This window comes from Haliotis asinina, unplaced genomic scaffold (genome assembly GCF_037392515.1).
Source record: "Haliotis asinina isolate JCU_RB_2024 unplaced genomic scaffold, JCU_Hal_asi_v2 scaffold_50, whole genome shotgun sequence".
Taxonomy (NCBI): Eukaryota; Metazoa; Mollusca; class Gastropoda; order Lepetellida; family Haliotidae; genus Haliotis; species Haliotis asinina.
The window spans coordinates 1-109,000 of NW_027133920.1; the positions used below are offsets into that span (position 1 = coordinate 1).

General features: G+C 41.7%; 3 protein-coding genes and 1 long non-coding RNA gene across 4 annotated transcripts; 2 read left to right on the forward strand and 2 right to left on the reverse strand.

Annotated features, from left to right (window-relative positions):
• Nucleotides 1-179: 179 nt before the first annotated feature.
• On the reverse strand, nt 180-66,227 carry LOC137270140 (presenilin-associated rhomboid-like protein, mitochondrial; the record flags this gene model as incomplete). The annotated part of the gene is made up of 7 exons (XM_067803932.1): nt 66,086-66,227; nt 49,308-49,485; nt 44,557-44,694; nt 38,827-38,965; nt 21,491-21,640; nt 855-925; nt 180-290 (listed from the first exon to the last, which is right to left on the reverse strand). Coding segments are annotated over exons 1-7 (849 nt in total), but the record flags the coding sequence as incomplete, so codon positions are not given.
• On the forward strand, nt 59,556-61,006 carry LOC137270143 (uncharacterized). Its single transcript, XM_067803933.1, has 3 exons — nt 59,556-60,109; nt 60,279-60,501; nt 60,998-61,006. Exons 1-3 carry the CDS (start codon nt 59,556-59,558, stop codon nt 61,004-61,006), a joined length of 786 nt encoding a protein of 261 aa, XP_067660034.1.
• Nucleotides 61,372-64,882, reverse strand: LOC137270139 (uncharacterized). Its single transcript, XM_067803931.1, has 4 exons — nt 64,605-64,882; nt 64,183-64,255; nt 63,244-63,829; nt 61,372-61,421 (listed from the first exon to the last, which is right to left on the reverse strand). Exons 1-4 carry the CDS (start codon nt 64,880-64,882, stop codon nt 61,372-61,374), a joined length of 987 nt encoding a protein of 328 aa, XP_067660032.1.
• A 9,827-nt stretch (nt 66,228-76,054) lies between the features above and the next one.
• Nucleotides 76,055-86,045, forward strand: LOC137270141 (uncharacterized). The gene is made up of 3 exons (XR_010955096.1): nt 76,055-76,316; nt 85,117-85,172; nt 85,404-86,045. It is a non-coding gene; the product is annotated as an uncharacterized lncRNA (long non-coding RNA).
• The last annotated feature ends 22,955 nt before the right edge of the window (nt 86,046-109,000 follow it).

Below are 109,000 nucleotides of genomic sequence, written 5' to 3' on the forward strand. Positions count from 1 at the left end.
TTACTAGCTGAGAATGAGGGCGGCATGACCTCCCACTCACCCTGATGTCATGTACTTACAGTACTATCAGAGAATGAGGGCGGCATGACCTCCCACTCACCCTGATGTGATGTACTTACATTACTAGCTGAGAATGAGGGCGGCATGACCTCCCACTCACCCTGATGTGATGTACTTACATTACTAGCTGAGAATGAGTGCGGCACAATCTCTCCAAGGAACGCAATACTGAGTCTGGCATCTGGATAGGATATACAAACAGCTCCCAGAATGGCCATCAGGGCTCCCGACTGAAACAGTTACATGTTGCACTATATATGCAATGATCTTGACTGTGATGCTAGATTCGATGTAATTTCACCTCGACAAACTAATGTTCTTGTGACAACACAAGGCTGGCCACCTACGAAGATGGAAAGTCTTTTTGTGACGACACTGAACTGGCACAACCACTTGAACCCAGTGTTTCCCCTATCCAATCAGAGCCAGTGTTTTCCGTTATATACCAGAATATTTGGTAATTTCAAATGATGCCAGTCACCATGTCTGGCAAATTTTAGAATTAATTTTCCCCTATCTCTGCTTGAGAAAGACTAAGTTTTCACAATGAGATTGAGGTGGTGTCAAACAAAAAAATAGCAGCTTATAAAAAAAAGAAACAGGCTAAAAATAGCGGCATTGACGTATTGTGTACATTTCTGATTAATTGTTTGGGTGCAAAGTTTCACACACAATGAAAAGAAGTATCACTTGACTTGTAAAATTTACAAATGACCAGAACTTGAAATACTAGCTGGTCACAATAGCCAGGTGTGAAAAATGAGACAGAAACACTGGAGCTTGAGAACACTCACCGCTCCTAGAGATGGAACAGGTCGACCTCTCAGAACTTTGTGAACGGTGCTTGCAAAGGAAGACACTGCAGCTGTAATGACAAGGGGCAAAACTGTAATCACTGTTTACTTCCAAAAGTCACTGAATATTTAGGCTGATAATGTAAGTTTTAAGACAGACTTCATATTTCATACTTATCCTGACTCACGCTTATTTGTTTATCTCCCTTCTCCTTTTGACAGTTATGTGGCAACTGAATATCTTAGTTCCTGGAAGAATTGCAAACTTACTCCCCCATCGAGTTGACTACCCTTTCCAAACAGTTCTATGTGACCTGAGTCCAGCTCTCACACCCTCCTGTAATGTCTTACAGTGATGCCTGCATTGCTGAGAGGAGAGGGTTGGGAGGGCTTTAGATCATGGGTCAGGACATGTATAAAATGTCAATTTTATCATAAAATTACATATTTTCCCTTATCCTGACTCATGATTTACTGCTTACCAAATCAAAAGGAAAAACGTGGTAGTTCAGCCACTGTGACTGTTAGATCAAGATAGCGTCTGATCATCTACCCAATGGGAACCCTTCCTTGTGGCTTCCTAAATACTGTTATTAAATGCAATACAATGAAAGAAGTGCTTAGTGTAGATTTCATGGATTTTAGATAATCTTGTATTCCTGTATGTCTAGTTATCCATTGCAATGGCATTACCATAACTGACTCTGTATCACTCATGCACTGACTTATCTCCAAGACAGGAAACACCGAGTCTCTACGTTAAGCAGCATGTCTGTTACCTTAGCTTCATTGTGTCAGCATGATCAGTTTCTCATACTGTGGCTGGAATACTGAGTTGTTGCCAAACTGATGAATACCGGATACATCTACTGTAGTGATGTCTCAAATATAGTTGTTGCCAAACACAGTGTCCGATTTCCACAGGCAGCATTCCGTGATGGTTGATATAGAGCAGTTCCCATGTAAAGCAGTGTCCGATTTCCACAGGCAGCCTTCCGTGATGGTTGATATAGAGCAGTTCCCATGTAAAGCAGTGTCCGATTTCCACCGGCAGCCTTCCGTGATGGTTGATATAGAGCAGTTCCCATGTAAAGCAGTGTCCGATTTCCACAGGCAGCCTTCCGTGATGGTTGATATAGAGCAGTTCCCATGTAAAGCAGTGTCCGATTTCCACCGGCAGCCTTCCGTGATGGTTGATATAGAGCAGTTCCCATGTAAAGCAGTGTCCGATTTCCACAGGCAGCCTTCGATGATGGTTGATATAGAGCAGTTCCCATGTAAAGCAGTGTCCGATTTCCACCGGTAGCCTTCCGTGATGGTTGATATAGAGCAGTTCCCATGTAAAGCAGTGTCCGATTTCCACCGGTAGCCTTCCGTGATGGTTGATATAGAGCAGTTCCCATGTAAAGCAGTGTCCGATTTCCACAGGCAGCCTTCCGTGATGGTTGATATGGAGCAGTTCCCATGTAAAGCAGTGTCCGATTTCCACAGGCAGCCTTCCGTGATGGTTGATATTGAGCAGTTCCCATGTAAAGCAGTGTCCGATTTCCACCGGCAGCCTTCCGTGATGGTTGATATAGAGCAGTTCCCATGTAAAGCAGTGTCCGATTTCCACCGGCAGCCTTCCGTGATGGTTGATATAGAGCAGTTCCCATGTAAAGCAGTGTCCGATTTCCACCAGCAGCCTTCCGTGATGGTTGATATAGAGCAGTTCCCATGTAAAGCAGTGTCCGATTTCCACAGCAGCCCTCCGTGATGGTTGATATAGAGCAGTTCCCATGTAAAGCAGTGTCAGATTTCCACCGGCAGCCTTCCGTGATGGTTGATATGGAGCAGTTCCCATGTAAAGCAGTGTCCGATTTCCACCAGCAGCCTTCCGTGATGGTTGATATGGAGCAGTTCCCATGTAAAGCAGTGTCCGATTTCCACCGGCAGCCTTCCGTGATGGTTGATATAGAGCAGTTCCCATGTAAAGCAGTGTCCGATTTCCACCGGCAGCCTTCCGTGATGGTTGATATAGAGCAGTTCCCATGTAAAGCAGTGTCCGATTTCCACAGGCAGCCTTCCGTGATGGTTGATATAGAGCAGTTCCCATGTAAAGCAGTGTCCGATTTCCACAGGCAGCCATCCGTGATGGTTGATATGGAGCAGTTCCCATGTAAAGCAGTGTCCGATTTCCACCAGTAGCCTTCCGTGATGGTTGATATAGAGCAGTTCCCATGTAAAGCAGTGTCCGATTTCCACCGGTAGCCTTCCGTGATGGTTGATATAGAGCAGTTCCCATGTAAAGCGTGTGTTGAGGCTCTAACTTTGCTACATAATTTTTAAGGAATGGAGAGTTACTTGGACATTATGCTCTATGTAGTTTGAGAGAATTCAAGTTCAAGAATCGAGGAGGGTGATGACTATATAAAGAGTGAGTGAGTGAGTTAATATTTAACGTCACATCGGCAATATTGCAGCCATATCGTGATGAGAACATACATGACAAAAAGGATATATATAGATATTATGAAGGCCCTGGATATTATGAAGGACAGTAAAACAACTAGACTATCACAGTTAGTATTAAAACTAGCGTGGAAACTTAAAAAATGATAGTATCACTATCTGGACAAAAAACAGGCCATAGATCGCCAACAACAGAGGGTAGATCACCAAACCAGGGACCATGGGGACTTACAGTACCTCTGCTACCTGCATGATCCCTGGCTGGATTTACACCATCCCCTCAGCTGTTGGCAACTGTATGCAAGATTAGCCACAAATTAAAATGACACCTATTCTACGATTAAAAAAGTGGAAGATTAAATCTGACTTGAACCGTTTTGGGACTTATGTACCCTCTCATGTGGACAATAATTTCACGGTACTTCAACCCCATTCGAGGATACAGCCACTAACAATCTTAGCTGCTAATTCAACTTCCAATCATAAAATACCTATTTATTTACATGTCAGTCAATAAATTCAATTCTTTTAAAAATGCAATAATTAAATGAGAACGTACGTTACTAAAAAGGTCCTTCATAGTTCTTGATTTAAAATAATTGTCCCTAGTGATGGAATATTCAACACAGTCAAGCAAGACATGCTTGACAGTGATGATTTCATCACAAGGGATGCAGAACAGAGGATCCTCACCTTTCAAAAGATATTCATGCGTATACCTAGTGTGTCCAATACGACATCGTCGTATAATGACCTCTTCAAATCTGGACCGACAACCCAAGTAGGTGTAACCAACATATGGTTTTATTTGCATGTAATTTATTGATACCTACTTGGGTGTCCCACTTCTTCTGCATCAGATGACGGATGTAAGATCTAATGGTAGCTTTATAATCAGTATTGGGAATATGAAGTGGGGTCACAGATTTGTTTAGCACTGCCTTTGCATCAAGGTCAGCCAAAGTTTTACCAGAGATTCCAGCATAGCTGGGTAACCAACAGAAGATGATGTCGTATTGGCCAGTCGCAAGATAGTTATAAAGCTCAATAATTTCTATTAAAAGTGGATGTTTACATGCTAGGTTTTTAATAGCCTGAAGGCACGAAAGAGAGTCTGAATAGATTATGTACTGTTTATGTTTAGGATGTCTTTGAATATATTTGCGTTAGCTTCTGCTGTAAAAATAGAACTATATCTGGTAATCTAGAAGATATTGTTCTGGATCCAATGACAGTGGCACAAGCCATTGCGCCACCGTCCTTAGACCCATCTGTAAATAAGGATTTATAATTGCTATATTTATGTTTCAATTGATTATATTCTTGTTTATATTGTAATTCATTAGTTTCTGATTTCTTAAATGTAGCTAATGTTAGGTTGACTTGTGGCCTAACCAACTGCCAAGGAGAAGAAAAAAGAAGACGGCAAGGACCTATGTTTTCCAGCTCAATGCCAGCCGAAGAAAGAAAGGGTTTAATTCTGTGCCTGAGAGGTGGAACAAGAGAAGACTTTTTGTTGTACAAGTCCTCGTTGAGAGGATTGAAAACACAGTTATATGCAGGGTTAGATTTGTTAGTGTATAGCTTTGTTATATATTGTAAAGATAATTTTATACGGTGTTGTGTAAGAGATGGTTCATCGGCTTCAACATATAGACTGTCAACAGAAGAGGTTCTAAAGGACCCAAGACAAAGTCTTAGACCTTGATGATGAACAGAATATAATAATTTTAAGTTGCTGTTGCAGGCTCCACCATATACAATGGATCCATAATCAAGTTTAGAACGGACAAGTGATCAATATAGATGGAGGAGGGTAGCTTGATCACCTCCCCATTTAGAATTTGATACCACTTTCAACAAATCAAGTGCTTTCAGGCATTTAGTTTTCAGAGATTTAATATGAGGCAGAAACGTTAGGTGTGTGTCAAAAATTAATCCCAAGAACTTGGCCTCCTTGACAACTTTAATGGCAGTGCCATCTAGAGATAGTTCAGGGTCTTTATGGGTCTTTACGACAAAAATGTATACAATTAGTTTTTGATTCAGAAAATTTAAAGCCGTTTTCAAGACACCATTTATTTATTTTGTTTAAACACAGCTGCAACTGCCGCTCTATGGTATTCATATTTTTACCACAAGAAATATTAAAATCATCCACAAAAACGAACCATCAATTGAATCCTTTAAAACTTTCGATAAACTATTTATCTTTACACTAAAGAGTGTGACAGACAAAATACTGCCTTGTGGGACACCCTGATCCTGATTGTAATGATTAGACAGGGTAGAACCCACACGGACTTGAAACTGTCTATCATTTAAAAAGTTGGCTATGAATTGCAGCAAACGACCTCGCAAACCGAAGTCATGTAAGTCTCTTAAAATACCATATTTCCTGGTTGTGTCATATGCTTTGTCTAGAACAAAAAAGATAGACACAGCGTGTTGTTTATTAATTAGTGCGTTTTTAACAAATGATTCCAAACGCACTAGGTGATCGACAGTACTTCTATTTTTACGGAAACCACATAGTATATCTGTTATGAGGTTATTAGTTTCCAAGTACTAAACAAGTCGATTATTTATCATGCATTCCATGGTCTTGCAAACACAACTAGTTAGTGAAATCGGACGATAATTGGATGGATCCGTATGATCAAGTCCAGGTTTAGGTATTGGTACTACTATAGCGTCACGCCATGAAGACGGAAATTTACCTGAAGTCCAAATATCATCAAAAATAGATAAGAGTGTCTCTAAACAGGACTCTGGTAAGTGCTTCAGGAGTTGATAATGTATGTTATCAGCTCCTGTAGCAGTGTCATGAGCTTGATCAAGAGCAGTATTGAGTTCATGAATAGAAAACGTTTCATTATAATCTTCCCCATTATCAGAATTGAAATTAATAGTTTTCTTTTCTTGTTGTCTTTGATACTGCTGGAATTTAGGTACATAATTAGAAGAGGAAGAGTGTTTAGCAAGGGTTTCACCGGGTTTATTAGCAATATCTGATTTATCCGTAAGTAATTGATCTCCATGTTTAAGATGATGGACACTAGATTTAGCACCTTTACCCTTAATTTTCTGGACCATGTTCCATACCTTGGATATGGGTGTCCGAGAATTTATTTTGGATACATAATTTTGCCAAGATTGGCGTTTGTTGTGTTTAAAAGTATGCCGTGCTTTAGCATTTAAAACTTTGAATTTATTTAAATTATGCACCACAGGATGGCGGTGGAAATAATGTTCGGCTTTTTTCCTTGCCTTTCTAGCTTGTTTGCATTCATCACTGAACCACTGTTTCCGGATATGTGGAACTGCAGAGGACTTTGGTATACACTCATCAGCTATGGAGTTCAGTTCATCAGAAAAGCATTTAATAGCATCAGGAACGTCAATAAAAAGTTCAGGTTTAAGTTTTGCAGCACACAGTGTTTCATATAAAGCCCAGTTAACCTTTCTAAAATTCAGCCTTGATGATGGAGGAACATCAGATGGAGTTACAGATTTTAGTATAGTAGGAAAATGGTCACTTCCACAGAGGTCATCATGGACTGACCATTCGAATTCATTTAGTAGTTCTGAATTTGTGACTGACAAGTCGAGAGCAGAATAGGTTCCTGTACCAGGGTGTAAATATGTATTGGAGCCATCATTATAAATACATAAATCATTATCTGAACAAAATTCCTCCAGTACTTTACCTTTACCATTTATTGTTGCACTACCCCAGAGTGGGTTGTGTCCATTTAAATCTCCCATAATAATGCAGGGCTTTGGGAATTGATCATATAGAGCTTGAAGATCGAGTTTGTGAAATGTTGAAGACGGAGAAACATAGAGAGAACATAATGTAAACGAAACGTGCAAAGTTAGTCGCACTGCAACAGCCTGAAGATTAGTAGTAAGCGTAACTGGGCAATGGATAACGTTCTGTTTAACTAGAATGGAAGACCCTCCAGTGGCCCTGTCACCCTTAGGCGAAAAACAATGGCATGCACTGAACGAACATAGGTTACGAACATCTGTCTCTTTCAAATATGTCTCCTGCAGACAGAACGCTGAGGGAGATAAATCTTGGATTAAAAGTTGTAATTCATGTAAATTAGTCCTTAGTCCCCTACAATTCCATTGTATAATAGGATTATGATAAGCTATCGTTTGGGATGATTTATTGGGGATCTTCCCCGTACTTTTTGGGCGGGCAACAAGCTGTGTGCCCTAGAGCGGACGTTTTCAGTCACGTCCATGTCCTCAAGGGATCCATATTTGTTGTATAAATTGATTTTATTGTCTGACCCTTTGGGGGCTCTGTCACTAAGTTTTTTCAAAGAATCTGGCTTTGTACCTTTGCCTTTAGAGAGTTGTTTAGACTTTGTCGGCTGAGATGATACGTTAAGATCACAGGATGTTTCACATTGGCTTTGAGATGTACTAGGAACTGATTCTGTTGTTTGGGAAGATATTGCAGGTGAGAATATCAGAGGAGATTCCGTTTTAACCCCGGTCAGGTAGATATTGCAGGTGAGAATATCAGAGGAGATTCCGTTTTAACCCCGGTCAGGTAGATATTGCAGGTGAGAATATCAGAGGAGATTCCGTTTTAACCCAGGTCAGGTAGATATTGCAGGTGAGAATATCAGAGGAGATTCTGTTTTAACCCAGGTCAGGTAGATACTGCAGGTGAGAATATCAGAGGAGATTCTGTTTTAACCCAGGTCAGGTCGATATTGCAGGTGAGAATATCAGAGGAGATTCTGTTTTAACCCAGGTCAGGTCGATATTGCAGGTGAGAATATCAGAGGAGATTCTGTTTTAACCCAGGTCAGATGTTCTGGTGATAGAAGCATAGCTCTCCTTATGTTCTGAGCGTTGAACTAGCTTTCTAGCTTCCGCAAAACTAATGTTTTCAGTGAATTTTATTCTATTTATCTCCATTTGATGTTTCCAAACAGGACAACTTTTAGAGTAGGAGGAGTGGTCACCCGCACAGTTTGTACAGTTTTTAACATTAATGTCACTATCTTCTGTTGTATGCGTCTTTTCGCCACAGTGAGCACATACAACAGACAATGTGCAAGTATTGACAACATGACCAAACTTTTGACATTTAAAACACCTCAGAGTGTTTGGAATGTACGTGTCCACATTAATGTTACAATAACCTGCTTTAAGAGATTTTGGAGCAGTTAGTGAGGAAAAGGTAAACAGGTAAGTATTGGTGTTTGTAACAACATCATTCTTCCGGATTGTGAAACGTTTTACATTGAGTATGCCCTGATCTTATATCTCAGAGATGATGTCAAGCTCTGTCATATCCGCAAACAATCGGTCACGATCTCTGATGATTCCCTTGCTCGTATTGAGTGTTTTATGAGCCGAAACCGTGACTGGAACGCCAACAAACAATTCTGTGCTCATAAGGTTTGTGGCTTGTTGCCTTTTCCCACATTCAACCAACAAAGCACCAGAACACAAACGTCTAATATTCTTGACATCACCTGCAAGGCCCTGTATACCCTTGGATATGGCAAAAGGGTTCAACTTTAATGGAGTCTTGTCAACAGTTTCAATTACAAGAAATCGTGGCCAGTATTCAATGGACGTGGGCAGTCTTTGATCAGTAACAATTGGATCAGTGTCTAGTTGTCGTTTGTTTTTTTTAGGGGGGTTTTCATAAGCCATGGTTCGTCATCTGAGCTCCCCACCCACCACGGAGTATCACAAGGACAATGCCAAAAACAAGTTGCAGCACAAAGGATACTTGGATGATATACTCCAGCAGAAGAGTTATTAACAACACATCTACCAGATTGGTCCATGAGCCACTGCCCTCTGGCATAAGACTCTAGGCAAAGTACAAACATCATACATCAAAATCATAAACATGCTTAGAGAACAATTTGGCCAAGACCACAAGTAACAACATTTTCCAAACAGATTAGTGTAATGACAAAAATTTAAGTTCATACACAGAGCTTGGCGTGACCAGCCTATTCTACCACCCGTGTAGGTGAAGTAAGGGCCAAAGTGGTGTGTTGGGCAAATGGAATGCAGTTAAAAGTCCAACTGCCCTCAACCACCAGGATCCCGTCCTCCACCGGCACGGGATGCAACCCACGGCAAACAGGTTGCCCAATTTAGTCGCCTCTTACGACAAGCAATGGGGTGTTGTGGACACATTCTGTCCCAGGTCCACTCATTAAATAGCCTAAATCTACCTAAATTTATCAGTTATTTTATCTTCAACATTTTATATCCTAACCCTAGCTCTCTAAACACCAATCTAGTCTCAATGTAATCTATTTCAGTAATACTCATTTGCACTGCATGCTTTTCTCCTGTCAATCCCTCTTAAAACATGTCCTTTGCTTAGGCTAGTGAGTAAGTTCTATTGTTCTGTGTTCATCCAAACCTGTAAGGTATCATGATATTTAAAGTTTAATTTGATCTAGTTTCATGTCAGTATCTTATGTGGTGAGCGTCAGACAGGTTGTGTTTTTTGGAATCGAGATCATGGTGATCTTTACTGTGTTTCGGATATAAAGGTTAGTAAGTACTAGTCTTGTATATATTTCTTGTGGTTTGCTATGTGTGTTTCATAGTTGGTAGTTGCATTGGCTATTGTTTATAGTGTTGTTAAAGGGGCACTGATGCGGAGCAATATCCGTGGACTGGTGTAAACTTTTGTTATTGTTTTCCCAGAATTTGTGACTGGTTCGTGACTACTGCTGCACAGTCCGTATGCACAACTGATAGTTTAATTATAGACCGATCAATTGAGGTGAAGTCATTTTTGCTTCATTACAAATGTATTATGAAAACAAATGAAACACTTTGAAGGTTAATCATCTGCCAGTGGTAGAAATGGTAAAAAACTATTATTATTATTAAAAACTAACCCTAATTAGTTTATTGTCAAATTTGTATGATTTTGAAAATTAATAAAAGAACACACGGTCTGCTTATACTTATAGTAAATTTCTAACATGACAGCAACATTTACACATTGTATAGATTGCCAATGTGGATCCTATTTCACACACATACGCGATCGTGTGTGTTTTCTGTCATATAGATTCTGCTGAATGCTACAACAAATAAATTCAAACAAAATGCAACAAATGAATGTAAAACAGACTAATTTCATAGCAACAATGTCAGGCTACTACCTTGTTCAGAAATGTATCCATCAATGTCCACATAAAAGAACGATATTCCATTCATCTGCAGCTGGTAAATAACCCTGCTCTGTGTCGTGTGTCTTACAAAAGTCTAATTTGCGAAAAAGTAACACATCGTTTCACGTCTTTCACATTGGTGAAAACCTCATAAACCTATCATTGGTCACCCAAGATAGCACACCTGGCAACTAATTGTATGATGTCCGCCATTCTAAGTAATTTAACCAATAATGAGCAATCAATCAATCAACGCAATGGTGGTTAATTCTTTGAAGGGAGGATGTTGTTTTTACACTCGCACTTGACAACAGGATGTAGTCAGTACAGATTAGTACATCTACACACACTGCCTTTTGACAAATCCACTGTAGAAGATGAAAGTAATTAATCAATCAGTGTGTTATCGGTTAATCCTTTGATTGATGTTTGTTTTTGTAACTCAGCTGATAAACCCTCTTGCATCACTTACATGCACATACTACATAACATACAATACATTTGCCATTACAGACCTTAATTTATAATGTTGAGTATTTACTCCGGACAGGAGAAATGCCAAATGGGAACCTTTGTTGAGTAACCGAAGTGGTGTTACTGCTAATTATACCTGTTATAAATTCATTAATTGACCATTCCAGAGAATAAATAAATAATTATAGTTATGACAAATAACACGTGTAGTTTTACACCATCAAACGCGAGTTACAGCAAGGAAGATGTAATCTCTGTGTCGCATGCAGCCTGAAAACACTTATGGGCCGAAACTGTTCTGAGGAGACCAACGGAACTTCGTTACATAAGAAATACATACAGGCATTTGCTGTGTACTTTGGTACATAGGTGTAATAAGTTGGAGTTTTTTACGTAAGAAGATTTTCAGATTTCTCTACCAAAGGCAAAGCCATCGTTTTTAGTTTCCAAATTCAAATAAATCAACTGTGTGTTTTTATTATAATAAATAATAAACCAGGGTAGCTGCCATAGCTACTCAAATTTATGTGTGATATTTGCCATCACAGCTGAACCAACACTCAAATCTGTCTAACTGTAAAGCTTTGCAATCTTTCGGACTGAAATGGCTTGCTACGTGCCTGTAGACATCATATGTTCACATAACATGATTAAATATTGAGGTTAAAAACACAGACATAGGATCAAATTGGATCAGTCACTATATGTACCAACCAAGCATCCGAAAAAACTACACTGCTGGGATATTTTGTTACGATCAGACAAGGAATACCACGGATATTTTTAAATAATGGCATATGATGGGCGTCCGGCCTCCGGACTGTTTAGGCGAAGATAATTCTGCTAATATGGACAGGAGCCCAGTCCCTTTGTCCGTCACAGTCGAGGGAGCGGGTGTTGACCAATTTGCACTTTGGTTTTGTAATTAGACCGTTTGCAAGAAACATTTTTCGCTCCGCATCAGTGCCCCTTTAATATCTCAACATTCACTTTTCATTATGTGTAAATAGTTTAAATGATGGTAACTCACAGTACAGTGAGTTGTGTAATTGTTCTGTTACATAATTACCTATATTATAGTATCACATGTAGTCATTAGTTTCTATTTCACTTAAGTTTAATCTCAATAATCTTCTCATCTTCCTACTATGTTGAAACATAATTGCCGTTAGTACCCTCGGCCTTATAATAAAATGAATGCTTGGATAGATGTATGTGCGTATGTGTGGTTAGATGTGGTTGTTTGTATTTTTACCATAATAGTTTGTTATACATATTACTATCTGCACATGGCATTTAATCATCCTACAGATAATGTGGGCAGGATGACGTAGATGTGTCAAGTTGGCAATAGCAGAGGTGTCACCAACCTGGTATGTTTTCATTGTTAAAGTACATTCTTTTTCGTATATTCTACTGTCTACAATAAGTGTAATGTTTACATTATCAGACTCTTGTAATGTAATTAATGTATTACGATGGTGCTAATCATATGAATATCAGAAGTTGTCATGGTAATGCATTTATGTTTAGCAATATATGCGCATGTGTGTGTTTACATTTAGTACTTGTGAATATGTGGTAAGTACAGTGTTCCCAGAAATTATTGAGAAAATCTTTGTTTTTTTTCTAATGATGCTAAGATTGGAAAAAGGGCTTTCACTATGCACTAAGCATACTAAATAAGGGAGACAACTCTTGAAGGCTTAGAAGGCAGCTCATTACGTCAAGAGTTATCTCCCTTGTCTGAGCAGACGGCTTCCTGTGTTGACATGGCAGAATTTACAGCAAGAGAGAAAAGAAAGCTCATTCTAGATGATTTTGAAAGGGGTGAGGCTGATGCTAAAGTGTTAGCTTGTAGACATGGTATTCCTCTGTCTACAGTATACAGAACTTTGAAGAATATTCAAACAGGAACCGGGATAGAGCACAAAGCAGGGGCAGGTCGGCCTAGGAAATTCAGTGTTGTGGATCGCCGAAGACTTGGGCAGAGAGTGAGTAGGGGCAAATTGAAAAGTGTTGAGAACATCAGAAATGAAATGATTAGCAGAGGAAGTCCTCAGGTATGCAATGAAACAGTTAGGCAGGAATTACAGAGACTTAATTGGGTGAAAAAACGTGGAATTCCCTTGCTGTTGATGAAAGATGCACAAAAGGAAAAACGTTTAAACTGGTGTCGGGCTCATGAAAATCAAGATTGGGATAATGTTTTCTTTTCGGATGAAAGTTCTGTTTGGCTTTTCCCTAATTGTGTGAAAATTTGGACCAAAGATACTGTCAAACCTATCTACCAGCGACCAAAACATAGCCCATAGTTTCACATGTGGGGTGGCATATCGGCTCGCGGAGTGACACCATTGTGTGTTTTCATGGGAAACTTGACAAAAGAAAGATACGTTGACATTCCAAATGGTCACCTTCTTCCGACAGCACAGACATTGTATGAAGATGATTGGATTTTCCAGCATGATAATGACCCAAAACACACTGCGCGCTACACAAAACAGTGGTTGTCGGGCGAAAATGTTCAAGTTTTAGACTGGCCCAGTTACAGCCCAGACCTAAACCCAGTTGAGAATGTGTGGGGAGTCATGAAGGACAGAATAAACCAAAAGGGACTGAGAAATATTGAAGATATGAAGGCCGAGGTGGTCCAATATTGGGATACCCTGTCACACGATTACCTACAAATTTTGATGGGTAGTGTGCCTAGGCGTATTAAGGCATGCATTGCTGAGCAAGGAGGTCTAACAAAGTACTAAAACAAGACTGAGACTGTAAAAGGATGATGTTTTAACATGTTTATGTAAGTAAAACGCCAGAAGTTAATAAACGTAATGAGTTACATGACGCAACATGATTCTCAATAATTTCTGGGAATACTATATGTACTAATGAGATTTGTTTTACCATGTTTCAGGCTAAATCGTCTTTCTTACATTTATGCAATAAAATATCAACCACCTCACACCCCAGTGGCTTTGTGGTTTTGTCTGCATCCTAACACTACTACACAACCACGTGTATATCATCACGGGATCAGACCAGGACGTCCCGCCACACGATAGTCACACAACCTCATTGACAAGGTCACTTAATATGGTGCCGAAATCATCTCTGCAGACCCTTGTTTTGATGGAGAAAAACTGTTTTCACAGATGAATCCAGGTTTAACATTTCCCATAGTGATGGACATCAACCTGCCTACAGACGCGTGGGAGAAGGTTACAACCTGCCTACAGATGCGTGGGAGAAGGTTACAACCTGCCTACAGACGCGTGGGAGAAGGTTACAACCTGCCTACAGATGCGTGGGAGAAGGTTACAACCTGCCTACAGACGCGTGGGAGAAGGTTACAACCTGCCTACAGACGCGTGGGAGAAGGTTACAACCTGCCTACAGATGCGTGGGAGAAGGTTACAACCTGCCTACATACGCGTGGGAGAAGGTTATGCACAGGCCTGTGTCTTGCAGAGGAACCGCTTTGGTGGTGGTTCCGTGATGATTTGAGGTGGAATAACAGCATGCCAAAGAACTCCTCTGGTGATTGTTCTGGGCAACTGGTGTGGGCTACACTGATCAGATTCTTCGACTTGCGGAAATTCCTTTTCTGTGGGTTAACATTCCAACAGGACAATGGCTGCCCTCATAAGGCAAGGCCTGCTACGGATTTCTTGCAACACCACAACAGTGACACACTGCCTTGGCCTGCAAATTCACCGGATCTCTCACTGAAAGAGCATGTTTCCTCATCTGCCAGATAACATCCTTGACCTTGGGACAGAACTTGAGAGAATCTGGCGTGACATCCCACAAGTCTTCCTTTGAACATTTGATAGGCTCTATGTCGATGCACTGCTGTTCTCAATGCCGAAGGTGGAGAAACTCATTTTGTGACATGGTTGTTTGCCCCCTGTCCTGCTTGTGGACTTGTGATATCATTGTGATTGACTTTTCAATTGAAATTCTCCCGACTTGTTATGGTCTCATGATCCCTCCATTAAAGTTTATATGTACCTCTGACATTGTTATTGTACTTATCAGCTGGGATAATATTTTGACAATGCACAGTTTCTTTATGTGCTAGTATATATTTTCAAAAGCTCTGACTGGGCATAATGACAAGTAATCTGTATCATGACAGAAGACAATGCCGGGACATAGAACTGACGATCTGCTTGTCCAGGTAGCTTATTCTTACCTATAGAATTCCTTCTCAGTCCCAGATGGACTTTACCATGCTATTTGGTAGCATGCTCCTGTTTAAATGAACTCATGAGAACAGTGAGTTCAGGTACTCTGGTGAGTTTAACCTCTGTGTTCATGGTGATAATGGAACTGATTGCAGCCAAGTATGTTGAAAGTGTAGATCCCTTCTGGTGTCTAGTAGCTCTCAAATGGCATAATATTCTGCAGCTGGAGAATGTGTAGCTTCCATGGTAAAAAATCTCGAGCATGCAGCAAACTGATCAAAACTTTTTCATTTATCATCACAAACATTCCAAGTTGAACATCTTAAGACTAGTGTAACTGTCTCAACAGCTTTAATGGAGTATCCTCTTTCTCAGGCAGAATGCAATACCTTAACAGCTCCACGTATCCTCTTTCTCAGGCAGAATGCAATACGTTATATGTGTCACCCCAGTCCTGTTGCTGTGAGTTTTTTGTGCGAGAGTGGATCACTAGATTCAGCCGATCTGGTACAAGTAGTGTTGGTTCTCCTACGAGTTATACCAGGTCTGGGTTGAAGAGATGGAATGTCAGTTGAGGATTTATGTCAAAGATTACTGTTGAGTTGTGTGTGTGAGTCATGTGCCCTGTGTTGAATAGCTGTGATAACCATCCTGAATTGCCCTGATGTTTTATGCGCAAGTTTTTTCATCTGGAGATGAACTCCTAATGCAACCTCTTTGTTGACGTGTGCTCCACATCCTTGCAGATATGCATCTACGAAGAACGGAAGTGAAAGATTCTTGTCTGTTTGGAGCCAATGATACAAAATTAAAGGGCCCTGGAGTCCAAATTGGAGACACGGTTCTTCAACCAGAAATCCATGCTCGAAATCAAGGTGACAGATTTAACTCAGCATTAAACGTGGAAAATCATGTGAGTAACATCTGCAAATCTGCATGTTCCATCAGACAAATTTGCAGGTACACTGACAGTAAAATGCCCAACCCATGCATTTGTGACATCACTTCTAGACTACTGCAACAGTCTGCTCTATGGAATGCATCAGCGGTGCATGAACAAGTTATAACGTTTTCAAAACACAGCTGCCAGGCTCATAACACACACATATGTATGTGCACATAACACCAGTCCTGAAGGACTTACACTGGCTCCCCATAAAGAGAGTTCTATTCAAACTTCTTGTGTTTGTTTACAAGTGCATGTATGGGCTTGCTTCATTCCAGGAACTAGTCAACCTTCACAAGTCTGGAAGGTCTCCCAGATCAGCTAGTCAGCAAAGCTTAGATGCCTCATTAGTCCGAACGATAACATACAGTTACAGAACATTAAGCAGAGTGTGTGCTGTAATCTGGAAAGGACTACCTGAAAATGTTTGAAAACCGGAAAATATCAACAGTTACAAACAGTCTCAAAACCATCCTCTTCAAACGAGCATTCAACCAAGTGCACATGAGCCTCTGGATATGTTGTGTCTAATTTGATTTGATCCATTTGAAAAAGATGTAGAGGAAGGGGGACTCTTTTAAATAAGTCCCCTCACAGACATTCGACAAGTTTAAAACTGATGTTTTATGCTTATCCTGACTCATGCTTATTATGTGATAAAAGGGTGAGATTTTTTCTCAGTAGCACCTCTGAGGAACCATTAGCTGTTGTGCTACAGCAAGTGGACCGAATTGGTGAAGACCAGTGATGCCTTTGGTGGTGATATCTCTGTGGTAGTGGTTGGCAAACACCATATTGGATTCCCCAAAGCAGCTCTCTTTAATTGTTGCTATAGAGCAGTTTCCATGTAGAGTAAGCGTGGACGCTAGGGCTCGTACTTCATGTGGATTGCAGGCTTGTGGTAGCAGAAGCTCTGATGCTTTGTATAATATAGTGGTTCTCATCCAGACCCATTCCTTGAAACTCCCACAGGCATCTCAGCAGAACAGGCTAAGATGAACAGGTCCTTGAATTTCTTTCTCCTTGTTTTTGTCTGTTGCAGGTAGATTTTCAATGCTTTGACAGGACACAACAGTGTTGGGATGTAAAACTGTCTGTCAGGCTGTTCAGGCAGCTGATTCCTGGCAAAAAAATCCCACCTGAGTCCAAGGTGTACACTGTCATGATGCACTCGAGTGTGTTCGTGCACAGTCCAATGCATGTATTTTGGACTTCTGGACAAGCTGTTGCAAGGACAAACAAACATAGTGTTTGCTGTGATAGCAGGTCCATGGATGTCTGATCTGGTGGCTCATAAGTATCGCCTGTGAGATGTTGTAGTTCTGTGTTGAGATCCCATGCAGGAGCCCTGAAATTCTATTATTCATCTTCAAAACTGAATGAAGGTAGCAATGCTAGTACTTCTTGTACTTAAGGAAACTTTATGGCAGTTTTCATACCGATGACTGTACTAAGCGCCACAAAGTAAGTCGATAAGATAGAGCCTTTTAGATGTCTAGTGTGACAATTGACACAAGAAGTCAGCCACTTCAGGATGAGAGGTTTTACTGCCTTCTGCTTTGTATATAACTTGAATCTCTTTCACTTCTTATCATATAGTGATCAAGAGGATGTTTGTATCATGACAACCTTCGCCGCTTCGGGTAAAAAATCCTCATTTCTTCAAGCAAGCTTTAACATAGTCCAAACAGGTATCTAGAACGATGACAGATTTTTCGAAAGCTTGCATGGTGTGTGGATGAATTAGCAGATTCTGGTAATTTTTAGCCAGGATTTCAGAGGTCCTGCAGGAAATCGGGAAACCACACCATTGCTAGCCAGTAGGGCGCGACCACAGTCAGTTGTAGATGCCTTGTAAGCTTGATTTTCTGTAATACTTGAGGCAATAGTACTAGTGGCAGAAACGCGTACATTCTGAGTCCCTCCCATGGTGTGCTGAGAGCATCTGTACCCCAGGCTAGTAGATCCGGTATTGGAGACACAAATGTTTGTAACCATTTGTTGAACTTGGTTGCAAACAGGTCTATTATATGGGATCCTATTGTCTGTAATATGAGCCAAAACACCTCTGGATGTACGTATCATCCATTCTGTTGGAGACTGCTGTAGTGTTCGTGATAGTATGATATCTTTGCTCCTGGAATGTGGCATGCATTCACGAGGCTGTTCAGCTTGTCAACAAAGCTATACAGGCGAAACGTAAACTGTAACAAACTTGGTGACCCATTTGACTGCTGTCTGTTGATGTTGACTGCAGATGTGGAGTTGTCTGTCTGAAGTCTGAGCTTGGCGTTCTTGAGAAGGCTTGACAATTGTTGTATTGCACTGATCACTACTTTCATCTCTAAGAGACTGATAGATCTTGATCTTGTCTCAACCACTTTCCTGAAACTACTTCGCTGTCAAGGTGAGTGCCCCATCCTTGGAAACATGCATCTACATACTGATGAAGGTTGCAGTCCAGCTCTGTTATGTAGGTTCCCCCACAGAAGATGTCTCTGTGAGGCCACCAAAGCAGATATGTCTTGAGATGATCTGATAGAACAAACGGGTCAGTATTGTTTGGGTGATCACTGACAAATATCTGTAATGGGCGCAACTGTTCATGTCTTGGGATGACATCAGTAGAAGTGTCAACGGAGAGAATATTGTTTGTGGTGTCATGGCTTGAATGGTATTGCATCAATCTTTGGGAAATTCTGTTTGCAGAAATACTTGTTGCTGCCACAGTGCTCAAATCAGCTGATTACTCATGTAAATAGTCATTTGGCTGAGGTAGAATGAACTATGCACATATTTCATCAGTAATGAAGACACTGGTGTAGCCGTCAAATGATCATGATTGAATCTTCTACAGTCTCTGACACTTGGCCTTGTCAGTAATGTCACTGTATGGTCTGTCCCAGAGTTACACAATTGAACATGTGTATAGGTGGCTGAACAGAAGCGTGTGAAAAAACTTCACCACATAATATCGATGTAACAAGACTGTCTCCCTGGCTGTTGTGTCTGTTCTTCCATGTTTTATTCTTTATGGGAAATATTGCAGTTGCCATCATATACAGATTAGGTTTCCACGCTTCCTCAACGTTGTTACTGGCTGACTGTAGAAACCAGGCTCATTGAAGCACTGTAAAACCCTCATGAATAACCAAATTGTGTTGTAAAGCCCAAAAAGGTTACTGTAGAGTTGATATCTTCACGACTATACAACAATGACAGTCAGTCCAATCTTAGGCTGGTGACAACTGCCACGCTGTCCTCCACAAATACTCACCAGACCAGAAGCTCGGCGCCAGTTGCTATTGTATCAGGCCGGCAGTTTCAAATATCTTCAGGCCCTTGTGGCCATCAGTAAATCATCTATCCCCTTTTTTTTTTTGCTTTATGAACGTTATCCATCCATGTTATGATGCTTTGTTTCCCTTCCTCGAAGTTCAGTCCTTTGTGCATAGGAATATCTTTAACCAGTTTCTAGTCTCTCTGCACCATACGGTTTGCTACTGGATTTTGTAGAAACATTGTGAAACTGTATACAACGTAGTATAATTTGTTTTTATTGGTTTGACAAAATGGTTTGACCACTGAGTCTATTGACGTGGTTACCATTAGCGAATATTTCCGCAAGATGACATGCTTGAATATTGCTTACTCACCGTTGCCATGGTTGTATGCACGCCGTATGCATCACCTGGAAGCGAGCGTACACTAAATAGCATTTGGAAACTTTCGTGTACAAACCTTTTCGAGATAGAAAGTTCAAAAGGTATGTGCGGATGTCCACTTTCACGATTTGGTAGGCTTTGTTCTGATTGGTCAATCTCAAAGGCTACCTGATGCGACCTCCCATAAGGTTTTGTTAGACTCAGTGGTGGAGAGTAACGAAAAGTACTGAGGATAAGTTTACTTAGACTGCTGTTTGAGTTGAATTACATATCCTTCTCTCAACATCTGTAGGAACATCTTCTCAAGATTCTCCATTTCTCCCAGTAGTATGCCACACAGTTATGACTTAGCTCAACAATCTGGCCAGTTACAGGGTGAGAGGAGACCTTGTCACAAAAATTTCATGCCCACTGATGAAGATGCGAGGTAGTCTGACATAAATTCTAGCTTGTGATCTAGGAAGAGGTAATTGTTGTCGTGTCTAGATCTTGTTATTTATCTCCTCACTATAGCTTTAGCTGGATCCATGTAGTGTAAGGAAAATTTCTTCCCATTAAATGCCAGCATATGTAATCAGGGTTAGGGTTAGGGTTAGGGCCAGCATATGTAATCCTTGAGAATTTGTAGCATTCGCAAATGCTGATTTGCGGTCAGATGGGACCTCAGCATAATTGGTGGTGTTGACAGTGTGTCTGAGTTCTTGTCAACTATGCAATATGTCTATGCTGGGTTGGAGAAAACCAAAACGCAAACTCAGCAATAAATGCATCATCAACTTCACAAAACAAAATATGAAAGAAACCTTTTGTGTGATTGAGATAAGCAGAGGTCCTCTAGCATGAAACGTAGATATTTAAAGTGTATAAAATGCAATTTGAAACTACAGGCGCTTCTTAAAGTGACACCCCATGACGTTTACTGACACAGCTTCCTTTGGAGACACTACCCACCCTGACTTTCAGATGACGTTCTAATATTTCCACTTATTAATGCATGATGCCCAGGGTTCAGCTGAAATATTGAATGGTCACACAAGTGTCAGTTCTTAATTTATTGTAAACAGTGCCAACTTGAATGTTTGGACAAAATGTTGAGTGTCCTAAAAGGAGTTCATGGACACTGATGTTGCAGGCGAAGAGGGACGTTGAGATGAGTGTTTCCTTTGACATTGAAGATTTTGATGAATGTTTTTGTGAGCTTGAGTTTGCGAACCTTGCAGAGGTGGACATCACTGTCTTCTGAGAAGATGTTAAGATGATTTGTGATTAAAGAATCTACTGCCCGGTTGATCTACTGCCATTAATGTTTTCTCAAATGATGTAGATTCATTGATCCACCGGGCGTTGATGCTTTCTTGGACCATGTACACAATCTCTTCCTAAATGTCCTCTGCAGCTCAGATTCTTCTCTAAGAGGGGACGTCCTCTGTAAATGTCTCTGTAAGAGTGACAGATGGGAGAAACCCTGGAGGTAACCTCAAAAGATAGCTGAAACAACTCATATCCCGATGCTTGACAGGCACCCTGTCAGCAGCTGACCCTGCTATCTTTTTCTCCATTTCCTTGTGTAAACATCCTGATAAATAGTCTTTACATTCAACTGGCGATTAAATGTGCACAATATTTACAATGTAATTCTAAGGAGCATGAATGTATGACACAAATATAACACAACACTTACCTGCTTTCAGGTAGACAGCTGACCATTAACAACACTTACCTGCACTCAGGTAGACAGCTGAAAGTTGCTCCTTCCCAAATAGGTCAAGCGAGATGGATGAAAATGACCACAGGACATACATGTTGGCGGCCAGATGCAGGAAACTAAAGTGACTGAATGCGCTCAGTACCATGGAGGGAAGGGGTCTACCTGAAACAATACACTCAGTATCATAGAGGGAAGGGGTCTACCTGAAACAATACACTCCGTATCATAGAGAGAAGGGGTCTACCTGAAACAATACACTCAGTACCATAGAAAGAAGGGGTCTACCTAAAACATTACACTCAGTACCATAGAGAGAAGGGGTCTACATGAAACAACACACTCAGTACTATAGAGAGAAGGGGTCTACCTGAAACAATACACTCAGTACCATGGAGAGAAGATGTCTACCTGAAACAATACACTCAGTACCATGGGGGGAAGGGGTCTACCTGAGACAACACACTCAGTACCATGGAGGGAAGGGGTCTACCTGAGACAACACACTTATACCTTGGAGGGAAGGAATCTACCTGAAACAATACACTCAGTACCATGGAGGGAAGGGGTCTACCTGAAAGAATACACTCAGTATCATAGAGAGAAGGGGTCTACCTGAAACCGTACACTCAGTACCATGGAGAGAAGGGGTCTACCTGAAACCATACACTCAGTACCATGGAGGGAAGGGGTCTACCTGAAAAAACACACTCATTACCATGGAGGGAAGGGGTCTACCTGAAACAATACACTCAGTATCATAGAGTGAAGGGGTCTACCTGAAACAATACACTCAGTATCATGGCGGGAAGGGGTCTACCTGAAACAATACACTCAGTACCATGGAGAGAAGGGGTCTACCTGAAACAATACACTCGGTATCATAGAGTGAAGGGGTCTACCTGAAACAATACGCTCAGTACCATGGAGCGAAGGGGTCTACCTGAAACAATACACTCAGTATCATAGAGTGAAGGGGTCTACCTGAAACAATACACTCAGTATCATGGCGGGAAGGGGTCTACCTGAAACAATACACTCAGTACCATGGAGAGAAGGGGTCTACCTGAAACAATACACTCGGTATCATAGAGTGAAGGGGTCTACCTGAAACAATACGCTCAGTACCATGGAGCGAAGGGGTCTACCTGAAACAATACACTCAGTATCATAGAGTGAAGGGGTCTACCTGAAACAATACACTCAGTATCATAGAGTAAAGGGGGTCTACCTGAAACAATACACTCAGTATCATGGCGGGAAGGGGTCTACCTGAAATTGTACACTCAGTACCATGGAGACAAGGGGTCTACCTGAAACCATACACTCAGAACCATGGAGGGAAGGGGTCTACCTGAAAAAACACACTCAGTACCATGGAGCGAAGGGGTCTACCTGAAACAATACACTCAGTATCATAGAGTGAAGGGGTCTACCTGAAACAATACACTCAGTACCATAGAGTGAAGGGGTCTACCTGAAACAATACACTCAGTACCATGGAGAGAAGGGGTCTACCTGAAACAATACACTCAGTACTATAGAGAGAAGGGGTCTACCTGAAACAATACACTCAGTATCATGGAGGGAAGGGGTGTACCTCAAACAATACACACATTACCATGGAGCGAAGGGGTGTACCTGAAACAATACACTCAGTATCATGGAGGGAAGGGGTCTACCTGAAACAATACACTCAGTATCATAGAGTGAAGGGGGTCTACCTGAAACAATACACTCAGTATCATGGCAGGAAGGGGTCTACCTGAAACAATACACTCAGTATCATAGAGTGAAGGGGTCTACCTGAAACAATACACTCAGTACAATGGAGCGAAGGGGTGTACCTGAAACAATACACTCAGGATCATGGAGGGAAGGGGTCTACCTGAAACAATACACTTAGTATCATGGCGGGAAGGGGTCTAACTGAAACAATACACTCAGTACCATGGAGAGAAGGGGTCTGCCTGAAACAATACACTCAGTATCATAGAGTGAAGGGGTCTACCTGAAACAATACACTCAGCACCATAGAGAGAAGGGGTCTACCTGAAACAATACACTCAGTACCATGGAGAGAAGGGGTCTACCTGAAACAAAACACTCAGTACTATAGAGAGAAGGAGTCTACCTGAAACAATACACTCAGTATCATGGAGGGAAGGGGTCTACCTGAAACAATACACTCAGTATCATGGCGGGAAGGGGTCTACCTGAAACAATACACTCAGTATCATGGCGGGAAGGGGTCTACCTAAAACAAAACACTCAGTATCATAGAGTGAAGGGGGTCTAACTGAAACAATACACTGAGTATCATGGCGGGAAGGGGTCCACCTGAAACAATACACTCAGTATCACAGAGTGAAGGGGGTCTACCTGAAACAATACACTCAGTATCATAGAGTGAAGGGGGTCTACCTCAAACAATACACTCAGTATCATGGCGGGAAGGGGTCTACCTGAAACAATACACTCAGTACCATGGAGGGAAGGGGTCTACCTGAAACAACACACTGAGTATCATAGAGTGAAGGGGGTCTACCTGAAACAATACACTCAGTATCATGGCGGGAAGGGGTCCACCTGAAACAATACACTCAGTATCACAGAGTGAAGGGGGTCTACCTGAAACAATACACTCAGTATCATGGAGTAAAGGGGGTCTACCTAAAAAAATACACTCAGTATCATGGCGGGAAGGGGTCTACCTAAAACAAAACACTCAGTATCATAGAGTGAAGGGGGTCTACCTGAAACAATACACTCAGTATCATGGCGGGAAGGGGTCCACCTGAAACAATACGCTCAGTATCACAGAGTGAAGGGGGTCTACCTGAAACAATACACTCACTACCATGGAGTGAAGGGGTCTACCTGAAACAATACACTCAGTACCATGGAGTGAAGGGGTCTACCTGAAACAATACACTCAGTACCATGGAGGGAAGGGGTCTACCTGAAACAATACACTCAGTATCATGGCGGGAAGGGGTCTATCTGAAAGAACACACTCAGTATCATAGAGTGAAGGGGTCTACCTGACACAATACACTCAGTACCATGGAGGGAAGGGGTCTACCTGAAACAATACACTCAGTATCATGGAGCGAAGGGGTCTACCTGAAACAATACACTCAGTATCATAGAGTGAAGGGGGTCTACTTTAAACAATACACTCAGTATCATGGCGGGAAGGGGTCTACCTGAAACAATACACTCAGTAACATGGAGGGAAGGGGTCTACCTGAAACAACACACTCAGTATCATAGAGTGAAGGGGGTCTACCTGAAACAATACACTCAGTATCATGGTGGGAAGGGGTCTACCTGAAACAACACACTCAGTACCATGGAGGGAAGGGGTCTACCTGAAACAATACACTCAGTATCATAGAGTGAAGGGGGTCTACCTGAAACAATACACTCAGTATCATGGCGGGAAGGGGTCTACCTGAAACAATACACTCATTACCATGGAGGGAAGGTGTCTACCTGAAACAATACACTCAGTATCATAGAGTGAAGGGGGTCTACCTGAAACAATACACTCAGTATCATAGAGTGAAGGGGGTCTACCTGAAACAATACACTCAGTACCATGGAGCGAAGGGGTCTACCTGAAACAATACACTCAGTATCATGGCGGGAAGGGGTCTACCTGAAACAATACACTCAGTATCATGGCGGGAAGGGGTCTACCTGAAACAATACACTCAGTAGAATTGAGGGAAGGGGTCTACCTGAAACAATACACTCAGTATCATAGAGTGAAGGGGGTCTACCTGAAACAACACACTCAGTATCATAGAGTGAAAGGGTCTACCTGAAACAATACACTCAGTATCATGGCGGGAAGGGGTCTACCTGAAACAATACACTCAGTATCATAGAGTGAAGGGGGTCTACCTGAAACAATACACTCAGTATCATGGAGTAAAGGGGATCTACCTGAAAAAATACACTCAGTATCATGGCGGGAACGGGTCTACCTGAAACAATACACTCAGTACCATGGAGGGAAGGGGTCTACCTGAAACAATACACTCAGTACCATGGAGGGAAGGGGTCTACCTGAAACAATACACTCAGTATCATAGAGTGAAGGGGGTCTACCTGAAACAATACACTCAGTATCATGGCGGGAAGGGGTCTACCTAAAACAAAACACTCAGTATCATTGAGTGAAGGGGGTCTAACTGAAACAATACACTGAGTATCATGGCGGGAAGGGGTCCACCTGAAACAATACACTCAGTATCACAGAGTGAAGGGGGTCTACCTGAAACAATACACTCAGTATCATAGAGTGAAGGGGGTCTACCTCAAACAATACACTCAGTATCATGGCGGGAAGGGGTCTACCTGAAACAATACACTCAGTATCACAGAGTGAAGGGGGTCTACCTGAAACAATACACTGAGTATCATAGAGTGAAGGGGGTCTACCTGAAACAATACACTCAGTATCATGGCGGGAAGGGGTCCACCTGAAACAATACACTCAGTATCACAGAGTGAAGGGGGTCTACCTGAAACAATACACTCAGTATCATGGAGTAAAGGGGGTCTACCTGAAAAAATACACTCAGTATCATGGCGGGAAGGGGTCTACCTAAAACAAAACACTCAGTATCATAGAGTGAAGGGGGTCTACCTGAAACAATACACTCAGTATCATGGCGGGAAGGGGTCCACCTGAAACAATACGCTCAGCATCACAGAGTGAAGGGGGTCTACCTGAAACAATACACTCAGTATCATAGAGTGAAGGGGGTCTACCTGAAACAATACACTCAGTATCATGGCGGGAAGGGGTCTACCTGAAACAATACACTCATTACCATGGAGGGAAGGTGTCTACCTGAAACAATACACTCAGTATCATAGAGTGAAGGGGGTCTACCTGAAACAATACACTCAGTATCATAGAGTGAAGGGGGTCTACCTGAAACAATACACTCAGTACCATGGAGCGAAGGGGTCTACCTGAAACAATACACTCAGTATCATGGCGGGAAGGGGTCTACCTGAAACAATACACTCAGTATCATGGCGGGAAGGGGTCTACCTGAAACAATACACTCAGTAGAATTGAGGGAAGGGGTCTACCTGAAACAATACACTCAGTATCATAGAGTGAAGGGGGTCTACCTGAAACAACACACTCAGTATCATAGAGTGAAAGGGTCTACCTGAAACAATACACTCAGTATCATGGCGGGAAGGGGTCTACCTGAAACAATACACTCAGTATCATAGAGTGAAGGGGGTCTACCTGAAACAATACACTCAGTATCATGGAGTAAAGGGGATCTACCTGAAAAAATACACTCAGTATCATGGCGGGAACGGGTCTAAATGAAACAATACACTCAGTACCATGGAGGGAAGGGGTCTACCTGAAACAATACACTCAGTACCATGGAGGGAAGGGGTCTACCTGAAATAATACACTCAGTATCATAGAGTGAAGGGGGTCTACCTGAAACAATACACTCAGTATCATGGCGGGAAGGGGTCTACCTAAAACAAAACACTCAGTATCATTGAGTGAAGGGGGTCTAACTGAAACAATACACTGAGTATCATGGCGGGAAGGGGTCCACCTGAAACAATACACTCAGTATCACAGAGTGAAGGGGGTCTACCTGAAACAATACACTCAGTATCATAGAGTGAAGGGGGTCTACCTCAAACAATACACTCAGTATCATGGCGGGAAGGGGTCTACCTGAAACAATACACTCAGTATCACAGAGTGAAGGGGGTCTACCTGAAACAATACACTGAGTATCATAGAGTGAAGGGGGTCTACCTGAAACAATACACTCAGTATCATGGCGGGAAGGGGTCCACCTGAAACAATACACTCAGTATCACAGAGTGAAGGGGGTCTACCTGAAACAATACACTCAGTATCATGGAGTAAAGGGGGTCTACCTGAAAAAATACACTCAGTATCATGGCGGGAAGGGGTCTACCTAAAACAAAACACTCAGTATCATAGAGTGAAGGGGGTCTACCTGAAACAATACACTCAGTATCATGGCGGGAAGGGGTCCACCTGAAACAATACGCTCAGCATCACAGAGTGAAGGGGGTCTACCTGAAACAATACACTCAGTATCATAGAGTGAAGGGGGTCTACCTGAAACAATACACTCAGTATCATAGAGTGAAGGGGGTCTACCTGAAACAAAATACTCAGTATCATAGAGAGAAGGGGTCTACCTGAAAAAATACACTCAGTACTATGGAGTGAAGGGGTCTACCTGAAACAAGACACTCAGTACCATGGAGCGAAGGGGTCTAAATGAAACAATACACTCAGTACCATGGAGTGAAGGGGTCTACCTGAAACAATACACTCAGTACCATGGAGAGAAGGGGTCTACCTGAAACAATACACTCAGTACCATGGAGGGAAGGGGTCTACCTGAAACAATACACTCAGTATCATGGCGGGAAGGGGTCTATCTGAAAGAACACACTCAGTATCATAGAGTGAAGGGGTCTACCTGACACAATACACTCAGTACCATGGAGGGAAGGGGTCTACCTGAAACAATACACTCAGTATCATGGAGCGAAGGGGTCTACCTGAAACAATACACTCAGTATCATAGAGTGAAGGGGGTCTACCTGAAACAATACACTCAGTATCATGGCGGGAAGGGGTCTACCTGAAACAATACACTCAGTATCATGGCGGGAAGGGGTCCACCTGAAACAATACACTCAGTATCACAGAGTGAAGGGGGTCTACCTGAAACAATACACTCAGTATCATGGAGTAAAGGGGGTCTACCTGAAAAAATACACTCAGTATCATGGCGGGAAGGGGTCTACCTAAAACAAAACACTCAGTATCATAGAGTGAAGGGGGTCTACCTGAAACAATACACTCAGTATCATGGCGGGAAGGGGTCCACCTGAAACAATACGCTCAGCATCACAGAGTGAAGGGGGTCTACCTGAAACAATACACTCAGTATCATAGAGTGAAGGGGGTCTACCTGAAACAATACACTCAGTATCATGGCGGGAAGGGGTCTACCTGAAACAATACACTCATTACCATGGAGGGAAGGTGTCTACCTGAAACAATACACTCAGTATCATAGAGTGAAGGGGGTCTACCTGAAACAATACACTCAGTATCATAGAGTGAAGGGGGTCTACCTGAAACAATACACTCAGTACCATGGAGCGAAGGGGTCTACCTGAAACAATACACTCAGTATCATGGCGGGAAGGGGTCTACCTGAAACAATACACTCAGTATCATGGCGGGAAGGGGTCTACCTGAAACAATACACTCAGTAGAATTGAGGGAAGGGGTCTACCTGAAACAATACACTCAGTATCATAGAGTGAAGGGGGTCTACCTGAAACAACACACTCAGTATCATAGAGTGAAAGGGTCTACCTGAAACAATACACTCAGTATCATGGCGGGAAGGGGTCTACCTGAAACAATACACTCAGTATCATAGAGTGAAGGGGGTCTACCTGAAACAATACACTCAGTATCATGGAGTAAAGGGGATCTACCTGAAAAAATACACTCAGTATCATGGCGGGAACGGGTCTACCTGAAACAATACACTCAGTACCATGGAGGGAAGGGGTCTACCTGAAACAATACACTCAGTACCATGGAGGGAAGGGGTCTACCTGAAACAATACACTCAGTATCATAGAGTGAAGGGGGTCTACCTGAAACAATACACTCAGTATCATGGCGGGAAGGGGTCTACCTAAAACAAAACACTCAGTATCATTGAGTGAAGGGGGTCTAACTGAAACAATACACTGAGTATCATGGCGGGAAGGGGTCCACCTGAAACAATACACTCAGTATCACAGAGTGAAGGGGGTCTACCTGAAACAATACACTCAGTATCATAGAGTGAAGGGGGTCTACCTCAAACAATACACTCAGTATCATGGCGGGAAGGGGTCTACCTGAAACAATACACTCAGTATCACAGAGTGAAGGGGGTCTACCTGAAACAATACACTGAGTATCATAGAGTGAAGGGGGTCTACCTGAAACAATACACTCAGTATCATGGCGGGAAGGGGTCCACCTGAAACAATACACTCAGTATCACAGAGTGAAGGGGGTCTACCTGAAACAATACACTCAGTATCATGGAGTAAAGGGGGTCTACCTGAAAAAATACACTCAGTATCATGGCGGGAAGGGGTCTACCTAAAACAAAACACTCAGTATCATAGAGTGAAGGGGGTCTACCTGAAACAATACACTCAGTATCATGGCGGGAAGGGGTCCACCTGAAACAATACGCTCAGCATCACAGAGTGAAGGGGGTCTACCTGAAACAATACACTCAGTATCATAGAGTGAAGGGGGTCTACCTGAAACAATACACTCAGTATCATAGAGTGAAGGGGGTCTACCTGAAACAATATACTCAGTATCATAGACAGAAGGGGTCTACCTGAAAAAATACACTCAGTACTATGGAGTGAAGGGGTCTACCTGAAACAAGACACTCAGTACCATGGAGCGAAGGGGTCTACCTGAAACAAAACACTCAGTACCATGGAGTGAAGGGGTCTACCTGAAACAATACACTCAGTACCATGGAGAGAAGGGGTCTACCTGAAACAATACACTCAGTACCATGGAGGGAAGGGGTCTACCTGAAACAATACACTCAGTATCATGGCGGGAAGGGGTCTATCTGAAAGAACACACTCAGTATCATAGAGTGAAGGGGTCTACCTGACACAATACACTCAGTACCATGGAGGGAAGGGGTCTACCTGAAACAATACACTCAGTATCATGGAGCGAAGGGGTCTACCTGAAACAATACACTCAGTATCATAGAGTGAAGGGGGTCTACCTGAAACAATACACTCAGTATCATGGCGGGAAGGGGTCTACCTGAAACAATACACTCAGTACCATGGAGGGAAGGGGTCTACCTGAAACAACACACTCAGTATCATAGAGTGAAGGGGGACTACCTGAAACAATACACTCAGTATCATGGCGGGAAGGGGTCTACCTGAAACAATACACTCATTACCATGGAGGGAAGGTGTCTACCTGAAACAATACACTCAGTATCATAGAGTGAAGGGGGTCTACCTGAAACAATACACTCAGTATCATAGAGTGAAGGGGGTCTACCTGAAACAATACACTCAGTACCATGGAGCGAAGGGGTCTACCTGAAACAATACACTCAGTATCATGGCGGGAAGGGGTCTACCTGAAACAATACACTCAGTATCATGGCGGGAAGGGGTCTACCTGAAACAATACACTCAGTAGAATTGAGGGAAGGGGTCTACCTGAAACAATACACTCAGTATCATAGAGTGAAGGGGGTCTACCTGAAACAACACACTCAGTATCATAGAGTGAAGGGGGTCTACCTGAAACAATACACTCAGTATCATGGCGGGAAGGGGTCTACCTGAAACAATACACTCAGTATCATAGAGTGAAGGGGGTCTACCTGAAACAATACACTCAGTATCATGGAGTAAAGGGGGTCTACCTGAAAAAATACACTCAGTATCATGGCGGGAAGGGGTCTACCTGAAACAATACACTCAGTACCATGGAGGGAAGGGGTCTACCTGAAACAATACACTCAGTACCATGGAGGGAAGGGGTCTACCTGAAACAATACACTCAGTATCATAGAGTGAAGGGGGTCTACCTGAAACAATACACTCAGTATCATGGCGGGAAGGGGTCTACCTGAAACAATACACTCAGTAGAATTGAGGGAAGGGGTCTACCTGAAACAATACACTCAGTATCATAGAGTGAAGGGGGTCTACCTGAAACAACACACTCAGTATCATAGAGTGAAGGGGGTCTACCTGAAACAATACACTCAGTATCATGGCGGGAAGGGGTCTACCTGAAACAATACACTCAGTATCATAGAGTGAAGGGGGTCTACCTGAAACAATACACTCAGTATCATGGAGTAAAGGGGGTCTACCTGAAAAAATACACTCAGTATCATGGCGGGAAGGGGTCTACCTGAAACAATACACTCAGTACCATGGAGGGAAGGGGTCTACCTGAAACAATACACTCAGTACCATGGAGGGAAGGGGTCTACCTGAAACAATACACTCAGTATCATAGAGTGAAGGGGGTCTACCTGAAACAATACACTCAGTATCATGGCGGGAAGGGGTCCACCTGAAACAATACACTCAGTATCACAGAGTGAAGGGGGTCCACCTGAAACAAAACACTCAGTATCATGGAGTAAAGGGGGTCTACCTGAAAAAATACACTCAGTATCATGGCGGGAAGGGGTCTACCTAAAACAAAACACTCAGTATCATAGAGTGAAGGGGGTCTAACTGAAACAATACACTCAGTATCATGGCGGGAAGGGGTCCACCTGAAACAATACACTCAGTATCACAGAGTGAAGGGGGTCTACCTGAAACAATACACTCAGTATCATAGAGTGAAGGGGGTCTACCTGAAACAATACACTCAGTATCATAGAGTGAAGGGGGTCTACCTGAAACAATACACTCAGCATCATAGAGACAAGGGGTCTACCTGAAAAAATACACTCAGTACCATGGAGTGAAGGGGTCTACCTGAAACAATACACTCAGTACCATGGAGCGAAGGGGTCTACCTGAAACAATACACTCAGTACCATGGAGTGAAGGGGTCTACCTGAAACCATACACTCAGTACCATGGAGAGAAGGGTTCTACCTGAAACAATACACTCAGTACCATGGAGGGAAGGGGTCTACCTGAAACAATACACTCAGTATCATGGCGGGAAGGGGTCTATCTGAAAGAACACACTCAGTATCATAGAGTGAAGGGGTCTACCTGACACAATACACTCAGTACCATGGAGGGAAGGGGTCTACCTGAAACAATACACTCAGTATCATGGAGCGAAGGGGTCTACCTGAAACAATACACTCAGTATCATAGAGTGAAGGGGGTCTACTTTAAACAATACACTCAGTATCATGGCGGAAAGGGGTCTACCTGAAACAATACACTCAGTACCATGGAGGGAAGGGGTCTACCTGAAACAACACACTCAGTATCATAGAGTGAAGGGGGTCTACCTGAAACAATACACTCAGTATCATGGCGGGAAGGGGTCTACCTGAAACAACACACTCAGTACCATGGAGGGAAGGGGTCTACCTGAAACAATACACTCAGTATCATAGAGTGAAGGGGGTCTACCTGAAACAATACACTCAGTATCATGGCGGGAAGGGGTCTACCTGAAACAATACACTCAGTACCATGGAGGGAAGGTGTCTACCTGAAACAATACACTGAGTATCATAGAGTGAAGGGGGTCTACCTGAAACAATACACTCAGTATCATGGCGGGAAGGGGTCTACCTGAAACAATACACTCAGTATCATTGAGAGAAGGGGTCTAACTGAAACAATACACTCAGAACCATAGAGAGAAGGGGTCTACCTGAAACAATACACTCAGTATCATGGCGGGAAGGGGTCTACCTGAAACAATACACTCAGTATCATGGCGGGAAGGGGTCTACCTGAAACAATACACTCAGTAGAATTGAGGGAAGGGGTCTACCTGAAACAATACACTCAGTATCATAGAGTGAAGGGGGTCTACCTGAAACAATACACTCAGTATCATAGAGTGAAGTGAGTCTACCTGAAACAATACACTCAGTATCATGGCGGGAAGGGGTCTACCTGAAACAATACACTCAGTATCATGGCGGGAAGGGGTCTACCTGAAACAATACACTCAGTAGAATTGAGGGAAGGGGTCTACCTGAAACAATACACTCAGTATCATAGAGTGAAGGGGGTCTACCTGAAACAATACACTCAGTATCATAGAGTGAAGGGGGTCTACCTGAAACAATACACTCAGTACCATGGAGCGAAGGGGTCTACCTGAAAGAATACACTCAGTATCATAGAGGGAAGGGGTCTACCTGAAACAATACACTCAGTATCATACAGTGAAGGGGGTCTACCTGAAACAATACACTCAGTACCATGGAGCGAAGGGGTCTACCTGAAAGAATACACTCAGTATCATAGAGGGAAGGGGTCTACCTGAAACAATACACTCAGTATCATGGCGGGAAGGGGTCTACCTGAAACAATACACTTAGTAGAATTGAGGGAAGGGGTCTACCTGAAAGAATACACTCAGTATCATAGAGTGAAGGGGGTCTACCTGAAACAATACACTCAGTACCATGGAGCGAAGGGTTCTACCTGAAACAATACACTCAGTATCATGGCGGGAAGGGGTCTACCTGAAACAATACACTCAGTATCATGGAGAGATAGGGTCTACCTGAAACAATACACTCAGTACTATAGAGAGAAGGGGTCTACCTGAAACCATACACTCAGTACCATGGAGAGAAGGGGTCTACCTGAAACAATACACTCAATACCATGGGGGAAAGAGGTCTACCTGAAAGAATACACTCAGTATCATAGGGACAAGGGGTCTACCTTAAACAACACACTCAGTATCATAGAGAGAAGGGTCTACCTGAAACAATACACTCAGTACCATGGAGGGAAGGGGTCTACCTGAAACAATACACTCAGTATCATTGAGAGAAGGGGTCTACCTGAAACAATACACTCAGTATCATGGCGGGAAGGGGTCTACCTGAAACAATACACTCAGTATCATAGAGAGAAAGGGTCTACCTGAAACAATACACTCAGTACTATAGAGAGAAGGGGTCTACCTGAAATCATACACTCAGTACGATGGAGAGAAGGGGTCTACCTGAAACAATACACTCAGTACCATGGAGGGAAGGGGTCTACCTTAAACAACACACTCAGTATCATAGAGAGAAGGGGTCTACCTGAAACAATACACTCAGTACCATGGAGGGAAGGGGTCTACCTGAAACAATACACTCAGTATCATTGAGAGAAGGGGTCTACCTGAAACAATACACTCAGTACCATGGAGGGAAGGGGTCTACCTGAATGAATACACTCAGTATCATAGAGAGAAGGGGTCTACGTGAAACAATACACTCAGTGCCATGGAGGGAAGGGGTCTACCTGAAACAATACACTCAGAACCATAGAGAGAAGGGGTCTACCTGAAACAATACACTCAGTATCATGGCGGGAAGGGGTCTACCTGAAACAATACACTCAGTAGAATTGAGGGAAGGGGTCTACCTGAAACAATACACTCAGTATCATAGAGTGAAGGGGGTCTACCTGAAACAACACACTCAGTATCATAGAGTGAAGGGGGTCTACCTGAAACAACACACTCAGTATCATAGAGTGAAGGGGGTCTACCTCAAACAATACACTCAGTATCATGGCGGCAAGGGGTCTACCTGAAACAATACACTCAGTATCATAGAGTGAAGGGGGTCTACCTGAAACAATACACTCAGTATCATAGAGTCAAGGGGGTCTACCTGAAACAATACACTCAGTACCATGGAGCGAAGGGGTCTACCTGAAACAATACACTCAGTATCATAGAGGGAAGGGGTCTACCTGAAAGAATACACTCAGTATCATAGAGAGAAGGGGTCTACCTGAAACCATACACTCAGTACCATGGAGAGAAGGGGTCTACCTGAAACAATACACTGAGTACCATGGGGGAAAGAGGTCTACCTGAAACAATACACTCAGTATCATAGGGACAAGGGGTCTACCTGAAACAATACACTCAGTACCATGGAGGGAAGGGGTCTACCTTAAACAACACACTCAGTATCACAGAGAGAAGGGGTCTACCTGAAACAATACACTCAGTACCATGGAGGGAAGGGGTCTACCTGAAACAATACACTCAGTATCATTGAGAGAAGGGGTCTACCTGAAACAATGCACTCAGTACCATGGAGGGAAGGGGTCTACCTGAAAGAATACACTCAGTATCATAGAGAGAAGGGGTCTACCTGAAACAATACACTCAGTGCTATGGAGGGAAGGGGTCTACCTGAAACAATACACTCAGAACCATAGAGAGAAGGGGTCTACCTGAAACAATACACTCAGTATCATGGCGGGAAGGGGTCTACCTGAAACAATACACTCAGTATCATGGCGGGAAGGGGTCTACCTGAAACAATACACTCAGTAGAATTGAGGGAAGGGGTCTACCTGAAACAATACACTCAGTATCATAGAGTGAAGGGGGTCTACCTGAAACAATACACTCAGTATCATAGAGTGAAGGGGGTCTACCTGAAACAATACACTCAGTATCATGGCGGGAAGGGGTCTACCTGAAACAATACACTCAGTATCATAGAGTGAAGGGGGTCTACCTGAAACAATACACTCAGTATCATAGAGTGAAGGGGGTCTACCTGAAACAATACACTCAGTACCATGGAGCGAAGGGGTCTACCTGAAAGAATACACTCAGTATCATAGAGGGAAGGGGTCTACCTGAAACAATACACTCAGTATCATGGCGGGAAGGGGTCTACCTGAAACAATACACTCAGTAGAATTGAGGGAAGGGGTCTACCTGAAACAATACACTCAGTATCATAGAGTGAAGGGGGTCTACCTGAAACAATGCACTCAGTACCATGGAGCGAAGGGTTCTACCTGAAACAATACACTCAGTATCATGGCGGGAAGGGGTCTACCTGAAACAATACACTCAGTACTATAGAGAGGAGGGGTCTACCTGAAACCATACACTCAGTACCATGGAGAGAAGGGGTCTACCTGAAACAATACACTCAATACCATGGGGGAAAGAGGTCTACCTGAAAGAATACACTCAGTATCATAGGGACAAGGGGTCTACCTGAAACAATACACTCAGTACCATGGAGGGAAGGGGTCTACCTTAAACAACACACTCAGTATCATAGAGAGAAGGGGTCTACCTGAAACAATACACTCAGTACCATGGAGGGAAGGGGTCTACCTGAAACAATACACTCAGTATCATTGAGAGAAGGGGTCTACCTGAAACAATACACTCAGTATCATGGCGGGAAGGGGTCTACCTGAAACAATACACTCAGTATCATAGAGACAAAGGGTCTACCTGAAACAATACACTCAGTACTATAGAGAGAAGGGGTCTACCTGAAACCATACACTCAGTACGATGGAGAGAAGGGGTCTACCTGAAACAATACACTCAGTACCATGGGGGAAAGAGGTCTACCTGAAACAATACACTCAGTATGATAGGGACAAGGGGTCTACCTGAAACAATACACTCAGTACCATGGAGGGAAGGGGTCTACCTTAAACAACACACTCAGTATCATAGAGAGAAGGGGTCTACCTGAAACAATACACTCAGTATCATGGAGGGAAGGGGTCTACCTGAAACAATACACTCAGTATCATTGAGAGAAGGGGTCTACCTGAAACAATACACTCAGTACCATGGAGGGAAGGGGTCTACCTGAATGAATACACTCAGTATCATAGAGAGAAGGGGTCTACGTGAAACAATACACTCAGTGCCATGGAGGGAAGGGGTCTACCTGAAACAATACACTCAGAACCATAGAGAGAAGGGGTCTACCTGAAACAATACACTCAGTACCATAGGGAGAAGGGGTCTACCTGAAACCATACGCTCAGTACCATGGAGGGAAGGGGTCTACCTGAAACAACACACTCAGTACCATGGAGGGATGGGGTTTACCTGAAACATTACACTCAGTGCCATGGAGGGAAGGGGTTTATCTTAAACAATACGATCAGTACCCTGGGGGACAAGTAGTATGAAGGAAGAGTAATGGTGTACTTGAAACAATAGTTAGTAGGAAGGAAGGGAGTGTAATGGTGTACTTGAAACAACAGTTGGTAGGAAGGAAGTGTAATGGTGTACTTGAAACAATAGTTAGTTAGTAGGAATGAAGTGTAATGGTGTACTTGAAACAATAGTTAGTTAGTAGGAAGGAAGTGTAATGGTGTACTTGAAACAATAGTTAGTAGGAAGGGAGTGTAATGGTGTACTTGAAACAATAGTTAGTTAGTAGGAAGGGAGTGTAATGGTGTACTTGAAACAATAGTTAGTAGGAAGGAAGAGTAATGGTGTACTTGAAAGAATAGTTAGTAGGAAGGAAGGGAGTGTAATGGTGTACTTGAAACAATAGTTAGTAGGAAGGGAGTGTAATGGTGTACTTGAAAGAATAGTTTGTAGGAAGGGAGTGTAATGGTGTACTTGAAACAATAGTTAGTTAGTAGGAAGGTAGTGTAATGGTGTACTTGAAACAATAGTTAGTAGGAAGGAAGTGTAATGGTGTACTTGAAACAATAGTTAGTAGGAAGGGAGTGTAATGGTGTACTTGAAACAATAGCTAGTAGGAAGGAAGTGTAGTGGTGTACTTGAAACAATAGTTAGTAGGAAGGGAGTGTAATGGTGTACTTGAAACAATAGTTAGTTAGTAGGAAGGAAGTGTAATGGTGTACTTGAAACAATAGTTAGTAGGAAGGGAGTGTAATGGTGTACTTGAAACAATAGTTACTTAGTAGGAAGGGAGCGTAATGGTGTACTTGAAACAATAGTTAGTAGGAAGGAAGAGTAATGGTGTACTTGAAACAATAGTTAGTAGGAAGGGAGTGTAATGGTGTACTTGAAACAATAGTTAGTAAGAAGGGAGTGTAATGGTGTACTTGAAACAATAGTTAGTTAGTAGGAAGGGAGTGTAATGGTGTACTTGAAACAATAGCAGGAAGGAAGTGTAATGGTGTACTTGAAAAAATAGTTTGCAGGAAGGGAGTGTAATGGTGTAGTTGAAACAATAGTTAGTTAGTAGGAAGGGAGTGTAATGGTGTACTTGAAACAATAGTTAGTAGGAAGGGAGTGTAATGGTGTACTTGAAACAATAGCTAGTAGGAAGGGAATGTAATGGTGTACTTGAAACAATAGTTAGTAAGAAGGGAGTGTAATGGTGTACTTGAAACAATAGTTAGTTAGTAGGAAGGGAGTGTAATGGTGTACTTGAAACAATAGTTAGTAGGAAGGGAGCGTAATGGTGTACTTGAAACAATAGTTCGTTAGTAGGAAGGTAGTGTAATGGTGTACTTGAAACAATAGTTAGTAGGAAGGGAGCGGAATGGTGTACTTGAAACAATAGTTAGTAGGAAGGGGGTGTAATGGTGTACTTGAAACAACAGTTAGTAGGAAGGGAGTGGAATGGTGTACTTGAAACAACAGTTAGTAGGAAGGAAGTGTAATGGTGTACTTGAAACAATAGTTAGTTAGTTGGAAGGGAGCGTAATGGTGTACCTGAAACAATAGTTAGTTACTAGGAAGGGAGTGTAATGGTGTAGAGCGGTGGTCAACCTTAGTTTTGACAAACCTGGAGCAGAAGAAAAGTATTTCATCAGCACGGGAGTCAGAGATGGAATCCTCCAAAGTAAGAACACACCAATGTTGGATGCAACCACACCTAGAACAACCTTCTGACCAGGACTCAAGTTATTCCAGATAGAGTTGAGCTGAAACATAGAACACAGGATTATGGTTGAGAACAAGACAGGCTACAGACAACAGACTCAAATGGTGGTAGTGGTGGTTAGTAGTTGACACTGGTGGTGTTAGAGCGTGACACTGGTGGTGGTGGTGGTGGTGTTAGTGCGTGACACTGGTAGTGGCTGTGTTAGTGGGTGATACTGGTGATGGTGTTAGTGGGTGATACTGGTAGTGGCTGTGCTAGTGGGTGATACTGGTGATGGTGTTAGTGGGAGACACTGGTGGTGGTGGTGGTGTTAGAGCGTGACACTGGTAGTGGCTGTGTTAGTAGGTGATACTGGTGATGATGTTAGTGGGAGACACTGGTGATGGTGGTGTTAGTGGGAGACACTGGTAGTGGCTGTGTTAGTGGGTGATACTGGTGGTGGTGTTAGTGGGTGATACTGGTGGTGGTGTTAGTGGGAGACACTGGTGGTGGTGGTGTTAGTGGGTGACACTGGTGGTGGTGTTAGTGGGTGACACTGGTGGTGGTGGTGTTAGTGGGTGATACTGGTAGTGGCTGTGTTAGTGGGTGATACTGGTGGTGGTGTTAGTGGGAGACACTGGTGGTGGTGGTGCTAGTGGGTGACACTGGTGATGGTGCTAGTGGGAGACACTGGTGGTGGTGGTGGTGTTAGAGCGTGACACTGGTGGTGGTGGTGGTGTTATTGCGTGACACTGGTAGTGGCTGTGTTAGTAGGTGATACTGGTGATGATGTTAGTGGGAGACACTGGTGGTGGTGGTGCTAGTGGGTGACACTGGTGATGGTGTTAGTGGGAGACACTGGTGGTGGTGGTGGTGGTGGTGGTGTTAGAGCGTGACACTGGTAGTGGCTGTGTTAGTAGGTGATACTGGTGATGATGTTAGTGGGAGACACTGGTGATGGTGGTGTTAGTGGGAGACACTGGTAGTGGCTGTGTTAGTGGGTGATACTGGTGGTGGTGTTAGTGGGTGATACTGGTGGTGGTGTTAGTGGGAGACACTGGTGGTGGTGGTGCTAGTGGGTGACACTGGTGATGGTGCTAGTGGGAGACACTGGTGGTGGTGGTGTTAGTGGGTGATACTGGTAGTGGCTGTGTTAGTGGGTGATACTGGTGATGGTGTTAGTGGGAGACACTGGTGGTGGTGGTGTTAGTGGGTGACACTTGTGGTGTTACTGGCAGACACCGGTGGTGGTAGTGTTATTGAGTGACACTGGTGATGTTGGTGGTGTTAGTGGGAGACACTGGTGATGGTGGTGTTAGTGGGGGACACTGGTCATGGTGGTGGTGTTAGTGGGGGGCACTGGTAGTGGTGGTGGTGTTAGTGGGTGACATTGGTGGTGGTGTTGGTGTTGTTAGTGGGTGACACTACTGCTGTTGATGGTGGTGGTGTTGTGGTGTTAGTGGGGGACACTGGTGGTGTTGATAATGGTCATTTTAGTGGGGGACACTTTTGGTGTTGATTGTGGTGAAGTTAGTGAGTGACACTGGTAGTGGGTGTGGTGCGGTGGACTGTGTGGAGTCGATGATGCAGGTGGTCTATGTAGGATGGGTGTGGTGCGGTGGTATGTGTGGAGTAGATGATGCAGGTGGTCTATGTGGGATGGGTGTGGTGCGGTGGTATGTGTGGAGTAGATGTTGCGGGTGGTCTATGCAGGATGGGTGTGGTGTGGTGGTATGTGTGGAGTAGATGATGCGGGTGGTCTATGTAGGATGGGTGTGGGGCGGTGGTATGTGTGGAGTAGATGATTTGGGTGGTCTATGTAGGATGGGTGTGGTGTGGTGGTCTATGTGGGATGGGTGTGGTGCTGTGGTATGTATGGAGTAGATGTTGCGGGTGGTCTATGTGGGATGGGTGTGGTGCGGTGGTCTATGTGAGATGGGTGTGGTGCGGTGGTATGTGTGGAGTAGATGTTGCGGGTGGTCTATGTGGGATGGGTGTGGTGCGGTGGTATGTGTGGGATGGGTGTGGTTCGGTGGTATGTGTGGAGCAGATGTTGCGGGTGGTCTATGTGGGATGGGTGTGATGAGGTGGTATGTGTGGGATGGGTGTGGTGCGGTGGTATGTGTGGAGTAGATGTTGCGGGTGGTCTAAGTAGGATGGGTGTGGTGCGGTGGTATGTGTGGAGTAGATGTTGCGGGTGGTCTATGTAGGATGGGTGTGGTGCGGTGGTATGTGTGGAGTAGATGTTGCGGGTGGTCTATGAAGGATGGGTGTGGTGCGGTGGTCTATGTAGGATGGGTGTGGTTCGGTGGTATGTGTGGAGTAGATGTTGCGGGTGGTCTATGTAGGATGGGTGTGGTGCGGTGGTATGTGTGGAGTAGATGATGCGGGTGGTCTATGTAGGATGGGTGTGGTGCATTGGTATGTGTGGAGTAGATGATGCGGGTGGTCTATGTAGGATGGGTGTGGTGCGGTGGTATGTGTGGAGTAGATGCTGCGGGTGGTCTATGTGGGATGGGTGTGGTGCGGTGGTATGTATGGAGTCGATGATGCGCGTGGTCTATGTAGGATGGGTGTGGTGCGGTGGTATGTGTGGAGTAGATGTTGCGGGTGGTCTATGTAGGATGGGTGTGGTGCGGTGGTCTATGTGGGATGGGTGTGGTGCGGTGGTATGTGTGGAGTAGATGTTGCGGGTGGTCTGTGTGGGATGGGTGTGGTGCGGTGGTATGTATGGAGTCGATGATGCGGGTGGTCTATGTGGGATGGGTGTGGTGCGGTGGTATGTGTGGAGTAGATGTTGCGGGTGGTCTATGTGGGATGGGTGTGGTGCGGTGGTATGTATGGAGTCGATGATGCGGGTGGTCTATGTAGGATGGGTGTGATGCGGTGGTATGTATGGAGTCGATGATGCGGGTGGTCTATGTAGGATGGGTGTGGCGCGGTGGTATGTGTGGAGTCGATGATGCGGGTGGTCTATGTAGGATGGGTGTGGTGCGGTGGTATGTGTGGAGTCGATGATGCGGGTGGTCTATGTAGGATGGGTGTGGTGCGGTGGTATGTATGGAGTCGATGATGTGGGTGGTCTATGTAGGATGGGTGTGGTGCGGTGGTCTATGTGGTATGGGTGTGGCGTGACATCAGTTACAGTGATGGATGTGATGTTGATCCTGGTAGTGGGTGTGGTGTGACTAGCGTTCGAAATATCTGTTGGCCCGAAGGCCCAGTGCTGCCTGTTTTTGTCGGGCCAGCAGTTTCAAATTAGTTCAGGCCCTTAGGGCCTTAAGTAAATTATCTGTCAATTATTTTTCAACTGGAATGTTTCCCCTTTTCTCTTCTTAATTCATTAATGTTGGGGAATCATTGATGATCCATCATGTTATAAAAACATACAGTTTCACTTCCTGGTATTTCAACGCTTTGGTATAGGAATGTCAACACCAGTCTAACAAATAAAAACTCCACTGTGTGTCACAGGCTTCGTTTTATTTCATGGAAGCAGTGTGAAAATGTGTACAATGTAGTCTGTTTTGCTTTTGATTTGTGGGTGTGGAGTGATGGTGATGGATGTGAAGTTGATCCTGGTAGTGGGTGTGGTGTGATGGTGATGGATGTGATGTTGATCCTGGCAGTGGCTGTGCAGTGATGGTGATGGGTGTGAAGTTGATCCTGGCAGTGGCTGTGGAGTGATGGTGATGGATGTGATGTTGATCCTGGCAGTGGCTGTGGAGTGATGGTGATGGATGTGATGTCGATCCTGGTAGTGGCTGTGGAGTGATGGTGATGGATGTGATGTTGATCCTGGTAGTGGCTGTGGAGTGATGGTGACGGATGTGAAGTTGATCCTGGCAGTGGCTGTGGAGTGATGGTGGTGGATGTGATGTTGATCCTGGTAGCGGGTGTGGAGTGATGGTGATGGATGTGATGTTGATCCTGGTAGCGGGTGTGGAGTGATGGTGATGGATGTGATGTTGATCCTGGTAGCGGGTGTGGTGTGATGGTGATGGATGTGATGTTGATCCTGGTAGGGGGTGTGGAGTGATGGTGAAGGATGTGATGTTGATCCTGGAAGTGGCTGTGGAGTGATGGTGATGGATGTGATGTTGATCCTGGTAGCGGGTGTGGAGTGATGGTGATGGATGTGATGTTGATCCTGGTAGCGGGTGTGGTGTGATGGTGATGGATGTGATGTTGATCCTGGTAGGGGGTGTGGAGTGATGGTGAAGGATGTGATGTTGATCCTGGAAGTGGCCGTGGAGTGATGGTGATGGATGTGATGTTGATCCTGGTAGTGGCTGTGGAGTGATGGTGACGGATGTGAAGTTGATCCTGGCAGTGGCTGTGGAGTGATGGTGACGGATGTGAAGTTGATCCTGGCAGTGGCTGTGGAGTGATGGTGGTGGATGTGATGTTGATCCTGGTAGCGGGTGTGGAGTGATGGTGATGGATGTGATGTTGATCCTGGTAGCGGGTGTGGTGTGATGGTGATGGATGTGATGTTGATCCTGGTAGGGGGTGTGGAGTGATGGTGATGGATGTGATGTTGATCCTGGTAGCGGGTGTGGTGTGATGGTGATGGATGTGATGTTGATCCTGGCATTGGCTGAGGAGTGATGGTGATGGATGTGATGTTGATCCTGGTAGCGGGTGTGGAGTGATGGTGATGGATGTGATGTTGATCCTGGTAGGGTGTGTGGAGTGATGGTGATGGATGTGATGTTGATCCTGGTAGCGGGTGTGGAGTGATGGTGATGGATGTGACGTTGATCCTGGTAGGGGGTGTGGAGTGATGGTGATGGATGTGATGTTGATCCTGGTAGCGGGTGTGGTGTGATGGTGATGGATGTGATGTTGATCCTGGTAGCGGGTGTGGAGTGATGGTGATGGATGTGATGTTGATCCTGGTAGCGGGTGTGGTGTGATGGTGATGGATGTGATGTTGATCCTGGTAGGGGGTGTGGAGTGATGGTGATGGATGTGATGTTGATCCTGGTAGCGGGTGTGGTGTGATGGTGATGGATGTGATGTTGATCCTGGTAGCGGGTGTGGAATGATGGTGATGGATGTGATGTTGATCCTGGTAGGGGGTGTGGAGTGATGGTGATGGATGTGATGTTGATCCTGGTAGCGGGTGTGTTGTGATGGTGAAGGATGTGATGTTGATCCTGGTAGAGGGTGTGGAGTGATGGTGATGGATGTGACGTTGATCCTGGTAGGGGGTGTGGAGTGATGGTGATGGATGTGATGTTGATCCTGGTAGCGGGTGTGGTGTGATGGTGATGGATGTGATGTTGATCCTGGTAGCGGGTGTGGTGTGATGGTGATGGATGTGATGTTGATCCTGGTAGCGGGTGTGGAGTGATGGTGATGGATGTGATGTTGATCCTGGTAGTGGGTGTGGTGTGATGGTGATGGATGTGATGTTGATCCTGGTAGCGGGTGTGGTGTGAATGATGCTGGAGGTGATTGTTGTTCTGGTGATTTGGGTGAATGTGATGTTGGTCATGTTGGTTGTTGGAGGGGCAGCAAGCCTGATGGTGTTGATGTGGTGGTGGGGTGGTGGATATGGGGCTGGTTTATACTGGTGGTTGTGCTGATGTTATGATAGTGTTGATGTGGTAGAGATTGGAAATAACATTTCATAAATATAAATACATGAGCTCGGAATCCGAAACTCTTTGCCAGTGCTGCATCCAAGTTCTTTTGGCCTCCATCACTATGAAGCCTCCTGGCATAGTAGCGGAGAGTCTCATACTGCCACACCATTGCTCCCGTGAAACTGGCACCACAAACCTACAACACGACAAAACATAAATGATATTAGTAAAGAATGGAGAGTATAAAACATAAAGAATATGTACAACATGTACACACTCAACAGCCGCTACTGACAACTTATGGACCATCCCCACCACACACTGAACCATATCCAGTACACACTGCCTAATACCCATCACACACTGCACCATCCTCATCACACACTGCCCTCCACCCACCACATACTGACTCATACACACAAAACACTGCACTTTCCCAACCAGACACTTCCCCACACCCACAACACACTGAACCACATCCATCACACACTGCACCATACCCATCACACACTGCACCATAACCACCACACACTGCACCATACCCGTCACACACTGCACCATACCCACCACACACTGCCCCATACCCATCACACACTGAACCACATCCATCACACACTGCACCATACCCACCACACACTGCACCATACCCATCACACACTGCACCATACCCACCACACACTGCACCATACCCACCACACACTGAACCATACCCATCACACACTGAACCACATCCATCACCCTGCACCATACCCATCACACAGTGCACCATACCCATCACACACTGCACCATACCCACCACACACTGCCCCATACCCATCACACACTGAACCACATCCATCACACACTGCACCATACCCACCACACACTGCACCATACCCACCACACACTGAACCATACCCATCACACACTGAACCACATCCATCACACACTGCACCATACCCACCACACACTGCCCCATACCCATCACACACTGCACCATACCCACCACACAGTGCACCATACCCATCACACACTGCACCATACCCACCACACAGTGCACCATACCCACCACACAGTGCACCATACCCACCACACACTGCACCATACCCACCACACACTGCACCATACCCATCACACACTGCACCATAACCACCACACACTGCACCATACCCACCACACACTGCACCATACCCACCACACACTGCACCATACCCATCACACACTGCACCATACCCATCACACACTGCACCATACCCACCACACACTGCACCATACCCACCACACACTGCACCATAACCACCACACACTGCACCATACCCACCACACACTGCACCATACCCATCACACAGTGCACCATACCCATCACACACTGCACAATACCCACCACACACTGCACCATACCCACCACACACTGCACCATACCCACCACACAGTGCACCACACCCATCACACACTGCACCATACCCACCACACACTGCACCATACCCACCACACACTGCACCATACCCATCACACAGTGCACCATACCCATCACACACTGCACCATACCCACCACACAGTGCACCATACCCACCACACACTGCCCCATACCCATCACACACTGCACCATACCCACCACACACTGCCCCATACCCATCACACACTGCCCCATACCCACCACACACTGCACCATACCCACCACACAGTGCACCATACCCATCACACACTGCACCATACCCACCACACACTGCACCATACCCACCACACACTGCCCCACACCCATCACACACTGCCCCATACCCACCACACAAAGCACCATACCCATCACACACTGCACCATACCCACCACACACTGCACCATACCCACCACACACTGCACCATAACCACCACACACTGCACCATACCCACCACACACTGCACCATACCCACCACACAAAGCACCATACCCACCACACACTGCACCATACCCATCACACAGTGCACCATACCCATCACACACTGCACCATACCCACCACACACTGCCCCATACCCATCACACACTGCCCCATACCCACCACACACAGCACCATACCCACCACACACTGCCCCATACCCACCACACACTGCACCATACCCATCACACACTGCACCATACCCACCACACACTGCACCATACCCACCACACACTGCACCATAACCACCACACACTGCACCATACCCACCACACACTGCACCATACCCACCACACACTGCCCCATACCCATCACACCCTGCACAATACCCACCACACACTGCACCATACCCATCACACACTGCCCCATACCCATCACACACTGCACCATACCCACCACACAGTGCTCCATACCCATCACACACTGCACCATACCCATCACACACTGCACCATACCCACCACACACTGCACCATACCCACCACACACTGCACCATAACCACCACACACTGCACCATACCCACCACACACTGCACCATACCCACCACACACTGCACCATACCCACCACACACTGAGCCACATCCATCACACACTGCACCAAACCCACCACACAGTGCACCATACCCATCACACACTGCACCATACCCACCACACACTGCACCATACCCATCACACACTGAGCCACATCCATCACACCTTGCCCCATACCCACCACACACTGCACCATACCCATCACACACTGCCCCATACCCATCACACACTGCACCATACCCATCACACACTGCACCATACCCACCACACAGTGCACCATGCCCATCACACACTGCACCATACCCATCACACACTGCACCATACCCACCACACACTGCACCATACCCACCACACACTGCACCATACCCACCACACAGTGCACCATACCCACCACACAGTGCACCATACCCACCACACACTGCACCATACCCACCACACACTGCCCCATACCCATCACACACTGCACCATACCCACCACACAGTGCACCATACCCATCACACACTGCACCATACTGATCACACACTGCACCATACCCATCACACACTGCACCATACCCATCACACACTGCACCATACCCATCACACACTGCACCACATCCATCACACACTGCACCATACCCACCACACACTGCACCATACCCACCACACACTGCCCCATACCCACCACACAGTGCACCATACCCACCACACACTGCCCCATACCCACCACACACTGCACCATACCCACCACACACTGCCCCATACCCACCACACACTGCACCATACCCACCACACAGTGCACCATACCCATCACACACTGCACCATACCCACCACACAGTGCACCATACCCACCACACACTGCCCCATACCCATCACACACTGCCCCATACCCACCACACAGTGCACCATACCCATCACACACTGCACCATACCCACCACACACTGCACCATACCCACCACACACTGCCCCATACCCACCACACACTGCACCATACCCACCACACAGTGCACCATACCCATCACACACTGCACCATACCCACCACACAGTGCACCATACCCACCACACACTGCCCCATACCCATCACACACTGCCCCATACCCACCACACAGTGCACCATACCCATCACACACTGCACCATACCCACCACACACTGCCCCATACCCATCACACACTGCCCCATACCCACCACACAGTGCACCATACCCATCACACACTGCACCATACCCACCACACACTGCACCATACCCACCACACACTGCCCCATACCCACCACACAGTGCACCATACCCACCACACACTGCCCCATACCCACCACACACTGCACCATACCCACCACACACTGCCCCATACCCACCACACACTGCACCATACCCACCACACAGTGCACCATACCCATCACACACTGCACCATACCCACCACACAGTGCACCATACCCACCACACACTGCCCCATACCCATCACACACTGCCCCATACCCACCACACAGTGCACCATACCCATCACACACTGCACCATACCCACCACACACTGCCCCATACCCATCACACACTGCCCCATACCCACCACACACTGCACCATACCCACCACACACTGCCCCATACCCATCACACACTGCACCATACCCACCACACACTGCCCCATACCCACCACACACTGCACCATACCCACCACACAGTGCACCATACCCATCACACACTGCACCATACCCACCACACAGTGCACCATACCCACCACACACTGCCCCATACCCATCACACACTGAACCATACCCACCACACACTGCACCATACCCATCACACACTGCACCATACCCATCACACACTGCACCATACCCACCACACACTGCACCATACCCATCACACACTGCCCCATACCCACCACACAGTGCACCATACCCATCACACACTGCACCATACCCACCACACAGTGCACCATACCCACCACACACTGCCCCATACCCACCACACACTGCACCATACCCACCACACAGTGCACCATACCGATCACACACTGCACCATACCCACCACACACTGCACCATACCCACCACACACTGCCCCATACCCATCACACACTGAACCACATCCATCACACACTGCACCATACCCACCACACACTGCACCATACCCACCACACACTGCACCATACCCACCACACAGTGCACCATAACCACCACACACTGCACCATACCCACCACACACTGCACCAAACCCACCACACACTGCACCATACCCACCACACACTGCCCCATACCCATCACACACTGCACCATACCCACCACACAGTGCACCATATCCATCACACCTTGCCCCATACCCACCACACACTGTTCCATTCTGTCCATGCCCCTACCATGCACTGAGACATTTACACTGTGACACGTACTGAGAATCGCGATCATCTTACCCCGACTGAGAAGCACAATGGTTTCAGCAAGCTTCCTGGAGTTGATGTGGTTGCTACACCTGTTTCTTTTTCTATTTTCCTGCGTGTTCTGAAACTTCTATGTAACCATGGTAACTGGTGGGGCCTTCCTCTTCTAGTTTGGACGCACAGGAAGTGATGTAGGCGGACATGAGGTTGACTGCATAGTGTATAAAAAAACACATTTGAAAGCAGGCAGGTCATAGCCAAAGAAAAAACACCACACTCCGTTATATTCAAGATGGCACTAATTACAACTTTTCAACATTCTTTGTGTACACACTGGATTTTGAGGAAGTAATTGTGTAGGGCTGTAGCAATGCATCAAACTATCGATGTATTGCAGTTGTTGAATCTGTTATGATATGGGTCTCGGGTCCAAGTAAGGGTACCAGTGAGCTCCCTTATCTAAACTGGCGTGCTGGTTTGCTTGGGGGAATTAACTCAGCAAAGAGTCCGAAGTCACAAGAACCTAATTACAATTGTATTTACAAGAGATAGAGTAACAAGGGTGGCCACAGAGAGTTGGTACAACCCTCTGGGCTGAGGGCTAGAGCTGACCTGTGTTAGGAGTCTAAACCCTACTGATGGACAAATGGAGTTGGAGACTAACCCTAACCCTAACCCTAACCCTAACCCTAACCCTGACAAAGAGGAACAGGGTAGCTGACAAAACAAAGTACTCTGCGGTAGTGATAAAGATTAAGAATGCAGATTGAATAATAATAACTCCATCTGGCTCCATAGTTTTGGGTCTTTAGAAATATTTGGAAATGGCAGTCCTGAAGTAGACACTATAGCAACTTCCCTCTGTTCCGTAAAGCTTGGACCCCAAGCTCAAATAAATTGAGTCCAAACTGATAGGAGTGAAGCTATGTAAATACCAACAGTGCGAATCAGTACATAATCACTGTAAAGTGATTTTTGATGTCGTTGACATCCCATGCTGCAAGTATTTCTATGCATCGACGGTAGGAAAGTGATCATGTTGTCAGTCTGACACCAGAAAAGTAATCATAGGATCATTGCAATGTACATTTCACATTCGGGTATTGGCTACTTTGGACAGTTTCAAGAAATATTTCAAAGTCTGAGCAGGATATTCAAAACTGGAGTCTGGCTTTGTGGTGAGGCTCAGTACCAAATAATGATAATAATTAGCGTCATAAAAGTATGCATTAAACATCTCAGCAAATATTTCACATTAAGAAAGTTAAAACCAGGAGTCTAGCATTATCGTGTGACTCAGACGGTACTTGTGGGTACTGTTGCCCTTTTAAGTATGATGGGTGCTCTTCTCGTGTCTGTGACAGAGCTTGCCCATATAGTGCGGGTGCTATGCCCAATAAAAAAAAAATAATACTCCTACAATGGGGGCTATTCCTGTGTCGTTGACAGAGCTTGCACATATATTGTGGGTGCTATGCCCAATAAAGAAGTATTAATAACAACCCTACTCTGACTTAAAAATTCTAAAATGCTGAATATTGCTTTGCTGTAAATGAACTGTTTGAGAGGCATTCTAGAAGTTGCTGAGATAAAGATGACAAGAATTTTTATGGATGATCAACTTCTTTATTGCAGGGTAGCGACGTTTCGGTATAGATTCTTATACACAAGAATTTTTATGGATGATCAACTTCTTTATTGCAGGGTAGCGACGTTTCGGTATAGATTCTTATACACGCTTGAAAACGGTATAAGAATCTATACCGAAACGTCGCTACCCTGCAATAAAGAAGTTGATCATCCATAAAAATTCTTGTCATCTTTGCTGTAAATGCCTTAATATTGACACATGATAAAAATGTGGTTATGGGTATCTGGAGAAAACAATATTCCTATTCTGACTTCATTCTGTATCTATATAAGTAATCAATGTTCACATGCACGAAATACAATATGGTATAGACATAAGAAGGTAGTAATGTACTGATCTATGATCAAACATACCTGGTTGCACTTCAACTATAACACATTGTATATCCTGCACTCAGTCATTTAAGTACACACAGATAAGTAAGTCCTAGTGATGTGTCTTGTATACAATGTCAGTGTTGAAGGTGTTCATAAGGTGACTTCTGGATGAATACACGATCTCCATGTTGATGGCTGTGATGAGATCTCTATGGGAGAGACACACCTACTGTCTTGGTCTGTCATACCTTGCTGCTCCATCCTTAACTTGTAGGTTGTCCATTAGGTGGTTGCTGTATGATGCTCCATTCAAGATGGCAGAGCTGAGGGACCATGTTCCCTTGCAGTCTCATCGTTTTGACGAAGAATTTGGGGAATCATCCTTGATACATGATGTCAATGGTAGGCACATAGACAGGTTTCAAGATCAGGAGTAAGCTACAAAGTTACTCTACCCAGATTCTTACACCAGTTGTCAACGCGGGATCCTATGGTCATCGGCTTGTGGTGAATTAGTTCGGTATTACATGAATGAGGTGAGCGGACTTCCAGCTCAACCCCAGGGCCTTTCCTGCGAGCGGCATACCCCTGCTCGCGGTTGTCCCTACTAAGACAGTCGGAATGCCGGACTCCACACTCACATCTCACACTCAGTATAGATGTGAGCATACATACAGTGTTCCCAGAAATTATTGAGAAAATCTTTGTTTTTTTTCTAATGATCCTAAGATTGGAAAAAGGGCTTTCACTATGCACTAAGCATACTAAATAAGGGAGACAGCTCTTGAAGGCTTAGAAGGCAGCTCATTACATCAAGAGTTATCTCCCTTGTCTGCGCAGACGGCTTCCTGTGTTGACATGGCAGAATTTATAGCAAGAGAGAAAAGAAAGCTCATTCTAGATGATTTTGAAAGGGGTGAGGCTGATGCTAAAGTGTTAGCTTGTAGACATGGTATTCCTCTGTCTACAGTATACAGAACTTTGAAGAATATTCAAACAGGAACCGGGATAGAGCACAAAGCAGGGGCAGGTCGGCCTAGGAAATTCAGTGTTGTGGATCGCCAAAGACTTGGGCAGAGAGTGAGTAGGGGCAAATTGAAAAGTGTTGAGAACATCAGAAATGAAATGATTAGCAGAGGAAGTCCTCAGGTATGCAATGAAACAGTTAGGCAGGAATTACAGAGACTTAATTGGGTGAAAAAACGTGGAATTCCCTCGCCGTTGATGAAAGATGCACAAAAGGAAAAACGTTTAAACTGGTGTCGGGCTCATGAAAATCAAGATTGGGGTAATGTTTTCTTTTCGGATGAAAGTTCTGTTTGGCTTTTCCCTAATTGTGTGAAAATTTGGACCAAAGATACTGTCAAACCTATCTACCAGCGACCAAAACATAGCCCGAAGTTTCACATGTGGGGTGGCATATCGGCTCGAGGAGTGACGCCATTGTGTGTTTTCACGGGAAATTTGACAAAAGAAAGATACGTTGACATTCTAAATGGTCACCTTCTTCCGACAGCACAGACATTGTATGAAGATGATTGGATTTTCCAGCATGATAATGACCCAAAACACACTGCGCGCTACACAAAACAGTGGTTGTCGGGCGAAAATGTTCAAGTTTTAGACTGGCCCAGTTACAGCCCAGACCTAAACCCAATTGAGAATGTGTGGGAAGTCATGAAGGGCAGAATAAACCAAAAGGGACTGAGAAATATTGAAGATATGAAGGCCGAGGTGGTCCAATATTGGGATACCCTGTCACACGATTACCTACAAACTTTGATGGGTAGTGTGCCTAGGCGTATTCAGGCATGCATTGCTGAGCGAGGAGGTCTAACAAAGTACTAAAACAAGACTGAGACTGTAAAAGGATGATGTTTTAACATGTTTATGTATGTAAAACGCCAGAAGTTAATAAACGTAATGAGTTACATGACGCAACATGATTCTCAATAATTTCTGGGAATACTATATATATAGTTTTTAACAACAATAGACAGGCAAAGATTCAACAAAGGGCAGAGAGAAAAACAATAGCACTTCCTTCTACAGTTGATGTGATGACAGACACAGCCAAGGGGGATGACCAATAAAGGCCATAAATATCAAATACGGTTATTAATGGGAGTGACAAAGAGGAACAGGGTAGCTGACAAAACAAACTACTCTGCAGTAGTGATAAAGATTAAGAATGCAGATTGAATAATAATAATAATAATAATAATAATAGACTGTCCAACACCTTGTCAGTGGATGCCCTTCCTTGGCACAAACAGCATATCTTAAAAGACATGATGGCATGGCTCGCTGCTTTTATTATCGTCTCCGCCATGCCTGTGGCTTTGACTCTGAGGTCCATTCATGGTACGACCCTGAACATGTTCAGGGCGTCCTGGAAAATGATGCTTTTAAACTTCTCTGGAATAGGCCAATATACAGCCTGAGACGAATTCCAGCCAACAAACCTGATCTTGTCCTTTTTGATAAAGCCAATGAAATTATTTATATCATAGAATTTTCTGTCCCTTTTGACAGCAATGTGATTGGCAAGATTCAGGAAAAGCATGATAAATATGCGGACCTCGCCTTTGAAATGTCTCGCTTGCATCCCAAGTACACTGTCGTCAGGCTCCCCATTGTTCTCGGTGCCCTTGGTTTGGTACCTCCTGATCTCTTGGCGCAGATCAGGAGAGTGCCCGGGTTCTCCACCGGGAGCACAGCCCTTCTGACAATCTGGGTAATGCAGAAGGCTGCAGTGTTGGGGAGCCTCCATATTCTCCGGAAAGTTCTTGGTGGGTTCGACTAGGCAGTGTTTCCTGGGAGAAGTCCCATTCGCTGTCTGGGCTGCGTGTAGAGGGGGTGAGGGCCCTGAGCTGATGATGAGCTTGACCAGCCTGACTGTGCCAGGATCACCCAAACCCTCTCTGCTGCATTTCTATCTCAATCTGTAAAAAAAATAATAACTACATCTGGCTCCATACTTTTGGGTCTTTAGAAATATTTGGAAATGGCAGTCCTAAAGTAGACACTATATCAAATCTCCAATAGCAATTAATCAATGGTAGAAATGGAAAAGTATCAATTCATCGATAGTATGTGTGACTATTGATAGTTTAGTGATTGACTTCCATCGATAAGCGGGCAGCGCAGAGTACAGAGAGTACCAGATTTGTTCATTTTGACGTTAATGTTTATAAAGTTACTATGTCTAATCAGACACTTTCTGAAATATCCAACTTTTTGTGCTTGTTTAATCCAAGTTATCATTCAGTCTATTCATCCTGAGGCTGGGGGACTCTGTCCCTGTGGGTGCGAAGATGGCTTCATCCATAATCCTAGTTTGACAACATATGTTAAAGGTCACACGTACTCTAATAGGGTACAAACGCAAAATCATTTGCTGACATCGTTACAAATGAAACCCCGTCATTAAAACTGCTCATTTCGATCTTTAATTACCTTAAATCGACCTTTTTGTCAACAGTGCACAATTCTCAGCCGCATACGAAATTTCAACCAATCAGAGAGGCGCGTCTCCGTGACGTAATAGTGGGTATAGAAATGAGGGTCCGTGCAGCATTCATCTACACTTCAGGGGTTAAACTGTTTCGTTTACAGGTTTGTACAGACCTGAAATCACGAAAGCTGTTGAGAAAAATGAAAGCTATACGTTCTCACAATCTACTATCATTTAGTTTTGTCTCCTGCTTTGCCTAGTTTTTGAGTTACAACCCTTGTTTTCATAGACGATTCTGTCAAAATCACTTGGTGTCGCTAGGTTGTAATCCGTGTTAGGTGGTATAAACCTACACGTTCTTTTTCATTATTCACTTGACGCTCTGTCAATGAATTTATGACAGGTATAATTAGTGGTAACGCTACTTAGATTACCCGACAAAGGCCCCCATTTGGCATTTCTTTTGTCTGGATTGATCAAAGGATTAACCGATAACACGCTAATTGATTAATTTGTTTTATGGGGATTTAAATGGGAGATTTGTCAAAAGGTAGTGTTTATGTATGTTCATTTACTATTCTATACTGAATACACGCTGTCTTGTCTGTGTCTATGTAAAAACAACACCCTTTTTTCAAAGGATTAACTGCCAATACATTGACTGATTGCTCATTATTGGCTAAGTAAATAACTTTTTAAAAGAATGACGCACATTATGCAATTAGTTGCCAGGTGTGCTATCTTGGGTAACCAATGAACGTATACAGCAATGTGAAAAACCTGAAACGATACATCACATTTTCGTATTTTAGACTGTTAAAAGACACATCACTTGGGAAATCTGCAGATGAATTATATATCACTTGTTTTTGTGGATATTGATGGATACATTCCTCAAAGGTAATAGCCTGACATTGCTCCTATAACTTTAATTTTAATATTTGCAGTTTTGTTTTTTATAAGTTGTCGTAGCTTTCAACAGAATCATTGTTTTCGTCGTTAAATGTAATGATGCAGACGACATACACAAGGGCGTGCGTGCGAATTATGATTCATATAGGAAAACTATGAAATGTCTACATATTACATTCCTCTTATACATATAAAAGATCACTTCTTTTTTATTAAGTTTCAAAATGCATACAAGTATGATTATAAAGTGATTAGGATTATGAGACCAAGTATAAAGACGTATACTGACAAGTGTCTACATACTGGTGAGTGAACGTTATGAACCAAGTAAATTTTGCAAGTGAAGAAATTTATCGCGCAGTATTTTCACTTCGACCCCGACCTTGCTTAAGTTATGTTACAGGTTGTGTCATGTAAACTCCTTTTGGTCATGATTAGGATTTACGTAGTTTTGATTTTCTAACTTGATGAGAACAAACCATACATAATCTCATTAATTCAAATGGATTTGACTTCACGATTTTCAAAAATGGTGGCGGTAAAATATGTATTTTATTGATGGACAATAAGATTTTGCATGACATCGCTTATAACATAACAATTTCACTCATGGAAGTGAGGTGGTGGTCAATATAACATTGCTTGCAATATAAATGTCACTTCGACCCCCACCTTGCTTCCTTGGAAGAAGTCCTTATGTTAAAAGTTGTGTCATGCAAAATCCTTTTGTTCATCATTCAAATGCATATTTAGCTACCAGTAAAAAGCAGTTTTGATTTTCTAACTTGATGAGAACAAATCATAATCTAAATAATTCTAACGGACTTTAGCCCGTGACTTCACGATTATAAAAAATGGCGGCACCCTGTCTGAGGATGAATGCTATTTAACTTTGTTTTCACCGACTTACAAAATCAATATTACTTTCTACTGGTAGTAAAACATGTATTTTATTGTTGGATATTAGGATTTTACATGACATTGCTTATAACACAACAATTTCAGTCTTGGAATCGGTCAATATAAGGGGTCAATATAATATTACTTACGATAATATTGTCACTTTGACCACAACTTCGTTTCCGAGGAAGAAAGCGATATATCCATGCAAAATCCTTTTGGTCAGCAATGTGTAGTAAGCAGTCTTGATTTTATAAACTTGATGACACTTGATCTCCATTTTCTATCCTGGAAGCGTGGTTGGGGGCGAACCATCCGATTTAGTATATACCACGGGCTTCCACAAAGCTCACTTCGCACCCACTAACAACCAATTTATGGTGGAAATCTGTGTATAGTGACACCATCACCTGACCCCAAGGATCAACAACACAACAATTCGGCATGTCTTTGGTGAAGTCGAGAAATCAGCAAAATGACGAGCTTCCTACACATTTTCTATACATTCAACGGGAAATCGTTACTTCTATGACATCACTGTTGGGCTCTGGCAACAGAGTTACGTAACCTGTCTGCGGTTTCATTTGCGGGCGAGAGAGAAGCAGACGGATCTTTTGGCAACTTTTAAGCGCTTGGTATTTATTAACCACAAGTTTTTCTTAAAAACAAATGGTGTTTCGTTTATGACTAACCAAAAGTCTTTCATATGCAGAGATAAAAAGAGTACCAAAAAATTGAGTTTAGTGGTCCTTTAAACATGGTTAAGCTTTGGTATCTGTAACATTTCAAAATATTCTTAACTTTCATCTGGACATTTCATTAATGCCACATCTCTGTCAGATGTACAATTCCTGGATACTTTCAGTGTTCATGTTCTGTGTAGTGTAAATCATGTAATTAATGCATCATGAACCTAGTGCGAGTGCCAGGGTTTGGCCAAAACTAGGTCATCAAATTAGAGCAAGTTCAGGAATCTGTGTGGAGCTTGTTAATCAGTGAATGGAAAAGAGTTGTTTGGACTATGCTGCCATGGAAACTGGCCAGTCTGGCTCACATGATTGAATGACTTTAAGCAATGACCTGTGATTGTAATGTCAGATCTGGCTGATGTGATTGAGTGACTTTAAGCAATGACCAGTGATTGTACCCAGTGATAATTCCATGTGACTTGAGATTACTTTAATGAGGAAGTGACCTGTTTTGGTGTAATGTGTAGTGTCAACAATTCTGCTATTTTCACATACTAGTAATTTGCCGATGAATAAATTCAATGGATATCAAGTAGTATCATGGAAATTAGTGCTCATTTGTAAATTAATTGTACGAGATGTCAAAATTGTATTTGTATTCTGTATTGTTATGATGAATGTTAACCCTAACCCTAACCCTAACCCAGACTTCCAGAGATCTTCATTCATGAAATTCTCAACAGCAGACATGAATTATAATAAAGCAAGAAGAGTACAGATGCATTTGTTGCATTTATTAAATGCTTGCATTAAATTCATGACTTACAGTTCTTCGATGATAGTTTTTATTAAACATGTTTTGCTGTGTATTTTTTTATTGTTTGGATGCAGACTTACAGCTTCTCTGAGTTCAGCTTTGACTGTTTAACTGATCTAAGTTTAAAGTTTCTTGTCAATTAGACTGAAAATACTCTAACTTGTGTTTATTTAGGAGATAATTTCAAATGAGACAATTCAATGAGAAAAAACTAGAGGTGAAAACCCTATTGCAATGGTATTGCAATAGTTGGTTGCAACTGAAATTATGCAAATACCAGGGCACAGAAACAATCAGAGTATCAGCAATTACAATTTGAGGTCCATGAACTGCCACAAGGACTAGAGTCAAATGTTCAACCATCATTCCAGTTCTCAAGGTTCTCTCGCACTTGGTGGGTCAAAACTGTCAAAAAGAGAAAAGTCTCCCTTCCACCACTGATGTAAACTTGGCAACTCAGAGCCATCAGACAACAAGCTACGGGAGTAACGAGTTAGTGCAATCCATCTTCTCCACCCGCATCTATGGAGGTACCATCACTGCAATCTTCTCCACCTCTATCTATGGAGGTACCTTCACTGCAATCTTCTCCACCCCTATCTATGGAGGTACCATCACTGCAATCTTCTCCATCTGTATCTATGCAGGTACCATCACTGCCATCTTCTCCACCCCTATCTATGGAGGTACCATCACTGCAATCTTCTCCATCTGTATCTATGGAGGTACCATCACTGCAATCTTCTCCACCTCTATTTATGGAGGTACCATCACTGCCATCTTCTCCACCCCTATCTATGGGGGTACCATCACTGCAATCTTCTCCACCTCTATTTATGGAGGTACCATCACTGCAATCTTCTCCACCTCTATCGATGGAGGTATCATCACTGCAAACTTCTCCACCCTTATCTATGGAGGTACCATCATTGCAATCTTCTCCACTCCTATCTATGGAGTTCCAACTGAAATTTACTTGCCTTCAATTCGGTAAAATATGATTTTTGAACACACTATGTTTATCTCCTAAATGAAATTAATATTTCTAAAGCTACACTTTCTTGAAAACTTTGTTTGCAAATCTGCAGGTATGGGACCAGTGTCCATTTCTTCCTGCCGACCCAAGACGCTTGTAATCACAAGAAACATCTGTTGTTCTCTAACTTCAATGGTAGCAATAATTCTTGCATACATTACTTGCTTTGTTTTCAAGGGTCGCCCTCCTGGTTCAAGCAGTGCAAATTTCCATGCATCTTGCATGATTCAATGTTACTCAAGTTAAAGAAGTACTACCATGAAGTATTGAATGAGCTGCCATTGACAGTGGGGTACACTGACAATAAATAAAAGAGGGCTTAGCCCTTCGAAAACAACATTTATGAGTGAGGTAAGATAAGGTCTCTTGTATGAGCTGAGGGTACCACATGGCATCTGGACCATTCACCAATACGGAGGTTTCGAGTTATCACTCTTCTGCGCGGGGAGGCGCAAATGGGTTGCGCAACAAACCGGAAGGTGGGGCTGTTTTTAGTGTCACAATGGCGGGTAATTCAAAATCTATCGATTCGATGCTGAAACCAGAATTACGATCCTTCCTAAAGGCAAGGGGTATGACTGTTTCAAATTACACCTTGACACAGCTGCGTGAGTTGGCGAATAAGGCAGCTGAACTTGGTTTACCAGTGCTGACGACTCCCGATGATGCGTCTTCATTCCTTTTGGAGAGAAGTACGGTTGTTGTTGACAACGAAAAAGTAACATTTCCCGTAGTTGTGTCGCCCGAACTGAAATCGTGGACCGACAACCTGACTTTGCTGCCGATGTTCTGTCAAGCTGACATCCTAGTTTACTTGCTAGGGCCGGCAAGTTGGAGCAAAGAGAGGCTGAAGGGGTTCAGGAAGGAGAAGGGCTACCGACTACATACCGATGGCCATATCCATGCTGTTGAGCTTCATAGTTTGTCACATAATCATACATATGTTCGAGCCCACTGCACCCGTGAGACATCACAGTCTGAGAAACCCTACTTAACCTGGTGTCTGCTGGAGAGGGGAAATGCTTGTATTGTGTCAGCAGGATGTGAATGTACAGGGTAAGTATTATTATTATCTGTATTTTCCTACTAAGTAATTTCCTGTGTGTAGTCTAGCCATAGTCAGTTGAATTATGTGTAGTGAGGTGTTAAAAATCAAAGTATGTTCATGAGCTTTTTAAAAAATTCTAAATATTTATTAAATAAGCTCTATTCCATATTTTTTCAGTGATGATGGTGCTTGTAAGCATGTTGTTGCCCTACTCTTCAGCTTAGTGGACTGGTCTGAAAGACATGTGGACAGGAATACAGAGACCTGCACCGATGTCAAGTGTGTTTGGGACAATGCTAGGAAAGAGTCGTTACCACTTAAATTAGCTGAAATTAATCCTTCACTACTCCACACAGACACAATCAACAATTATCGTCCAAGGAATGAATGTTGTTTTGATGTCCAGAATACATTGCATGAATTAATTAAGGACACTGATTGTCAAATGAATGAAGTCTTGGATAATGACCATAGTCAAGTTGCCTGTTCACTTCCCAAAACTATGCTTGAATTTGGCTTTGAATTTAAAAATTTGACAGTTTCACCCCCAAGTTTCATTGATTATGTTAAGCTTAACATGACAAGCAGTGATTGTGAAGAAATTAATTCACTTTCTGTGGGTCAGTCAGATAATGAAAACTGGTTTAAGTATCGATGTGGTCGACTGACTGCATCTGTCATTCCAAATGTGTTAATTTACAGTCAAAATAAAAGTGACAATTACATAGTAAAGCAAGTCATGTCTGAGTATAGAAATTTGTCTGCTGTTAGTAGTACTTGTGCCTCTTCAACATTAGCACCAGCATTGTATGGTGAAGAGCGTGAAGTCCTTGCCCGTGAATTGTATGAGTGTAAACAAAAAACAGACCATGTTGTCCTGAATGTTTATGTTCCAGGACTATTAGTAAATGAAAGCATGCCTCATCTTGGTGCCAGTCCTGATGGTGTTGTACATTGTAAATGTTGTGGTAAGGGCCTTTTAGAGGTTAAATGTACTTACAAATACAAAAATTGCAGTATTGAGGAAATTTGTTCTGAGAATTACAATGTATATAAAAATGAAAATGGAGTGATAAAGCTGACCAAGTCTTCACCTTGGTACAAGCAAATACAGTGCCAAATGGCAGTTGCAAATGTTCACTGGTGTGATTTTGTTCTCTATGTTGAAGGTACCATAAAAACTGGAAAGCATTTGATATATATTGATAGAATTTATTTTGACAAAATGGAATGGAAAAAAGATTTCCAGTCAATAACCTCTTTCTATGAATCATTCATTGTTCCTAAACTGTTGTCTTAAATTGATCTGCATTTGTAGTCCTGCAAATTATTGACACATGAAGTGTATGTGAGAAGTGTTAAAGGTTACTTTGACATGCATATACAGATTGTTTCATCCCAGTGTCATTCGAAGTGGATGATCATAACAGAACTCAAGTATCACCAAATACTGACTTCTATTAATTGTAATACTTACTTACTGGCATACATTATAGTATGTAAATTGAGAAACAAGATATTATGGAACGTAAATTGAAGTTTATTTCTGTACATTTGTCCAGCTAGTGTTATTCATAACAGTGTTTGAGATGTCAGTATCTGTTACTGTCAAGTACATGTACATGAAAAAGTAGTAAATAATATTACTATTGTTGTCATCATGTATTAATATGACTCCAGGTAATACTGTACATATGTTGTGTACAGACCTATTGGTGTAATTAGGCTTTTACTACAACACAAATGTACTGTTAAGTTAAATGGGGATAACTGTTGTGTAAACAGTTTATGATCTGTCATAGAAAAAGCACCTTGTAAATACCATGAGGCACTTAATTATAAACATCAACTTGACACATACTAACAAGTTTTCTACCTACCACTACAATGTATATTCAGTATTTGTCATCTTTAACGAGAGCCTAAGATAAGATATAGCTCATGTGGTTACTGTACCGAATTCATTTTTCATGAATGGGTATTATGAATGTTGAGTCGGTATTTCATCTTCTTAACCAACTTAAATACAGATAATGTATAATGGAATTGATTTCATAAAAATTACTCATCCTGTACTGACAGTACAACACTAGTACTACACTAACAGTACAAATTCATAACAATCGATGTCTTTTTCATTACTCAAACAATTCTTATAAATATAACCCATGACCAGGTTTAATACTTTTTGCATATCTAATATTTTGTATGTGTAATTGGTATAATTGGAAATTTTACATGTGTATTTTACCCAGATATGCAGATTATATGGGCCTCTGAGTTTTCACTTGTGTAGATTGTCTGAAATGCACACTGATTTGTTGAGTATTGTAATGATTGATCATAGTCCAGCTGCTCAATTTTCGAAGTTCTCTCAGCACTAAGGCATATAAGTGACATATATTCACATTGACTTAAGACTATCTTAGCGCCAACAGAGCTTAAAAAATCTAGGCCAAGATCTGTTTGATGCTAATGCAGTAATTGGATGTGGGTATAATTATGTACAAATGATTACATGTCAACTATTGTACATCACAGTATCAACAATAAACCATGATGTATTAAAAAAACCTGTATCACATTGTTTTGGGTCTTTTTCTCAGAGGATTATTCGAAAACAAGACACTGTTCTGTCAAGTCAAAATAAATGCATTATTTGCTTTACAACAGGTATTGAAGTTGAATTAGTTCCTGACTAGTTTTGGCATAAGATTACAATAAAATGCACACACTTTCACCATTTTGTTAACAAGTGGTTTCACTTCCCAAGGAATGATGTTACTTAAAAGTCGAAAACATTTTAGTCTCTGTTAAGCTCTCTCGACATGAATTCTAAGTTTTGCAATGCTTCTTGTCTTTTTAATTTCACTCACATTTAGTCTCTTTTTCTTACCCCAAGTACATTTTCGAGTAAATGGTGGCATATTTAAGGTAGCTCGCTTTCTTGTCAATAAATCACGAATATTGAAAACTCTGTCTGCCATGATATCTCCAGGTTCAATTAAGTCTAAAAATCCTGAATTCTCTGTAATATACCTATCTGAAGCATTACCACCATATAAGTCAGAGACAAACGTGAAAGTACCAGATGGTGATATGGCAAGTAAACATTTCCCAGTATTTTTAGATTTGTACGAACTGTAAGTAGCTGCTTGGGCTGAAGGTGATCTAGGTTTTTGAAAAAAGAACTCTGTACAGTCAATTATGGCTCGTGTTCTGGGATATAACTGCTTAAAAGACAATGGCATATATTTCTTAACCTGTAGTTTTGATGGCCATTTCAGTACATTATCAAAGCTTTGAGACATAAAAGTAATCCATGTTGCAAATATCTGACTAACACGTGACTTTGATATTCCAAACACATCTGCTAAGATATACTGCAGAAATCCTTGTCTCAGACGAACAAGAGTGAGAATAAATTCTTGATACATTGTCAACTTTCTACTTGCACCTGGACGACATCTTGAAGTATTTGTTATTTCACATGCAGCAGCATTGCCATTCCAGTAGTTCAAAACTGAACATTTAGAAACAAGTATGTTGAAGATGCCCAATAAAACAGCACAAGATGGCAATCCTGTATAATACCTTACATGTTCATCATCTTTAACAACAGTTTCCAAAAACAAGTCCCTAAATAGAGTTTCTTTGTCATCCAGTTTTTCAGTTTTACTTTTAAGGTCCTCATTCATGATATGGATGTCAGACATTGTCAGATCTGTCTGAGTTCCAGCTTCACACATCCAGCTCTTCTCTTCATCCTTCATGACATAGTCATGATCGTCACTGACTATGGGTGTGTTTGATTCTATAGCACCTGGAGGAAAATGAAACGAATATCTTGAATCAATTAAGGTCAATTTGCTCTTTTAAGAAATAATTACTTAATCTACACAACATTTTCATTCTGTATTCAAAATAAAGTTTCAACAAGATTTATCGTTTAAAGTTAAAAATTATTTATGAGTAGACCTTTTGAAAAAATTATTTTCCTTGTTGGTTGAAGGACTGTGATCTCTCCAACTGTGTAGGGTATGGCGGCAAAGTCTCTGCTTCCTGATAAATCAGGTGGAACCTCTGTAGTTGCAAGCTCTTTGGTGGATTTCTTCTCATCCAAGGCCAGGTTAAGTGATGAGTTTTGAGTAACTCTATGAAAAAAAATATAACTGATAATTTTCAGGTTCACAGTGTTTTACAACAGAATATTTATTACTTGCAAAAATAGAACAAACATCTAAAATAATTCGGTTTTATTATTCACAATTTGTAGATTTATACTGAGCAGACGTAAGGCCAAAGTTGACAATAATTTTGAATTAAACGAATAATTAAAACAGTCGTCTTTTCGACTATACTAATATTGACAAACGTCCACCATGAAAAACCTCGGATCTATTTATAGATCTGCGGCCAAACTCATTAAATTGTGTCAAAATAGAGGCTACAAGACTTTACAAAATCACTGAAAAATAAAGTATATGTGTAAGTGGTCATTACCTTTGAGTGGAGGACGTTTTAAAGTTGTTATAAGGGAAAAGTGTCGGACAGTCACAACCGGGCAAAAAATGTCTGGAACATATCCGACTGTACTTGTTCGGTGCCCATGTAGGCTCTCGTCGGACGAGCTTAATCCATCTTCTGCGAAGACTTGATGCCCTGATCTTGTTCGGGAAGGACAAAAAAGTCACCCCCTGCAGCCATGGGTACTTCTCCAGTTTATGCTGCTTTCGCGTCGATGCGGTGCAACCCGGAACACAACAGTGATGAGACGGCATATTTACATTAGCGACGGCCTGGAAACAGCCCCACCTTCCGGTGACGTAGCGACCCTTTTTCGCCTTTTCTAAAGAGAGCACTTACTAAGGGACGTAATCCGAAACCTCCGTATTGTCCATGGATTAAATACATGGAGACACCAAGTTCATGAGTAACCTTTGTAACTGTCCTGGCACATTCCCCCGACCTATTCAATGATTTCCATTCAAGAATGACTACGCAAATTGTATGTTGTGTAACACTGCATGAATGACTAAGTAAATTCAGGGATGAGTATAGGTATGAGTGAAAAAAAAAGAGGAAAATGGGCTAGGCCTTTTTGGAGCTGTGTTAATTGAAACAATATAATATATATCATGAACGCAAGCAGTGCCATCAAACACACAGAATTCCGCTGATTCACAGAAAAGTATGAGGGTCACGATCACCTTAGCGTAAAGTAACCCTTATTCATGAATATATACATAATTCTGACTGTAACAAATACACCCATTTAAAATGGCAATGAGCACCAATGAGTCCAGATATTCAGAACTTGGGGAAATCAATCTAAACTTGGTTCATTTAGAGCTTAGCAATGCAAGGAGGGCATGGCTGTGGGGAAAATAAAATGGTTCTGGGACTGTGAGACAGACTAACCTTATGTGATTGCATTATGAAATGGTGCCCTTCATGCCGCTAGTCTGATCACTCCATCCCAGCTTCTTCTAATGACAAGCATTGGTTACTGAATATCACTTCTAACCTAATCCTCGATCTTCATGTCTGATAAATGGGAGCTGGGACACATTGGAATTCTTGTGTAGTGGATCGCTGTGTGTAGTTGCCATACTGATAGGTGGGCCGTTGAAAAATGTTTGGGTGGCTAAATTAAGAGTGTGTCGCTGACGCAATGACCGGTTGTTGTAAATGTTTTCAAATTGTCAGAAACACACCGATCGGAACCCTGTCAACTGAGAAGTGTAACTGAAAATACTATGTAGCCCATCTAGTACACATTGGCTAACTTTCTAAGAGCGAATGGTCGAAGTTTGTTGGGTACACCGTCAATAAACTGTAGCACTAAATACAGAGATAGGTGCACGAAAACCGAGGCTCACAATAAGTAATGTAAGCTTTATGAGCTTGTGTAACAAGCATGTAAGAATGATCTCTTGTCGTGAAGCCATACAATGAGTTAAATGGTAGTCTTGCCCACGTACCTGCAACTTTGTAATGTCGAAACTACCCGGCCACTGAGAGACAGTGTTTTCACAAGAGTCATTGCGAGAGAGTAGAGTGCTCTCCCTTTCTTGTCTTACAAGTTCGGGAATGACAGTACAAGCAGCGTAACAAATAATACTGAGCCCATCTTTACTTTGACTAACCACGAGTCGTTCATGATACAATTACCTGAAAGTAAATTGCCGAACCGTTTTCCACCAAACTGCACATGCAAACATTCAAAGGAGAAAGGTTATGTCAGCACTTGAAGTGTGACCTGACAAACGGTGAGCTGTAGACATGATCCATGGTTCATGTGTGATCTGACAGATGGAAAGTTCTAGGTATGATCCATGTGGGACCCCACAGACTGAAATTGTATTTATGATCCATGTGTGACCTGACAGATGGAAGGTTTTAGGCATGATCCATGTATGACATCAGAGATGGAGATCTCGATGTATTGGTATGATCCATGTGTGACCTGACAGATGGAAGGTTTTAGGAATGATCCATGTATGACATCAGAGATGGAGATCTCGATGTATTAGTATGATCCACGTGTGACCTGACAGATGGAGAGGTGTTGGTATGATCCATGTGTGACCTGACAGATGGAAAGGTATTGGTATGATCCATGTGTGACCTGACAGATGGAAGGTTTTAGGCATGATCCATGTATGACATCAGAGATGGAGATCTCGATGTATTGGTATAATACATGTGTGACCTGACAGATGGAGAGGTGTTGGTATGATCCATGTGTGACCTGACAGATGGAAAGGTATTGGTATGATCCATGTGTGACCTGACAGATGGAAAGGTATTGGCATAATACATGTGTGACCTGACAGATGGAAAGGTATTGGTATAATACATGTGTGACCTGACAGATGGAGAGGTGTTGGTATGATCCATGTGTGACCTGACAGATGGAAAGGTATTGGTATGATCCATGTGTGACCTGACAGATGGAGAGGTGTTGGTATGATCCATGTGTGACCTGACAGATGGAAAGGTATTGGTATAATACATGTGTGACCTCACAGATGGAAAGGTATTGGCATAATACATGTGTGACCTGACAGATGGAAAGGTATTGGTATAATACATGTGTGACCTGACAGATGGAGAGGTGTTGGTATGATCCATGTGTGACCTGACAGATGGAAAGGTATTGGTATGATCCATGTGTGACCTGACAGATGGAAAGGTATTGGCATAATACATGTGTGACCTGACAGATGGAAAGGTATTGGTTTAATACATGTGTGACCTGACAGATGGAGAGGTGTTGGTATGATCCATGTGTGACCTGACAGATGGAAAGGTATTGGTATGATCCATGCGTAACCTGACAGATGGAAAGTTCTAGGTATGATCCATGTGGGACCCCACAGACTGAAATTGTATTTATGATCCATGTGTGACCTGACAGATGGAAGGTTTTAGGCATGATCCATGTATGACATCAGAGATGGAGATCTCGATGTATTGGTATGATCCATGTGTGACCTGACAGATGGAAGGTTTTAGGCATGATCCATGTATGACATCAGAGATGGAGATCTCGATGTATTGGTATGATCCATGTGTGACCTGACAGATGGAAGGTTTTAGGAATGATCCATGTATGACATCAGAGATGGAGATCTCGATGTATTAGTATGATCCACGTGTGACCTGACAGATGGAGAGGTATTTATATGATTCATGTGTGACCTGACAAATGACGATCCATGTGTGACCTGACAGATGGAGGAGTATTGGTATGATTCGTGTGTGGCCTGACAGATGGAGAGGTATTAGTATGATTCATGTGTGACCTGACAGATGGAGGGGTATTTGAGTATGATCATGTGTTACCTGAAAGATGGAGTTTTAGGTACGATCCATGTGTCACCTGACAGATGGCGAGCTGTGGGTATTATCCATGTATGGCCTGACAGATTGAGAGTTGGAGGTATAATCCATGTGTGACCTGAAAGATGGAGTTTTAGGTACGATCCATGTGTGACCTGACAGATGGAGAGGTGAGTGAGTGAGACAGTCAAACAACTGGAATAGCACTATTAGAACAAGTGTTTACCACTAACAATGTCCCCCACCGCTAAAAAAATGAAATATTTATAACATATTCACTACTTTTCACTCACAGTCCTAAAATGCGTGAAATGACTGGTGTCTGGATAATCACCCAGTGTAGGCTGTCGACAGACTTGAGGACATTGGTTGTATGGAGTATTGCATTAACATAACTTTGAACAGGGAACAAAGTGTCATGGTAATATTGAAAACAAGATCAAGATCACCCAAATTCACTGGTGTTTGGGTAATCCCCATATGTAGGCTGTCACCAAATTTGAAGACATTGGGTACAACAGTTCATGCGATGTCACATTAACAAGAGCTTGAAGAATGGTCAGAGTCGCGGTGACCTTGAAAATAAGGTCACGGTCACCCAAATCAACTGGTGTCTGTGTACGGTAATCCCCCAATGTAGGCTGTCACCAAATTTGAAGACATTGGGTACAAGTCATGAGATATTGCTTTAACAAGAGACAGGACGTACAGATGTGGCAGACTCATATATATATATATATATATTGTAGCCGTGTGTTTAATGGTTCGGCTCTGGGCTGCTGCTCAAGACGACACAAGGCAGTGGTGGTGAAGATGAAGATTTATTAAATGGAGAATGAAGCTGTTGCTTGGTCAAGTTCTGGAAAACGAAATGATGCTTCCACCTCAGCAACAGCAAGTGAAGTCATAAAACTTCAGAACCAAGTAAATAATTTAAATATTATAGTTCAAATTATCACAGTACTATCAGCTAGTGTATATATCACAGTGAATTATTCAATATCCTGTTAAAGTACCTGCGTAAAAGTTGTTCAAACATTCAAAAGCACAAGGTCAAAACCATGTTTACAATTTACCTTAATTAAAATGTATATTCCTAAACTTGTAGAATTATTGAATAAATATTACTTTCAATTATATGTTACTATTGTTTAAAAGACATTTTGCACCTTTTTATAGAGAATTATGAAGTAAAGAGGCAGATGGAAATAGATTAGAAAATTGGCCATACCTGGAAAACGAAATGGTGCTTCCACCTCAGCAACAGCAAGTGAAGTGAGGTGGGAAACAGGTGGCCAAAGGAAGTCAGGACAGAGGGCACAATAGCCAATAAGAACATAGGTAGCACATCAAAGGAAGTCTTTGATGTGTCCTATTAATAGAAAGGGAAACTCCCAAAGAATGGGTTACCTGGCTAAAAATAGAAAGGAAGTGAAGGGAAATCCTTGTTGACAAGGCTCCAGAAACAGAAGAAAAAGGTGAAGATGTACAGAGGTGGCATTCAACAGCAAGACACAGACAACATGGAACAAATGAACATTGAACAGATAATGATGTCTATGAAATATGTGATTAATGATTTTTATGAATTATGCTGTGAAAAATACAGTATTAATAACATACTGCTACATACACATTATGGTGCCCGTCCCTTAGGGCTCTAGGAAACACACCGTCGTACCGTCAGACGAACACACCCTTCTGGCCTTCCCTGGACACCTTTCCTCATGAATCCAAAGCCGGATAGAGGCGACGCACTGCATGGTTCACAGTTTCCACGTCTTCTTCTTTAAATGGCGCAGAGGGTATCCCCCCTCTGTGGGCAATAACCTTGCCCTCCGGTTCAACCTTCGCCACCTGGTGTCCCACGACCAGCCCTGTGTTTTCTTCTCCGTCCTGACGTAGAGGCGCAGAACAACCACCGTGTCTGAAGGAAGAAACTTCTCCTCCCGAATTAATCGGCGCCATCTCGTAACTAGGAGTGCCCCTGGCATCTCTCCTACCCCTCACTCTCCGGGTTAACCATCTCTTAAACCTGTGGTATCCTAAAACTATCCCTATGATACTAACTACAATTACTATAGCCAATATGGCATATGGCCATTTTGGATCCTTATCCTCTATAACCTGATTCTGCATTCCCTTCAATTCATTTACTAACTGGTCCATTGATATTGTTTCTAGGTCTTTTAACTGATCTGGCAATTTCGTTGTGTTCATCGTACTGAGGGTAGAATGAACCGGTTCCCACCATTTTAGACTTGTAATATTAAATACCTTGATAGCTTCAAAGAAAAATTCTTCTACATGAAATTGACTTTGTTTCTGGTAATGTGGTGGCAATGTCACGTGATCATTTGAGGCATAACAGCCTATATTTAGCCTCACGATGCCTAATGGAGGTTCAACAATGACTGTCGAGGCTACTGCTACATTATCGTGGCAGATAACAGAGAAGCTTAGTTTTCTCATGGTTGTAACTACCCACACGCCATCAGATAAGTATTCTGCTAAAGGTAAGACAGATTTCAACCTGATAATGGCTTTGCATTTGTCTTCAAAGTCAGCTTTCTTATTCACGAATAACGTAGTGATACACAACTTACTTAGGTTTATAGGATAAACAGGGTTTTTAATAGAACAATAACCAGTCACGGGCCTAGTACATTTTTCTAATTCCTCGGAGGTAAGTAATACAAATTTAGTCCGCTCCACATTTACCGCAAGTGAATCTGCTTCGAGCTGGTGTTGTGCCACCATGTTATCTAATTCATTAGATTGGAGATTCTCCATAAACCTGGGTACTGGTAGATTATGAACTTTATAAACTTCATACTTTCCACTAACATCTAGCAAAGGAATTTTTAAAATCACTAAGATCTCATGTTCATATATAACTGTAGAACTTTGCAAAGTTCTACAAAAACGCCATAACTCTTTGCTAGGATCTTGTGGCAATTGCACTGTGCGAGGCAAGTGGGTACTAATATCGATGAGTAATTTCTTCAAATTAGATGGGGTAATAGTACTTGGTGTCAATTTTCCTAGTGCCAGGATGTTCAACTGTAACTGTAAATGTTGTAGATAAAACATTGTTTTCTGTATAACTTCACGAATTTCTCCAACGACCAACGAACATCCCAAATACACTATTACATAATGTTCAAACTTTAACATTCTATCTTCTAATGTTCTGGTGATATTCAGGAACTTCATGTCCACTTGGTGTAAATCATCTGCCAGTTCATTGATCATATGCCTATTTTCTGAAATTTCAACCCTGGAAGTGTTCAGTATAGAGAGACTTTCTTCCACAACATGCGTTAGAGCTTTCTGATTCCTAAACAAAATTTCCACATTCTTATGTATTGCTTCCAGGTCTTCCTCAGATACTGTGCCAAACAGAAAACTCAGTGCTTTTCCTACATAGGGCAGTACTGATCGTTTAGATCTGCCTTTACTTAATGTTTGAAAGTCTTCAAACATTTCCCTTAGCTTCATTTGTGTAGCTCTCAGTGATGAAATATCACTGCTTAAACCGCTGAATAACACAACAATATCCTTCTTAGTTGGGTTGTAATTGCGACTGACTATGCTATTTGTAACTGATGCAACTCCCTCTATATCTGCTTCTAACTTGTCAATAAGCCGTTCATAAAGTTTCAAGTCTATAACAAATGTCACCAGCCAATGCGACCTCTTTATGGAAATATCCTTCACCTTACGGAACACTACATTTTCACGTATTAATAGTGAATTAACAATGGTTAACCCTAAGAGGAAGAATATTACCGCTGCTGTCATGCTCCTATGAACAGAGACAACAACATACAACCTATCATATATGTTTGATTCCTACATCCCACCCTAGGATGATTCATCACTACAAAAGGCTTACAATCGCCTCTAGTAATCGTTTTTCGTCTTTGCGTTGTGTTCCTTTTTTGTATTACCAACTGCTTCTGTGTCCCGTCTATTACTGTCATTAACATTGATCTCAATCAACTCAGTGTCTGTATCATTCAGTCCGTAATTGTCATTATCACTGTCTGATTCACTTCTTTCTGGTAATACTACCAAGGTTGCCTTTCGATGGGCTCTATTGTTTCCTTATTGCATTCTTTCGCTCTATGTCTCGGAATGTCACATTTGAAATATTTCTTCGGAATCCTGTAATGGTCTACTTTCATAGGCTCCGGTGTAACCCTACCTATTCTATCACCAAGTTCACGTGTTCCTAACCTCAAATCAAATCTCCCTTGTAAATGTTGCTCTTTAATCACTACTGCCCATGTACCGCGACTACTTTGAAACGCCACCAATCTGATTCTGTCATCGGGAATGTCGGCTAAACTGACATACTTATACAGAGATTTGATCCACTCTTTAAACTTTCTAGGTTCGCCTTCATATGGCTTTACATACTGGGACAGGCTTTGAGATGTTATTACTTCAGCTAATTGTCCTACCCGTGACTCCACCGTCACCGACAATGCTCTCATCCCAGCCATTATTGTTTCCGGGAGATGTCCCAACTGAACAGCAATATGCCCAAACAGAGTTTCAATATTTTCTGCCATTTTTGTTATAATCCCTTGAATTTCCTATACACTAACCTTCAGTTTACGTAGCTACTTGTTTCTTCAAATAATACTGACTTACTTCCTCGGTAATACCTTACCTACTGTGTCAAATGCCTAACAATTACCAACAACAAACCCACAGTCAGAAAATGGTACCCGAGGAGAGATATGGTATCAGAGAGAAACCAAAAGTCACCTACCTAGTACTTGATGTCCTTGCCTGGATCCGGGTCACGGCACCAAAAGAAGAGGGAGTCCCTTACGTGTAACACAACACGATTCGTCAATCCAGGCTAATTTTATTGTAAGGAGAAAGTACAGTTTTAAACGGGCGATGGTTCTGGCTCTGGCTCTGACCCTCAGTCTCGCTCGGAACCTTTTCTGCTGTGGGCTGCTGGAGAGGTTGTTGGTTGTGTCTCGGTCGTCTGCCGCCTCTGCCGCCTCTGTCTCTTCTCTTAGAAAAACCTTCGTTCTTATGGGCAGAAGTGTGCGTCCTACTTTGAGCCCCCTGACCCAATTCGTGACCCTATCATCACGTTTTCTGTCAGGTATGTCGTACCGACATCTTTAAGCTGTTTGTCACATCTGGTCGTCGACACTTGGTCCATAGCCTCAGGCTGAAGTATCGGGTCGTGATCCTTCACCTACTATTCCAGGCTGTTTAACTGTCACAGTGCCCCACAATTTAGTACATGAACTACTTCTTTAGACCGATGGTCATCTATCAAGACTGTCCATCGTCAGCAAAAACATACACACACTTGTTAGCTTCAGTAACCAGTCCAAGCATACGTGACTCTCTTCAGGTAGCTTGACCCTCGTTACAGTTTTTCACCACATAGCTGTGTTACACTAAGTCTGTTAATCAGTATTTACTCACAATCATGTGTGCTTCTACCAGATTTCCTGAAGCAATTCCGCTTCGTAGGATTGTTGCTCCTGTAATTGTGAAAGCTTTGGTCAAGTTTTTCACCTTAGTTGGTTTGCCAGATGTTGTTCAGTCTGATCAGGGCTCAAACTTTATGTCAAAGGTGTTTCAACAAGCTATGTACCAGTTAGGTATTAAGCAAGTTAAATCTAGTGCTTATCATCCAGAGTCACAGTGAGCTTTAGAGAGGTTTCATCAAACTTTGAAGAATATGATCAAGACTTATTGTTTTGACACAGACAAAGATTGGGATGAGGGTGTGCATTTGTTGTTGTTTGCTGTCAGAGAGTCAGTTCAGGAAAGTTTAGGGTTTAGCCCCTTTGAGCTTGTGTTTGGTCACAGTGTGCGTGGGCCACTGAAGCACTTAAAAGAACAATGGCTCAATGACAGACCTGAGATCAATCTGTTAGACTATGTGTCTACATTTAGGGACAGGCTATTAAAAGCAAGTGAGTTGGCCAGAAGAAACTTGAAAGTTTCTCAAGATAAAATGAAGCTAAACTATGACAAAAAGTCAAAAGAGAGAAATTTCACTTGTGGTGAGAAAGTGTTAGTTTTGCTTCCCATTGCTTGTCAGCCACTGAGAGCAAGATATCAATTTCCATATGTTATTGACAAAAAGGTTAGTAACACAGACTATGTCGTCTTGACACCTGGTCGTCGTAAACAAAAGAGATTGTGTCATGTCAACATGATTAAGAAATATCATGACAGGTTAGAAACCAAACATGTCATTTGTATTGCCACACTCTCCCCAGTTTCTGATTGTACTAAAGACAATTGTGAAAATGTTGACAACATTGATGATTGTGTTAACAATGTGAAGTTCGATGATCTTAGTGATAATGTTTCACCAAAGTTGACAAAATTCTGTGTTAGCTCACCTTGATGAGAAACTATCACATTTGTCCTCTGAACAGAAAGTTCAGATGTCAGATTTGCTTTATGAGTTCTCTCACTTATTTCCTGATGTGCCTGGTCGAACTGATGTTGTTAGCCATGATATAGATGTAGGTGATGCTGTGCCTGTGAAACAACACCCATATCGGATGAATCCAGTGAATCGTGAAATTCTACGGAAGGAGGTGAAATACATGCTGGACAATGACATTATTGAACCCAGTGACAGTTCGTGGAGTTCACGATGTGTTCTTGTGCCGAAGAGTGGAGGTGGTTGGCGCTGCTGTGCTGACATGAAAGCTGTCAATGCACTGTCACAAACTGACTTGTATCCTATTCCGAGAGAGGACGATTGCATTGATCGCATTGGTCAAGCCAAGTATATGAGTAAGTTTGACTTACTGAAGGGCTTCTGGCAGATTCCACTCACAGACCGTGCGAAGAAAATATCGGCATTCGCTACACCAGATGGACTGTATCAGTACAAAGTGATGCCGTTTGGTCTGAAGAACGCTCCAGCGACATTCCAGAGACTCGTCAACAATGTCACATCAGGCCTTGATCGTGTCGAGGCGTACATGGATGATGTCATCGATTACGACATGGAGTTGGATGACCATCTGAAAAGGACTCGTGCTTTCTTCGAAAGACTGTCTGAGGCGAAGTTAACTCTGAATCTCGCCAAGTGCGAATTCGGAAAGGCACAAGTGGAATTTTTAGGGCATGTTGTAGGGCACGGCCAGGTACAACCAGTTCATGCTAAAGTTGAGGCAATTGTACATATTCCAGTACCTCAATCTAAGAGAGAACTCATGAGATTCTTGTGTATGGCTGGCTATTACAGAAAGTTTTGTCAAAACTTCTCAGATGTTGTATTACTAACCTTTTGGGTAAAAAGGTAAAATTTCAGTGGGATAGCAGTTGTCAGACTGCATTTGAAAAAGTCAAAGCCATACTCATGAATTCTCCAGTATTGCAGGCACCAAATTTTGAGAAAGCATTCAAGTTGCAAATTGATGCAAGTGATGTTGGTGCAGGTGCTGTCCTTATTCAAGTGGATGATTCAGAGATTGAACATCCAGTTTGTTATTTTTCAAAGAAATTTGACAAGCACCAAAGAAATTATTCAACCACTGAGAAAGAGACATTAGGTCTTTTGTTAGCTCTACAGCGTTTTGAAGTGTACCTTGGTACCACCACTTTGCCAATTGAGGTTTTCACTGATCACAATCCCTTGACGTTTCTTCACAAAATGAAGAATAAGAATGAAAGACTTATGAGGTGGAGTTTGACCTTGCAAGGGCTCAGTCTTGTGATTAAACACATTAAAGGCAAAGACAATGTTTGTGCTGATGCACTTTCCAGGGTATAACTATATGATGACCTTTGTCATTGTAATTTTGGAAGACGTTTGCATATTACTCATATTATTACGTCATGTTATTATTGCTATGATTGTAACAGAAAGTTTCTGCGAAACTTTCTTTTCCTCAAGGGGGAGAGTGTTACAAGTGTGTATTTCCTGTGTATTTTGTTATTAATTCAGTAGTAATTGTGATTGTGTCACAATGTTTGGTGTTTTGGATAGTTAATATTATGGGTCACATTTCGTTTTAATATCTGGTCAACACTTTTAGCATTCTGGCATTCCGGAATTTACCTGCTCCTAGTTTTTGATGTTTCGCTTCCGGGATACTGTTTCAAGACCATTCTACAGTGTTGACGATGTTAGTTTGTGCCCGAACTTTCGGGAAGTGGCTTAGTTTATATAAATAGGCTGGTTGCCGTGTGGAGGGCGACACTCACACTGATATTCATACCTATCTGCTGGATTTACTTCTCTGCCACGCTTGGATATACTGCCAAAGCTTGAAATCCTGTCAACATTATCTGCTGTCGCACCGATCGCTTTGTTTACATTTCGCCATAGCTGTTCCCTCTCACATCAAGACTTTGGTGAGTTTGATATATTGTATTTTTGTGACCCACTGACTTAGATTTGATTTGTATTTGTAATCAGCATTGATATATTGACTTGTGACTCTGTATATCTCGCTCTCGTGGTTTATCAGTATATTATTTGAACGTAAACAACTTGTCTTGTTCTGTTTTGCTGGTTTACAAAGGTGATTTCATAAATAGTTTGTCACGGCAAATTCTTAACCATAACAGCGGCTATTGACTCTTGTCTCCGTGTGATGACATGAACTGCTTACAGACATTGTGAAGACTGTGTTGCTTTGTGTGAACGTTCCATATCTGACGACACTGCGTCTTCAGTCCTTCCACATAGTCATCTTTGTTAACCTCTGTGCATGTGCTCTGTGATGTAAACTTTATGTACATGTAAACCTTATTTCCAACAGGAGCACTCCGAATTATTACTTACTCTGTATTAGTTCATTACTTTGCCAGTTGATTAGTTAGTTAGTTAGTTAGTTGGATAGTTGGTTGGTTGGATAGTTTAGTTAGCCGATCCGTCAGTTAGGTAGTTAGTTAGTTAGAGAGTGTTACTGTCGTACTTACTTCCCTAGTGTTGTTATTATGTAAGTGAAAAAAAAAAGTCTTGATCGCGACCTTAACTCTTACCCCCTGTCAATATTCAGTACCCTTTAACTGCAGGGATAAACCTGGCTCAGAAAACATGTGAGATAAAATCTCACATGGGATCAAAAGCATGAGATTTTTTTAAATCTTATGAGATTTAACTGATCATGATCGTTCAGAAGAAATAGAAAACGAGACAAATAAGACATTGTCAAAATCAATTTCAAGTCAAGCAATCCTGATTTGCAATGAATTAAAAGTCTGTAGATCTACTAGCCTCACCATTGGTGTCTGCATTCTGGTTGTCATCAAGATCAGCGACTCTTTCAACATCAGTCAACCAGAGGCATATACTGCCAACTAGCAACTCTGAGGTCATAGATGAAGTTTATGTTTATCAAGAGAAAATATCAACTTATAAATTATTATTGCTACTGCATATCATACACCAGTTGAAAGGACTAATCTTACTGTTTATAAATATGAAAGTTATTTTCATCATATTTTTCACGTAATACGACTACAACTTAAATAAGTTAATTTGTAATGAAAATGCAGGCATACACATTTATATGTCTAGATGAACCAAAGAAGAAGAAGAAACTGGAGCCTTTTTTTTATTTGTAACAAGTCATGACATCCCCTTCACTTTTTCTTTCATATGTTCATTTATACTCGATCAGAAAATTGTTCTAGAAAGATTTCTGAAGTAATATGTATGGTCATGTATTTCCCGATATCAGTGGCAATTCGCTTGGTAACCTGATACAACAGCGTGAAAATCCTGCGTTTTAAAATCGATCGCACAATAAAGATTGAAATGGTAAATTATAATGTTCGTTAGATAATTTTTATGGGTACTGTTGTTGATTTTATTGTTCAGCTTATGTGATCTGTTTACTTATATCCTCTACGCATTGTTGATTTGCTCACTGAGAACTCGGATGTGGACCCGTTGCCGAAGCATGTGTGTGCGAAAAGTTATTTTTCAATAACATTGCGGAAAATGGTTTACAATGCTTATCTTGTCGATAAAAGTTGTCGGTCAAGTTGTTTCTTCGTTTTCTTTCGTAGTCTTTAAGAATTTAAATATTTTAATATCGAATAAGATGGTTTCGTTAGTAGCCGCCCTTTGTGTGACGCTGCAGAACACAACTTCCGAATGCGAACTCTGTACACCGTCGCACTGTGCATAAACAACACAGTACTGTGAAGTTCAGAGTTTGCCATACTCCTTTCAGCGCAGTTCATTCTGTGCAGCACTGTGTGACGATGTTCGATGTTCCATACCAGAAGTTATGTTTCGAAGATTAAAAATAGGTAGAAAGCAACGGAAATATCTTTGACAGGACACAATAACGACAAATCCTTTCTCAGTAAAACAGATTTATAAACTTCCTATCATACAGGTGAGCAGGGTGCGATTTTAAATCGCTGCAGGTAGATTTGAGTGCGACTTTAAAACAACTAGTGTGATAAAATCGCGATATCGCGGCCCAAGTCAATCCCTGTAACTGTGGGAATATATCATATATCCCTGCATTTTATTTGCATCCCTGCCACAGAGTAATATCTATATATATGGATGGGTGTGCATGCAAGTATGTGAGTGTGAATGGTGTACTAAACCTCATTAGATATTAAAACATGAACTGAATACATAGTCCATCCTAACCAAGTAAACTGTTAAGAAGTCTGTGTTAGAGTAGGTTTGTGTTCAGTGATTCCCAACTTGTAGGTACTATTGTCTCTACTAGTTAAAGAGTAACTTAGTCGTCCCTGTGCTTCCCATACACATATTCCAACTGCGTGCGTGTACATACAATTGCACTGCCACCATCTGCGTAACTAACACTTACCACTAACCACTAGAAGTACCTTTGTATTACTTCTAAGTTTTAGTTAGCATCGTTCCGGGGTTAGTCCATACCTAGACATTAATCTTTGTGGTCAAGATATATACATATTGTTACAGTGCTGGTTACCTTTATCAGTCAAGGGTTATGTTGGTTGGTAAATTGTTAACTCACACCGTCTTTCTCTGATGGTTAGCCATCATCCTCTCTCATTAGCCTCCGTGCACACGTCTTGAATGTGTGCTTAATGTTTCCTTAGCATATGTTTCACGGTCTTACAGTGTAGTATACTAGGCTGAGTGTAGTATCCATGGACAGAACCCATCTCGTGCGTCTGTATTTCATATAAAAACAAATTGTTTGTATCACTATCTCAGGTGCTTCATGTGCGCCATACCCAATAGAATTCCTGTTAAGGGATTAAACTTCACTTCAGAGGTTTATAACTCATCCAGAATAATGGCAACACCGAATATGTCAAAGGAGGAGGTAGATCAGCTGGTTTCTTCTTTGAAAAAGTTAGGTTTACATCCTAAAGCTGAGACACCAGAAGACTTACTGCAATGGATCACTTTGGTAAGCATAGTCCCAAACTAGAGGAACCAGCAGCTGCACACACCCAGCCTCTACCGGCCACAGTAACTTCAGCCAAGTCCCCACAACTACCTTACTTCTCAGGTGACAGGACGGGAGATGCAGACTTTGATCAGTGGATGCATGAGTACACATGTATGCGTTCTCACTACTCTATGGACATTGTGCTGGAAGCAGTCAGACGTTCCCTTCGCGGCAAGGCTGCCAGGGTTGCTATGCACGTCGACAAGGATGCACCACTAGACGCCCTCGTCAGTAAGCTCGATAGTGTATTTGGTAATATGCATACCGAACATAACATCATAGCCCAGTTCTACACGGCTAAGCAAGGAGATGAAGAAACTGTAGCAGAATGGTCCTGTCGCCTAGAGGATATTCTGAGCCAAGGAGTTATCCTTGGTAAGGTCAATAATAGTGACGCAGAAGAGATTCTCCGGGACACACTGTGGACTGGTCTTCGAGCTGATCTGAAAGATCTGTCTAGCCACAAAATGGATCAGGATGTTTCATATGAGCAGTTCCTTAAGTACCTCCGTCAAATTGAAGATGATCTGCTGAAGAGGAAATCAACCTCCAAGAAGACGTACGCAACCAATAAAACAGCTGTCAGCACAGATAACGCAGAACTCAAAGAGATTAAGGGTTTATTAACATATATGTCAGCCGAAATAGCAACTCTCAAGGCACAAGTGGACAAGAATGACAGGCAAGAAAATGAACAGGGTCAGTCTTCCACGGGTCAAGGACAAGGTCAACAATGGCAGATGCCCCCTAGGCAATGGACTCGACCTCCCAGGACTAGAGCAAGTCAACCCTCCTTTGCACGACCCCCGCGTGGCCGAGGGACCCCAGTGCCACGCCATGGACCCCAACCCTTTAAGGACATCCCAAGATGCTATCGATGTGGACTGCCTGGACATATCCAGAGGGGATGCAGAGCAGTCATTGATGGAGACTCTTTAAACTACCACAGGCCTGTGGGGAGGGGCGGCCCATGGGCCTAAGACATGTCACCAATCAACAGATAACAGCCGAGATGGTAGGGGATCCAACAGAGAGCACAGTGACCATTAATGGGGTCAAGTGCAAGGCTCTACTGGATACAGGGGCAACCATCTCATCTATATCAGAGACATTCTACAGGCAGAACTTCCCTGATGTTCCTCTCGAACCGCTAAAGCAACTTCTACATGTAGAATGTGCCAATGGAGAACTCCTGCAGTACCTGGGACTAATTGTGGTTGACCTGGAAGGGACTGGAAGCACATCTACCAAGATAAACTCAATATTACTCGTAGTGCCAGACAGCTCGTACAATACGAGAATACCAGTCACGCTAGGCACAAACATCCTCTCTATCTACCTAGACCAATGCAAGGATCAGTATGGATCAAGATTTCTACAACATGCAGACCTACACACACCTTGGTACCTAGCATTCCGTAGCATGCTGCTCAAGGAGAGAGAACTTGCAAGGAACAATTACTCAGTTGGGAAAGTTAGAAGCGCTGAACCAGGTCACAAGATTATCCCAGCCAACTGTGAGATCCACATTGCTGGCTATGTTGATAGACCCCTACCCTATAAATCGACTAATGTTGTTGCACAGCCTACCAGAGGATCACATATTCCTGATGACCTTGACATCGTATACACCTTAGTATCTTATGATGGAACTGGACAGAAGATGCTTGTTGATGTACATGTTTCCAATCTTACTACTCGCTCTGTGTCCGTTCCCAGTCGTGCCCTTCTATGTGAGTTGCAAGTCGTGACGTTAGAAGACATACCACAGACTGCTTCATCACCGAATGTATCTGGAGATACTTCCGTCTTGGACCTCATGGACTTCAATGAAACAGCTGTTTCAGAGGGAGAGCTCGCGCAGGGAAAAGAAGTCATCAAGGACTACTTGGATGTATTTCCCTTAGGAGATACCGACTTGGGACACACAGACAGGGTCAGACATCGGATTGAACTTACAGATGACAATCCATTTAAACAGCGTTATCGAAGAATACCACCAGCTATGTACGAAGAAGTTAAAGATCACCTCAATCAACTACTTCTCTGTGTTGTCATCAGACATTCTCATTCCCCATGGTCTTCCAATGTTGTTCTAGTATGTAAGAAGTCAGGAAAACTTAGACTTTGTGTGGATTTTCGCCAGCTGAACCAGCGGACCGTTAAGGACAGCTACGCTATCCCCAGGATTGAAGAAATGTTTGAAGCTCTGTCAGGTTCAAGCTTTTACAGTACCTTGGATATGAAAAGTGGATACCACCAAGTAGAAATAGAGGAGACGCACAAGCAGCGAACTGCCTTTACTGTTGGGCCGATGGGATTTTATGAGTACAATCGCATGCCCTTTGGATTGTGCAACAGTCCAGCGACTTACCAAAGACTCATGAACGAATGTTTTGAAGTCCTACCTCTATGTCTCATATACTTAGACGACATCATCGTATTCTCATCGACAATTGATGAACATCTAGAACGGTTGAGCCAAGTATTTCAGCGAGTCAGGGAGACAGGACTGAAACTTTCACCCAGAGAAGTGTTCATTTTTCAAGAAGAAGATCAAATTCCTTGGCCATGTTGTCTCTGAAGATGGAATATCAGCTGATCCAGACAAAGTGGAGAGAGTTCTAAACTGGCCAAGGCCTAGCAATTGTTCTGAAGTTCGCCAATTTCAGGGATTTGCAGGGTATTATCGTAAGTTTGTGAAGGATTTTGCCAAGATTGCCAAGCCGTTATCTGCACTCATGTCACATGGAAAATCCAAGAATTCCAAGAAGTCACCTGATCAACCATGGAAATGGGAACAAGAACAAGAACAGGCCTTTGTACACCTCAAGACACTGTTGGCTTCACCACCCGTCCTTGCATACCCAGATTACAGTAAACCATTTGAAGTACATACAGATGCCAGTAGGCAGGGACTTGGAGCAGTGTTGTACCAGGAACACGATGGAGCCAAAAGGGTTATCAGCTATGCGAGTCGGGGACTAATCGAGTCAGAAAGCAACTACTCAGCTCATTGACTGTAGTTCCTTGCACTGAAGTGGGCAGTTAGTGAGAAGTTCCACGATTATCTCTTTGGAGCAAGGTTTACAGTACTGACTGACAACAACCCCCTTACCTACGTCCTCACCAGTGCCAAATTGGATGCTACAGGCCACCGATGGCTTGCAACTCTCTCCGCCTACAATTTTGACATCCACTACCGACCTGGAATGAAGAACGTAGATGCAGATACTTTGTCGAGATTGCCAGACCTGGGACACCAAGAAGACATTTCCATGGATTCTGTAAAGGCCATCTGTGGTATTGTTCACGCTCAACCATTTGTGGAATCACTGTGTCTCACAGCAAAATCATTAGAGGAGGACCTCCACATGACAGAACATGATCTACATGGGATGACAGACAGGGACTGGCGTATGGCACAAGCTGCCAATGCAACATTAGCTTCTTGGATACAAGCAGTACGAGACAAGAGACAGCCGAGAAGAGAAGAGTTTCCTCATACACTGGCCAATACATGCTTATATCGGAGCTTCCATTCTCTTGTTCTTCAACGTGGGATATTGTATTGTCAAATCAGGGTAAATGGAGATACAAAAGATCAACTAGTGTTACCATCCAACTTCATCAATGATGCACTGCAAGGCCTTCACAATAATATTGGTCATCCTGGGCGTGACAGAACCCTTTCATTAATTCGAGACAGATTCTACTGGCCTGGCATGCAAGCAGATACTGTCGATTGGATCAAGAACTGCGACAGGTGTCTCAGGAGGAAAACACCTACTAATGTCTGTGCCCCTCTCGTGTCCATCACCACGTCACAACCATTGGAGTTAGTCTGCATGGATTTTCTCACCCTAGAGGCTTCAAAGGGAGGATTTCAGCATGTGCTCGTGATCGCCGATCATTTCACAAGATATGCTTTAGCAGTGCCAACGAAGAACACTACAGCCAGGACCACGGCAGAAGCATTCTACAAAAACTTTGTCCTTCATTATGGAATGCCCATGAGAATCCACAGTGACCAAGGAGCTAACTTCATGAGTCGAATGATGAAAGAACTCTGTATCATCCTAGGCATAGCCCAGTCGAGAAGTACACCATACCATCCGATGTGTAATGGAATGACAGAGCGCTTTAACAGGACCCTACTTAACATGCTTGGTACTCTGAAGCCAAATCAGAAGCGAGACTGGAAAGGATTTGTCGGTCCACTTGTTCATGCTTACAATACAAGCAGACACGAGTCAACAGGCTATTCCCCTGACATTCGAGTGAGAGGTGCAACAATCCAGTCTGGAGACCGAGTGCTGGTAAAGATTCTTGCTTTAGAGGGAAAACACAAGTTATCTGACAGGTGGGAAGAGGATCCGTATGTAGTTCTTTCTCAACCTAACCTGGACATACCAGTGTTTGTAGTAAAGAAGGAAAACGGAAATGGAAGGACAAGGACCTTGCATCGTAACCTCCTCTTACTCATAGGATCTTTATCAGCTGAGGACAATGGAGAACCTACAAGATCAGCTTCAACTCAAGGACTGGACACCCAATTAGAGCCAGACTTTGAGACAGAACCATCAGTGTCGAATCAGGATGAATTGCTTGTTGGACTTCCAACGGAGCCTGGTGATCCTACTGTCGCCAGCGAAGAATCCTTGGAAGGTGATTCTATCTCACAATCTGAAGGTGACAACCTGATGAGTGTAGAGGTAGCTAGCCATCCTTCTGGTGGTGACGACCATGTGCCACGGGAACCAGATAATCCCGGTACAGCAGATGGCAGAGAAGAGGAAGCAGCAGATGTTAGTGTTTGTGAGGAAGAGGACACAGACCCAGGAAAAGGAGTCACTACTCCTGTGCCCGTGAATGACAGACAGAGGCCAAGTCCAAGACCCAGACTAAGGTCAAGTCCAAATCCAAGACCAAGACCAAAACCACCACCAAGGAGGTCACTCCGACAGAGACGGTCACCGGAGTGGCAATGCTCAGGAGACTATGTAATGAGCCAGACCATAGTAGATGATCTGGGGGACAGGGCTCAACTCATTGAACAGCTTGCATCAGCTGGTATCTTTGAGCGGATTGGTGGTGCAATGTCGCAACTAATTGTCACCTTACTCAACAATGCCAATAAATGACAGGGACGTCATTTAAGTGAAGGGGGGAAGTATGTGCCAGACTCATATGTGTGTATATATATATATATATTTGTATATAGTTGTTCTTAGGTATCAATCATAGCACTGTTTCCATTTGATAACAATGGACACTTAAAGAATCTTAGCAATGTTTTTACACTTCATTTTACTCTTAGTCCATACCTCTGCATAGTAGGCCTTATTGACACTCAGTCTAATCTCCACTAATTGTCAATGTCACACTGCATGCTTTCAACACTCTTTGCCACAACCCTCAAGTCATTTCTATTGTTCGCTGATAGGCCAAGCTGACCACTGTTTAACACAAAGTTCAGATTTTAAGCTCAGATGCTGTCTTGCTTCATTGAGAGCAACACATAACTACGGTCGTGTGATGATTTAAGGTTGGTCCATATTGTATAAAATACTGTATATATGGATAATTTCAATGGAAAATTGATGCATATGTGGTATATTATCCGTAGTTCCGTGTTTGATTTGTGTGGCGGATGCAGTTGTACTCTTAAACCTCACTTTATAGCATATCACTTGTATAGAGACTCTTTGCATACATTGTTATTTGCCATGCAGATCTGTGGTCACTCAGAAGGATATCTGGTTCTATCAGCTTGGGTACCCTCAACCTGGTATGTAATACCTACATGTATATCATGGATGTATTAATTATAACATTTCCTGAAGGCACCTATAGTTTTTATGATCGCTGCATATTTATATCGATGTTATGTACCATTATACCTTGTGACATAGTTCAAATATATTTGAGCAGATGAATTCTATATATTTATTGAGTGATCTAAATATGTACATACATTATCTGCTTAATTGTATTTAATATATTTCCTGTGTTCTTTCAGGCTGCTTAATAACCAGAGTAAAAATAAACACATCAGCCTCACAACCCACAGCTGTTTGTATTTGTTGTCAACGGGATGCAAACATAGTGCTGTTATACAGACGTTGCTGAATACAAAGTACCCCCTTCCGCATTCCAGTGTGGAAACTTATGACTAATGGTACTGTTTGGAAAATACAAGATAAAAACTGGCTATAGACTGCCAACAACAGAAGGCAGATGACCATTCGATGGGGACTTACTGTACCTTTGCTACCTGCATGGACCCTAGTTGGATTTACACCATCCCCTCAGTTGTTGCACATTGTAAATAATGGTAACCCAAATTGAAATAACAAGAATACTACTTTTAAAAATCCTGGAAAGTTTAAATTGACTTTGAATGTGTTGGGACTTTCACACCCTGTCAGGAGGACTATAATTTTACAGTACTTTAAGTCAGCTTGAGGGTACAACCACTAACAATCTGAGTTATTAATTTAATCTTTTAATCTTAAAATGTCAGAGTTTACTATATATTTTGTGATCCATTGCCTTAGATTTTGTCTCATTTGTATATTGTATTTGTAATGGGTATTTGAAATTGAATTGTGACTTTGTATAACTTGCTCTCTTTGTTAAATAATACAATATCTGAATATTTTAAACTTGTCTTTGTTCTGTTTTGCTGGTTCACAGGGGATTTCTTACACCTTTTGTCATGGCAAATTCTTAACCGTAACAGGTGGTATCACTATGACTGACCGAACTCCTCTTCATGTTGTGCAAGGAAGGTTGGCAGGGCAGTACTACAGGGACTACATACCGACACCCTTTGTTAAACAGAGGTATAGTTATGATCCATGTCTGACATGCTGCTCGAAACTGTTCAGTGACTACAAGGGCAGGTAACTGTTGTGAATAGCACAATTACGGTTTTAGAATAATGATGTTCCTGTGTAGCAAGTCTTAATACTGTTGGTCTTAGCATCTTGTTTTAGCATGACTCTTACTGCACAACTAGGTACATAGTGGCATTGTTTCATTCATCCTACAGGGAGGAAAACGAACATCACTCTGAACGACATACTTCTGCAGACGTCCGAAAAAAAACCCTGACAACTTCATTGAAATACTTCAACACTTTCAGTGTTTTATATATATATATATATTGTAGTTATTGTTAGTTGTTGTATGAAATTGTAGTTAGAGCCCACCTTGAGACTGTGTTGAAAGAATAACAGAGGCGCAACTATGCATTTAATGGCCAAGGCTGTGGAGGTTCTTGTTGGCTACCTCAGTTTCAAATGGAATACTAATAACAGTCCTAAATGTTTCAACCTTGCGGGAACTTCTTTCGCCAACATAATTGTTACTAGCCAAAGGATGCCCAAATGATGGAAACGTCGCTGACCTATGTTGCTTGTGAAAAATGGGAACAAACACTGCCTGGCGCTCCTGTATTGCTCATCTCTAATTAATGCTAAGGCCTAAATGGCGGACGCCGCCAGGCCATGATACTTAACTGTTGACTGGATTCCCCACAGGATATCATGGGAAAGACTGGATTCCCCGCAGGAAATCATGGGAAAGACTGGATTCCAGTTGTTAAGAAGGTAAACCATCCGAAGTTCCCACAGGAAAGCAGGCAACCGGACACCCTAATTAACATATACATATCCTTGTGAGTTATGTAGAAAAGAGGTAGCCCACAAGAACCATGCCACCTAGCACAACAGTCCTACCCCACATCGACCCATCAAGGTCCGGGGTAGAATAGACCTTCAGCAACCCATGCTTGACATAAAAGGCGACTATGCTTGTCGTAAGAGGCGACTAACAGGATTGGGTGGTCGGGCTCGCCGACTTGGTTGACATGACATGTCATCGGTTCCCAGTTGCACAGATCGATGCTCATGCTGTAAATCACTGGATTGTCAGGTCCAGACCTGATTATTTACAGTCCGCCACCATGTAGCTAGAATATTGCTGAGTGTGGTGTAAAACTAAACTCACTCACTCCTACCCCACACCATACGGCTAAGGCTGAAGATACACGTACCCGCCATGATTGCCTCATAAGAATTGGCTTACCACCTTAATATGCACTTACTTGAATATATGTACCATGACAAGGTTTATGTCCCTGAGGAATAGCAGAACCCCTTTGCTGCTGAGGTGAGTCCCATCACACTGGAACCAGGATGGGTCCATAGCCACTACATGTGGATGGGAGAATACTGTTATGATAAGGGTCTTGGGTCCCAATGTGGTTCTTTGTGAAAACCCTATTCTAACTGGCATGCTGGTGTGCTTGTGGAGAAATAGCTCAACAAAGTGTCTGAAGTTACAGAAAGGTACTTACAATTATATTAACAAGAAACAAAATAACAAGGGTGGCCACAGAAAGTCTGGGATGAGGGTTAGAGCTGATCTGTGGTGGGAGTCTAAACCCTTCTGTCGAATACTTGGAAGTGGTGACTGTTTATCGAAACTTGAATCAATAACAAGATGACGATTTGTTGAATGATACAGAGTGGGGTGTGTCCAAGGAACACAACATATCTAGGGATCATGATTGACATGTGCAAACGTTGAGCAATCATACGTAATTTCAGGGATAAAATGAAGAAAAAATGACATCCTCACATTCATAGTTAAAACCAGTTTCCATGGAAACTGCAAAAAATAGAATTCATATGTAATTCCATTCCCAAAAAGGCACATACAGTGAGTTCATTTTCTGCCACATTCTGAAGTATTGCATATATATGGTGGAAGTCTGTAAATAATCACATGTGGACCATACAATCCAGTGATCAATCGCATGAGCATTAATCTATGTAAGTGGTATACAATGACATGTGTCAACCAATCAGCAAGCCTGACCACCCTAATCCCATTAGTCACCTGTTACGACAAGCATGGAATCCTGAACATCAATTACAACCCGCACAGGTCAGACATCTATGTTGTCATTTTTTAAAGCTAGCATGTATAGCTTATGAGATACTGTGACTACCAACAATGAGTACAGGCTGACAGACCACCTCTTTTTCTCAACCAAACCATTTTTGTTGGCATAATCCATACAACATAACATAATTACATGGGTTAATACAGATGCAATGATTAATTCATGCTAAAAAAGACGTTATGAAATGTTTCCCCAAGACGTCTTTTTCTCAGATTCTAAAATTGTGAAATGAGTGCATCGAAGAAAGAAAAATAGAAACGTATAAGGAATACCCAATTTTTTTATATCAATCGTATTTTAAAATTTCCTGAAATTTGCATCACAACATTTTTTGCCTCAAGGTGGATTACATGAAGTCAAGCACTCAAGACCACAAGCTCACACGGTGGCTGGCACTTCAAATCTTCAGGCAGTTTGTTGATCAATATTCAAGTCATTGTCAGGCAGAGAGTATCATTCCCATCAAAGAAGAGGAGAGAGACATCGCTCATTACATTGGTGGTTTCGTCATTAAGGAACTGACTAGGAAACCAACGTTAAACAGTGACATACTATCAACATTTATAGATACATCTTCCCCAGTACCAAACACATTAATACTTGCAAAATCTAGGGGTAAACTGACCAACATTAACACTGACGCCAGGGCAATGTTTGAAGAAATGGAACAAGTGTTTAGAGATAGTTTCCCAGACTTGACCTCAAAATGCACAAATGAAATGGATTATCATCCAGCATGTCTGAAAAACCAGATCATTCAATCCTGTTTCTATACCATAACACATAATTCTAACTCTGATGATGCACAAAAGGAAAAGGTGTTTACTGAAATAATACACGTGTATTTCAAAATCCGTGTCCATCATCGATGTGAAATCATTCTGATTGGAGTCCGCACTAAGACAAGGGCATCAATCAGTTACAGATCATTGCGGGCTTTACTATCAAAGTAATTCAGACATTTGACACTTCAGTTGATAAATAATCAGTTTGAAGCTAGTGGAAAGCCTAATTACCATTATTTTGTTGAGCACTGAAACCAGCACCAAACACTAGTACTGGTGAAGTCAGTGATAATGTCATATTTAGGGGTTAGGGTTAGGGTTAGGGTTAGGGTTAAGGGTCAGGGTTAGGGTCAGGGTTAAAATCGCCAAAGACCGAGTTGCGGTGCCGGAAGTACACAAAACTAGGTCGTCAACACTAGGTCCGGGATCTGATTGGTTAATAATGCAAACTACAACTTCACCTGGGTAGGTGTGTTTTGTACACAATAGTGTTAGCCAATCAGATCCCCGGATATATATATATATGTTCAAATTTGAATCATTTCATGCAACTCACTGAGGTAAGGACAAATTGCAATTAACTACATGCAACATATCCCACTGGTAAGGTATTTATCTATACATATAAATGGCAAAATAAGTGGTTATACCATGTACTTCCTGAGGCCTACCAACCCTAATTTGTCGCAGTTTATTTCCCTTCCCTAGCTCTATTATTGTCTATTTGCTCAAAATATCTATGGAAATGTCCATTATTTTGCAATTATTCTGTTGAAAATTAAAGCAACAAACACTACCCTTCCCATATTTTAACAAGAGTCAGCAAGTAATGACAAATTCCCTGAACAAGATGTCCACCCTCCAGATATTGCTTTCACTCATGTTTCCATGGAGACCACACAAAATAAAATTATTATGCAGATCTGACTGAAACACAACATATCTAGGCATCATGATTGACATGTGCAAACGTTGAGCCATCATACGTAATTTCAGGGATAAAATGAAGAAAAAATGACATCCTCACATTCATAGTTAAAACCAGTTTCCATGGAAACTGCAAAAAATAGAATTCATATGTAATTCCATTCCCAAAAAGGCACATACAGTGAGTTCATTTTCTGCCACATTCTGAAGTATTGCATATATATGGTGGAAGTCTGTAAATAATCACATGTGGACCATACAATCCAGTGATCAATCGCATGAGCATTAATCTATGTAAGTGGTATACAATGACATGTGTCAACCAATCAGCAAGCCTGACCACCCTAATCCCATTAGTCACCTGTTACGACAAGCATGGAATCCTGAACATCAATTACAACCCGCACAGGTCAGACATCTATGTTGTCATTTTTTAAAGCTAGCATGTATAGCTTATGAGATACTGTGACTACCAACAATGAGTACAGGCTGACAGACCACCTCTTTTTCTCAACCAAACCATTTTTGTTGGCATAATCCATACAACATAACATAATTACATGGGTTAATACAGATGCAATGATTAATTCATGCTAAAAAAGACGTTATGAAATGTTTCCCCAAGACGTCTTTTTCTCAGATTCTAAAATTGTGAAATGAGTGCATCGAAGAAAGAAAAATAGAAACGTATAAGGAATACCCAATTTTTTTTATATCAATCGTATTTTAAAATTTCCTGAAATTTGCATCACAACATTTTTTGCCTCAAGGTGGATTACATGAAGTCAAGCACTCAAGACCACAAGCTCACACGGTGGCTGGCACTTCAAATCTTCAGGCAGTTTGTTGATCAATATTCAAGTCATTGTCAGGCAGAGAGTATCATTCCCATCAAAGAAGAGGAGAGAGACATCGCTCATTACATTGGTGGTTTCGTCATTAAGGAACTGACTAGGAAACCAACGTTAAACAGTGACATACTATCAACATTTATAGATACATCTTCCCCAGTACCAAACACATTAATACTTGCAAAATCTAGGGGTAAACTGACCAACATTAACACTGACGCCAGGGCAATGTTTGAAGAAATGGAACAAGTGTTTAGAGATAGTTTCCCAGACTTGACCTCAAAATGCACAAATGAAATGGATTATCATCCAGCATGTCTGAAAAACCAGATCATTCAATCCTGTTTCTATACCATAACACATAATTCTAACTCTGATGATGCACAAAAGGAAAAGGTGTTTACTGAAATAATACACGTGTATTTCAAAATCCGTGTCCATCATCGATGTGAAATCATTCTGATTGGAGTCCGCACTAAGACAAGGGCATCAATCAGTTACAGATCATTGCGGGCTTTACTATCAAAGTAATTCAGACATTTGACACTTCAGTTGATAAATAATCAGTTTGAAGCTAGTGGAAAGCCTAATTACCATTATTTTGTTGAGCACTGAAACCAGCACCAAACACTAGTACTGGTGAAGTCAGTGATAATGTCATATTTAGGGGTTAGGGTTAGGGTTAGGGTTAGGGTTAGGGTTAGGGTTAAGGGTCAGGGTTAGGGTCAGGGTTAAAATCGCCAAAGACCGAGTTGCGGTGCCGGAAGTACACAAAACTAGGTCGTCAACACTAGGCCCGGGATCTGATTGGTTAATAATGCAAACTACAACTTCACCTGGGTAGGTGTGTTTTGTACACAATAGTGTTAGCCAATCAGATCCCCGGATATATATATATATGTTCAAATTTGAATCATTTCATGCAACTCACTGAGGTAAGGACAAATTGCAATTAACTACATGCAACATATCCCACTGGTAAGGTATTTATCTATACATATAAATGGCAAAATAAGTGGTTATACCATGTACTTCCTGAGGCCTACCAACCCTAATTTGTCGCAGTTTATTTCCCTTCCCTAGCTCTATTATTGTCTATTTGCTCAAAATATCTATGGAAATGTCCATTATTTTGCAATTATTCTGTTGAAAATTAAAGCAACAAACACTACCCTTCCCATATTTTAACAAGAGTCAGCAAGTAATGACAAATTCCCTGAACAAGATGTCCACCCTCCAGATATTGCTTTCACTCATGTTTCCATGGAGACCACACAAAATAAAATTATTATGCAGATCTGACTGAAACACAACATATCTAGGCATCATGATTGACATGTGCAAACGTTGAGCCATCATACGTAATTTCAGGGATAAAATGAAGAAAAAATGACATCCTCACATTCATAGTTAAAACCAGTTTCCATGGAAACTGCAAAAAATAGAATTCATATGTAATTCCATTCCCAAAAAGGCACATACAGTGAGTTCATTTTCTGCCACATTCTGAAGTATTGCATATATATGGTGGAAGTCTGTAAATAATCACATGTGGACCATACAATCCAGTGATCAATCGCATGAGCATTAATCTATGTAAGTGGTATACAATGACACGTGTCAACCAATCAGCAAGCCTGACCACCCTAATCCCATTAGTCACCTGTTACGACAAGCATGGAATCCTGAACATCAATTACAACCCGCACAGGTCAGACATCTATGTTGTCATTTTTTAAAGCTAGCATGTATAGCTTATGAGATACTGTGACTACCAACAATGAGTACAGGCTGACAGACCACCTCTTTTTCTCAACCAAACCATTTTTGTTGGCATAATCCATACAACATAACATAATTACATGGGTTAATACAGATGCAATGATTAATTCATGCTAAAAAAGACGTTATGAAATGTTTCCCCAAGACGTCTTTTTCTCAGATTCTAAAATTGTGAAATGAGTGCATCGAAGAAAGAAAAATAGAAACGTATAAGGAATACCCAATTTTTTTTATATCAATCGTATTTTAAAATTTCCTGAAATTTGCATCACAACATTTTTTGCCTCAAGGTGGATTACATGAAGTCAAGCACTCAAGACCACAAGCTCACACGGTGGCTGGCACTTCAAATCTTCAGGCAGTTTGTTGATCAATATTCAAGTCATTGTCAGGCAGAGAGTATCATTCCCATCAAAGAAGAGGAGAGAGACATCGCTCATTACATTGGTGGTTTCGTCATTAAGGAACTGACTAGGAAACCAACGTTAAACAGTGACATACTATCAACATTTATAGATACATCTTCCCCAGTACCAAACACATTAATACTTGCAAAATCTAGGGGTAAACTGACCAACATTAACACTGACGCCAGGGCAATGTTTGAAGAAATGGAACAAGTGTTTAGAGATAGTTTCCCAGACTTGACCTCAAAATGCACAAATGAAATGGATTATCATCCAGCATGTCTGAAAAACCAGATCATTCAATCCTGTTTCTATACCATAACACATAATTCTAACTCTGATGATGCACAAAAGGAAAAGGTGTTTACTGAAATAATACACGTGTATTTCAAAATCCGTGTCCATCATCGATGTGAAATCATTCTGATTGGAGTCCGCACTAAGACAAGGGCATCAATCAGTTACAGATCATTGCGGGCTTTACTATCAAAGTAATTCAGACATTTGACACTTCAGTTGATAAATAATCAGTTTGAAGCTAGTGGAAAGCCTAATTACCATTATTTTGTTGAGCACTGAAACCAGCACCAAACACTAGTACTGGTGAAGTCAGTGATAATGTCATATTTAGGGGTTAGGGTTAGGGTTAGGGTTAGGGTTAGGGTTAAGGGTCAGGGTTAGGGTCAGGGTTAAAATCGCCAAAGACCGAGTTGCGGTGCCGGAAGTACACAAAACTAGGTCGTCAACACTAGGTCCGGGATCTGATTGGTTAATAATGCAAACTACAACTTCACCTGGGTAGGTGTGTTTTGTACACAATAGTGTTAGCCAATCAGATCCCCGGATATATATATATATGTTCAAATTTGAATCATTTCATGCAACTCACTGAGGTAAGGACAAATTGCAATTAACTACATGCAACATATCCCACTGGTAAGGTATTTATCTATACATATAAATGGCAAAATAAGTGGTTATACCATGTACTTCCTGAGGCCTACCAACCCTAATTTGTCGCAGTTTATTTCCCTTCCCTAGCTCTATTATTGTCTATTTGCTCAAAATATCTATGGAAATGTCCATTATTTTGCAATTATTCTGTTGAAAATTAAAGCAACAAACACTACCCTTCCCATATTTTAACAAGAGTCAGCAAGTAATGACAAATTCCCTGAACAAGATGTCCACCCTCCAGATATTGCTTTCACTCATGTTTCCATGGAGACCACACAAAATAAAATTATTATGCAGATCTGACTGAAACACAACATATCTAGGCATCATGATTGACATGTGCAAACGTTGAGCCATCATACGTAATTTCAGGGATAAAATGAAGAAAAAATGACATCCTCACATTCATAGTTAAAACCAGTTTCCATGGAAACTGCAAAAAATAGAATTCATATGTAATTCCATTCCCAAAAAGGCACATACAGTGAGTTCATTTTCTGCCACATTCTGAAGTATTGCATATATATGGTGGAAGTCTGTAAATAATCACATGTGGACCATACAATCCAGTGATCAATCGCATGAGCATTAATCTATGTAAGTGGTATACAATGACATGTGTCAACCAATCAGCAAGCCTGACCACCCTAATCCCATTAGTCACCTGTTACGACAAGCATGGAATCCTGAACATCAATTACAACCCGCACAGGTCAGACATCTATGTTGTCATTTTTTAAAGCTAGCATGTATAGCTTATGAGATACTGTGACTACCAACAATGAGTACAGGCTGACAGACCACCTCTTTTTCTCAACCAAACCATTTTTGTTGGCATAATCCATACAACATAACATAATTACATGGGTTAATACAGATGCAATGATTAATTCATGCTAAAAAAGACGTTATGAAATGTTTCCCCAAGACGTCTTTTTCTCAGATTCTAAAATTGTGAAATGAGTGCATCGAAGAAAGAAAAATAGAAACGTATAAGGAATACCCAATTTTTTTTATATCAATCGTATTTTAAAATTTCCTGAAATTTGCATCACAACATTTTTTGCCTCAAGGTGGATTACATGAAGTCAAGCACTCAAGACCACAAGCTCACACGGTGGCTGGCACTTCAAATCTTCAGGCAGTTTGTTGATCAATATTCAAGTCATTGTCAGGCAGAGAGTATCATTCCCATCAAAGAAGAGGAGAGAGACATCGCTCATTACATTGGTGGTTTCGTCATTAAGGAACTGACTAGGAAACCAACGTTAAACAGTGACATACTATCAACATTTATAGATACATCTTCCCCAGTACCAAACACATTAATACTTGCAAAATCTAGGGGTAAACTGACCAACATTAACACTGACGCCAGGGCAATGTTTGAAGAAATGGAACAAGTGTTTAGAGATAGTTTCCCAGACTTGACCTCAAAATGCACAAATGAAATGGATTATCATCCAGCATGTCTGAAAAACCAGATCATTCAATCCTGTTTCTATACCATAACACATAATTCTAACTCTGATGATGCACAAAAGGAAAAGGTGTTTACTGAAATAATACACGTGTATTTCAAAATCCGTGTCCATCATCGATGTGAAATCATTCTGATTGGAGTCCGCACTAAGACAAGGGCATCAATCAGTTACAGATCATTGCGGGCTTTACTATCAAAGTAATTCAGACATTTGACACTTCAGTTGATAAATAATCAGTTTGAAGCTAGTGGAAAGCCTAATTACCATTATTTTGTTGAGCACTGAAACCAGCACCAAACACTAGTACTGGTGAAGTCAGTGATAATGTCATATTTAGGGGTTAGGGTTAGGGTTAGGGTTAGGGTTAGGGTTAAGGGTCAGGGTTAGGGTCAGGGTTAAAATCGCCAAAGACCGAGTTGCGGTGCCGGAAGTACACAAAACTAGGTCGTCAACACTAGGTCCGGGATCTGATTGGTTAATAATGCAAACTACAACTTCACCTGGGTAGGTGTGTTTTGTACACAATAGTGTTAGCCAATCAGATCCCCGGATATATATATATATGTTCAAATTTGAATCATTTCATGCAACTCACTGAGGTAAGGACAAATTGCAATTAACTACATGCAACATATCCCACTGGTAAGGTATTTATCTATACATATAAATGGCAAAATAAGTGGTTATACCATGTACTTCCTGAGGCCTACCAACCCTAATTTGTCGCAGTTTATTTCCCTTCCCTAGCTCTATTATTGTCTATTTGCTCAAAATATCTATGGAAATGTCCATTATTTTGCAATTATTCTGTTGAAAATTAAAGCAACAAACACTACCCTTCCCATATTTTAACAAGAGTCAGCAAGTAATGACAAATTCCCTGAACAAGATGTCCACCCTCCAGATATTGCTTTCACTCATGTTTCCATGGAGACCACACAAAATAAAATTATTATGCAGATCTGACTGAAACACAACATATCTAGGCATCATGATTGACATGTGCAAACGTTGAGCCATCATACGTAATTTCAGGGATAAAATGAAGAAAAAATGACATCCTCACATTCATAGTTAAAACCAGTTTCCATGGAAACTGCAAAAAATAGAATTCATATGTAATTCCATTCCCAAAAAGGCACATACAGTGAGTTCATTTTCTGCCACATTCTGAAGTATTGCATATATATGGTGGAAGTCTGTAAATAATCACATGTGGACCATACAATCCAGTGATCAATCGCATGAGCATTAATCTATGTAAGTGGTATACAATGACATGTGTCAACCAATCAGCAAGCCTGACCACCCTAATCCCATTAGTCACCTGTTACGACAAGCATGGAATCCTGAACATCAATTACAACCCGCACAGGTCAGACATCTATGTTGTCATTTTTTAAAGCTAGCATGTATAGCTTATGAGATACTGTGACTACCAACAATGAGTACAGGCTGACAGACCACCTCTTTTTCTCAACCAAACCATTTTTGTTGGCATAATCCATACAACATAACATAATTACATGGGTTAATACAGATGCAATGATTAATTCATGCTAAAAAAGACGTTATGAAATGTTTCCCCAAGACGTCTTTTTCTCAGATTCTAAAATTGTGAAATGAGTGCATCGAAGAAAGAAAAATAGAAACGTATAAGGAATACCCAATTTTTTTTATATCAATCGTATTTTAAAATTTCCTGAAATTTGCATCACAACATTTTTTGCCTCAAGGTGGATTACATGAAGTCAAGCACTCAAGACCACAAGCTCACACGGTGGCTGGCACTTCAAATCTTCAGGCAGTTTGTTGATCAATATTCAAGTCATTGTCAGGCAGAGAGTATCATTCCCATCAAAGAAGAGGAGAGAGACATCGCTCATTACATTGGTGGTTTCGTCATTAAGGAACTGACTAGGAAACCAACGTTAAACAGTGACATACTATCAACATTTATAGATACATCTTCCCCAGTACCAAACACATTAATACTTGCAAAATCTAGGGGTAAACTGACCAACATTAACACTGACGCCAGGGCAATGTTTGAAGAAATGGAACAAGTGTTTAGAGATAGTTTCCCAGACTTGACCTCAAAATGCACAAATGAAATGGATTATCATCCAGCATGTCTGAAAAACCAGATCATTCAATCCTGTTTCTATACCATAACACATAATTCTAACTCTGATGATGCACAAAAGGAAAAGGTGTTTACTGAAATAATACACGTGTATTTCAAAATCCGTGTCCATCATCGATGTGAAATCATTCTGATTGGAGTCCGCACTAAGACAAGGGCATCAATCAGTTACAGATCATTGCGGGCTTTACTATCAAAGTAATTCAGACATTTGACACTTCAGTTGATAAATAATCAGTTTGAAGCTAGTGGAAAGCCTAATTACCATTATTTTGTTGAGCACTGAAACCAGCACCAAACACTAGTACTGGTGAAGTCAGTGATAATGTCATATTTAGGGGTTAGGTTTAGGGTTAGGGTTAGGGTTAGGGTTAAGGGTCAGGGTTAGGGTCAGGGTTAAAATCGCCAAAGACCGAGTTGCGGTGCCGGAAGTACACAAAACTAGGTCGTCAACACTAGGTCCGGGATCTGATTGGTTAATAATGCAAACTACAACTTCACCTGGGTAGGTGTGTTTTGTACACAATAGTGTTAGCCAATCAGATCCCCGGATATATATATATATGTTCAAATTTGAATCATTTCATGCAACTCACTGAGGTAAGGACAAATTGCAATTAACTACATGCAACATATCCCACTGGTAAGGTATTTATCTATACATATAAATGGCAAAATAAGTGGTTATACCATGTACTTCCTGAGGCCTACCAACCCTAATTTGTCGCAGTTTATTTCCCTTCCCTAGCTCTATTATTGTCTATTTGCTCAAAATATCTATGGAAATGTCCATTATTTTGCAATTATTCTGTTGAAAATTAAAGCAACAAACACTACCCTTCCCATATTTTAACAAGAGTCAGCAAGTAATGACAAATTCCCTGAACAAGATGTCCACCCTCCAGATATTGCTTTCACTCATGTTTCCATGGAGACCACACAAAATAAAATTATTATGCAGATCTGACTGAAACACAACATATCTAGGCATCATGATTGACATGTGCAAACGTTGAGCCATCATACGTAATTTCAGGGATAAAATGAAGAAAAAATGACATCCTCACATTCATAGTTAAAACCAGTTTCCATGGAAACTGCAAAAAATAGAATTCATATGTAATTCCATTCCCAAAAAGGCACATACAGTGAGTTCATTTTCTGCCACATTCTGAAGTATTGCATATATATGGTGGAAGTCTGTAAATAATCACATGTGGACCATACAATCCAGTGATCAATCGCATGAGCATTAATCTATGTAAGTGGTATACAATGACATGTGTCAACCAATCAGCAAGCCTGACCACCCTAATCCCATTAGTCACCTGTTACGACAAGCATGGAATCCTGAACATCAATTACAACCCGCACAGGTCAGACATCTATGTTGTCATTTTTTAAAGCTAGCATGTATAGCTTATGAGATACTGTGACTACCAACAATGAGTACAGGCTGACAGACCACCTCTTTTTCTCAACCAAACCATTTTTGTTGGCATAATCCATACAACATAACATAATTACATGGGTTAATACAGATGCAATGATTAATTCATGCTAAAAAAGACGTTATGAAATGTTTCCCCAAGACGTCTTTTTCTCAGATTCTAAAATTGTGAAATGAGTGCATCGAAGAAAGAAAAATAGAAACGTATAAGGAATACCCAATTTTTTTTATATCAATCGTATTTTAAAATTTCCTGAAATTTGCATCACAACATTTTTTGCCTCAAGGTGGATTACATGAAGTCAAGCACTCAAGACCACAAGCTCACACGGTGGCTGGCACTTCAAATCTTCAGGCAGTTTGTTGATCAATATTCAAGTCATTGTCAGGCAGAGAGTATCATTCCCATCAAAGAAGAGGAGAGAGACATCGCTCATTACATTGGTGGTTTCGTCATTAAGGAACTGACTAGGAAACCAACGTTAAACAGTGACATACTATCAACATTTATAGATACATCTTCCCCAGTACCAAACACATTAATACTTGCAAAATCTAGGGGTAAACTGACCAACATTAACACTGACGCCAGGGCAATGTTTGAAGAAATGGAACAAGTGTTTAGAGATAGTTTCCCAGACTTGACCTCAAAATGCACAAATGAAATGGATTATCATCCAGCATGTCTGAAAAACCAGATCATTCAATCCTGTTTCTATACCATAACACATAATTCTAACTCTGATGATGCACAAAAGGAAAAGGTGTTTACTGAAATAATACACGTGTATTTCAAAATCCGTGTCCATCATCGATGTGAAATCATTCTGATTGGAGTCCGCACTAAGACAAGGGCATCAATCAGTTACAGATCATTGCGGGCTTTACTATCAAAGTAATTCAGACATTTGACACTTCAGTTGATAAATAATCAGTTTGAAGCTAGTGGAAAGCCTAATTACCATTATTTTGTTGAGCACTGAAACCAGCACCAAACACTAGTACTGGTGAAGTCAGTGATAATGTCATATTTAGGGGTTAGGTTTAGGGTTAGGGTTAGGGTTAGGGTTAAGGGTCAGGGTTAGGGTCAGGGTTAAAATCGCCAAAGACCGAGTTGCGGTGCCGGAAGTACACAAAACTAGGTCGTCAACACTAGGTCCGGGATCTGATTGGTTAATAATGCAAACTACAACTTCACCTGGGTAGGTGTGTTTTGTACACAATAGTGTTAGCCAATCAGATCCCCGGATATATATATATATGTTCAAATTTGAATCATTTCATGCAACTCACTGAGGTAAGGACAAATTGCAATTAACTACATGCAACATATCCCACTGGTAAGGTATTTATCTATACATATAAATGGCAAAATAAGTGGTTATACCATGTACTTCCTGAGGCCTACCAACCCTAATTTGTCGCAGTTTATTTCCCTTCCCTAGCTCTATTATTGTCTATTTGCTCAAAATATCTATGGAAATGTCCATTAGTTTGCAATTATTCTGTTGAAAATTAAAGCAACAAACACTACCCTTCCCATATTTTAACAAGAGTCAGCAAGTAATGACAAATTCCCTGAACAAGATGTCCACCCTCCAGATATTGCTTTCACTCATGTTTCCATGGAGACCACACAAAATAAAATTATTATGCAGATCTGACTGAAACACAACATATCTAGGCATCATGATTGACATGTGCAAACGTTGAGCCATCATACGTAATTTCAGGGATAAAATGAAGAAAAAATGACATCCTCACATTCATAGTTAAAACCAGTTTCCATGGAAACTGCAAAAAATAGAATTCATATGTAATTCCATTCCCAAAAAGGCACATACAGTGAGTTCATTTTCTGCCACATTCTGAAGTATTGCATATATATGGTGGAAGTCTGTAAATAATCACATGTGGACCATACAATCCAGTGATCAATCGCATGAGCATTAATCTATGTAAGTGGTATACAATGACATGTGTCAACCAATCAGCAAGCCTGACCACCCTAATCCCATTAGTCACCTGTTACGACAAGCATGGAATCCTGAACATCAATTACAACCCGCACAGGTCAGACATCTATGTTGTCATTTTTTAAAGCTAGCATGTATAGCTTATGAGATACTGTGACTACCAACAATGAGTACAGGCTGACAGACCACCTCTTTTTCTCAACCAAACCATTTTTGTTGGCATAATCCATACAACATAACATAATTACATGGGTTAATACAGATGCAATGATTAATTCATGCTAAAAAAGACGTTATGAAATGTTTCCCCAAGACGTCTTTTTCTCAGATTCTAAAATTGTGAAATGAGTGCATCGAAGAAAGAAAAATAGAAACGTATAAGGAATACCCAATTTTTTTTATATCAATCGTATTTTAAAATTTCCTGAAATTTGCATCACAACATTTTTTGCCTCAAGGTGGATTACATGAAGTCAAGCACTCAAGACCACAAGCTCACACGGTGGCTGGCACTTCAAATCTTCAGGCAGTTTGTTGATCAATATTCAAGTCATTGTCAGGCAGAGAGTATCATTCCCATCAAAGAAGAGGAGAGAGACATCGCTCATTACATTGGTGGTTTCGTCATTAAGGAACTGACTAGGAAACCAACGTTAAACAGTGACATACTATCAACATTTATAGATACATCTTCCCCAGTACCAAACACATTAATACTTGCAAAATCTAGGGGTAAACTGACCAACATTAACACTGACGCCAGGGCAATGTTTGAAGAAATGGAACAAGTGTTTAGAGATAGTTTCCCAGACTTGACCTCAAAATGCACAAATGAAATGGATTATCATCCAGCATGTCTGAAAAACCAGATCATTCAATCCTGTTTCTATACCATAACACATAATTCTAACTCTGATGATGCACAAAAGGAAAAGGTGTTTACTGAAATAATACACGTGTATTTCAAAATCCGTGTCCATCATCGATGTGAAATCATTCTGATTGGAGTCCGCACTAAGACAAGGGCATCAATCAGTTACAGATCATTGCGGGCTTTACTATCAAAGTAATTCAGACATTTGACACTTCAGTTGATAAATAATCAGTTTGAAGCTAGTGGAAAGCCTAATTACCATTATTTTGTTGAGCACTGAAACCAGCACCAAACACTAGTACTGGTGAAGTCAGTGATAATGTCATATTTAGGGGTTAGGGTTAGGGTTAGGGTTAGGGTTAGGGTTAAGGGTCAGGGTTAGGGTCAGGGTTAAAATCGCCAAAGACCGAGTTGCGGTGCCGGAAGTACACAAAACTAGGTCGTCAACACTAGGTCCGGGATCTGATTGGTTAATAATGCAAACTACAACTTCACCTGGGTAGGTGTGTTTTGTACACAATAGTGTTAGCCAATCAGATCCCCGGATATATATATATATGTTCAAATTTGAATCATTTCATGCAACTCACTGAGGTAAGGACAAATTGCAATTAACTACATGCAACATATCCCACTGGTAAGGTATTTATCTATACATATAAATGGCAAAATAAGTGGTTATACCATGTACTTCCTGAGGCCTACCAACCCTAATTTGTCGCAGTTTATTTCCCTTCCCTAGCTCTATTATTGTCTATTTGCTCAAAATATCTATGGAAATGTCCATTATTTTGCAATTATTCTGTTGAAAATTAAAGCAACAAACACTACCCTTCCCATATTTTAACAAGAGTCAGCAAGTAATGACAAATTCCCTGAACAAGATGTCCACCCTCCAGATATTGCTTTCACTCATGTTTCCATGGAGACCACACAAAATAAAATTATTATGCAGATCTGACTGAAACACAACATATCTAGGCATCATGATTGACATGTGCAAACGTTGAGCCATCATACGTAATTTCAGGGATAAAATGAAGAAAAAATGACATCCTCACATTCATAGTTAAAACCAGTTTCCATGGAAACTGCAAAAAATAGAATTCATATGTAATTCCATTCCCAAAAAGGCACATACAGTGAGTTCATTTTCTGCCACATTCTGAAGTATTGCATATATATGGTGGAAGTCTGTAAATAATCACATGTGGACCATACAATCCAGTGATCAATCGCATGAGCATTAATCTATGTAAGTGGTATACAATGACATGTGTCAACCAATCAGCAAGCCTGACCACCCTAATCCCATTAGTCACCTGTTACGACAAGCATGGAATCCTGAACATCAATTACAACCCGCACAGGTCAGACATCTATGTTGTCATTTTTTAAAGCTAGCATGTATAGCTTATGAGATACTGTGACTACCAACAATGAGTACAGGCTGACAGACCACCTCTTTTTCTCAACCAAACCATTTTTGTTGGCATAATCCATACAACATAACATAATTACATGGGTTAATACAGATGCAATGATTAATTCATGCTAAAAAAGACGTTATGAAATGTTTCCCCAAGACGTCTTTTTCTCAGATTCTAAAATTGTGAAATGAGTGCATCGAAGAAAGAAAAATAGAAACGTATAAGGAATACCCAATTTTTTTTATATCAATCGTATTTTAAAATTTCCTGAAATTTGCATCACAACATTTTTTGCCTCAAGGTGGATTACATGAAGTCAAGCACTCAAGACCACAAGCTCACACGGTGGCTGGCACTTCAAATCTTCAGGCAGTTTGTTGATCAATATTCAAGTCATTGTCAGGCAGAGAGTATCATTCCCATCAAAGAAGAGGAGAGAGACATCGCTCATTACATTGGTGGTTTCGTCATTAAGGAACTGACTAGGAAACCAACGTTAAACAGTGACATACTATCAACATTTATAGATACATCTTCCCCAGTACCAAACACATTAATACTTGCAAAATCTAGGGGTAAACTGACCAACATTAACACTGACGCCAGGGCAATGTTTGAAGAAATGGAACAAGTGTTTAGAGATAGTTTCCCAGACTTGACCTCAAAATGCACAAATGAAATGGATTATCATCCAGCATGTCTGAAAAACCAGATCATTCAATCCTGTTTCTATACCATAACACATAATTCTAACTCTGATGATGCACAAAAGGAAAAGGTGTTTACTGAAATAATACACGTGTATTTCAAAATCCGTGTCCATCATCGATGTGAAATCATTCTGATTGGAGTCCGCACTAAGACAAGGGCATCAATCAGTTACAGATCATTGCGGGCTTTACTATCAAAGTAATTCAGACATTTGACACTTCAGTTGATAAATAATCAGTTTGAAGCTAGTGGAAAGCCTAATTACCATTATTTTGTTGAGCACTGAAACCAGCACCAAACACTAGTACTGGTGAAGTCAGTGATAATGTCATATTTAGGGGTTAGGGTTAGGGTTAGGGTTAGGGTTAGGGTTAAGGGTCAGGGTTAGGGTCAGGGTTAAAATCGCCAAAGACCGAGTTGCGGTGCCGGAAGTACACAAAACTAGGTCGTCAACACTAGGTCCGGGATCTGATTGGTTAATAATGCAAACTACAACTTCACCTGGGTAGGTGTGTTTTGTACACAATAGTGTTAGCCAATCAGATCCCCGGATATATATATATATGTTCAAATTTGAATCATTTCATGCAACTCACTGAGGTAAGGACAAATTGCAATTAACTACATGCAACATATCCCACTGGTAAGGTATTTATCTATACATATAAATGGCAAAATAAGTGGTTATACCATGTACTTCCTGAGGCCTACCAACCCTAATTTGTCGCAGTTTATTTCCCTTCCCTAGCTCTATTATTGTCTATTTGCTCAAAATATCTATGGAAATGTCCATTATTTTGCAATTACTCTGTTGAAAATTAAAGCAACAAACACTACCCTTCCCATATTTTAACAAGAGTCAGCAAGTAATGACAAATTCCCTGAACAAGATGTCCACCCTCCAGATATTGCTTTCACTCATGTTTCCATGGAGACCACACAAAATAAAATTATTATGCAGATCTGACTGAAACACAACATATCTAGGCATCATGATTGACATGTGCAAACGTTGAGCCATCATACGTAATTTCAGGGATAAAATGAAGAAAAAATGACATCCTCACATTCATAGTTAAAACCAGTTTCCATGGAAACTGCAAAAAATAGAATTCATATGTAATTCCATTCCCAAAAAGGCACATACAGTGAGTTCATTTTCTGCCACATTCTGAAGTATTGCATATATATGGTGGAAGTCTGTAAATAATCACATGTGGACCATACAATCCAGTGATCAATCGCATGAGCATTAATCTATGTAAGTGGTATACAATGACATGTGTCAACCAATCAGCAAGCCTGACCACCCTAATCCCATTAGTCACCTGTTACGACAAGCATGGAATCCTGAACATCAATTACAACCCGCACAGGTCAGACATCTATGTTGTCATTTTTTAAAGCTAGCATGTATAGCTTATGAGATACTGTGACTACCAACAATGAGTACAGGCTGACAGACCACCTCTTTTTCTCAACCAAACCATTTTTGTTGGCATAATCCATACAACATAACATAATTACATGGGTTAATACAGATGCAATGATTAATTCATGCTAAAAAAGACGTTATGAAATGTTTCCCCAAGACGTCTTTTTCTCAGATTCTAAAATTGTGAAATGAGTGCATCGAAGAAAGAAAAATAGAAACGTATAAGGAATACCCAATTTTTTTTATATCAATCGTATTTTAAAATTTCCTGAAATTTGCATCACAACATTTTTTGCCTCAAGGTGGATTACATGAAGTCAAGCACTCAAGACCACAAGCTCACACGGTGGCTGGCACTTCAAATCTTCAGGCAGTTTGTTGATCAATATTCAAGTCATTGTCAGGCAGAGAGTATCATTCCCATCAAAGAAGAGGAGAGAGACATCGCTCATTACATTGGTGGTTTCGTCATTAAGGAACTGACTAGGAAACCAACGTTAAACAGTGACATACTATCAACATTTATAGATACATCTTCCCCAGTACCAAACACATTAATACTTGCAAAATCTAGGGGTAAACTGACCAACATTAACACTGACGCCAGGGCAATGTTTGAAGAAATGGAACAAGTGTTTAGAGATAGTTTCCCAGACTTGACCTCAAAATGCACAAATGAAATGGATTATCATCCAGCATGTCTGAAAAACCAGATCATTCAATCCTGTTTCTATACCATAACACATAATTCTAACTCTGATGATGCACAAAAGGAAAAGGTGTTTACTGAAATAATACACGTGTATTTCAAAATCCGTGTCCATCATCGATGTGAAATCATTCTGATTGGAGTCCGCACTAAGACAAGGGCATCAATCAGTTACAGATCATTGCGGGCTTTACTATCAAAGTAATTCAGACATTTGACACTTCAGTTGATAAATAATCAGTTTGAAGCTAGTGGAAAGCCTAATTACCATTATTTTGTTGAGCACTGAAACCAGCACCAAACACTAGTACTGGTGAAGTCAGTGATAATGTCATATTTAGGGGTTAGGGTTAGGGTTAGGGTTAGGGTTAGGGTTAAGGGTCAGGGTTAGGGTCAGGGTTAAAATCGCCAAAGACCGAGTTGCGGTGCCGGAAGTACACAAAACTAGGTCGTCAACACTAGGTCCGGGATCTGATTGGTTAATAATGCAAACTACAACTTCACCTGGGTAGGTGTGTTTTGTACACAATAGTGTTAGCCAATCAGATCCCCGGATATATATATATATGTTCAAATTTGAATCATTTCATGCAACTCACTGAGGTAAGGACAAATTGCAATTAACTACATGCAACATATCCCACTGGTAAGGTATTTATCTATACATATAAATGGCAAAATAAGTGGTTATACCATGTACTTCCTGAGGCCTACCAACCCTAATTTGTCGCAGTTTATTTCCCTTCCCTAGCTCTATTATTGTCTATTTGCTCAAAATATCTATGGAAATGTCCATTATTTTGCAATTATTCTGTTGAAAATTAAAGCAACAAACACTACCCTTCCCATATTTTAACAAGAGTCAGCAAGTAATGACAAATTCCCTGAACAAGATGTCCACCCTCCAGATATTGCTTTCACTCATGTTTCCATGGAGACCACACAAAATAAAATTATTATGCAGATCTGACTGAAACACAACATATCTAGGCATCATGATTGACATGTGCAAACGTTGAGCCATCATACGTAATTTCAGGGATAAAATGAAGAAAAAATGACATCCTCACATTCATAGTTAAAACCAGTTTCCATGGAAACTGCAAAAAATAGAATTCATATGTAATTCCATTCCCAAAAAGGCACATACAGTGAGTTCATTTTCTGCCACATTCTGAAGTATTGCATATATATGGTGGAAGTCTGTAAATAATCACATGTGGACCATACAATCCAGTGATCAATCGCATGAGCATTAATCTATGTAAGTGGTATACAATGACATGTGTCAACCAATCAGCAAGCCTGACCACCCTAATCCCATTAGTCACCTGTTACGACAAGCATGGAATCCTGAACATCAATTACAACCCGCACAGGTCAGACATCTATGTTGTCATTTTTTAAAGCTAGCATGTATAGCTTATGAGATACTGTGACTACCAACAATGAGTACAGGCTGACAGACCACCTCTTTTTCTCAACCAAACCATTTTTGTTGGCATAATCCATACAACATAACATAATTACATGGGTTAATACAGATGCAATGATTAATTCATGCTAAAAAAGACGTTATGAAATGTTTCCCCAAGACGTCTTTTTCTCAGATTCTAAAATTGTGAAATGAGTGCATCGAAGAAAGAAAAATAGAAACGTATAAGGAATACCCAATTTTTTTTATATCAATCGTATTTTAAAATTTCCTGAAATTTGCATCACAACATTTTTTGCCTCAAGGTGGATTACATGAAGTCAAGCACTCAAGACCACAAGCTCACACGGTGGCTGGCACTTCAAATCTTCAGGCAGTTTGTTGATCAATATTCAAGTCATTGTCAGGCAGAGAGTATCATTCCCATCAAAGAAGAGGAGAGAGACATCGCTCATTACATTGGTGGTTTCGTCATTAAGGAACTGACTAGGAAACCAACGTTAAACAGTGACATACTATCAACATTTATAGATACATCTTCCCCAGTACCAAACACATTAATACTTGCAAAATCTAGGGGTAAACTGACCAACATTAACACTGACGCCAGGGCAATGTTTGAAGAAATGGAACAAGTGTTTAGAGATAGTTTCCCAGACTTGACCTCAAAATGCACAAATGAAATGGATTATCATCCAGCATGTCTGAAAAACCAGATCATTCAATCCTGTTTCTATACCATAACACATAATTCTAACTCTGATGATGCACAAAAGGAAAAGGTGTTTACTGAAATAATACACGTGTATTTCAAAATCCGTGTCCATCATCGATGTGAAATCATTCTGATTGGAGTCCGCACTAAGACAAGGGCATCAATCAGTTACAGATCATTGCGGGCTTTACTATCAAAGTAATTCAGACATTTGACACTTCAGTTGATAAATAATCAGTTTGAAGCTAGTGGAAAGCCTAATTACCATTATTTTGTTGAGCACTGAAACCAGCACCAAACACTAGTACTGGTGAAGTCAGTGATAATGTCATATTTAGGGGTTAGGGTTAGGGTTAGGGTTAGGGTTAGGGTTAAGGGTCAGGGTTAGGGTCAGGGTTAAAATCGCCAAAGACCGAGTTGCGGTGCCGGAAGTACACAAAACTAGGTCGTCAACACTAGGTCCGGGATCTGATTGGTTAATAATGCAAACTACAACTTCACCTGGGTAGGTGTGTTTTGTACACAATAGTGTTAGCCAATCAGATCCCCGGATATATATATATATGTT

Bases quoted from the DNA above. Each gene is read 5' to 3' on its own strand.
- LOC137270143 (XM_067803933.1), top strand. From the start codon at position 59,556: ATGGCGGGTAATTCAAAATCTATCGATTCGATGCTGAAACCAGAATTA. The intron at 60,110-60,278 runs GTAAGTATTATT...ATATTTTTTCAG, and splicing joins GCAGGATGTGAATGTACAGG to TGATGATGGTGCTTGTAAGC.
- LOC137270139 (XM_067803931.1), bottom strand. From the start codon at position 64,882: ATGCCGTCTCATCACTGTTGTGTTCCGGGTTGCACCGCATCGACGCGA. The intron at 63,830-64,182 runs GTTCCACCTGAT...GCTGGAACTCAG, and splicing joins AAGAGCTTGCAACTACAGAG to ACAGATCTGACAATGTCTGA. The intron at 61,422-63,243 runs GTTCGTACAAAT...AATAATTTGCAG, and splicing joins AGCCCAAGCAGCTACTTACA to GACTACAAATGCAGATCAAT.